Source organism: Talpa occidentalis, unplaced genomic scaffold, assembly GCF_014898055.3.
Source record: "Talpa occidentalis isolate TD23 unplaced genomic scaffold, MPIMG_talOcc4v2.1 talOcc4.11, whole genome shotgun sequence".
Lineage (NCBI taxonomy): Eukaryota > Metazoa > Chordata > Mammalia > Eulipotyphla > Talpidae > Talpa > Talpa occidentalis.
The window spans coordinates 102,020,760-102,145,438 of NW_023601104.1; the positions used below are offsets into that span (position 1 = coordinate 102,020,760).

Sequence of the window (124,679 nt, forward strand, 5' to 3'; positions counted from 1 at the left end):
GACTGTGGGGCGGGGCGAGCCCCTGGCCAGGCCTGTCCTCGGCCGGGGCCCAGGCCACAGCCCTGTCCCTGCCTGAGAACCCAGGGGGCTACTGCTGCACAAGGCGGCCAGGCGAGTGTCCACCCCTGGGACTTGAGCCTGCTGCTGTAACTGTGGGCGTCACCCCTGCAGGGCAGGGTGGAGGGTGAGGGTGGGGGTGGGAGGGTAAGGTTCCCTGGGCCTGAGGAGGCGCCCCCTCCTGACCCGGCCCTGTCCAGCTCCAGAGGGTCCGTTGGCCAGGCCAGCCGCCCCCCCATCCTGTAGCTGGGCCCGCGAGCCCCAGGAGGCCCAGCTCAGCGCGGCTCTCAGCCCTGGCCTGGGCCGGAGCCCGGGCAGGTGGCCGTCACCTCTGACCCAGGCTGCGGCGGCCTCAGCCAGGAGCGCTTCCTGCCCACCCGCCCCGGCTCGGCCAGGCAGGAAGTGGCCGCCTCCCGAACAAAGAGGCCGGCGGACAATGGCCATTGAATTGGGCCGGGACGCTTGCGCGGGGCCGGGCCCCAGCTGCCCGCACTGATAAGCCCCTGCTCCACAGCCCCAGCCTGGGCGGCCCGGCCTCCGTGGGGCCCCACGGGCTGCGAAGGGCGAAGCGTGCTTTGGAGGCGGCCGCGGGGCCGATCATCTTCGCAAAAGGCCTCAGCCTTCGACGCGGGGGCCGCGCCTTCCCACCCCTTGAGGCGGGCGGTCCACCGGGGGCGCCCGCCCTTCCGCTCTGCATCCGAGCGCGCCTGCGGGGTCGCCCTCTCCTCAGCGGGGCCGCAGCAGGGCCGCGGGCGCGGCTACGGGGGCACAGGTGACCCTCCTCCCGCTCTGGAATCCCTGGGCTGTGCAGCGGCGTCTCAGGGCCACGGGGCTGGCCCCAAAGGGGCACGTGCTCAGTGTGGCAGCCCAGCGTGGCGGGGGCACAGAGGAGTCCGGCCCCCAGCCGGGGCTGGTGCTGAGGCCCAGAAGCCCCTGGAATCTGGCAGCGGGCAGCCTTGCTCAGAGCGGTCCTGGAGGAGGCGCTCATGGGCTGAGGGGCCAGGGTGGGCGGGGCAGAGGGCAGACCCACCGGCAGGGGCAGCACAGGGCACTGGCCAAGGACGTGTGGGCGTGGCGGGCCCGGCCTGGCAGGATGAGGGCACTGACCTGGCCAAATGCCGGCTCCTGCTCCCTGTGTCCCAAGCACCCCAGCTCCCGGGCAGCCCAGGGACCCTGCCCCACGCCCCGGCCGGCCCCACTCCCCTCCGCGGGCCCCTGCCCTGGCTGTGACCCACCCCCCGGCCATCGCCTGCGTCTGAAGCCTCAACCCCGCCTGCCAGTGGCCACCGGACTCCCCGTGCACTCCGTGGGCCGCGGCCGACCTGTCCCGCAGGCGTCCAGTGGCTGACGCCGGCAGCTGTCCACGTGGGGCCCTCCCCGCGCCAAGCCCGCGGCTTGGGCCGCAGGAAGCGGGAGGCCGGGCGGCCTCCGACTCTGGCCCTTTATCAGTCCACGCCGCTTCCTGCGGCCAGCACGCCCGGGCCCCCGTGGCGCCGGGCCGCCGGGTCAGCGGTGACTCACCGAGGCCTCGCCCAGACGGCCTGCCTGGGACTGCACCTGGCCCGGCCCCCCCCCGCGCCCTCCCCAGCCCGCAAAGCTCGGCCCACCCGGCAGCCCCCGGAGAGCACCCCTGCCTGCCGCCCGCTCGGGCCTGCACCGCCGGACCCACCGGCCCACCTTGGGGGCTCTCGCCGCTTCTCCCGCCTCATCTCCCGTCGCCCGACTGCGGGCTGCGTCGGCTCCTCTGTGTGCCTGGAACCTTCCGGGTCCCCCGAGGCCTAACCGGAGCACCCCCTCCAGGAGGTCTTCCCGGACTCCCACCCCGAGGCCTCCCAGTGCCGGCGCATCACGCCGCCCTCCCGAGTCTGCCGCCACCGCGGGGCCCAGCTCCACCCGCCAGCCTGCCTGCCACCCTCAGGAGCCTGTGCTCCTCCCTGGGCTGGGGCCGGGGCCACCGTGCCCCCTGGCACCCCCCTGGGCTCAAGAACAGAGAGCCCAGGGGCACACCACGGCCCCACAAGTACGGCGCCTCAGCCACCCCCAGCCCCGTCTCCCCGCTGCCGCCCCGCCAACCCCTGGAGTGGAGTGGCGGCCCCCTCACCCCCCACATCGCCCCTGCAACCTCCAGGTGACCTTGTGAGGCCCGCGCTGGGCACCTGAGCAGACCCAGGCCGGGGGCAGGAAGCTGGGCTCTCCCACGGCCTGCTCAGGTGGTGGCACAGCCCCGGGGACGCGGCCTCCCTCCCACCATGGGAGCCCCCAGCTGCCTGCTCCGCCCACTCTGCTGGTGAGGCCGAGGCAAGGGCCGGTGGCCACTGCTCTCCACGGCCCGCCCTCGGGCTCCCAGCACCACGGTCACTGTCGTCACTTGGGGTCACCCCCAAGCAGGGACACACGCGCTGCTGGCGCAGGGGTTGCCTCTGTCCGCACAGCCAGCTCCCCCCAGGGGCCGGGCACTGGGACGGAGGCCCTGAAAAGGGCTGCCAGTGCTCCCCACAGGCCAGGGGCCCCTAGGTCACTCAGCAGATCCTGGGGCGCCCCCTGCTGCCCACGGTGAGCAGCAGCAGCCCCAGACCCTGCAGGGCTACAGCCGACAGGGATCCAGTGGGGGAGCAGGGGGCGGGTCAGGGCCCCCAGGAACATGGACACGAGAAACACTGTGATAAAGAGGCGCGCCCCCAGACGCATGCATGCACCCTCAGGCCTTCGGGGCCCTGTGCAAGGCCCCCATCTCCCGACTGGAGCGGGCCCTGGCTGTGGCTGTAGGGGGAGGGTGGGGCGGCCCCTGGCGCCCCCTGGCGCCCCCTCCCTCACAGCCCAGGGCCAGCTCCTCCCACAGAACGCCCAGCGATCTGGCCCCAGTTCCTGCCCATCTCAGCCTGCAGGCTGGGGCCCCTGTCCGCTGCAACAAGGCCACAGCTCAGGATGGAGAGTCCCCTGCCTGCTGGCCAACCCACCCTGGGGACGGCCCCGGCCAGTGGGGGCGTCCAGCGGGCTGGCTGGGTGGACACGGTGGGGCGACCTCGGGTCGCTGTGTTCCCCGCCGCCCCTGCCCCCCCAGGCTGGGCCCCTCCACCCACCTGCAGGCCCATGTCCCTCAGCCAGCCAGGAGGGGCAGCTGGCAGAGGAGAGGGCGCGGGGACCCCGCTTGTAGCAGTCTGGCACCCTCAGTCTCGCTGCCCAGCCTAGCAAGTGGGGGGCAGACAGCCCGCTGCGGGCCCGTGGGCCAGACCTCTCCCCGGGAAGGGGCGGCCCTGGGTGCTCGCGCCGGCCCGGATGGAAGGCTGCCCTGGCGTGAGGACACGGCTGGGGTCCACTGCAGCGATGGGCTCCTTCGAAGGGGCAGCCGTTTCCCCGTGGACACGCCCAGCCCAGCCCAGCCCAGCGGGCCAGGGGCAGGGAGGGCAGAGACCCCCGAGGGCGGCCCCTGCAGGCGTCGCGCGCTGAGGGGCACAGAGCACAGACCACAGTTGAGTCCAGTCACGCCTTGTTCCCCGCCTCCCGTCCGGACCCTGGGGCGGCCCGAGGCAGTGGCCCTGCTGCCCGCCTCCCGGGCAGGGGCTCCTGCTGCCCGCCGCGGCCACATCCTGAGCGCCGAGCTCCGCCGGCGGGCATGGGCCTTCGCGGCGCGGCCGGGTCTGGGGCCCACCGCAGTCCTCTGACCCGGCTGACGCCGCCAGCGCTGTGGGGGCCGCTGAGGGGCCTGGCTGGTCCCACGTCTCCTCGGGCCAGCGCCTGGGCAGCTGCGTCCGGTGGCCCGGCCCGGACAGCCCACCTCGGAGGAGCTGGGCGGCAGCGGGGATCCCCCGGCCTCCGTGTCCCTGCGTGGGCCGGCCGGTGCTGCGGGCGCGGCGTCCCCCTGTGGCGAGAGCGGGCGCGAGGCGCTGGCCCCGGGGCCTCAGTAGCCGTCCTCGTCGTCGCCGTCACAGCCGTAGTCTGTGGGCACGGGGGGGGGGGGGGGGGCGGTGCAGGTGAGAATGGGCCGGCAGCGCGGGGCGGGGGGGGGGGCGCGGGCGGGGGCCTCACCGCCACGGCCCAGCATCTGCAGGGCGCTGACGCAGGGCTCGCCGTCCTCCTCCTCGGCCTCCTCCTCGCCGTCCTCCTCCTCGGGGTGGTAGGACACTGGCCCGCTCTCCACCACGGCCGCGGGCTGCAGCGGCCCGGCCCCAAGGGCCGGGGCGCTCAGGCTCAGGGGGGCCGCGGCCTGCAAAGGGCAGAGAGGGCACGGTCTGCGGCCACGGGCACCGCCAGCGCGCCGGGACCGGCCCCCCGACCCCGACCCACCCCGGCGCCCGCGCCCCCCGGGGTCCCCCCGGGGCCGCCCTCCACTGACGCCTCCCCAGGCCCCCGCGGGGCCGCCGTGGCCCAGGCTCTGCTCCCCGGGAAAGGCCCGCTGGGGCGCAGCCGCCCACAACGCACCTCCGGCAAGGCGGGCTTCTTAGACGGCGGCGTGGACACCAAGGGCCGCAACCTGGAAGCAAGTGGGCGTGAGGCCCCCCTCCCCCTGGCCCGCCAGCCCCCGCGTGCGCACTGCGGGGGCACCTCCCGCCCTCCCGCTGGCTGCCCGGCCCCCACCCCTGCCTGTCCTGCTGACGAGGGTATCCGCGCGGTGGCCACTGTAGGGGAACCCGTGGCACCCCCCCGGAGTGATCTACACCCCCAGTCTGACCTGCGGTGGGGGGCGGGGCCAGGGCCCTCGGGGGGCCCCAAGCCTGCCCTCCCCTCCCACCCGGCAGGCCCGCGCGCCCGCGCCAGGCTGCTCCCTCCCCCGCGCAGCACCTTCTAGGGCACAGCGGGTCTCAGGACGGCGCGTTGCGGGGACTCCAACGACCCAGCCGAGCCCTCGCGGCCGGCCCTGCCCCGCTGCCCCGCTGCCCCGCGGGATGAAGCCAGGGATTAGGGGAGGGGGCTCAGGCAACCCCAACAGGCATGCACCCGGCCAGGGCTGACAGTGGACCCCGGGCGCTCAGGCCACGGGCGGACTCCGGCGGGGCAGGCCGGCGACCTGAGCAGGAAGGAGGCCCCCCGGGGCCGGAGTCCTGGCCAGGCCAGAGGAGGAGGCGGGCCGGAGCCGCCCCCCTGCAGCGGCCACCCTGTGCCGTCATCAGGGGGAGGTGGGGGCAGGTCGTGGGCCCCTGGAGGGTGACGAGCTACCTGGGCCCTGGCTGGGGTCGCTGGGGACGGGGCGCAGTCAGTCGGGGAGAGGCACGACTCCGCCTCCGGGGCGGGGGCCGCCAGGGCCTCCTCAGGGCCGGGACGGGGATACGGGCAGCCCCACCTGTCCGGCGCCCACCCTGGTGGGGGGTTCGACCAGCCACAGTGCGGGGGCAGGTGCAGGGCACAGGCCCGGGGCCCTTCTCCAGCCCATCAGGGGCTCCCCGCACAGAGCCCCCAGCTCCGCCTACCACGACGGCAGCGGAGGCGGCAGGGGGAGCCCGGACACCGCGCTCGGCCCCTACCTGGCCTCTCCCACCCACCTTTTCCCTACGCCGGCCGGGCGCTCAGGCCCCGGCCGAGCCGGTGTCCTCCGGGGCAGCCTGCGGGCGCCAGCGGGCTGCGGGGCCCCGGCGCCCCCGCCCTGCAGGCCGGCCCCTCCGCCGTCCAGGCCGCGCAGCACGCTGTAGTTGATCTTGCTGGAGATCCTCTTCTGCTCCAGCATCTTCTCGATGGCCTCCCCGGCCGTACTGGCCTGGATGGGCTCGCGGCGCCGGCAGGGCTTCTTGGGCTGGGCGGCAACAGCAAAGGGCCCTCAGAGGCCAGCCGGGGCCCAGGGGCCGGGGGCCCGGTCCGCTGCCCACCGCCGGCCCCGCCACCCCGGGCAGAGGGGCCTACGCGGCCCAAGATGAGCAGCCCGCAGGAGCCCCACGCCCCGTGCCCTGAGCACTGGGGGAACGACAGGGCTTCTGGGGGCGGCCGGGCCGCTGCCCAGAGCCAGCCTGACTCCGGCTCTTCACTGGCATGGCTGGGAGCGCGACCGTGCCCAGAGGCGGCCCCGTGCCCGAGGCAGGACTGTCCCCGCGAGGCCTCCGGCCGCCCACCTTGTGCTCCTTATAGACGCCCAGCTCCTTCTCCTTGGCGATCCGCGCTTCTTTCTCTGAAAGCCGAGGGGGCAGGTCAGCGGGGCGGCCAAGCACGAGGGCTGCCCGGGGCGGGCGGCGGCTCACCCCTCTGCTCCCGCAGGTATTCCGCGTTCTCCCGCATCCACAGCTCGGCCTTCACGCGGGCTTCAGCCTCGTTCAGGATGTACTGGGCGGGACAGTGCTGCTCAGGGTGGGCCCAGCCCCGCGCCTGCCGGAGCGAGCAGACCCCGCGCCCCCGCCACAGGCCTGGCTGCTGCATGCAGGGATGGTCCCGCAGGGGACGAAGGCCGCAGAGGCCTGAGAGGACGTGCACCGGGCCCTGCCCATCACCCTGCGGGTCCAGGCAGCGGGATGCCCATTGGGGATCCTGGCATCCTGCGGGGCGGCCTCAGGGGCCCGCTGGGACAGGCCAGGGTGGTGGGGTGTGGGGAGCCAGCGAGAGCGGGCGGGGCAGTGGGGCAGTGGGGCGGGGCCTACCCTGTCGATCTCCAGGTCGTCGATCCCGCTCAGGTCCAGCTCGCCATCCCCTGGGGCACCTTCTAGGGGAAGGGCCATGTCAGCCCACTCAGGGCCTGCCCTGGCCGGATGAGCACAAGCCAGCAGGGCTCCCACCAGCATCCCAGCTGCCCCTCAGCCCCGTCTGCCGGGGCCCCCACATCCTGCTGTCTGGGCGCAGGAGCCGGGCTGGGTGCACAGTCTCCCCCCACGGTGGTCCAGGTCTGGAGGTGGACACAAGGGAGCTCCGGAAGACAGGACCCCGGAAGCCTCTGGGACCAGGCATCCCCCATCAGCCGCTGGCAGAATGGCACAGCACTGCCATAGGCGGGCCCCTGCCCAGTGCCCATCCCCAAGGCCCGGGCAGACCCCAGCGCTCAGGCCCACCCTGCCCCGGCTCTGGGTGCCACACGGAACAGCCGCCTCCTGTGCACCCTGGTGGGGGTGCAGCTGCGCCCCCTCAGCACAGGGTTCCTGCGCAGGGCCAGCCCTCCAGAGGCCACGCTGGCCTGAGGCGATGCCCTCGACACCCCACAGGCCAAGGCTACCGCGGTCCCCAGGCCTGTCAGGTCCCCAGGGAGGGCGGGCACTGTGGCCTCTCCAGCCAAACAGGCCCTGTCCTGAGCTTCCCGGGACGGCTGCCCACTGCCACGCAGCCCCCCTTCTGGGGGAGGATGGGCCCACCCCCAGCCCATGCACCCCACTCACGGGGGTCCCGGCCTGGGGAGGAGATGCACTCCCGGATGGAGTCCGAGATGCCCAGGCTGGCCGCTGTGGGTAGGGGCCCCAGCAGGGCCTCCAGGGCGGGGGGCCTGCCATCCCCCTCGAGGTTGCCAGCCTCCTCTGAGCCCCCTGGAAGGCCACAGAGCTCCCGGTAGAAGTCCTTGTTCAGGTGGCTGGCGGCGACCTCCAGCTCCTCATCCGCGGTGTCCTCGTCACCAAAGACACTGGCTGTGGGGTCCTCTGCAGGGTCTAGGACATGGGGCCACAGCATGAGGCCGGTGAGCCAGGCAGGCGCCAGCTGGACACATAGGCCGTCGGGGACACGCCGCAGAGATGCCAGGGCCCACGAGCATCGGCCCCTGTGCACCCCAGCATGTGAACAGGGGCCTCCAGCAGGCCCTGCCCCGGGGGAGGCAGGTGAGGAGGGTGAGGGCAGGACCCCAGGGACCCGGCCGGGCCCAAGCACCATCCCACGGCGGAGCCCGGGCAGGGCGCATCCCAACGGCAGGACATGGTGGACGGGCCGGCACAGGGCGGCCACGCTGTGCCCCGTGGGGGGCGGCCCAAGCCCTCTGGGCCACGCAGGCCTCGTGGTGATGCCCAGCCCCATGATCCAGCAGCAGCCGGGTGGCCGCCTCGCGGGGGCCGCTGAACGAGCTGGGCAGCACAGCGCCCACTGTCTCCACGGCCGTCCTTTCGGGGGCCTGCGGTCAGCAAGACACCCAGGGACCCAGGCCCAGCGCACAGCGAGGGGCTGAAGCACAGGGAGGTGGGGGCAGGTGGACTCACCCTCCTTGGACAGGCTGGCCAGGGTCCCCTTGGCCCGCGGCCGGCTGTTCTCCAGCTCGCTCTCAATGGCGTCCTGGTAGGTGGAGATCTCCCCTGTGGGGCCAGGAGTCGGTCAGCAGAGGCGCCCAGGGGCTCGGCTGCACGCGCCCGCATGGACTCACCTTCCACCTCCTCCAGCTTCTTGGACAGAACCTGCTCCAGCTGAAACAGAGGGGCCGTGAGCCGAGGGGCGGCCCGGCCCCCGCTGCCAACCCCGCTCCCCGCCCTGCCTCCCGGCCCCACCCGCCTGCCCCACCTGCTTCAGGCGCAGCTTCCTCTGCCCCGCGGTGTAGGACGGCGGGTCGCACTCCTCCTCCAGGTCGATCTTCATGAACTCATCCACGGTCAGCTGGCTGGTGGGGGTGTCCTCGAACTCCGTGAGCCTGTGCGGGGTGGCGCGGCCTGAGACCAGCCCTCCACTGGCTGGCCCCGGGGGCACCGCACCCAGCCACCGCTGCGCCCGCCCCCTGCAGCCAGCCCTTGGGCACTTGGGCCCAGAGGGAGGGGCTGAGCGGGGACCTGGTGCCGCTGCCAGCAGCGGGGGTGGGAGGGGTGTGGGGGGGCTGTCCCCTGCCCACACCGTGCCGGGTGGCCCCACGCTGCACCCCGTGCGAGCAGGCTCCGATGCAGCAGCTTTAAACGGAGACCGGGCTGACAGGCCAGATGGCTCCCCAGCTGTCTCGGGGCGCGCGGGAAAGGGCCTGAGCAGTGGCAGGCTTCGCCGTGAACGCTGAGGGCCGCGACCCCTGTGCAACCGTGGCTGGGACGCAGGCCGGCACCCAGGCCCCAGTAGGCGTCTAGGACGGCCTGGGAAAGGGCGGGGCGGCTCCGGGGCCTGTGGGTCAGCACGCGGGGCGCCTCGGAGCGCGGCTCACCTCTTCCGCAGGGTGGACTCGCACACCTTGACCACGCCGACCACCTCTCTGACGGTCCTGCGGAAGTCGTGCATCCGGGCGGCCACCAGGAGCGCTGCGGGGGCGGCCGAGGCCAGTGGGCGGTGTGAGAAAGCACGAAGCCCCAGGACAGAGGGGTCGGTGCTGGTGCGGAGCGGGGCGCTGCAGGACTGCCCGGGGCGGGCCCTGGGAGGGGGTCTGCCTGGAAGAGGACAAGGCCTCTCGGCCTGGCTGAGCTACTGTGAGCTGGGTGGGACACTAGCGCGGGGCCCCAGGGGCACTGCCCATAGGTGGCTGCACCAGATGGGGACACGCTACTGTCCCCTGGAGACCCGACCACACACGGTCACCACGCTGCGGTAACCCCGGGCCCAGCCACAAGCTCCGTCTCTGAGGACCCTGCTGTCCCCCCACCAGGGCTGTGCAGACCTACGGGAGCAGAGGGCAGCCCAGGGCAGCAGGGCCTGGGCGGTGGCTCTGGAGACTAGCCGCCGCCCCCGGCCACTGACCTGCGCCGCAGAGGCCCGAGGGCCGGCGCCCGGTGTGCATCCAGTCCCTCTTCATCCTCTGCAGGAGCCTCAGGGCCGTCATGGACACCTCGTGGTTCTTGTCCCCAAACTCCAGCAGGTGGGCGAAGCGTGGGATGTACAGGCAAGGGTCTGCGGCAGACACAGGGCCTCAGTGCGCGCCCCACCAGCGGCGGGCAGGAGGGGTCGCCAGGAAACCCGGACCCCAGCACCGGGAGGGGCCTCCCACCTCCACAGGGCGGATCCCGCGCCCCGCCCAGCACCGGAGCTGCGCGCCCCGTGGCCGTCCAGCAGGCGGCGTGTCCATCCACGCGCGCACCGACCGAGCTGCGGACTCATATCCCCCTCCGTCTTGGGGCAAGGGCGCCCCTCTCACGCGGGAAGCCCTGCCCCCAAGCACCAGTAATGGAGAAAGGGGGTCACCAGGGTCCCCGCTGCACAGTGCGCCCGAGGGCCCGCGTCGGGTTCCACGACAGGGGCCCAGGGAAGGGCCGTCTGGACTCCCCAGCTTGACTCACGCCAAGGACCCAGGGTCGTCTTCAGAGGCCCCAGGTGGGCCTGGTCCGGAGGGGCCATGTGCACCTGCACAGGCGGGAGCTGGGCCAGACCTGGCCTCTGTCCCACCACGGGTCACCGCCCAGCAGCCCTCCCAGCTGCCGCGGTGGACCCAGGCTCCCTCCCCCAGGGCAGGGGAGGGAGTTGGTTTAATGTCTCCCGGTGATTTCTTTGCTAAAAAAGATATTTCTAGAATACCAGGCTGTAGGGGCTCCTCCGTGGCCCAGGGTCAGTCTCAGGCTATCGTGGCCTCTGCGGCCCGAGTTCCATACCGGCCAGGGCGCTGACCTGCATGGTGCAGCAGACCCTTCCTGTCTCCCACTGCTCCCCTTGGCAGCGTGTTTCAGTGGCTCCACTGGCTCTGCTCCCCACTCTGTCTCTGGGGAGTCCTCTCACCCCCGCACCTCTGGCCTGCACCCCAGTTCTACATTTACATAAAAAAAAAAAACTCTTAAAAAAAAACACTTGTGGGGCCTCCCCTGGTGGCGCAGGCGGTTGAGCACCACGCTGTGAAGCTGTTCGCAGCCTCTGCAGCACAGGTTCGATCCCGGCTGGCCTACGAGGGTCCCACATGGCGCGGCAGACCTCTCCTGTCTCCCCGCGGCTCCCCTCAGCAGTGTATTTCGTCAGTCTGCCTGTTCTGCTCCCCACTCTGTCTCTAGTAAATCCTCTCACCCTCCTGTGCATCTGGCCTACACCCCAGCTCTTGCATCAGTAAAATAAATAAATCTTTAAAAAAGGAAAAAAAGAAATGTGCTTGTTAAAAAAATTAAAAAAACACTTGTAACTACTTTCAAACAAGCCATCGGGCAGACATCGCCAGCTCCCTGGAGCTGGGCTCTGACACCGAATCTTGGAGCGGAAAACGGTCTTGACCAGACACTGCAAAACGCCGGGGCCGGCTGGGACGCAGGAAACTGGCACGGCCAGGAAGCACAGTGCAGGTGGAGAGCAGGGGCAGCGCCTGAGGGCCGGACCAGGGCCTGCCGGGGGCGCCTCCAGTGGTCGGGGAAGGGCAGGGGGCTCAAGAGAGGGGGCTTTTCGATGGAGAAAACCAAGCGGGATGGTCTGGACTGCCACAGGCCTGCGGCAGGGGTGTGGCGGGTGCCCAGCGTGGGGGGGCGGGCTCACTATAAAAGAAGGCAAGGATCGGGCACAAGCTGCAGAGGGCAGGAAGCTGCCGCCTCGGGGGACGGCCCCTGCCTGCGGGGCCGGTGTTGAGGACGGGGTAACAGCCGCGGGCCGGCTCCCAGTGAAGCCCACACGGGCCTCCACCGGGTGGACTCAGCAGGGGCTCTCAACTTGTCCCCCAGAGAGCCAGGAGCGGCTGCGGAGAAGGCCCAGGCAGAGCGCTGGGGGGGGGGGGCGCCGAGGAGCCGGGTGGTCCCCCACCCTGACCAGCGAGAAGCAGCCTCTGAGGTCATCGTGGGCTTAAGCAGCGGCTGGAACTAAGTCACCAGCCCGAGGTCCAGGCGCCAGCTTAGATGTCACGAAGCGAGGTGAGCCGGCCACAGCGCCCCAAGGCGCGAGGACAGGGCGCCCAGCCGAGGAAAAGAACCTCCGCCAGGGTGCGGCACAGGGGGGCCGCGAGGCCAGCGCAGGGCGTGAGGGGCCGCCGGGTGACCGCGAGCACGGTCACTGCCGGAGAACCCGGCCGGCGCGCACGCCCGGGCCGCAGGGCTGGAGGGGAGCCCGGGACCTGCTCGAGCCCGCGCCCGCCGCGCCAGAGGGCCGCGGAAAGGCCGCCGCGCCGCGGAGCCCCCTCGGTCCAAAGGGAGCCAGGGCAGGCCGCGCGCACCACGGGCAGCGGGACTCGCGGCCCCCGCGTCGCCGGGCCGGGGCGGGCGGGGCGGGCGGGGCGGGGCCGGGCGTGCGCCCTCGCGCGGGGGCGGAGCCGCGCGCCGGGGGCGCCGGGGCCGGGGCGCGGGCACGCCGTGACGCGGGCGCGCGGGCGGGCGCTGCGGGCGGCGGTCGGCCGAGCAGCGCCGGCGCTGGGCAGGCGGCCGCCGCGCCCCATGCTGCTGCCCCTGGCCTGCCTGCACGGCCGGGTGGCGCAGTGCCTGGCCGCGCTGCTGGTGCTGGCCCCGCCGCTGCCCCGGCCCCGGCGCGGCGCGAGGGCGCACGGAGCGCCGCCCCGCCCGGGCGCCGAGGCCGCCCCCGCCGCCCCGCCCGCGAAGATGGCCGCGGAGCTGTGCCCCGCCGCGGGCGGCGCGGCCGCCACGGCCACCGACATCGCCAACAGCAACGCGGCCGCCGCCGCGCCCGGGAAGGGCCCGCCCCGCGCCCCGCCGCCCGCGCCGCCGCCGCCCGCGCCCGCGCCCGCGCCGCCCGCGCCCGACAACAACAACGCGGACGGCGCCGGCTGGCAGGCCTGCCGGCCCACCCTGCGCGAGAGGTGAGCGCCCCCCGCCCCGCCGCCCCGCCCCGCCCCCGCCTGAGCCTCTGCCCCTTGCAGGAACGCGCTGATGTTCAACAGCGAGCTCATGGCCGACGTGCACTTCGTCGTGGGCCCCCGGGCGCGGCGCGCAGGGTGCCCGCCCACAAGGTCGGTAGCCGCGGGCCGGGCCGCGGGCACGGCCTGACCTCTGCCCGGGTGGCGCGGCCGGAGGCGGGAGGGCCCCGGCTCAGGGCAGCGCTCTCCCCGCAGTACGTCCTGGCCGTGGGGAGCTCCGTCTTCTACGCCATGTTCTACGGGGACCTGGCGGAGGTCAAGGCGGAGATCCACATCCCCGACGTGGAGCCCGCCGCCTTCCTCGTCTTGCTGAAGTGAGTAGCCGGCGCGGGCGGGGCGCTCCTGCTCCGGCCGAGCGCGCCCTGACGCGTCCCCGCCCGCCAGGTACATGTACAGCGACGAGATCGACCTGGAAGCGGACACGGTGCTGGCCACGCTGTACGCGGCCAAGAAGTACATCGTCCCTGCGCTCGCCAAGGCCTGCGTCACCTTCCTCGAGACCAGCCTGGAAGCCAAGAACGCCTGCGTCCTGCTCTCCCAGAGCCGGCTGTTCGAGGAGCCGGAGCTGACCCAGCGCTGCTGGGAGGTCATCGACGCGCAGGCCGAGATGGCCCTGCGGTCCGAGGGCTTCTGCGAGATCGACTGGCAGACGCTGGAGATCATCGTGCGCAGGGAGGCGCTCAACACCAAGGAGGCGGTGGTCTTCGAGGCCGTCCTGAGCTGGGCGGAGGCCGAGTGCAAGCGCCAGGGCCTGCCGGTCACCCCGCGCAACCAGCGGCGCGTCCTGGGGCCGGCGCTCTACCTGGTGCGCATCCCCGCCATGACCCTGGAGGAGTTCGCCAACGGCCCCGCCCAGTCGGCCGTGCTGACGCTGGAGGAGACGCACAGCATCTTCCTGTGGTTCACGGCGGCCAACAAGCCCCTGCTGGACTTCCCCCTGGCCAAGCGCAAGGGCCTGGCGCCCCAGCGCTGCCGCCGCTTCCAGGCGTCCGCCTACCGCAGCAACCAGTGGCGCTACCGCGGCCGCTGCGACAGCATCCAGTTCGCCGCCGACCGCCGCGTGTTCATCGCGGGGCTGGGCCTGTACGGGTCCAGCGCGGGCCCGGCCGAGTACCGCGTCAAGATCGAGCTCAAGCGCCTGGGCGCGGTGCTCGCGCAGACCCTGACGGGCTTCGTGTCAGACGGGTCCAACGGCACCTTCCCAGTGTGGTTCGAGCACCCGGTGCAAGTGGAGCAGGACGCCTTCTACACGGCCAGCGCCGTGCTGGACGGCAGCGAGCTCAGCTACTTCGGGCAGGAGGGCATGACGGAGGTGCAGTGCGGGAAGGTGACCTTCCAGTTCCAGTGCTCCTCAGACAGCACCAACGGCACTGGGGTGCAGGGTGGGCAGATCCCCGAGCTCATCTTCTATGCCTGACCTGGCGGGGGTGCGCTGCAGGCAGGGCCAAGGCCAGGGCCCAGCTGGCCGCATGCGCAACAGGGCAGGTCGCTGTGGAGGGCAGATCTGGGGGGTGCGAGGCAGGCCCTTCCCTGCGGTGACAGCCACGCTGCCGCCCCTCGCCCCCCAGGCCTCCCCTCGGCGTACGGGGAGGGAAGACGCCCTCCAGGTCCTTGTGCTATTTGAGGGGTTTTCATAATAAAGTTTTGACCAGGAGCAAGGGGCCGCGGACGGACGGCTGGCTGCAGCGCCTCACCCCAAGGGCCCTTCGCACGTAGAAACGCTAGGCCGTGGGGAGCCCTGCCCTCCGGTTCACCTGGCTAGTGCCCCCGGGAGGCTGGAGTGGCCTGTGCAGCATGAAGGGCCGCCCCTCCCCGGCCCCCCCAGGCCAGGCCGAGGCCCTCACCTATGGCAGGCGCGTTGATGCACAGCTCTCTGGCCAGGAGCAGGAAGGTCTTCCCCAGCACATACACGTTCACCTGTCAGGAGGGAGCCGGCGCGGTGGCACCTGGGTTCAAGGAAACCTCTGCTCTTTCCCCCAAAACGTGTTTCCCCGTCCGGCTGTCAAGGAGCCGAGGGAGGGCCTGGCGCGCGGGCACCTCTGCCGGCCCTGCCAGCCCCCGGAGGTCCGGGGCAGGACACCCCACCGGCTCAGCCCTGCCCCTCCCGCACGTGAGTAGCTCCAGGTCGCTGTGCTGGGCGAGAAGGGGTCCCCGTCCTGCCAGGGGGCCCACACGGGAGCCCATGTGGGCCTGTCTCCTCCAGGTCCTGCTGGGGCCTCACCTGCGCCCCAGCTGGCCAGACACCGGGGCCCGCCCCAGTGGGAGGCCAAAGCCAGCTGCACATCCAGCCTGAGCAGGGGCTCTGGCCGGCACTCCCCAGGCCAAGGAGGGCCATCACCCGGCCGGACACCGGCCACGAGGGGTGTGAGGAGCAGCGGGAAGCCCTCCCGCTTCCTTCAAGCTAAGTCCTTCCTGGGCAGTTATGGGGAACAAGGCCCTGGACCTGAACCCAACAGGGCTCTGGACGCTGGGCTTTCTGCTCACACCCAGCCCCTCAGGCGCTGAGAAGCCACCCATACCCCCCACCTGAGTGACACTGAGCCCCGGGAGCCTGGGGTCTCATGCTGGGTCCACCTGCCCCTGCCACCCAGGGCCCCCAGGCTGGGCCACTGGAAAGGAGCAGACCGAGGGAGGCTCAGGGTGGGCTGGGAGGCCCCGGCTGGGCCTGAGGGCTTCCCGCTCCCCGGCCAGGGAGCCTGGCCTCTCCTTGCAGGCAGGGCAGCCCGGCCACAGAATGGACCCACACCCATGTCCACTGTGGCCCCCCCCCGCCCCCCCCCCGGGATTCACCAGCCCGAGCCCCTCCCTCCCGGCCAGAGCCGCCTACCTGGAGCAGGTCACTGAGGTCCAGGAGCATGTCTGGGCAGGGTCAAGGAGCACTAGCTCCGAGGCACCCCCCCCTCCCCGCAGCAGTGCCCAAGCGGGGCCCAGATCGTGAAGCTGGTGGGCAGCTCCGGCCACCAGCACCTTCCCGGATACCTCTGAGCTACTCCCAGGCCCCAGGGCAGACGAGGGTCTTGGAGTCCTGAGCCTCACATGGTCTGGACGGGAATCAGTCTCGCTGAGGGCCACGCAGAACCCCACGGGCATCAGGGCTCAGGGGGACAGAGGCCAGGCCACCCCTGGGGTGCGGCCACAGGGCCCTGGCGTGGGCCCGTTCTCGCTCTCAGCAGGTGCACAAACAGGTTGTGGCCAGGCCCTCAAGGCCAGGAGACAGACACAAGGGGCGGGCCCCACGCCCCTTCCCATGGAGGGGATGGCTGCAGCCGCCGCCCACCGCGGGCACTACTGTCAGGGCCGGGAGCTGCCAACCGCATCAGTGGACAAAACCTGACGATCATTTTAAAGCATTCAAAGACCAGGTGAAACAGACAGGCTGGCAGGGGTCCCGGGGGCAGTCTGGGGAGCGGCCGGCTCAAAGGATACGGGGCGTGCCCTCGGTGCGGCACACCAGGTAGAGGCAGGCTGCCACCACGTGCGCCATCTTCCGGCCGCGGGTCAGGTGCTTGCTCACGGCCATCTTGAAGAAGTTGAAGGCCGTGTCCAGGCAGTGCTGGTTCAGCTGCAGCTGGTTTCCCAGGTGGTGGATCTGACGCCGCCCTGGGACACGCCACAAAGCATCACGGCTGTCCCCACCCGGGCCACGCTGCCCTTCACGGCCGCCCTCCACAGCAGGTTCCTGGGGGTGCCTGCGGCCCCACAGCCAAGGCCCCCCGTTGGCCCAGCCGGCCGGCCGCCCACCCAGGGCCTCAGCCCAGACACTGCCCCCACACCTTCCTGGGCCGGCCAGTCTCTGGAAGAGGCCCCGGAGTGGAGCCGCGGCCAATGAGCAGAGACCAGGCGGGGAGGCCACGCCAGGCACCTGCCTGTCAGCCTCTGGGCCCCACCGCCCCCACGTGGGGCTGCCCTGTGGCCACAGGAGGCCAACCACCCCACCCTCGCAGGAGCCCCGAGATGAGCCCGTGCATGGGGACTCCCCAACTCCAGATGGAGCCTCTGCTGCGCCAGCCAGGCCACCCACGATCCCCCAGGGAAATGCCGCTCCCACCCTGCGAGAAGAGGACAGGGTCCGGGGGCCAGGCCAACCGTGCCCCGTGGCTGCTCACAGTGACCAGTGCCGGAAGTGGGCCAGGGGCCAGCACCAGGGGCGTCGGCAGCGAGGGCTCTGCTGAGCTGCCCGGTCTCAGTGCCCCACAGGCCAGCAGCTTTGGGCTCCAGCCAGGCCACTCAGCGCCCAGAATCGCAACCCGCATGGCTGGGGCTCCTTCAGGGCTCCCCAGCACAGGGCCTGAGCTCGGGGAGCCCGCCGGCAGCACCCCCCGAGGGCTCACTTGCTGGCCAGTGCACCACCAAGCCCAGCCTCGGGGAGGCCCCAGGGCCAGCCTCAGCCGCCACCCGCAGGACAGTCAGCACCGGCACACCACGCCCGCGAGGTGACCGCCTGCAAGGCCAGCCGGCCTTCCCTGGAGCCCGGGGAGCCTGGAACCCAGACTGTGGGCCGGGGAGCCGCACTGGCCCTCTGCCCCCAGCACTGTGGCTGCACCCCAGGGATGGCCTGGCTTCTGCCCCCCTGAGCCCCAGCTCAGGACTCTTAGCCTCTCCTGAGGGCCTTTGGAGCCTGGGGGCCCTGGGGGCAACCGTGGGGCTTACACTAGAAAAGGACCGAGAGGGGCGACAGGCCAAGAGGGAGTGGGCAGGAGCTGCAGAACAGTCTCCAGATGAGCTACAGGGTCTGGCCACTGCGAACTCGATGGCAGCAAAGAGGGCAGGCCACAGAGACAGCATTCCCTGCCAGCACCCCGGGCCAGTGGGGGCTCCGCCTGTTGGACAACCGTCAGTGGTCTGGCTGACCAGGGGCCGGCAGCCCAGGAACCAAAGACCTGCCGAAACCCAAATGCCCACCGGCCATTTGCCAGTGACCGGCCAGCAACCCCCCAAAGGAAGCGCAGGCAGGAGAGCGGTCAGTGGTCTTCCGGGCAGCAGCTGACCTGGCAGGGGCCAAGGCCGGCCTCACAGGATGGGCACTGACCACAGGACACCAGGAGTGAGTGGCCCTGGCTACCGCAGCACCCTCCAGAAAGACGCCACCCCCAGGGCTTCTGCAGAAGGTGCTGCCTCAGGTGTGGGGGCAGGGCCTGGGCAGGTGCAGTGACTGCAGGCAGCAAGGTGTGGGGGCAGGAGCACGGGGAGGGGGCCACCCTCCCGGCCTCTGGCTAGAGTTCGCAGGGATCTAAACGCAGCCCCCAAGCAGGACAAGCAGCTCCAAGGGCACAGCTCAAAGCACCAAGAGGCGTGGCGGGAGACACGAGAGTCAGGAAAAGGAAAGGCCATGCCAGCTTTGGAGAAAGAGTGACAGACGGGGGGAGCAGACCCAGGGCAGGAAAGCCCCCCAGCGGCCCTCCACCCCCAACCCCAGCCCCACTGAGCGCCCCCAGCACAGCCCCACAGCCGAGGGCCACCCCGCTCCTGCCGGCTGAGTCTTCCCAGCAGAGCCCCCCCAGTACAGCCCCACATCTGCAGACCGAAAAAGAAGCAGGGGTCAGGGCGGGGAGCAGGTCAGGCAGGAGGACACGCCGGTGCAGGTCTGAGGCGCAGCCAGAGCACGAGCGGCTAAAACCCACAGCACAAGAGGCGGCACCTCCAGACCCGTCTGCGCCCACTCACGGGCAGCGAGAAGCAGAACTAGGGCCAGACTGGCCTGGTCGGCGCCCCAACTCTCGCCCTCAGGCCGGCTGGACACCCGGGCAGGCCCCTGCTGCCCCACACCCCACAGGCCCGGGCTCGAGTGAAGACATCTCCACTTATCCAATGAAAACTTGAAGACAGCGAAGGGAAAAGTCCCCAGACTGCGAATCCCAGCGAATGAAGCTCGACCCGGACCAGAGAAACCCCGAGGGGCAGTGTCGGGCCCCGCCCTGCCCGCCCGCCGGCGCCGGTACCGTTCTGCAGGGTCTGCGCTCTCGACTCCTTGCCCAGGCTCACGTGGAAGCCGCCCCCCAGGGTCGGGGTCTTGCCAGCACCTGGAACACAGAATGGGAGGTCAGGGGGACCCGAGGGGCTGCCCCCCACCCCACGAGCCCGTGCTCTCCGGAGCCACCCGTCCCCCCTGCCCCCACTTGGCCTCCACCTGGAGCCACAGTGGTCCTGGTTTCCATGCACAAGGCCTCCGCCCCACCTCTCCCAGGAGTGAGGGAGCATGGGGGCAGGCTCGGGGGACATAGCACACCACCCCAGCTCAGGGAGGGACACGTGGGGCACCAGAGGCTCCGAAGTGACAGGACTCTGAAGCCAGGTCTTTGCCGTCGACCACCAGCACAGCAAGTGGACAGTGGGCCGGTCCTCTGGGGTACCATGGTTCCGGTGTATCCCTGATTGCCCCCAAGTCCCAAACCAATGCCAGCAACTGTTAAAAGATCTCAGCAAGGCTGGGGCTCCCTGGTGGCGCCAGGGGTCAGTCTCAGCACTATGAAGCTATCGGCAGCCGCTGCGGCCTGAGTTCCATCCCTGGCCAGGGAGCTACCCACAGGGCGCAGCAGACCTCTCCTGTCTCCCCGCTGCTCCCCTCAGCAGTGGGTTTCAGCGGATCCGCCTGTTGTGCTCCCCACTGTGTCTCTGGGGAGTCCTCGCACTCCCGTACCTCTGGCCTGCACCCCAGCTCTTGTACGCATCAATAAATAAAACAAATCTTAAAAAAAAAAACCACTGGGATTTGGACGCTGACTGCGTATCTCTCCGCACGACGGCCACTGCGGTGCACAGCCGCCCGCACCCGGGACCGCGGGGTCTCTCTCCCTCTGCCGCGCGCATCCAGCTCTGACCCCAGGTCTTAGTCGGTCGTGAACAGGCGTGATTTCAGTGCCGAGACAACATGGACCAAGTCCTCAAAACCATCAACTCGCCCAAAGTAAAACAGCATCTGAAATACAACCATCCCCTCCAGCCATTCCAGAAACCAAATTCGCCGCTTAAAACCTTCTGGAAAAGAAGCCCCGGGCACAGGTGGCCAGGAGGGCCGGCGCTACTGGACATTCAGAAAGAAACAGCACCGACTCCGCGCCATCTTCCTGGAAGCGGAGGGAACATCTCCCAGCAGCACCTCGGCAGCGGGGCCAGACACAGACGTCGCGCAACTGCAGCCACACAGCCCGCCCGGTGAGCGCGGAGCCCCCGCCCGGAGCCCAGTCTGGAAACCAGTTACGCTCAGGGGCTGTAAGAACATTGTATCCGCAGCGCCGCCCGGGCACAGGCCGCACGAGTTGGCCCGGCCAGGGAGCAGCCCACAGGGCGCCGCAGACCCGCCGGTCTCCCCGCTGCCCTCTCAGCAGTGGGTGTCCGTGCATCCGCCTGTCCTGCTCCCCGCTCTCTCTGGGGAGTCCTCTCACCCCCACGGCTGGCCTGCGCCCCAGCTCTGGTGTGCATAAATAAATAAACCTTAAAAAAAACAAAAACATTGTATCCGCTGATAGAGAAAAAGCATCTCAGGAGAGCCAGGCGCCCTTATGAAAAGCCCCCGGGCCAGGGGCCGAGAGGGACGGTGGCCACCTCTGCCTGACCAAGACCCGGACCCCAGCCTCAGGGGGAGCGCCTGGGCGGGGCCAGAGGCGGAAGGAAGAAACGGAACGGCCCCCCCTACACACAGCACCCTCCCCGGGAGACCCAGGCCCGCGGCGGGCGCGCTGGGAAGGTCACCGGTGACGGCGACGGCAGCCCCGGCCCACGCTGGCTCCGACAGGCCCGGCCCGGCCTCCGGGAGAGGACAGGACAGGGGCGGGCGCTGAAAACCACCGGTCCCGAGCAGGGAGAAGAGCCGCCAGGCCGCCGAGACGAGTCGCTGCTCCCGGGGAAGACCAAGGCGCGAAGGCGTCACATCTCCCGGGGAACAGGACTTCAGCGCGGCCCGCGGCCCGTCACAGGCGTCTGTGTGACACTCCGCGGCCTCCCGGTGGCCGGGTCGGTCTCAGGCTGTCACCGCCCGGCCCGAGTCCGTCCCGGCCAGGGAGCTGCCCGCAGGCGCGGCCGACCCCGCGGCCCCCTCGGCAGGGGGCGTCCTCGGTCGCCCGCTCTGCCCCCCGCTCTGCCTCTGGTGGGTGCTCTCACCCCGCACCTCCGGCCTGCACCCCAGTTCTTGTGTGCAGGGATAAAGACATCTTAACAAATCAGATTTACTTTCAAGCGGGAGATTCTCATCGGAGAATATCTGCATTTCAACTTTAAAACAACAGTTTAAAAGCAACGTGCGGTCTTTCGGGGGCGCTGCTCCCACACGCGGTGAGGAGAACAACGGGATGAGGGCGCACCCGGGCCTCCCCGGGGCAAGGGGGTCCGTCTCAGCGCTGCCCCCGCCGAGGAGTCCGCCCCGGCCAGGTGCTGCCCGCCGGCGCCGCGGACCCTCCGTCTCCGCGGCCTGGGCTTCGGGGGTCCGCCCGCTCCGCTCCGCGCTCGCCGGTGGGGAGTCCGCTCACCCGCCGCGGCCTGCACCCCCTCTTCCACACACAGAACACAAACAAACTTTCTCTCGGCCCCACCCCGCCGGGCCTCTCCCGCCAGGGGAAGCGGAAGGACGACGCGCCGCAGCCGCGCAGGGGCCGCACCGTCCCCGGCCTGGAGACGGAGGGAGGCCCCGGGGGCGCGCCCGGCCGCCAAGGCGCCCGCGGGAGCGGCGAGGCCTGCGGGGGACCGCGCGGCACCTGCGGCACCTGCCAGGCCGGACGCTGCGCGCGGCCCCGTCCCCCCCAAACGCCGACACCCCGGGCGACAAAGGCACCGGCTCCGCGTGCGGCGAGGGCTTCTCGCCGTGACAACAAACAAGAGCCGGGGGCGCGGGGCCCCGACCCCAGCGCCCCCCGGGCCGGCTCCGCGCCGCGCCCCCGCCGGGACCCCCGCCCCCGCCGCGCCCCCGACCCCCGCCGCGCCCCCGCCGCGCCCCCGCCGGGACTCCCGCCCCCGCCGCGCCCCCCGCCGCGCCCCCGCCGGGACTCCCGCCCCCGCCGCGCCCCCGCCGCGCCCCCGCCGCGCCCCCGCCGGGACTCCCGCCCCCCGCCGCGCCCCCCGCCCCCGCCGCGCCCCCCGCCGCTGCGCCCCCGCCGCGCCGGTTCCGTAGAAATGACTGAGTCTTGGAGAGGCCCGGGAGCGCGGGGAACTGCCTCAAGTTGCACGCGCGCCCCCCGCGCCCCCCGCGCCCCCGCCCGCGGGAACCGGCCCTCCGGGCAGAGAAAGTAAATAACCGACTCGGGCCGCGTCCGCGCCCGGCCTGCGGGCCTGCCGGGCGGGGAAGCGACCCCGGGGGGCGCGGGACGGCCCCGCACAGCGCGGCCCGCCCGGCCCGGCCCGGGGGTCCCGCGGGAGCCCCGCCCGCCGCCCGCCGCCCGCCGCGCTCACCGTCCAGCGACACGAACTGGCCGACGGCCGAGGAGCCGCCGCCGCTGGTCTCCACGAACTGCACCTCGGACACGATGATGTTGTCCTCGAGCACCGAGCCGCAGGCGGTGCACACGGCGTCCCCGCGCGCCGCGTCCAGCTCGATGTCGGTGCCCCCGCACGCGCGGCACTCGCGGCCCGTCATCGCGCCGCCCGCGCTCCGCGGCCGCCGGGCCGGGGGCGGGGCCCCGAGGGGCCCGCGCCCCAAGTTCCCGGGCGCCCCGGGCCCCGCGCGCCGAGGGGCGCGTCCGCCCGCCGAGGGCCGGCGCCCGAGGTCCCGCCGCCGCGGGCGCCCGCTCCGTCCGCCGAGGGGCCCGCGCGCGAAGTTCCGGCGCCCCGGGGCCCCCGCCCGCCGCCTCAGCCGCCTCAGCCGCCCCAGCCGCCCCAGCCGCCCCAGCCGCCCCAGCCGCCTCAGCCGCCTCAGCCGCCTCAGCCGCCTCAGCCGCCTCAGCCGCCTCAGCCGCGAGACTCTCGCGAGGCCGCCGCCGCCGAGCGCCGATTCGCAGCGGCAGATTCGCCGCGCGCGCCGCGCCGCGCCTCCCGTTGGCAACGGCCGCGCCCGCGGGGCCCGAACGGACACCAGGGCTGCGCGGGAAGCGAGGACTCGAACCCGCGACCCGCCGCCCGGGCACGGCCAGGAAAGCGCGAAGGGGCGAGCCCGCGGCCGGCCGGGGGACCGCGGCCGGAGGCGGGGCCGGGGCCGGCGGGGGCGGGGCCGCGGGGGTGAGCACGGGCCGGGCCGCGTCTCGGAGGGGGCGGGGCCAGGGCCTGGGCGGGCCCTAGGGGGTGAGCGCGGGCCGGGCCGGGGCGGGGCGGGGCCTAGGGGTGAGCTCGGGGCGGGGCGGGGCGGGGCGGGGCCTAGGGGTGAGCTCGGGCCGGGGCCGGGGCGGGGCGGGGCGGGGGCGGGGCCTTGGGCGGGGCCTCGGCGTGAGCTCGGGAGGGGGCCGGGGCTGGGCGGGGCCTCGATGCGGGGCCGGGGCGGGGCCTGGGCGGGGCCTCGGGGTGAGCGTGGGCCGGGGCGGGGCCGGGTCTGGCCGGGCCTTACTGAGGGAGCCTGGCTTTGCTCGTGGTCGGGGGATGGCCGACCTCAAGGCCCCCCGGGCACAGCCCGTGCTCCTCCACGCGGGGCCGGAGCCCCATGCGTCCCACCCAGTTGTTGTCCAGGACGCCCCGCGTGACAGCAGCTGTGCTCGCAGCGACGGTCAGGGCTCAAATGTCTGCGCTGCCCCTTGCGGCTCCCAAACACCCGACCTACCTGATGCAGGTATACAGAACTCCATACTTTTGGGGGCCAACGGGGGCGCAAAGTGACGTCGGAGAGCCCACTCCCTGGGGAAGCCCAGTCCTAGCCCATAAACTGCCCCAGCGTCCAGTCCCCCTGGCCCCGCCAAGTATCAAGGTTTCTCAGGTAACTTGAGAAGCTGATCCCATAGCTGATGCTATAGACACCTGGGAGACAGCAGCTACAGGGCAGGAGGCCGGATGGGGGGACAGAGCGGCCGCCCCCCGCCCGGGCCCCGAGAGCCGCCAAAAAGCCCCAAGAGGCCAAACACCAAAACCAAGGGCTGCGGCGGCACAGCGCCGTGGGGGCCTGTGGCCGAGCCAGCACAGGACGGGCTCGCGGGGGACGGGCCACCGTCTGCGGGTCTCCCCCGAAGATCCCTGGGGCCGTGGGCTCCAGGGGGGGCCGTGGGCTCCAGGGACGGCCTCCCTGGGGTGTCTCCCAGCAGGAGACATGAGCCCACGTGGCCTGCGGGGCGGCCGCCTCCCCCGGGAGCCTCTGCAATGGCCACACCGTTCGGCAGGCGTCTGGGCAGCCCCGGCCGGCAGGGACGCCCCGTTGGCCCCAGAGGCGTGTCGGGACACCCTAGTCCGCCGCCCAGGAGCTGCCAGGCAATGCCAGCAGCAGCCGCGCTGTGAGCCCCGCCGGGCTGCGGGTCCTCTCGGGCCGAGACAGGATGGAGGCCCTGGCCCTCCCCAGGGCTGCTTCTTTCTTCTTGGGGGCCAGGAGCAGAGTCTCCCCGTCTTTCTTCTTCCTCTGGAGGCGGGAACCGCCTCTCCTATGCAGGGACCAGGGTTGTCTCTGATCCTCAGCTCCGGCCCACCCTGGCTTATATCCCCTCTCAGGTGCCCCCTCAAGTCTGATTGGACCGTGTTTCAGTCCTGTGGCTGATTGGGCCATTGAGCACCAACTGGTTTAGAGCTCACAGCTGACTAGTCCATCCCACCTCCGGGAAGTACAGTTACATAAAGGGGCTCTGGGGTGCAGGGAGAGCCCAGCATAGCTGCTGCCCACCAAGGGGCTGTGTCCAGGTAACCCTGGAAGAGGTGACCCAAATATAGTCAACACAGTCCTCGAACACCCGGGCTCCCGAGCAGCGCCCGCGCCCAAGAGGATGAGAGAACGGGCCCACATGGAGCAGGGGCCACCACAGCTGCGGGGGTGACATCAGTACGGGCCGGCTTTCCTTCTCTGCTGTGTGTATTCTGTTAAAAATAGAAAACTCGGGCCTCCCCGGAGGCACAGCGGTTGAGTGCTGGGTTGCAAAGCTGCCCGCAGCCTCTGGAGCGCTGGTGCGATCCCCGGCTGCCAGGCGAGGGCCCTACATGGAGCGCAGACCTCTCCTGCCGCCCGCTGCTCCCCTCAGCAGTGTACTTCGTCAGTCTGCCTGTTCTGCTCCCCACTATGGCTCTGGTGAATTCTCTCACCCTCCCGCGCTTCTGACTGTACCCAGTGCTTGTATAAATAAATAAATAAATTTTTAAAAAATAATACAAATAGAAAACTCAGGGCCTCCCCAGAGGTGCAGTGGGTTGAGCGCAGCCTATGGAGCTGTCCATAGTCTCTGAAGCGCAGGTTCAATCCTGGCTGGCCAGGGAGCTACCCACATGGCACGGCAGACCTCTCCTGTCTCCCCGAGGCTCCCCTCAGCAGTGTGTTTCAGTGGATCTGCCTCTTCTGCTCCCTACTCTGTCTCTGGTGAATCCTCTCACCCCCACCCCCGCACCCCTGGTCTGTATCCCAGCTCTTGTATAAATAAAATAAATCTTTTTTTTAAAAAAAAAAAAGACTCCCTTTCTGGCCCTGGAGCCCAGCTGAGTCCAGGCTGGCAGAAGGCTCTGCCTCCTGTTTTCTGTTTGGTGTGACGCTCACACCTCCGGGCTCTGCTGCCCCAGCCCCCGGGCCAGACACTCCTGCTGGCCAGCGCACCACCTTGGGCTCCCGCTGTCCTGGAGGCGATCCCCCACCCAAATCTCCCCAGACCGGGGGCAGACGAGGAGAGGCCGGCCCGCCCAGAGCCAGATCCTCGGCCGGCCCCACCTCTGGCTCCTGCTCTGGAGCCCACAGAGGCCTTGTCCACCCTGGCTCTTCCCCCTGGCTCTGGCTCCCAGCTTGCGCCTTCTGGAACCCCTCCCCAAGTCCGCGTCTCCGTCTGTCACCCCCCAACAAGCTCTGGGGACACTTTAAACAGGCAGCGGGCAGCTGGCGAGAAGTCCTGGCTGGGGTGCGGGCTGCCATGCTGCCTGCTGTGTGCTGCAGGCGGGCTCCCAGCTCCGTCTCTGAGTCAGGCCCAGGACCTGCATCCCGGCGCTGTGGGGAGGGGAAGGGGACCCTCTACTTACTGGACACATCGATTATGTTTGCAGATAACCCAGAGCACACAGTCCAGATGCCGTTGGCCACCCCCTGGTGTGACTCGAGCCCTGTGTCCACCACAGAAGCCCAGGGCAGAGCCCTGCCTGCCTCCCGGCCTGGCCAGCCAATACCAGGTGCTGTCTTCTGTCCACAAGGGCAGGTGGCGCCCATGGGCAGCTCAGCTGGCTAGATGTGCCTGCCCTGGACCAGGAGGAGACCTGACTCCTCTCGTGGCTCCTTAGAGGCCCAAGGTCTGCAGCCCACTGGCCCCCAGGCCTGAGGATATCCCGAGGCCAGGGGAGACCATTCTGAAACGTGGCTGCCTGCCTGCCAGGAAAGGTGCTTCCCCTGTGAAGGGAAGACAGTCTGGGGACACCCTGACATGGGCAGGGAGCAAGTAGGGTCACCCACCTCTCCTCTCACCAGCCAGGACATATCTGAAGAGCCAAGCTAAACATATGGAGTCTTGATGGAGACTTGGGGCAGGGGGCTGCTCACCCCTCATTGGGAGGACGTGGCCTGCTGTTCAGGGTGCCTCCCCTGACCACCCTGCGCAGGGGCCTGCAGGGGCGCCTGGTCTGGGGTGGCCGGCCGGCTGTCCCAGCGCAGCACGTGGGCCTTGCCCGCAGAGGCTGAGCGAGCTGGGTGCGGGCGGCCTGGCTATGTGGACTGAGCCCGGCTCCCACCAGCAGGCGAGTCTGGGAGGCAAGGCTTCAGTGGATGGGGGGATGGGACCGCCTGGGGAACGAGCGAGCGCGAGCGGGGCTGATCCCACCACAGGCCGGGGCACGCCCACTGCCGGCTGCCTGCACCGCCATGGAGACCCAGAGCCGCGCAGACACCTGGCCATCCAGCCTCGCCCCTTCTTCCCGCAACGCCGCGCCTGAGGGGGCCGAGGGCTGAGTCCTGCAGTGGCCCGACTGGATGCCAGTGGGCTGGTGGGCAGACTGGGCCCCGGGCGGCCAGCGTGGGTGGCTTTGACCACAGAGATGGGTTCTCTCCTTGACGTGTCTGTTCCTGGCACAATGAACCCCGCTTATTGCAGACAACACATGAAGTGCAGCTGAACCCACCATCCAGACCATTTCTCAAGCCCTGATCGGTCTCCCACCTCTCAGTGTTTCCCCCAAACTTGAAAATGGGCGTCTCACAGGCAGTCGCTGCAGAGAGACATGGCACGTGCGTACACACCTGCCCCACGGCCCATCTCCGCCTGGGTGTCCCGGCCAGCGACCACTCGCACTCCCACTGGGGCCTGCTGGTCAGGGTCAGCCGCCCACGCGTGTCCAGCCCGCCGGGAGCTGGCAGGGCAGAGGCAGGACCCAGCCGGCCCCTGTCACTGCTCACCAGGGCGGTGCAAGAGGCTCACCTGGGCCCCCTGGCCAGTGACACACCTCAGGGCCTCCTGGCTGAACTTCAGATGGACCTCAAGATTCTAGCGTGGGGGCCTCCCCGGTGGCACAGCGGTTGAGCGCTGGGCTGCGAACCTGCCCGGCAGCCTCTGCAGCGCCAGTTCGATCCCCGGCTGCTCCCCGGCCACCGGAGGAGGGTCCCACATGGCGCGCAGACCTCTCCTGCCGCCCGCTGCTCCCCTCAGCAGTGTGCTTCGGTCCTTCTGCCTGCTCTGTTCCCCGCTCTGGCTCTGGTGAATCCTCTCACCCTCCCGCGCTTCTGACTGTACCCAGTGCTTGTATAAATAAATAAAATAAATCTTTAAAAAAAAAAAAGATTCTAGCGTGGGGCAGGTCCCTGAGGGAGCCACCCAGTAGCCTTCAAAGGGCTGATGCAAGGGGTTGGCCCAGCTGGTGCTTTGGGTGGCCATCCCCCCAGCTCCCGGGATCCTCCCCTGTTCCCCACATCCAGGGAGCCCAGGGTGCACCGAGAGGGCAGCCCTGGCCACGCACCCTGCAGCCGTGAGGAGCCCAGAGGCCTGGCCTGTCCTCCCCCTGGTGGTGGCTCCTTTGCCTCGGTTTCCTGCCATGTCTCGCCTGGGATGGGGCTGCCGGGCATGTGCGGGGCTCCAGGCCGGCCTGGGAGGCGACTCTCCCACAGTGTGGCCCACACGTGCTGGCCCCAGCCTCTCCTGGGTGGCCACGGCAGCCCATCCGCGGGACTGCAGCTGTGACGTCCCGGCCCTACACTGAGGCCAAGCGGCCGGTGCCAGTCGGCTCCAGCACCAGTGGAGCCTGCCCCCCCCCCAGGGCCCCCTCTCTGAGCCCAGCCCCGCCTGCAAGGCCCGGCTGGGCAGCGGGCGCTGCGCTGGCCGGGACACACAGGCCCGGCCCCTGGGGTGGGAAAGGCAGGGACACAGCCCCCTTGTTCTCCACAGCGGGGCTGGCTCCCAGCAGAGGCAGCTGTTTGCAGCTGCACCCCGCTGCAGCTGGAGGCCCCTCCCACCCAGGAGCACTCACTTTGGGGTGCTGGGAGGAAAGCCCCAGGGCCAGGGAACAGAGTGGGTGGCAGGGGGACCTGTGACCCAACGCAGTGGAGCCTGCAGAGGCCGCCGCGCGGACGCAGCAGGGGCAGGAGAGCCTTCCCGCTGGGCAGCTCTGGGCCCCAGAGCCTGCCAAAGGCAGCGAGGGGTCCTGCATGGGCCCCACTCCCAGATGTCTTTTCTCAGGGCCTTTCTGAGCCCCAGCTGCGGCCCAGTGGGTCCCCAAGTTCCCCGTGAGCTGGGGGCTTGGGGACGTGCCCTGCCTGGCTCTCATGTCGGGGGGAGGCTGGCAAAGTGGCACTGCTGAGCCAGGAGGCTGGGCAGCAAGAGGGCCCGGGGGACTGGGCGGAGCCTGCCTGGGCCCCAGACCCGCCGCCAGGAAGGAGCCCGGCTGGGCTGCGGCCCCTGCGGGGTCGGCGCGTCCAGCTGTCCAGCCTCCCAGCGCGCGGGGCTCTGCCTCCACGGCGGGGGCGCCGCAGGGGCAGGACGAGGCGCCCACCGCGGGGACAGGCGGTTTGGGGGGTGGCAGGGCAGCGGGGGCGCAGGGTCGGCGAGGGCCGAGGGTCCGCGCGGGGGCGGGGCGGTGGGGGCGGGGCGCGCGGATCCCCGGAGTCAGCGCCGGGGGCGCTCGCGCCGTGCGGGGCCGGGCGCAGGCGCGCTCCCGCGGGCCGGAGGGCGGGGCCGGCGGGGGGCGCGCGTCCCCTCACTTCCGGCGGGCGCTGCGCGGGCTGCGATTGGGCCGGAGGCCGCGCGCCCGCGTCCCGCTCAGCCAATCGGCGGCGCCGGCGCGGCGGCGCGCGCGCGGGCGCGCGCGGGCGGGGCGGGGCGGCCGCAGCTTGGTCGCCGCCCGCGGGCCCGTCCGACGCCGGCCCGGCCCGTCCCCGCCGCCGCCCGGCCGCCATGTGACCGCGCCGCCGCCCTCCGCGCGCCCCGCCGCCGCCGCCCAGGCCGCCGAGGGAGCGGCGGGCGGGCGCCATGGCCGAGCGGGGCCGCCCGGGCCTCGCCGGCGCGCCCGGCGTGCTCGACACGCCGGTGCCCATGAACCTGTTCGCCGCCTGGGAGGTGGACGGCGCCAGCCCCAGCTGCGTGCCCAGGTACGCGCCCCGCGCCCCGCCCCCCGGCCCGCGGCCCCGCGCCCCCGGCCCCCCCCCCCGGCCCCGCGCCCCCCGGCCCCGCCCTCCCCGGTCCGCGCCCCGGCCCGCGGCCCCGCGCCCCCGGACCCCCCGGCCCAGCGCCCCCCGGCCCCGCCCTCCCCGGTCCGCGCCCCGGCCCGCGGCCCCGCGCCCCCCGGCCCCCCCCGGCCCCGCCCTCCCCGGCCCGCGGCCCCGCGCCCCCCGGCCCCCGCGCCCCCCGACCCCGCGCCCCCGGCCCCGCGCCCCCCGACCCCGCGCCCCCCGGCCCCGCGCCCCCCGGCCCCGCGGTCCGCGCCCCCCGGCCCCCCTCCCCGGCCCCGCGCCCCCGCCCCGCCCTCCACCTGCGCGCGCCGCACCTGAGGCCGCGCTCCCGGCTGAGCCCCGCGGGCGCCGGCCCCGCGCGTCGGGCCCGGCGATGCGGGCGTCCCGGGCGCGGCTCTCGCCCGCCCGACCCGCCGCCCGCGCGTCCGGGGCCGGGAGCGGCCGCTTTGTTCCCGGCCCGCCGGCCCCGCGCGCGCGGGCGGGAGACGCGCTCCCTGGGGTCCAGTCCAGGGGCGGCCCGGCCTCTGCGGGGCCCTCGCGGGGGACGCTGCGCCCCCAGCCCCGCCGCCTCCTCCCGGCCCGAGCGGCGCCCCGACCCTCCTCCGCCTGCCGGGCTGTGGGGGCGCCCCCCCTCCGTCCCCCGTCCCCCGTCCCCTCCGGGCCGCCCCGCGCCCGCCCGCGGCCCGGCCCTGCGCCCCGGCTGCGGCGGCGCCGGCGGGAGGCGGCCGGGCTGGCGCAGGGGCCTTGTGAGCCCCGCGGGGAGCGGCCGGCTGGGGCTCCACAGAAGCGTTTGGGGGTGAGGGCGACGCGCCCCGCCTGGTGCTGCCCTCGGGTCCTTGGCTTTGCCTCTCCGTGGGGGCCGGGCGTGAAGGGGCCGGGTGCCCGCAGTGCGCCCCCCGTGCGGCCCCTGCCGCGGGCCCTGTGCCGCCCCACCACGGGCAGCCCCGCTTGCCTGGTCTGCGGCCGCGGGCCTGGCCTCCGGCCATCTGTGCTGCCCATCCTGAGGCCCTGCCCGCGCTCTGCCCGCAGCTCTCGCTCCCCCATCTGACCCCGGGTGCCCTCTTCCTGCACGCCCCACCCTCCTCTGCCCTCCTGTGTGGTCTGTGCCACCAGGCCATCCCCCAGGCCGCCCACCTGCCTTTGGCCTCCGGGCTCCTTGGCAGCGCTGCGGGCCTCCGCCCCCTCCGGCCTGTGCAGGTGGCTCTGAGCACGAGGGCTCAGCTTTGTGCCCCCCGGACCGGTCACCACCTGACCCTGCTGAACCCCCAACTGCGGGTCTTGGTCACTTGGGGCTGTGAGGTCTTCAGCCTCTGAGTGTCCTGGGGCAGACACGCTGCTCGGGCCACTCCGGGCTGTCCCCGCTCCCCAGTGGCGGGGGGCAGGTGCTGTTCTGTGTGGCCGCCATGTCCAGAGTGCTGGGGCCACAGGCCAGCGCGGGGCACGTGTGCTCTCGCTTCCCATGGTGGACATGGCCCCCAGAAGGCAGCAAGGGTCCCCTGAGGGGACCAACCAGTCTGCTCTCTAGTCAGCTGCCCTCAGTGCCTTCTCGTGGCCAGCCCCTGCAAGTTCTACTGTGCATCTGGGGTGCCCTCCCCACACCCCCATCAGCCACGGGAGGTAGGTGCCTGGCAGGCCCCAGCCCCCCTGCAGCAGGCCAGGGAGCAGGATGGCCTATGGCGCTGGCCGAGGACACCCACGTGGCCCTGTCGTGCTCCCTGGGCACCTGCCTGCTCCTGCTGACGCGGCGTCCTCAGCCACCATGTCCCTGGCGTCCATCTGTCCCGCAGCCGTCTGCGGGGTCTGGGAGCCCCGAGACCCCTGGTTATGACTGCTGGGGTCTGCCCGGGGCCCCGAGGGCCGCCCCTCCCCTTTCCTCGCTCTGGGGCTGTGGTGCCGCCTTGGGGTTTAGGTGAGCGCAGGCGTCTCTTCTCCCCGTGGGCGGGCGCCCTTGCACCCCCGCCCCGGCTGGGCCTCCTCCAGCTCCCGGGGGGCTGCGGTCAGCCTGCCTGGTGGCCAGGGCACCCTGGCGGCTGCGCACGGGCCTCTCAGCTGCTGGCGGCCCGGTCCCCCGTGGCTGGGGCGGCCCTCCCGACCCCCAGCAGTGGCTCCTGGGGGCCCCCGGCCTGCCTGGCCTCTGGGCGTCCTCCTGTCCCCGGCGTCAGGCAGCCGTGCCTCCCTGGACGTGGGCTAGGTGCACCCTACCCAGCGTGGCAGCTGCTGCCGGCCTCCCTGCCGGGCTGAGGCGCGCTCCTGTCTGCGGCTGGGCTCGCGGGCAGGCTGCTGCAGCCCAGCAGGGGCTTTCTGCCCGCAGCCTGGTGCCCACTGTCCTCGGGCTCTGTTCGGGCCTTGGCCGTCTGCCTTGGCCGCGAGCTCTCCCTGCCGTCGCACCTCCGGCCTCAGCAGTGCGGGTGCCTGTGCGCCTGGGGTGCCCTCCGTGCTGGGGTGTCCCTGCATGCTGGGGTGCCCCCCCTGTGTTCTGGGGTGCCCCATGTGCTGGGGTGCTCTCCGTGCTGGGGTGTCCCTGCATGCTGAGGTGCCCCCATGCAATGTTGGGATGTTGGGGTGTCTCATGTGCTGGGGTGCCCCCGTGTCCTGGGGTGCCCTGTGTGCTGGGTTGAGGCTGAGCTGGGGCTGGGCAGGACCAGGCATGGGCAAGGCTGGGGTTGGGGTCAGGGTTGGCAGGGACCAGGAGGGGTGGGCGGTGTCTTGGTGGGGGGCATATCTGTGCTGCTGCCCGAACAGCCTGCGTGTGTGGGCAGGTGCAGCTGCCCAGGAGGAGCGGGCAGGTGTGGGGCTTGGGCACAGGCTTGGCCTGGGTCCTGGGGGGCGGTGACAGGGAGGCCATGGGGGAGGGCGTGGGGACTGCTGTCGGGGGCCCGTCCCCTGTCCAGGGACCACGGCCTGGTGGGCTCTGCTGGACGCCCAGGGGCCGGCGCTCCTTGCCCCCACCCGCCCCTCCTCAGGCGTGGCTGAGGCGCCTTGGGCATCCAGGGCACCAGCCTGGCCCGGGCAGGTGGGCCCAGAGTAGGATCTCTGGCCATGAGCCCCCAGGGGCTCGGCTGAGCCCCTCACAGCCTGCGCTGGTGCTGCCCGGGCCTGGCAGCCTTCCATGCTGCGCGACCTCCGCCTTCAGGCTGTGGCCTGTGAGCTGGCGCACGTGGCTCTGTTCCCCTATAGGAGAGGGGTCCCCGGGGCCCTGCGCACCCACGGTGACCTGGGGGGCTGGAGCAGCCTCGACAGCAGGCTCCCGGGCAGTGTCCCCGCAGTGCCAGCTCTGGCCCCTCCCAGGGGGACACAGGGACTCTGGTCTCGAGAGCAGTGGCCGCCCGCACTGCCCATTCTTAGCCAGGACCAGGGCCCCACGAGGGAGGCCGTGGGCAGGCCTAACCCCGCAGCCTCCTGCAGAGGACCCCGAGCCTCCCTGCCCTGCTTGCCTGCGTGCCAGCAGCCCTGCCCTCTCCTTCCTGGCCCTGTGCCCTGCCCCCCACGCCCCCCAGCAGTGTCCTGGGCGGATGGCGTTTCTTTGCTGCCTTCTCTTAGCGCCCTGTTTTCAACCCGAGATAAAATGCGAGTAGTGCCGACTCTGACTCGCTTGCCCCCAAATATGGCGGGATGGAGGGCGGGGCCGCCCCCCCGCACCCACTCGCTGCTTCCCCAGATGGGGCTCTTCCCGGGCGGCCTGTCCCCTCGGGGCGCCAGGGTCGAGGTCAAGGCCGCCTTCCTGGCATTGGGCTCTGGGCGCGTGGCAGGGCCGGCCTCCGTGGGGCCCCACGAGCCCGCTGCCCTTGGCCTGGGAGGAGTGCGGCAGGGACACTGAGGCGGCGGCGCTGACCTTCCCCCTGACCAGCAGGAAGCCGCCGTGTCCCTACGAGGCCTGGACACCTGAGAAAGCTGGGCGGGGCCAGGGACCTGGCCGCTGCTCCCACCCCTCCCCCAAGGGACCGGCACCCCTGCCTGCCTGGCCTCCCCAGGTGTCTGGACTGCCTCTGCCCACGGGACCCTGTCCTGCCCCCGCGGGACCCCGAGCCAGCAGGCCAGCAGCCCCCCAGAGCCGCCCTACAGAGGCCCGCATGGCTATTGTGGCCCGAGCGCCAGGGCGGACGCACCCTGACGGTCGGCCAGAGATGCCGGAGGCATGTGGGCGTCCCCAGTACGGGGTGCGCTGGACAGTGGGCCCCCCGCCCCCCGTGCAGCCTGCTTGTCTTCTGGCCGCGCTTCTGTGCCCCTTTGTCCCCTTGGCGCGCGGACACTGGCCCTTTGTCGGGCGGCTCCGCGGCCTCCTCCCCTCTGCTGGCCCATGCGCCTCCACTCCTGTCATGTCCAGCTGTTGACCCATCCCGGGCAGGGGTGTTCCTGCCTGGAGGGACCCCCAGGCACCTCCCGGCGGCTGGAGTGGAGGCGACACTGCCTGCGGCCCTGCGCGGTCAGCGACGGCCAGCCGGGCCCTGCGTCCCGGGTCTGCCCTGAGACTGGCGGGCCCTCAGGTCTTCCTGTGAGGCGACTCTGCCCGTAGGACGGGCACTGATGCCGGGCGGAGGGGGCGGGGGGCGCCCGGGTGATGCTGGTCCCCAGCCGCTGCCCCCCGCGCCCGCCCCTCACGGCCCTGCACCAGCTCCCCTGGGGCGTCTTCCACTGGGGGTTTGTGTCTCTGGGGAGGGCCGAGCTCCCCATATTTCTCCTCTAAGGTGGGTGCACCTGCTTTGGCCTGAGCATGGCTCTCTGGCTCTCGCAGTGCCTGGAGGGTGACTGGGTCCTGGCGTGGAGAGGCCAGCGCCCCAAGAGGCAGACAGGCCGGCCCCGACTCAGGACTGGAGCGGATTGGAGCTCAGGACTGACTGTGTGGGCAGGTGGGGCTGCGGCGGTCAGTGCACCCACGGGCCTGCCCCGCCTGCGGGACGTGCTGGCGCCCCGGCCGTCGGGGCCTCTGCGCTCTGCCCGGGGCCCAGGCCCTTCTCCACATGGAGCTCCAGCCGTACTGGGAATGAGGCATGGCCCCTTCCGTGGGGCCAGTTGGGGCCTGGGCGCTGGCCACGCACAGCGGGCACCAGCACCTGCGTCCTGAGCTGTGTCCCCCCCCGCCCCGGTCTTCCCTGGGCCACGTGCTCTCCTGTCCATGACTTCTAAGCAGGAGGGGTGGGGGCCGAGGGGCCTGGCGAGGCCCGTGGGGGCGGAGGGCGGGCGGAGGGCCCGGCTGAGCGCCCCCATCCTGCAGGCTGTGCAGTCTGACCCTGAAGAAGCTGGTGGTCTTTAAGGGGCTGGAGAAAGAGCTCATCTCCGTGGTGATCGCCGTCAAGATGCAGGTCGGCCTCACTGGGCTTCCCTGGGGCCGGGGGCCAGGGTGGGCACTGCCCCGACACTCTGGCGGAGCTGGGCCCTAAGCGCAGAGGGGCCCTCCTCTCCTGCCAGCACCCCCATGGGATTATAGGGTCTGTGGGTTCCAGGGGAGCCCCCTGGGGAGGGCCCCAATCTGTTGGGTAGTCCACAGTGGTCTCTGGGGCTGCTGCGCGGCCCGTTTCCCGTGCCGCCGTGGCCCTGGGCCCAGCTTGCATTTTGCAGGCCGCCGTCCCGCGAGCGTCCCCGCCCCACCTCCACCACCCCGTGACCCTGTGGCCACCAGCACTCGGCCTTCAGGCTGTGTTCCTGCCAGGGCCACCTCCTGCGCTGCCCGCCCCGGCCCCTCCCTATGGCCTGCGCCTCGGGGGCCACACTCCGCTCTCCGCCGCACTCTGCCTGGTCCCCCGTGCCAGGCACCTGCCCCGTCCCTCCAGGGCTCCAAGCGTGTGCTTCGGTCCCATGAGATCGTGCTGCCCCCCAGTGGACACGTGGAGACGGACCTGGCCCTGACCTTCTCGCTGCAGGTGGGCCTCTCCGCCCACTGGGACGGTCGGCAGCGGCCCAAGCCCCGGTGGGCTGCGGGCCTGGCCGGCTCCCAAGTACGCTGGGCCCTGGACTTGCCACCGCTGCCTCTGCCTGCTTTAGAAGCCGGTGCCGAGCTCAGCCTCCGTCCTTCTCAGAGTCGCTGCCCGTTTACTCCCCGCTGCCCTCCGCACATAGCAGCTCAGGCTCGGGGTGGGCTCCGGCGGGCGGTGCTTGGGCGGGAGGGGCCGGCCCCTGCAGCCCGCCGGGACAGATTCCTTTGCCCATAGTACCCCCACTTCCTGAAGAGGGAAGGCAACAGGCTGCAGGTCATGCTCCAGCGCCGGAAGCGTTACAAGAACCGGACCATCCTGGGCTACAAAACGTTGGCGGCCGGCTCCATCAACATGGCTGAGGTGGGCTGCATCTGCAGGCTCCCTTCGGGCCGGACCAGCCCTCGCTGCCCCGCTGTGTCCATGGCCAGAGCGGGCTGTCCAGGCAGGGGAGGACCCTGCCCCCCGAGGCCGGGTGCCCAGCTGGCTGCTTCCAGAACAACTGTGCCCCTCCCCTCCCCTTTGCTGCCTCCGCGTCTGGGCGTGCTTGTGCCCCTGTGTGGCCTCCGTGTGCCCAGCTGCAGGCGCGGTCTGGGCTGTGGCCTATGCACTGGCCTGGCGCCGCCTGCTGGCCCTTCCGCGCTGCTCCTGGAGCGGGGTGCAGGCCGTGCCTCCCCTAAGAGCTTTATTTTCTTTCTTGACTAAAAGCCAATCCCTGGACCGGGCTCCAGGGCCTCTGGCGGGCAGCTGGTGTCCCACTCTCGGGACAGTCCTGGCCACCCACAGGGGCTGCTGCCCGGTTGCACCCTCTGGCGGGGCGGGGAGGTGAGGTACTTGGTGCCCCTAGAGCCGCCCCTGCCCCCAGGTGCTGCAGCACCCCCCTGAGGGCGGCCGGGTGCTGGGCCTGTGCAGTGACGGCAAGGAAGCGGCTGCCAGGGTGGCCGAGGTCTGGATCTTCTCCCTATCCAGCCAGCCCATCGACCATGAGGACAGTACCATGCAGGCTGGCCCCAAGGCCAAGGCCACAGGTGACGCCTGCCCACCCGGCCACATCTGCGGGGGCAGTGAGGACCCAGGGTGGGCGGGGCCGTGGCCTGTTGCCCGGACGCCGTCCGGAACCTTGGGGCCTGCCCCTTCCGTGTCTCCCCGCAGACAACTACTCCGAGGAGGAGGACGAGAGCTTCTCCTCAGAGCAGGAAGCCAGCGACGACGCCGCACAGGGCCAGGTAGCCGCCGGGCGGGGCCGCTGCAGGGCGGGGCGCAGCGAGCTGGCAGGCCCTGGGGCCCCGGGGCCCTGGGGTGCGTCAGCGGCCTCCCTGGGCACCAGGACGATGCTCCAGAGCTGGCCCCAGGAGGGGAGCCATGGCATGGCGGGGTGGGGGGCTGGGACAGAGGGCCGTGACTGGCCACGTGGGGGCAGGGAGGAGGTGGGGGGCTGTGGCCGGGTGGGGGTGCTGGGGAGGAGGGTTGGACTGGGGAGTGAAGGTGCATTTGGGGGGGCTGTGGTCAGGTTGGGACACTGGAGGAGGGGCGGGGGCCTGCGTGGCCTCAGGCGTGTGTCCACCAGGAGCTGGACGAGGACGACTTTGATGTGGGGAAGCCAGGGAAGCAGCGGCGCTCGCTAGTAAGAACGACGTCCATGACCAGGGTCGGTGCTGCTGGTTTTACTAACCCTGGGGCGGGCGGGCGGGGCTGGACATAGGCCTGGGCTCCCCCAGATACAGCGGGCTCTGCGCCTGCCCTGGCCGTCATCTCCCAGAGCGGGGCTGGCCGGCGACGGGGCTGCCAGGTCTGGGGTGGTGGGCGGGCAGGCAGCTGCTGCCTCGTCCAGGGAGCCCGGGTGCCCAGGTGGGGCCCGCTTCTGTCCAGCCCACTGGCACCGTGGCCCCTGGGGCAGGCAAGGGCTGTCAGCTGTGAGCCCTGTCTGTGTGTCCACTGCCAGGGGCCTGGAGAGGGGCCCATGCCCAGCTGCCCTGCAATTGGGGCTGTGGCTCTCAGTCAGGCTCAGGGCCCCCACACGTGTGTCCACTTGGGGCTAGTGTCCGGTTTTTCCAGAGGGAGGTGTGGATCCTGGGTGCTGGGAGGCAGTGCCTTGCTCTGTGGCCAGTGGCCAGAGCTGAGCTGCTACCCCATGCCCTGGGGCAGGGGAGGTTTCTGTGGGCCTGGTGTGCACGCCTGCCTGGTTCACAAGGGCGGGGCGGGGCGGGGCAGCTGCAGGGACGCGGGGTGCCCACTCGCCAGCCTGTGTTGCAGCAGCAGAACTTCAAGCAGAAGGTGGTGGCCCTGCTGCGGAGATTCAAGGTGTCTGACGAGGTGAGGCCCAGGCGCGCAAGTGTGTCAGGGCAGCTAGGCTGCACCCCAGAGTGCGTGGGAGGCAGTGTCGAGGGGTGCCCCTGAGTGAGCCCCACCCATCAGGTCTGGGATGGCCTGCAGCACCCATACTCTCCCCAGGGCTTGTGATCCGCGCCTACCGGCCCCTGCATGCAGCCCCGCGTGGCTGGTCCTTTCCAAAACGGCTTGGCCATGTGTGGGCAGGGCCTGGGCACTGCCTGCTGGCCCCCGGGGTGGGAGCCCTGCTGCCTGCATCCCAAACCTGCTATAAACTCTCCAACCAGGACGGTGGACAGCTGGTGGAGGGCCCAGGTCCACTCCAGGGAGAAGGGTTCTTCGGCCAGTGGTGCTGGAAGCAGCTGGGCCTACAGGGTGTTGTGGGGGGAACCGAGGATGGGTGTGCGGGACCCTGTGGCCTCCCCGCAGTGGCTCCCAGATTGGGCCAAGACGTTGGGCAGGAGGGCACCCTCATGGCCGGCGGGAGGTCAGAGGTCTCCAGAGGAGACCACTCGGGGCCTGCAGGGGACGCCACTGGGTGTTGCTAGGCTGCAGCCTGTCCACGGGGCTGGCACATGCTGTGAGGACAGCTGCCAGGTGTTCCCCGCCTGCTGGGGACACCAGTCACAGCACAGCTCCTCTGTGCCGCAGCCGGACGGCACCATCGCACTGGGCTGCTGACCATGGCAGCCCCGTCCGCCAGGCCAGGCATGGGCAACAGTCAGCTGGGTGGTGTGGAGGGCGCTGGGCGCGAGCATGGGCTGCTGGGCTGGGGCCGCGAGGTCCGGGTTGGCGGGCAGTGTTGACGGCGGCCCAGCCCCTCACGGACTGTGCTCGGCCAGGTGCTGGACTCGGAGCAGGACCCCGCAGAGCATGTCCCCGAGGTGGAGGAGGACCTGGACCTTCTGTACGACACACTGGACATGGACCCCAGTGACAGTGGCCCTGATATGGAGGACGATGACAGTGTCCTCAGCACCCCCAAGCCAAAGCTCAGGTGGGCCCAGCCGGGCGGGGGACCTTGGGCTGGCGGGGTGGGGCGAGGCGAGGGGGTCAGTGCTGGCGGGGCTCCCCCCACGTGGCCCTTGGGAGCAGGTCAGTGGCCCTCGGGGCTCCACATCCCTGCAGCGGTGGCTGGCCACGCTCCCCTGGCCTTCCTCGGCCCTGCGGTGATGCCCTGACCCACTGTCTTCTGCTTAGACGTCCAGAGTCTGTGGGCCCCTGAGCTGCCCCCACAGCCCCCCGTGGTGGACCGCGCCCTCCCTGAGACCCCAGCACCTCAGGGTGCAGCTGGGAGCTCTCACTGGGGCTCAGATGCAGCTCCCTATGCCTTGCGAGGGGCCAGTCTTGCTGGGATGGTGGCCACCCCAGGGTGGAGTCTGACCGCTGTCCTCTTCCACAGGCCATACTTTGAGGGTCTGTCGCACTCCAGCTCGCAGACGGAGATCGGCAGCCTCCACAGTGCCCGGAGCCAGAAGGAGCCCCCGAGCCCCGTGAGCCGCGTGCCCACTACCCTCGCGGTGTTCTCCAGCCCGAGCCCCAACCAAGGGGTGTCAGCCTCACCCCGCCCCGCCTCACCCCGCAGGCCGACGCACCCGAGAAGCCACGGACCCCGGTGGGCCGGCCGCCGAGCGACACCACCCCTGACCCTGCAGCCAACGTAAGAGGCGCGGGGGCTCCTGGGCACAGACCCGCAGTGCCCCGAAACCCTCAGTCTGCCCTGGGGGCTCGCCAGTGCTTGGTGGGCGCAGGGGCCCCAGCGGGCGTGCATGCCACGGGCTGTCCCTGTCCAGCAGAGCTCCCCGGCCCCAGGGGAGCAGCCCGCGCCGTCTGAGGACAGCCCGGAGGCGGACAGCTGCCCCCTGGACGTGTTCTCCGAGCGGCTGCCACCCAGTGGGCGCATCACCAAGACCGAGTCGCTGGTTATCCCTTCCAACAGGTGAGGTTGCCACCCTGGGGGGGAGGCCAAGCCCGTGGGGTGCCTGCCCAGCCAGGCCTGTGACCAGGAGCGTCCTCTGGACCCCGTGTGGCTGGCTGCAGTGGGCGGGGCTGGGGCGGCGCCCTGGATGCCCAGCGAGCCCGGCCAGGAGCGCTGCACCTCAGGGCCCTGACCGAGATTCTGGCCAGGGCCGAGGGGAAGCCGGCCGGCCGCCGGGGTCGGAGCACCTCCCTGAAGGAGCGGCAGCCGGCCCGGCCGCAGAGCGAGCGGGCCAACAGCCTGGACAACGAGCGCTGCCCAGACACGCGCAGCCCACTGCAGGTGAGGTCGCAGGGCTGCGGGCAGAGACGGTGGCGGTGTCCCGCGCCTGAGGACCTGGCCGGCCCGGTCCCAGGCTTGCTGGACGAGGTTGGGGAGCCGCCAGCCCGGCCCATCGCTGGGGCCCCCCCATCCCCCGGGGCCCTGGCCGGGCTGGGGGCCCCCCATGGATGGGCCGGCCGTGTCTGCAGATCCCCCGGAAGACCGTGTACGACCAGCTGAACCACATCCTAGTGTCCGACGACCGGCTCCCTGAGAACGTCATCCTGGTCAACACCTCAGACTGGCAGGGGCAGGTGCTGGGTCCCCCCCCCCCCCCCCCCCCCCCCCCCGGCGGGTGCGGGCAGGGGCGGGGCAGGCTGTGGCTCACGGCGTCCTCTGCAGTTCCTGTCCGATGTGCTGCAGCGGCACGCGCTGCCCGTGGTGGGCACCTGCTCGGGGGCTGACGTGCAGGCCGCCTTCAGCACCATTGTCTCCCGCATCCAGAGATAGTGAGTCCCCCCACGCGCCCCCACACGCCTCCATCATGGGGGGTGGTCCCTTGCCCCCTCCCCGTCCCCAGCTGCTCGGGCAATCTGGAGGCCTCCCGGCGGGCTTGGCTGTGGGGTCGCCCGTGCGGGAGAACCTGCATGGGGAGCTGACGCCTCTGAGGCCCCGTCTCTCCCGCCCCGCCTGGACCCAGCTGCAACTGCAACTCCCAGCCACCCACGCCGGTCAAGATCGCGGTGGCCGGTGCCCAGCATTACCTCAGTGCCGTGCTGCGGCTATTCGTGGAGCAGCTGACCCACAAGACACCCGACTGGCTCGGCTACATGCGCTTCCTGGTTATTCCGCTGGGTGAGGCTGCAGGTCCGCGCTTGTCGGCCGCCCCACAAGGGCAGGGAGGCCCGTGGCATTGTTGGGTGGGGACCGGCGCCTCCGCTGCCACCAGGGCCTCCAGCCGGGCCTGGCCGTCCCCCACAGCAGACAGGACAGGGCCGCCTCTTGTGAAGTGGCCGGCAGCAGCGAGGGGCAGTTCTGGCATGGGCCCATGGCTGACCCTTCGCCCTGACCGCAGGCTCCCACCCGGTGGCCCGGTACCTGGGCTCTGTGGACGACCGCTACAATGACTTCTTCCAGGACCTGGCCTGGCGGGACCTGTTCAACAGGCTGGGCGCCCAGAGCACAGGTGAGGCCGGGTGCCAGCTGGGGGGGGGGTGGGGAGCGGGGGGGCAGGCAGCAGGTGGCCAGCCCCTGCCCACCCGCCCGCCCCGCCCTGCAGTGCAGGACACCCCTGACATCGTGGCGCGGATCACACAGTACATCTCGGGGGCCAACTGCGCCCACCAGCTGCCCATCGCCGAGGCCATGCTGACTTACAAGCAGAAGAGGTACCTGGGCGCCCCGTGGCCTCCAGCCCCAGCCCCCAGGTCCCTCAGACAGGCTCTGGGAGTTGGCATCCGCTGCTCTCGGGGCTGAGGTGGGGCTGCTGGGGCCTCCGGACCCACCCCTGGGACTGCGGGCCTCGTGGTTCAGAGGGCCGAGGCCCCGGCCCGGCACAGGCTCTGGCCCCTTTCTGAGGGACGCGGGCATCTTCCCCAAACGGCCAAGACAGTTGAGCAGAGGTCCGGGCGGTGCCGTGGGGCCCTCCTGACCCTGTCCGGGCGCGGAGCCCTCCGGAGCCCCTTCCCAAGGGGAGCCACTGAGCCCCTCGTAACGCGTTTGTCTTCTCTCTTGGCGGCTTCCTGAAAGGAAAAAGAACTTTCACTTTGACTTTGCTCTCAGGTACTGCTGTCTGGGCCTGCCCCCACGCTGGTCTTTGAGGCTGTTTAGCAGTGACCCCTGAGCCAGGCCCTGTCCCCTGGGCTCTCCTGGGAGCCAGCCAGCTGCCAGAGGGGCTGGGGGGGCCCTGCCCCTGCACCCCACCACACCCCCCCGCGCCCCCCGCTCCAAGGCCACCTGCCCCACCCACTGAGGCTCAGCGTGTCGCCCGTTGTGAGCTGCCGCCTAGGGTGGCCGTGGCCAGCACGTGGACTTTGTCCCCAGTTCGTGCTGGGGCTGCCCGGCAGGCCACTGGGCTGGAGGCCCCTGGGGGCCAGAGGCTTTGCACCCCGAGGGAGACGTTCGTGTTTATAGCCAAACGCAGGTGGCCCTGCCCCCGGGTCTCCACTCTGGGCCCCTGGGCCTCCGGCTACTTGCTCTGTGGGAAAAACTCCCAAGGTGTGTGTGTGAAACCCATTCACTGCCCTGCTGGACCTGGGGCAGGGGAGCCTCTGAACTCCACAAGTCTCCTGCTAAACCAGCCTTGGCAGACATAAAGACCAGTGAGGCCCCGCCCCCGGCGCCTCCCCTGAGCGCCCCGCCCGCCCCTGCACGCCTGCCCGGCCCACCCTGTGCACGGCCCCTGCTCGCCACCGGCCTTCTGTGTCAGTGCTCGGTGCTCTAAGCTACAGGCAGGGCCCCAGCACTTCTGTACCCCACGATGTGGGTCACACTGGTTCGGGGTGGTGGGGGGCACGCGGGTCAGCCCTGGCTGTGTGTAGACCCTCCTGTGCTAGCGACCACCACGGCCCTGTGCCAGCTGCGCGTCCAGTGAGCGGGTCAGCAGATGGCCTGCATGTGGCCACCACCATGCGCAGCCCAAGGATCACGTGTGCTGGCTGTGCCACTCCCCACCCCCCCACCCTCACCCCCCACACGGCCTGGCTGGACTTGTCTGCATGGCCGAGGCTTGTCTGGCTGCGCTGCCTCCTCAGGCATCCCAGCCGGGGTGCTGCCTCTGCTGCTCGTGGGGAGGGTCTGGGGTGACCGCCAGGGCAGGGCCCGGGTGCGCAGTGGGTGCCCGCCTCCAACTGCACACAAAGGGCTGGGGAGCAGAGGGTGGGCAGCCGCTTGCCCTGGGGGCCCCTCCCATCCGCCTCAGGCATGGGACCATCCTGGGAGGTGTCAACTGTGTCTTTGGTGGAGGTGCAGCGCCTCCTGCCTGGAGCACTGAGCCTGCTGGGCACCAGGTGCGCCTCTGGGCCAGCCCCATGCTCTCCTGCCATGAGGGGCTGGCCAGGACGCAGGCCAGAGTGGAGCCGCCAGAGAGGGCCTGGAGCCCAGGCCACCGCCAGAGGCCAGTTGCGCACCTGCCCATCTGCTCCTGACTGAGAGCACGGGTGCACTGCAGGCAGGATGGTGGTGGCCCCTCACCCAGCCCTGGGCAGTCCAGCTCTCCAGTGGGCCTGGGCGGCTACTGGCAGTGGGCACTGTAGCCTGCTGGGGCACCTCAGCCCATTGCTGGAGGGCACTGCAGGACATGGCATGGCCCCACTGGCCGGCCCTCAGGTGTCCCCACCTCGTGGCCGCTGGCACAGGCTCGCATTTGTCCTGCAGGTCTCACTGGGAGGGCCCTGCAGGCCCAGGTGCTGGCCAGGGTACAGCATGGGGGAGGGCCTGCTGGGCCCTGGCCACAAGAGGGCACCCACACGGGGTTGTGGTGTCTGCTCTCTTCCCAGCCCCGACGAGGAGTCCTCCCAGAAGTTCGTCCCCTTCGTCGGGGTGAGTGCCTGGGCAGCCGCCGCTGCAGCACCCTCCAGAATCCTCCTCCTGTGCAGACTTGGGTGCTTGGGAGCCTCCAGGCGGGGCTGCCCCATGCTGGGGCCCCCTCTGTCCCTGGCTTGGCCTCTTGCAGAGGCGGCTACAACAAGGGTGGTGAGGCCCTGGGCCCACGCGTGCCAGCCAGGCTAGCTGCTGTGGGCCGAGGTCCTCCCTTGGTGGGCAGGGTTTCTACACCTGCATCCTGGCCTCTGGCCCTGGAGTTGGCCACCACACAGGCTGTTGGTGGGTAGCTGTCCGAGGGCCAGAGCCTGAGGCCTGTGAGGCTCAGCCACGGAGAACAGGAGCCTTTCCTGCCAATGGCCATGGGTGCCCGGAGCACCGGCTGGCCAAGCCTGGCCAGGGGCCTTCAGTAACTATGGCCCCTCTGGGCACTGCTGTCCCCTGGACACAGGGTGGCCATGACACATGCCAGGGTGGCCCTTCTGAGCTCTGCTCAGCTGCACGAAGGGTCTGGCGCATCTGGCACGAGGGCGGGCCTGGGGACACCCCAGTGCCCCTAGCCAGCGCCCCTGCTTTGCAGGTGGTGAAGGTTGGGATAGTGGAACCCTCCTCGGCCACCTCAGGTGAGCTGTCCTCCTGCCCGGGGAGGGGCGCCCATGGCCCTGGGCAGAGCGTGGGGTCACGTGCTCCTGGCTTCTCTCCAAAGGTGACTCGGATGATGCGGCCCCCTCAGGCCCCTGCGCGCTCTCATCCACCCCTCCGTCCTCGTCGCCTGCGGCCAAGGAGGCCTCCCCCACCCCACCCTCCTCCCCGTCAGTCAGCGGAGGCCTGTCCTCCCCCAGGTGATTGTCCTCGTGAGTGGGTTCTAGCCTGACCCCTCTGACGGCCCAGCCCCCGCAGGACACCCAGCCGCGACTGCTCAGAGCACGGCCTCAGGCCCGGGCCGGGGCGTAGGCCCAGGGCAGGCTTGGGGAGTAGGGCTGGGCCCTGGCTCACTGGCCCTGGGGCCCACAGAGGGAGGGCACCAGAGACTAACCCAGGGGCCTACTGTCTCCCCCACTGCCACTATATAGACAGTGTAGACAGTGGGGGATGAGGCACAGCCAGCTGGAAGCTGAGTGTGGACAGAGGGGCTGGGGCCACTGGGGAGTCGCCCCACCTTAGAGGTCGGGGGTCATGGCTGCCCTGTTGGCAGGCCCAGTGGTCAGGCCACTGACCTTGGCCCTGCAGACTCAAGGGGACGACTGGGGGAACAGGTGGGAGGCTGGCCAGGGTGCTCCGGGTGACCCTGTGTGGCGATGACGCCAGGGCCCCAGTCGGGCGTCCTAGGGACCTGGGGGGCCTGAAGCTGGGGACGCCCGAGGCCAGAGAGCGAGGCCCATCTGCTTCACAGCCAGGGCATCGGCGCCGAGCTGATGGGGCTACAGGTGGACTACTGGGTCGCCGCCCAGCCCGCGGACAGGAGACGGGACTCCGAGAGGAGGGACCTGCCAGCCGCCAAGAACACGCTCAAGTGCACCTTCCGGTCTCTCCAGGTCAGCAGGCTGCCCAGCAGTGGCGAGGCTGCGGCCACGCCCACCATGTCCATGACTGTAGTCACCAAGGAGAAGAATAAGAAGGGTGAGGTGGGGGGCTGTCGGCCCCACGGGAGGTGCGCCCGCCCTGGCCCGGCTGCAGAGGCACAGGGGCAGCCCTGCCCTTCCCTCCTAGTCATGTTTCTGCCCAAGAAGACCAAGGACAAGGACACGGAGCCCAAAAGCCAGCGTGTCGAGGGCATCAGCCGGCTCATCTGCACGGCCAGGCAGCAGCAGACCATGCTGCGGGGTGAGCCGCCTGCCCGTGGGTCCCACCCAGGCCCCATGAACCCACCCAGGCCCCAGGGACTCCTAGCCTCGGCCTCCCTGGCACCAGAACCAAGGTGCTTCCTCTCAGAGGCCTTAGTCAGGCCTCCCGGCCCTGGCCAGCTCCCTCCGGGCTTCTGCTTTAAGTGAGGGGTTTGAAATTACGCCTGCAGGCGCCTTGGGGGTGAGGTGGGTGTGGGCGAGCCCAACTGCCTGCCCCAGGGGTGACCAGGGCAGCAGGGAGCCCTGTCCGGCGGCTGGGCTGGCTCCGCACCCGGGCCCCCATCAGCGACCTTGTCCCCGCAGTCCTCATCGATGGCGTGGAGTGGAACGACGTGAAGTTCTTCCAGCTGGCCGCCCAGTGGTCATCCCACGTCAGGCACTTCCCCATCTGTGTCTTTGGGCATCCCAAGCCCGCCTGCTAGCCGCCCGCGCTGGGCCAGGCCCTCTGCGCCCCGTGGGCAGCGCCACCACGGGACGCCGCCTTGGCCCTGAGACCGGCTCCCGCTGGGCGCCCGGGCCCTGTGCTCACTGGCGCAGGCCTGGCAGGCAGCCGCCAGGGGAGGATGGTATGTTGGCGCCTCTGGACCCCAGCGCCCCAGCAAGAAGGGGGCCCTCACCTTCACAGCCAGCCCCTCCTCGACGCCAGCGTGCTTCCTGGGGGTGCTGGTGGCAGGCACAGGGCCGCGCCCCTTCTTCAGGCCCCAGCACCCCCTCCTCCTCCCAATAAACTCCAGCCTTGCGGGCAGATGTGTTGCCGCCAAGTACATGCCACGCCCCCCGCCAGCCGGCCAGGGCCTCCGCTGCCGGGGCTGGGCCCAGGGCCCTGGCCCTTGGGAACCCCGCACCCCAGGAGGCGCCCTTCCGACTCCAGCCTGGTCTCCCCACGGCCACCTGGACGTTGCCGCCTGGCCATCTGCCCCGCGACCCCCGCACCCCCTCCCCAGGCAGGTGCGGGTCTGGGGGGCCCGGCAGGTTGGACCACAGGACTTGGGCCACGTGGCTGCAGATTGCTGGCTGGAGCCCCCCTCACCGGTGCTGGACCCCAGGGGACCGGGGCGCTGCCCATCCCGGGACGCACGTGGTGTCCCCGCCTTGCTTCCACCACCAGCCCCGGGCTCCTGCAGGGGCCGCGCGGGAAGGCCCGGCCGTGGCCAGCCCCGCGCGTCGCACCTGCCGGGGCTTCCTGCGGAGGCCGAGCCCACCCGGTGCCCCTGGACGCGGCGCGCGGGCCGCTCGGCGCAGGACGGCGGGGGCTGCCCGGGCTCGAGTGGCCGCAGCCGAGGCCCGGCCCGGAGGCCCGGCGGCCCCGCGGCCAGCGCTGCCCGCCGGAGCAGAGGGACGCGCCGGGCCCGCCCGCCACGGCGTGGCACGTGGGTTACTCGACGGTGCTGGCGCGACGCTAATAAATCTGGAGGAGCCTCTCGGCGCCCCTGTCGTGTGCTTTCTCCGGCGCCGCGGGGCCGGGCCCGGGCCGGGGCGCGCGGGGCCCACGGGGCGCCCGTCGGCCGAGACCCCGCCAAGCGCGGGCCGCGGCGGCCAGAGCGCAGGCGCGGCGCGGCCGGAAGCGGAAGCGCCCGCCCGGCGGAAGTGCGCGCTCGGCCCGCGTCACGCGCCCCGCCCGCCGCCGCCCCCCCCAGGCCGGAACCCCGCCGAGCGGGGCGCCGGGGCCGGGCTGCGCGGGGCCGGCCCGGGGCGTGGCCCGCGGCGTCAAGCTGAGGTCACAGGGGCGGCGGGCGACGCGCCGGGCCGCAGCCGCGAGGCGGGCCCCGGCGCGGGCGGGCAGGGCCGGGAGTCCCGCGGGGAAAGCGGGGCCGAGGACTCAGCCCCATGGGGCGCACCCTCAAAGCTCACTCCGCGGGCGCAGCAGGCTCTGCCCCGCCGCCCCTCGCTGCAGCGCCCCGGCGAGCCAGGGGGACAGAGGCGGCCTCGGGGGCCGGCCCCCAGGGGGACCGACCGCAGCCCGCGGGCCGGGGTGTGGACAGCGGCGGGGCGCCCCGCGGGAGGCAGCCAGAGCTGCAGGCCCCCTGGGGGGCCGAGCCGGCCGGGGCGCGGGCCTCCGTGCGCGCCAGCCCGACAGGGCCGCTGACCCAGGACTGGGTAAGCCCGGGGGCCGGCCCTCCGCCCCGGGACCCAGGGCTGGCTCTGGGAGGGCTGCTGGGTAGAGTGGGGCAGGGGCGGGCCTGGCGGGGAGCAGGCGGGGCTGGGCACACCCCAGGACCTGGAGGGCCTTGGTGGGACGCCCCCTCCGGCCTCGCGCCTCGCCTCGCGCCAGCACCTGCTGGCTCCTGCGGGGTCCCTGTCCTGGGCCGCCGGAGGGAGAGCTGCCCACAGCAGGGCCGGGCCAGCGTCACGTGGGGGTGGCGGCAGGACTGGCCAGATGGTCCCAAGAGGCTCTGTCACTGAGCGCCCAGCGGGAGCCCTCTCTAGCCCGCCACTGGCCCGCACCCCTGCCCAAGTGGGGCCCCTTCCTGTGCTCCCCCGAGCCTGGCACCAGCTAGCTGCCCTCTCTGACTGCCCTGAGGGTCCCTCCATTGAGTTCCCCAGAGCCCCTTCCGCGCGGAACTCTTCCCGGCACTGTCCGTGGTGGCCCCTGGCCATGCCAGAGCTGCCCCTCTGTGTCTTTTCCCTTCCCTTCTGGCCTCGCCCGAGCCTCCCCCACAGGGGCAGTGGGGAGCTTGCTCCCAGAGGAGCCGCCCACTGCTGGGGGCCAGGGTTGGGGGATGCCCTCTCGGGGCCTGTGGGCAGCAGCCCCCCCGGGGAGGGGCTGACCCAGGCGCTGCACCCTCCAGGCCCCTAGAAAGGCCAGAGAGAAGTACTGGAGGATAGAGAACAGGAGGACGAGAGACAGGCCAGCAGGAGGGACCCACTGTCTAGGGCACCCTCGCTGGGCAGAGGGTGCGGGGCAGCCCTGGCCACCCAGCACCTGCCCCCACGTTTCTCATCCCTTGAGATGGGAGTGGACAGGTGAAGCACCAGAGAGCCTGATAGGGCGGGCGGCCGAGGCCCGGGGCGTCCGGCGGGGCTCCTGCCGCCCATGTGGGGGCTGCCTGGCACCGCCCTGCAGAAGGTGCCCACCTGGGCCACGGCAGGGGCGGGGCGAGACACCGCGGCCATGTCCACTGCAGTGCAGTCGGCGTCCGGCAGAGGCCAGCGCCATGGCCTGGCTCACAGGGGGCGCGGGCGGCAGCCGCAGTCCTCCGGGCCACACATGGGGATGCACCTGGGCCTGCCAGGTCCCTGGAGGGCCAGGCCGCAGCGAGGGGAGCGGAGGGTGGCCCCTCCACAAGCTGAGGAGAGTCCTGGGTGGCACCTCCTGCCCCAAGCCGGCCCTAGACGTGGCCCAGGTGCCCATTACGCGTGTGTCATCATGGTGCACAGGGAGGGTTTTAGGGGAGGAAGGAACAAGAGGGCTCTGGACGCGGGCACTGCCGTGAGGAGCAGGGTAAGAGGCAGGAGCCCCCATCCAGGAGCGAGGCCTGGCCTGGCCCGGGTTGCCCCTGGGGTCTGATGCTGGGAAGGTGGCAGAGAACAAGGCTGGCCAGCGGGGCCTGAAGCCCCCAGGCCCCGGGAGGACCTGGGAGCAGCTTGAGCCCAGGGGAGGACAGGAGGGGCCGTGAATGCCCCCACCTGGCCCTGGTGGCTTGGGCCTGTCAGGACTGAATAGCAGGCAGCTGTGGTCAGCAGGGGGATGCAAACCATGGGGGGTGGTGCCCCTTCCTGAAGGAGACCCCAGGCCCCTGGCTGCCCGACACAGACAGAGCGAGACACAGAGGGACGGGCACGGGCTGGCCAGCAGGTGGCCAGACACAGACCTGCCTGCGGGAGGACCGTCCGGGGGCACGGGTCTTCCCAGAGGCCCCTGCCTGGCCAGAACGGCTGCTGAAAGGTGCTTGGCGTGGAGGGAAGGGAAGAGGCCCCCGTGTGTCGCATGCCCGACGCCCTGCCCCCCGCAGGTGTGCGAGGCCCCCCACAGCAGGAGCCCACGGCGCCACTGGAGCCTCAGCATCGAGGAGCGCCGGCAGCTGGCCCTGCTAGGCAGCGGCGAGACGCAGGAATCCGGCCTGGCGGTGCGGTGGGCAGCGGGCGGGGGAGGCCGGCCCCCAGCTCCGCAGGCCCCAGGCCTGACCCCACCCCCACGCCCCCACCCCCGTCTCCCACAGGACGTCCAGAAGCTGGTGGCCCGGCTGGTGGCCCAGGACGTGGGCCAGGACCTGCTCCTCCCCCACCCGCTCGGGCCCGGCAGGCCCAGCAACGCCTTCCGCGCCTTCCTGGCCCGCAGCGCGCCCTTCTGGCACAAGATGACCACGGAGGCCCTGCCGCCTCCACCCTCCTACATGTGTCTCCAGTGCCTTTCCTTGGGGTGCCGGGGGGACCCCAGGCCCAGGCTCCTGCCCCTTCTCAGGCCCCGGCAGGGCCGGCCCGCAGGTGCAAACACAGGTGGGAGGAGGTCTGGTGCCTGCCTCCTGTCGTCCCAGGCCACCTCTGCCAGGGACAGCGCCCGCCCCGCCAGCCTGACCACAATGGGGAGCCTGGCGTCGGGGGTGCCGGGGCTGACGACGCAGGTGCCTCTGGGGTGTGGGGTTGGCCTCAGGACCCGCACAGCCAGCCTGGGACACCGGTGGCATTGCGGGCTGGCCACGTCTGAGGGCTTCTGGGGGAGGGCGGCCGTGGCCGCACAGGCAGGCAGCCTGGTGACTCGTGGGACAGATGGCGGTGCGGGCAGAGGGCCAGGCAGCAGCAAGAACCGCTGTAACTGTCCTGGGCGCCCCGGGGGGGCCTTTGTTGGGGTGAGGGGTGGGCAGGAGGGTACCAGTGGTTTGGGGAGACCCAGGTGGAGGGCAGCTGGGAAGGAAGGGATGGAGCGAGGTATGTGCTGTCCTCAAAGCTGGAGATGGGACAGGACTGCTTGACCCTTGTCCCCTCTGTCCTGCCCCCCATGTCCCGGAGCTGGCTTCTGAGATGCTGCCACCCCCCTGCCGCTGGCGGAGCGCCCTGACTCCGCCTGCTCCATGTCCCCTGTCCTCCAGGAAGCTTTCCCAGCCATAGAGCCTGGCCCTTTCGCCGGACCCTGGATGGGCCTGGCCTGAGCAGGTTGAAGGGCGTGGCTGGGGCAGGGGTCGGGCCATAGGGGGCAGCGTGGCTCCCCCAGGCCCCTGATGGAGGGTCAGGGAGGGGTGTGCTGAGCGTCACAGTTGAGACAGCAGTGACGTGTGCTGTGGCCTCTGTCCCCGAGGCTTCTGAGCACCCCAGTTGTCCTCTCCTGCAGCCGGGGCTCTGCCCAGGCCTCTCCTGGGCTGCAGGCCGTGGTGCTGGCGCAGGTGCCCTGCAGCTGGGCGTCCGCATAGCACTTGGCCCCCCACTCAGGGCCTGGCCCTCGGGGCCTTCTCTGGACAGGTGCTGTGGCGGCCCTGAAGTGCAGGAGTGGGGAGCCCTGAACACTGCTTGGCACTGGCAGCTGAAGCCCAGGGGTCAGCCTGGCCCCTGAGAAGCAGGCGGGCAGGCTGTGCTGCCCGGCACTGAGGGCCCAGGAGAGGCCGGTGCTAACCTGCGGGGCCTGAGGCCGAGCGGCTCTCCTGTCCTGACAGTGGCCTGCGCGGCCCAGCTCTCTTCACCCTGTGGGCAGGAAGCGTGGCCAGCTGGGTCCATGCCAGGAGCCCAGTCCGCTGGTCCCCCCTGCAGGCCAGCTGGGGTCACCCATAGACCCCCAGTGGCCATGACATCACCCCCCAGACCACAGGGACCCCAAGGCTCTGATGTTGGCCCTGTCCAGCAGCCTGGGCTCCTCGTGATGGACACCTTGTCCTTCCCACCTGCTCTGGCCCTGGCGCAGCTGCTCTGCCCCTAACCCCGCTGCTGTCAGAGCACCCCACACCCCCACCCCTACGCCCCGCCGCCCCGGGCAGACCCCACCTTCTGACCCACGGCCCCGCTTCCTACAGTTTCCGCAGCTGTGCTGCTCTGCCTGTGCCCTCCCTGGCCTGGGGCTGAACTGGGGTCAGGGTCACTCTGTGCTGCCCCGACAGCCTGGGTCCTCTGGGCCGTGCTCACCCAGGCGCTGGGGGGAGGGGGGAGGCCTTGGGCCCCAGGGGCAGGGCTGGCGGCTGCTGAGTGTCTCCCGGCTTCCTATGGGACTGATGTGGGGCCCAGAGACATGGGACCCCGCAGCCCGGCTGTGACCTCCCCAGAGGACTGGCCCTCTGCTGCCCCTAAGGACGACAGCAGACTGACCCCGGCCCCCGGCAGGTTAGGGCCTCCCTCCCACTGGGTGGGGGCAGGTCCTCACGTCCGCAGACACTGGCCCTGTTTCTGGGACCCTGTTTCTGGGTCCGAGCCAGAAGCAGCCTCTTCACAGCCCCCCGTGTCCGGGTGGCAGGTTCTGTTTTGGGGTCGGTGTGGCTGGGAGCGGCTGCCACGCCACTTTCCAGATGAGGAGAGCAGGACTCCAGCCTCCGCCCCTGGGGTGACGGCACCCCTTCTCCCTCCGCTCCCCCGCCCCAGCACCATCAGCCAGACCTGCTCCTGTGTCCACCCGGCCCCCCACCAGGCCCCCTGTGCCCCCCTGGCTCCCCGCCAGACCCTCTGGCCACCCAGCCTTCCTCAGGCACCCCCAGTCCCCAGCGTCCACCCAGCCCTCCCCACTAGACCCCTGATGTCCACCCTGGCAACCTGCGTGCTGGCCTGGGCCTTTCCTGGCTCCTGCTCTGGCAGGGACATCCCCCATCTGGACCTGGTTCCCCTCCAGCCACAGACCTGCCCATCAGGGTGCGCCCGGCCCGGCCCGGCCGGCAGGAGCCGTGGGGAGGTGGCCGACCCCCACCGGGCTGCCGGGGCTGGGCTGCTGGGGTCTGACGAGGGGCGCGGATCCGGCGGGGCGCGAGGGTGCGGGCACCCCTCACCGCGCCCGGGCCTGGCCCGCTGCTCCCGCCTCCGGCGATGCCCCTTGCTTGGCCCTGGTCGCCTGGGCTCCGGGAGCTGCGCGGTGCCGGCCTCGGCCTCGGCGCCGCCCCGTGTGAACCCCGGCCCGGCCTTGGGGGCCCCGGGGCGGCGAGCGGGGGCGCGGGCGGGAGGAGCCGCGGGTGGGGCCGTGGCGGGCGGCGTCTGGGGCAGCACCGGGTCGGCGGGGACCGCCCGGACCAGCGGGGCCCCGGGGGGCGAGCGGGGGCCGTCCGGCGTCGGGGGGGCCGCCCGGGCTCCCCGCGGGCCGGGGGTCACGTGGCGGCGGGCCGGGGCGCCGGGGCGCGCGGCGGGTAACGGCCCGGGGGGGGGGGGAGCCCCGCCCCGCCCCGCCCCGCCGGAGGCTCCGCCCCTTCCTCTCCCGCCCGCGCCCGGAGCTGGGCCTCGGCGGCGGCGGCCTCGGCGGCCCCTTTAAACCGCCCGCGCCCCCGCCCGCCCCCGCCCGCCCCCGCCCCCCGCCCGCGCCTCCATCTTCCCGGCCCGCCCGCCCGCCCGCCCGCGCGCCCGGCCGCGGACATGGCCGCCAACATGTACAGGGTCGGAGGTAAGGCCGCCGCCTCATGCGCCACCCGGCCGCGGGCGCCCCGCGCCCCCCCGCGCCGCCCCGCGCCCCGCGCCCGGCCCGCCCCGCCCTCCCGGCCCCCCATCCCGGCCCCCGCGCCCCGCATCCCGGCCCCGGCCCCTCGATCCCGGGCCCCGCTCCCGGCCCCGGCCCCCGCATCCCGGCCCCCGCGCCCCGCATCCCGGCCCCCGGCATCCCGGCCCCGGCCCCCCGCTCCCGGCCCCGCTCCCCGCATCCCGGCCCCCGCACCCCGCATCCCGGCCCTAGGCCCGGGTCCCGCTACCCCGGCCCCAGCTCCCCGACCGCCCGGGCCCCGACCCGCCGCCCGCACCGACCTCGGCGCCCCCAGGCCCCGGAGCCCGCCCCTCCCCCCGCCCCTCCCGGGCGCCCCCCGCGGCCCCCCTCCGCCTCTGCCCTCCCGCCGCCCCCCTCCCGCGCGCCCCGCTGGTGCGGCCGCCGTGCCGCCTCCCGGGCCCCTGCCCGCCCTGCGGCCCGACCCGAGACCCGAATGGCCCGGGGCGCGCGGGGTGGGGGGCGGCCCACCTGTTGGCCCCGGCGGCGTCGTCCTGGCCCGCGGCAGCCGGTCCGCGGGGCCTGCGGCCCTCGCCGGGCAGGAGCACGTGGCCTGGGGGCAGGAGCTTGGGGACACCCTGGGCTGGCCCCCAGGCTGGGCTGGCCCCGTCTCCTCCAGCTCGGCCCCTGGGGTGGTCACGCTCCTGCCCAGGGGGCCGGGAGCTGCCACTGGGGCTGGGAGTGTGCCTGGGCCCTCAGGGGTCCTGGGCAGTCCCGCGCGCTGCCTCCCCGCCCAGCCCGGCAGGGGGGGCTTTCACGGCTGCTGAGCCCCAGGTGGGCCACCCCTGCGGGCTGGGGTGCCCGGGGCCTGGGCCCCTGCCAGAGCTGTCTTCTGGCCCAGAGAGCCCCCGGCTCGCCCAGGCTGTGGCAGGGGCCGGCGTCCGGGCCAGCTCGCTCCTCGGGGGGTGGGTGGCCCCGGGTCCCGTCTCGGCCGCTGGGCCCGACGACCCTCCCTGGGACTTGGGCGTCTCATGTGCCCCCACAGGGTCCGGGCTAGGCCGCTCTGCCCCGTCCTGAGTCTCTGTTCCCAGCTGCCCCCCGGCTGGCTGACGCCCCCTTTGGGGGGGCTGGCAAGTGCACCCTCCTCCCCCGGTGCCAGGACCCCCGCCTGCCTCCGCCGCCTGGCTGGGAGGTCATTGCAGGAATGGGGTCCGCACCCATTTAGCGGCAGCCCCTTGCACAGCCTCACCTCTTCCTGGGCAGGGATCAGCACAGCACAGGTCCCTCCAACCACACTGCTCCCCGCATGCCCTCTGCCCCCCAGGTTCCTCACCAGCCTGCTGCCTGTTTCACCCCGACCCTTCCTGCCGCAGCTCCCCTGTGCCCCTGGGGCTCGCCCGCCAGGTGGGGTCGAGCGTCTCATACTCAGCAAGTTGGCAGTGACCCCAGGAGGGACTTGCCTGCCCCTGGCGGAGGTCCTGCCCAGCCCGTGTCCCCTCCCTTGCCATGTGGCCCCTGCTGTCCCGGCTGCTTGGCCAGGGCCTGGCCCCAGGCCCCTGAGCCCCTTCTGATGCGTGTCCCTGGTGCCCTGTGGGTGGGGCCCTGGGGTGCCCCTGGGCCCGGCAGGGCGGGGGTCACGGGTGGGGGCACATGCCCGAGCAGGAGCCTGTGGGCTCCTCAGGCCAGGCAGAGCGGGGTGCTGGCTGAGGGAGCCACCGCGGCCGTCTCCCTGGGTACCTGAGAATGGGGGCCTGTGCAGGTGCGGGCCCAGCAGAGGTGCATGGCACCCTGGCCCACCGCTGGCCCCATGTGCAGCCCCCGCCCCGGCACACCTGAGCTTGTCCAGAGGTCCCCACGGCCTTGCCTGGGCAGCGCATCCCCCAGCCCCGGGGCGGTCTTGCCTGCTGCCCGCCCCCGCCTTCTCCTGGTGCGTCCCTTTTTTTTTTTTTTTTTAAAGATTTATTTATTTATCCATACAAGCACTGGGTACAGTCAGAAGCGCGGGAGGGTGAGAGGATTCCCCAGAGCCAGAGCGGGGAGCAGAGCAGGCAGAAGGACCGAAGGACACTGCTGAGGGGAGCAGCGGGCGGCAGGAGAGGTCTGCGCGCCATGCGGGACCCTCGCCCATGTGGGACCCTCGCCGGCGGCCAGGGATTGAACCGGCGCTGCAGAGGCTGCGGGCAGCTTCGCAACCCAGTGTTCAACCGCTGCGCCACCGGGGAGGCCCATGGTGCGTCCCCTTTCTTGTGAGAAGGGAAATCTCACTCTTTCGGGTAGTTTGCTCCTTGAGAGCAAAGACACAGAAGTGGTTCAGTCTGCGGGCAGCGTCCACCTCGCCGGATAAGTCTTTTTGCTTCTGGTGTTTTCTTTGCTTTTGGCGCCTGTGAACTCTGCAGCCTGTCTCGTGGGCAGGACCCCGCCATGTGTCCCCCCCGCCCCGCCCCGGCCTCCTCAGGCTGGAGAGCGCTGGCCCAGCAGGCCTCCTGCTGGCCAGGCCTGGCGGCCACAAGAACACAACACCTGCCCTGGGGTTCCATGTGTCCACAGGGGCCTCCCTCGTTCTGGCCCTGCTTACTGGGGCCTCTAGCTGCACTTGGGGTGCTGCGCCTGGATTTTGGGCTGAGTCCCACAGAGCCCCAGGGATAGCTGCCGAGGTGTCCGCGGACTCCGCTGGGCGCCGCATCTGCTGCAGGCGGTGGAGATGCCGTGCGTGTGGGCCCTGGGCAGGCGGCCGCTCCCCCTGCCCATAAGGGTCGGGCTACGCGGGGCACCGGGTAGCGGTCCCTGCTATGCCCCAGGGACTCTGGGGCGCCCCTCACCCGCAGCTCCTGGCTTGTGCGGTTCCTGTGGGGGTCTGTCAGGCTCAGGACTCCAAAGCCTAAGACCCCGGTTGCCGTGAGAGGCAGGGCTGGCTGCCCGTGTGGGCCACTGGGCTGTGCCGGGGTCCCTGACACCCCAGAGGCCCATTTGAGCGCCAGGCAGGGTGGCCGTGCAGGCCGTGTCCTGTCCAGAGGAAGCAGGCTGCTCAGGCCCGTCTCCAGAAGCCACTCCCTCCTGGCTGGGTTGGTCTGCTCCTGGACTTTGGGGGCACCTGGTGGCTCTCGGGGCCCTTGCTGCCCAGCCCTGCAGGGCCTGTGGGGAGCGCAAGGGGTGCCCAGGTGCATGGGTGGAGCTGCAGGGCCCGATGCTGGTCCCGTGGGTGTTTCCTGGTTCCAGCCCCAAATCAGCAGCGACAGCACCTGCCTCAGCCTGTGCTCGTCTGGGGTGCGCGGCCAGCCTGCGCCCCCACCTCCCCCCACCCCACTGGGGGTCCTGCCGGGGGTGGGCAGGCGGGAGGCGCAGTGCGGAGGCAGCGCCAGCTCCTTGTGGCCTGTCCAGGCCGGGCCGGGCAGCAGGCTTGCAGTCCTACGGCCGTGAAGGCCAGAGGCCTGGCGGACTTAGGGGGACGTTCCGCTTGCCGTGGGCCGGTGGGGGCTTCTTCGAGTTCTGCAGCGTTTTGTGTCCCTGCGGGCCCCGTAGAGGGGGCGGCTGTGGACCCTCCCTCCCCCCCCGTGCAGCTGCCGGGCACCGGCTCGCGGTCCGTGCGTCTGGGCCCTGGGTGCTCGCTGGCTGCGCCGTGGTGCTGGGACCCGCCAGCAGGGCTGGGGCGTTGCCCCTCGGCGGAGAACTCACCCTCTCGCCATCCCTAGTGCGTGGAGGCGCCGGCCAGTGACCCAGTTAGGGTCAGGTGGGCCGGGACTCCGCGGGGAGATTTGCAGCGTCGAAGCCGTGTCTGAAGTGGCCCGAGGACACCCACTGTGGCCGAGCCCCAGGGGGTGGGAGACGCCGGCTCACTTAGATCCGCCCGGCGGGTCTCCCGGCCTCCACACCCTGTTTGCTCGCACCCACTTCTGTCTGCAAGTGGCTCGCTCTGTGCGGCCGTCCGCCAGCCAGTGTCCAGACTTGTCTCTGTCCTGGCGGCCCCACAGCACTTCCCCCTCCAGCTCCCTCCATTTTGCCTTGAGGGTGCTTTTGTTTCCTGCCGTGCCCCCCACGCGCCCGTGGACCCCCCCTGCCAGCCACGCCCCCCGCGTGGACAACCCCCCTGGGCACGGTCCTCCCCCACGGGCTCGGGGACTGTAGGCCTGCCTGGTACTGTGGACGGCTGCACCTGAGTTGTGATTCCTGGGGGCCTGGATGGAGCAGAGGGGTCGGGGGTGCGTCCTCCTCTGGGCCGGACAACACGTCGCAAGCTCCAGGGCCTCCAGGCGGCTCAGGCAGGGAGTGGCAGAGGCTGCGGGTCGAGGGGTCCACAGTCTAAGGGGCGGGGGCGGGCCCACGCAGGGCACCCCCGGGCTGTGAGGGCGCTACCCGTGGAACCCTCCCTGCCCCACAGATGAGGGCCCCCTTCTGTCCTGCCTGGGGGGCCACGGGCTCCCTGCAGCTTGTGGCCCTGGGGCTCCCCCCGCTTTTCTGAGGTTAGACCACCCCAGCAGAGCTCTGCGCCTATGTCGCCACCGGCCCACGGCGCCTGCTTGGCCCCAGGGCCAGCTGGGCGGGATTGTGGCTGCCATCGTGACAGCGTCCGACTGGGCCAGCCAGTGACCACTGCTGCAGGCCTGGCTGTGGGGACCCCTCACGAGGGCACCAGAGGCGGGGCAGCACAGCCAGGCAGGGCCCCCTTAAGGGGCTGCGCTTGCTGGCCCAGGGCATGTGGTGCTGCGGTCCCTGGCGCGGCTTCCGCCTCCCAGACACCGGCTGGCTCGTCCTGGCGCAGACCTGGCAGGCGGTAGCTGAGGCCGCATGCACCTGCCCGCCCTGCACAGAGGGACCTGCAGGGGGAGGGCACCCCCCGGGCTGCCCCGGGACCTCCGGGAGGCCTTTGATGGTGGAGGGAGCTCCTGTAGGCCCCGCTCGGCTGGTCGGCAGGAGGTGAGCTCTGCCGCAGCGGGTCCAGCTCCGCTGCCCTGGGCGATGGCCCCTTCTTCCAGACCCGACGTCCGGGGAGTCCTTTTTCCTTCAATGTCCTCCCCGGGCCCGCCTGTGCACTGCGTGCCCCTGCCAGCCCGGCTGAGACCCTGCCTGTGCAGCCGTCTCACGGGGCACCCCGGCCCTTGGCGCTCTCGGCGCCGGCTCTTCCTTGCTCTGCTGCTTAGGGGGGCGGGGGGGGGCCTGCGCCCAGGTTGTGGGCTGTCATGGCAACATAGCCTGCCCCACGCAGCCCCAGGCCAGCCCCCTGACCGCCCCCCCCCCGGGAACCTTGGGTGGCTCCGGTCCGGAGCACGTGTGGGTAATGACCTGGCTGTGTCCCGGAAGGGAAGCGTGGGTGGCTGATGGGGAAGGTTTCCTTAAAACCCGCTTTGTGGCGACGTGACCGACAGGTAAGACGCCCCGGGTGGGGGTGGGGGTCCGCGAGTCCCGTTCTCTTCAGGTCACGTCCAGGTCGAGAGCACCTGAGGGCCTGCTGCCCATTGACCCCGCGGCCCCTGTCCCTCATGGGGTGCTCTGCTCGGCCATGGTGTGGGGCCCAGTGCCCTGCGTCCTCTCTGCTGCCTCGTCTGGGGCTCATTCACCTGTGCCCACGGGGCTGGCAGTGTTCACAGGCGTCCGCCCCTCTCCAGGCGCAGCTCCGCCCCTCCCGCGGCTCCCCAGGTGCGGCCCCGGAGCATGGTGAGGTGCTGGGGTGCCTCCCAGGATGGGCCAGGGCTGGGGCTCTGCCGCTTGCCTCACGCTGCCCCCAGCCCTGGAAGCCGGTGGAGGTCTGACTGGAGGGGCTCGTAGGGGTACGGGCAGCGCCCCACTGACCCTGTCCTGTTTGCAGACTACGTCTACTTCGAGAACTCCTCCAGCAACCCATACCTGATCCGCCGGATTGAGGAGCTGAACAAGGTGGGTGCGTTCTGTGGGGGGCCGCGCCGTGTCGTTCCCGTCCCCCGCCCCCCTCCGGGCCTGGCCTGTCCCAGAGCTGAGCACCCCAGGTTTCCTCCCTGGGCCTAGGCTGCCCACGCCTGCGCAGAGTGCCTGGGGTGCTTCTGGGGACCCACCCGCTATCCCAGAAAGGGGTGCCCAGCACCTGGGCAGCACTGGGTCCCCCGGGCCGCTCCCTGCTGGCGCTGTATCCTGCGGCCACGGCGGGAGCAGGCAGAGCGAGCCTCCAGGGCGGGCGCTGCGAGGGGGACGAGGGTGGGCCTCGGGCATGGCCTCTGTGCCCAGGTCTGCGTCGTCACCAGGCCCCCGCGCCAGCACCTGACACGCGTGAAGGACCAGGACCCCAGGTCCTTTGCCCTGACACCTCTAAAATAGCCAGAGCACGCCAGGCTGTGGCTCCTTGCATGGGCAGCGGCAGCGGGACCGCTGTGTCCACTGGGCCTTCCTGGGTGGGTCAGGTTGGAGCAGGATCCCCAGGAGGATGTGGGGGTCAAGTAGACAAGGGCGGTGCCTCCAGGGAGCAGGAGGCCCATGGCCGCGCGCGAGGTGAGGCCAGGCGGACGCCTCCAGACAGCTCCCCTCACAGAGAGCCTGCCCCCGCCCCATGTGGCTCTGCAGGGCCCAGAGGGTCCAGGGTTCCAGGTAGCTGAGAGGAAGGGAGTGCACCCCTGCAGGCCCCTCAGCTCAGGACAGCACGGCCTCTCCCTGGGCCCAGCGCACGGGGCCCCGGGGTGTCGCTGGGTACGAGGCTGCTGCTTTCTGCAGCCAGGGGACCCCACTCTGCCAGCTCAGAGCCTGTGGGGCCAGCCTCTGTGACGGGGTCCAGCCAGTGCTGCCCAGGGTTGGCGCAGAGCACAGGCTTCAGCCTGGGCGTGTCTACCTCACTGGCCAGTGGGCAGGGGAGCTGTGTCTGGTATCACTGCCCGGGTCACTGGGGACCCGCTTTCTGGTCACATCTGGACCCAAAATTGCCCTGGTCTAGGCAGCTGCCCAGCCGGCTGGCCCCCAATGTCCCAGAGCCGAGTGCCCGGTGCCGGTGTGCCAGCCCGCGCTGGCGTGGGGTTTGAGGCGGGCAGCTGGCCTTGGGCGGGCGGTGGCGGCCGGTCTCGCCTGGACGGCAGGGTCCCAGATGCCTGCGGTCTGGCATGGGCGGGTGGGAGGCTGGGGGGCTGGCGTGCACCCCCCTGGCCGCTGCTCGAGGGTGCCCCTCCTCGCTGTTGCAGACAGCCAACGGGAACGTGGAGGCCAAGGTGGTGTGCTTCTACCGGCGCCGGGACATCTCCAGCTCCCTCATCGCGCTGGCCGACAAGCACGCCAGTGAGTCGCCCGCCCGCCTGCCCGCCCGCCGTCTCTGGGGCCCGCCCTTCGTCCTGCCGTGGGCGCCTGTGGCGCTGGCAGTGTGAGACCGGAGACCGAGTCCCGTGTCCATCTGCCGAGGCCGCAGGGCGGGCCTGAGTGGAGCCCTCAGTGGGCCTGCAAAGGGACTGACCCTGCCAGCTTCTGGCCGGGACAGCTGCCCTCACGCCCCGGTTCCCCGGCCTGGCCTCCCTGCCCACCGCAGTGGGCTTGCCAGCTCAGGGGCCCGGACTCCTGGCCGCATAGGAGGGCCAGACTGCTGCGCAGGGGGCAGCCGCCCGCCGCAGGGCTGCTGGGTGTGAGCCGGCTGGGGAGGGGCCCAGAGGCTGGGGGTCGCCCAGGGCTGTGTGAGCAGCGGGTCCAGCCGTTGGGCCTCCTGGGTTGTGCCTGTGGGTCTGCTCCTCGGCCCGATGTCCCCATCAGGTGGCCAGTGCCCGGTGGACAGCCTGCGGGGGACGGCTATCTCTCCGTCTCCAGCCCTGAAGCCTGTGGCCACCACACGCTCTGGAAAAGAGTGGGGTCTTGGGGTCCACAGGCTGCGTGTCGGAGGTTGGTCAGGAGGGTGCTGGCCCACATGGCCGCTCACCCCTGCTGGACAGCTGGTGGCCAGGAGGTCTGGGCCAGGTGTCCCCGAGGGCCCTGGGACCCAGTGTCCCGGCCTGGCTGGGCCCTCCAGCCCTCCAGCAGAGTGCCTGGGGTGTGAGGTGGGGTGAGGCCGCCTCTGGACCCAGCCCTGTGTCCCTGGAGACGGAGCACCCCGGCCCCGCATGCTCCCCGGGAGGAAGGCTGATGTGGGGCAGAGGGCCTGGGTGGGGGGTGAGCCCAGAGGACGTGTCCCTCAACCTGTGCTGGGCTGGGCTGTTGAGCCGCGGGGGTCGGGGGAGCCGGGTCCCCTGTGCCAAAGGGCCCAGCCAGTGCTTCCATGGGATCTCCGCTGCCGCCACAGGGGGGCAGCAGAGGGCACGGCATACCCCCACTTGGGGTGCTGGTAGCTTGGGATGCTGTCCCAGCCCTGGTTGACGTCCTGGGGGCCGCCAGCTTGTGCCACTGACCTGCTCCTGGTTCCTCTGCCCGGGCCTAGGTCTGCTCTGCTCCCTTGGACTTTGGGGGTTGGGCCAGGGTTGGCAGGGGGGATGTCCAGCAGCCTGGGGCTCTCCAGGAGGCCCGTGACCCCCGAGTCCGCCTGCCTGCAGCCTCACAGCCCTGGTGGGCCAGCGGGAGCGCAGGTTCTGGCTGACCCACCCCGGGCATCTCTCACGCAGCCCTGTCAGTCTGCTGCAAGACCGGACCCGGGGCCGACACCGGTGAGGAAGGTACCTGCGCCTCCTGCCCTGTGCCCCCCCCACCTCCCAGGCCCGTCCGGCCCCAGAGCCTGCTGGGCGGGCGGGCTGAGCCTGTGCCCTCTGCTTCCAGCCAGCCGGGCCCGCCTCCCTCCTGTCCGCGGGTGCCCCCGTGGGGCGGGTGTCCTGTGCTGGGGCGACGCTGGCCATGTGGCTGATGGGACATTTGTCCTCAGGCGAGACAGAGGAGGAGATGGAGAATCCCGAGATGGTGGACCTGCCCGAAAAGCTCCGGCACCAGCTGCGGCACCGGGAGCTGTTTCTCTCCCGGCAGCTGGAGTCACTGCCAGCCACCCACATCAGGTGAGCCCCATCGGGTGCCCCCAGACCACCCACATCGGGTGAGCCCCATCGGGTGCCCCCAGACCACCCACATCGGGTGAGCCCCATCGGGTGCCCCCAGACCACCCACATCGGGTGAGCCCCATCGGGTGCCCCCAGACCACCCACATCAGGTGAGCCCCATCGGGTGCCCCCAGACCACCCACATCAGGTGAGCCCCATCGGGTGCCCCCAGACCACCCCGTCAGGTCAGACACCCCCCAGCCTGCTGACTCTGTCCCGCAGGGGGAAGTGCAGTGTCACCCTGCTCAATGAGACCGAGTCCCTCAAGTCCTACCTGGAGCGGGAGGTGAGCCCCCACTCCCCCCTCCCCCATCCTCCTAGGTCCCTCTCCCCTCTCCTCCCGAGTGACCTGCACCTGTGGTGGGAGGGGGGTGGGATGGAGGGTTGCTGGGTTTAGGAGCCCAGAAAGGCAGGGCCAGCCCGGGCCACCCTCCTCTGCACGGCAGCCAAGGCCACAGGCATGGGCGGGCAAGATGTGGGCAGCAACCAGCCCTGGGACGTTGGGCCAAGGGTCATCGGTAAGAAGGGCCAGGCTGGCAGTGTCTAGTGCAGCACACTTGTGACTGGCCAGCATGGGCACCTGTGTGGTCAGTGTCCTCCAGGACAGGCTATCTGGGTCGCGGAGGGCAGTGGCTGCTGCCAGCTGGTGCCTAAACTGCCTGAGCGGCCCCACCATGCCCCTGCCCGGCCCTCACCAGGCCCCTGCCCAGCCCCTGCCCTGCCCCCGCCCGCCCCGGCCCACTGGGCCGCGCCCGCCCACGCCCGGCTGCTGTGTCGCAGGACTTCTTCTTCTACTCCCTGGTCTACGACCCCCAGCAGAAGACCCTCCTGGCGGATAAAGGAGAGATCCGCGTGGGGAGCCGGTACCAGGCGGACATCACCGACCTGCTGAAAGAAGGTGGGGGGAGGGTCCCGGCGGGGAGGGGCGGTCTGCGGGGCGCTGTCTGCTGGGCTGACTGCTGTGCGTCCACCCCGGCGCTGTCCCCTCCTCATCTGAGGCGCCTGCCTCTGGCACCTGCCCTCACTCTCTGCCGCGCCCGCCTGGTCCCAGCCGCCCTGGGGCCTCGGGGACCTGCCTCGTGCTTCTTGCCCTGTGACCCCTCCCAGCTCGGCGTGGCGGGGGGGGATCCTGGCAGAGGCGCCTTGAGGCTGCAGTGTCTCCAGAGGCCACCAGCGGGTCACAGTGGGCGGTGACTCAGGGCACCCCGTGTCTCTGGTGGTGACCGGGGGCCTGGGGTAGGAGACAGAGCTGGTGGCCGTCACCTGCTGGCAGCTCAGTCAACCCCATGGGCCACTGTCAGTCTGATTCTGGAGGCCGTGGCCTGCTGGCCAGCTGGCCACTGTGTGGTCCCAGGCCACCCCCTCCCACCACTCGGGACTCACTGCTGCCTGCCGGTCCCGCCTCAGCCCACTCCCGACCCCGTCTCCTGAGGGTCCGGGCCCGCTGCCTTCCCTGGTGACCGCTCGGGAGGCCCATCCCTGAGGGTGTCCTGGTGTCCCTGACAGCAGGTAGCCCAGTGGCAGGATTGCCCCCTTCCCTGTCCCCTCTGAGACTCGAGGGTGGACCCCGCTTAGGCCACAGTGTTGCTTGGCCGGGGGCCGACTGGTGTCCACGTGCGAGTGCCCAGTGCCTGGCTGGCATGCGGACACCCCTTGCGTGCCTACCCGCCCTCCAGGACCCAGTGGCTCTGTCCTGGTCTCCCTGGGGTGCCTGCCCATGTTCTGGGTGTGTCGTGATAAGAGCTGGGGTAGGTAACCTCCAGCCTGGCTGCCGCCCCCAGGAGCAGGGGGCACCTGGTGTGCCCTGAACGTGTGCCGCCCCCCCCCCCCCGCCCCCGGCCTCAGTGCACCAGCAGGCCAGCTGGGTGTGGCCTCGGAGCCGGGCGCTGCAGGGCCTGCAGTGGCTGGCTGACCGGCTGGTCTCCCTGGCAGGTGAGGAGGACGGCCGCGACCAGGCCACGCTGGAGACCAAGGTGTGGGAGGCGCACAACCCGTTAGTGGACAAGCAGATCGACCAGTTCCTGGTGGTGGCCCGGTGAGTCCCAGGCACTGTGCGCAGGGGCTGCCCCACTCAGCCTCTGCTGAGGGCCCCTCGGGCTCCAGAGCACCCTGCCTGGGTGCCCAGGGGCTGCTGGCCACTGCAGGGCCCACTCTGTTCTGAGGCCCCGGTGCACCCTTGTCCAACCCAGCCCCGGCCGGAACTCCCCAGCCTAGATCAGATGGTGCAGTCTCTCTGCATGGCCCGGCCACCCTGCCGGTTGCTCCTCAAGATGCTTACCCAGTAGCAGCATCTTCAGTGGGGCCGGCCGGGCCGCCCTGCAGCCCAGTCTGCTCTGGTGTCCAGCGTGCCTTTCTCCCCAGCTCCGTGGGCACCTTCGCACGGGCCCTGGACTGCAGCAGCTCCGTCCGCCAGCCCAGCCTACACATGAGTGCCGCAGCCGCCTCCCGTGACATCACCCTGGTGCGTGGCCCCGGCGGGGCAGTGGGCGGTGGTGGGGAGCCAGGCCGTCGCCCCGCCCCTGCCCCGTCCTCCCGGGGCCAGCCCTGGGGACCCAGCGGTACCCCTCACTCACGCAGTTCCACGCCATGGACACTCTGCATAAGAGCGTGTACGACGTGGCCAGGGCCATCTCGGCGCTGGTGCCGCAGGGCGGGCCAGTGCTCTGCAGGGACGAGATGGAGGAGTGGTCGGCCTCGGAGGCCAGCCTGTTCGAGGAGGCCCTGGAGAAGTACGGCAAGGACTTCACGGACATCCAGCAGGACTTTGTGAGTGCCAGGGCGCGGGCTCGGGCCCTCCAGGCCAGCCTGCAGGCGCAGCAGCGCCAGGGTCCTGTGGCCACGCCTGCCCAGCTGCTTCTGCACCCAGCAGGCCCCTGGGGCTTCTGTGTGGGCAGGGCCTGTGTCCCTGGGGCCCCACCAACCCCAAGTACCCCTAAAACAGTTGGGTTCTCAGGAGAGGCTCCTCGAGGCAGAGGGCAGCCGCTGGGGCGCCGGCCTGACCACTGACCACGAGCTGAGGCTCCACACGCTGGCTGGTCTCCTTAGGGGTGTGGTCACAGCAGGCCAGTCAGTCCAGCCGAGCCACTCGAGAAGCTTCCAGATGCAGAAGAGACCATTGAGGCAGGGGGGTCGGGCCCCTGGGGCCATTGGGCCCCTGGGGAAGTGCCAGGCCCCTGGAGCCATGCTGATGCCTCGGCTGTGACCAGCCAGAGTGACCAGGCGAGCCTGAACTTGGAGTTGACAGACACGGGTAGAGCCGCAGGTGCAGCCGCCTACCAGGGCAGCAGGGCAGCAGGGCGGGTGACCGCGGAGGACCCAGCATGGCCTACACCCACCTGTCCAGGACAGGCCCGGGCGCCAGGTGTCCTACATGGTGACCCCCCGGGCCGACCTCAGGCTGGGGGTGGGGTCCTGGCCGCCCTGGCTCTGGACGGAGCTCTTCCTCGTGGCCCAGCCGGCTGCACCTGCAGGAAGGGCCTGGGGTGGCGCCCATTCCAGAGCTGTGCCCCTGGGCGCGGCCGTGGGGGCGGGAGCCACGCTTCCCTGCTGTGTGACCCAAGAACTGCGGCCGTGGCGGCCGGCCTGACGCGGCTCCCCCCGCAGCTGCCCTGGAAGTCGCTCACCAGCATCATCGAGTACTACTACATGTGGAAGACCACCGACAGATACGTGCAGCAGGTGCGCGGGCGCGGGGGGCGGGCGGTCCCGGGGCGGCTGCCGGCCCCTGACCCTGTTTTGTGTTTTAAGAAACGCTTGAAAGCGGCCGAGGCGGAGAGCAAGCTCAAGCAGGTGTACATCCCCAACTAGTAAGTGCGCGGGCGGCGGGTGGCGGGGGCGCCCGGGCGGCGCCCTCCGTGACCCGCCTCCTCCTCGCCCCAAGTAACAAGCCGAACCCGAACCAGATCAGCGTGAGCAGTGTCAAGGCCGGCGTGGTGAACGGCGCGGGGGCGCCCGGCCAGAGCCCCGGGGCCGGCCGGGCCTGCGAGAGCTGCTACAGTAAGTCCCCGGCCCGGGGCGCCCGCCGCAGGGCCCTGCACCCCGAGGGCTGGCGGGCGGGCGGCTGGGCCGGGGCGCCGGCGGCGGCGCGCGGCGCTCTGCCGTCCCGGTTCTGCTTAAGAACCCGCCTATCTCCCCCTTTGTTGTCCGTAGCCACCCAGTCTTACCAGTGGTATTCTTGGGGTCCCCCTAACATGCAGTGTCGTCTCTGCGCGTCTTGTTGGACGTATTGGAAGAAATATGGTGGCTTGAAAATGCCAACCCGGTTAGATGGGGAGCGGCCCGGGCCCAACCGCAGCAACATGGTAAGCGGCCCCGCCCGCCCGCCCGCCCCCGCCGGCCGGCCCGCACTCACGGCTGTGTCGGGGCCCGCGCCCCCTTCCGCAGAGCCCGCACGGCCTCCCGGCCCGGAGCAGCGGGAGCCCCAAGTTCGCCATGAAGACGCGGCAGGCCTTCTACCTGCACACCACCAAGCTCACGCGCATCGCCCGGCGCCTGTGCAGGGAGATCCTGCGCCCCTGGAGGGCCGCCCGGCACCCCTACCTGCCCATCAACAGCGCCGCCATCAAGGCCGAGTGTGAGTGCGCCCCGGCGGTGGGCGGGTGGGCGGGCGCACGCTGCTGGGCTCTGACCCGCTCCCGGTGCTGGCCCACAGGCGCGGCCCGCCTGCCCGAGGCCTCGCAGAGCCCCCTGGTGCTGAAGCAGGCGGCGCGGAAGCCGCTGGAGGCCGTGCTGCGCTACCTCGGTGAGCGCCCCGCCAGCACCCCCGCTCCCCACCCCCCCGCCCGCCCCCACCAGCTCTGCCCTCGCGGGCCCTGGAGGGAGGGGGCGCCCCGGAGATGCGCCCTCCTTGAGGGACATTCCAAGCCGGGCCAGGGTGCCCAGTGTGGCTCTGGCTACCCTGGCGTCTGGGTCCCTGTCCCGGCTGACCTCGCCCGCCCCAACCTGCAGGGGTGGGTGGGGAGCGCGCGGGGTGTGGCCCTGTCTGCCACCGCGGCTGGGGTGGGGGCTGGGCCCAGTCCGCGGGGCCCAGCGGCCAGCCCTGCCCAGCCCGCTGAGGCCCCTGGCTGCTCCCGCAGAGACGCACCCCCGCCCCCCCAAGCCCGACCCAGTGAGGAGCGTGTCCGGGGTGCTCGGCGCCCTGACGCCCGCCAAGTCGGCCCCCGTCATCAACAGCGGCTCGCCCACCATCCTGGGCAAGAGGGGCTACGAGCAGCACAACGGGGTGGACGGTGAGTCTGGGGCTGGGCGGCGGCAGCTCGCAGCCCCCCGCCCGCCCCGCCCTGACTGTCTTCTCTCCTCTCTCCCGCCGCCGGGCCCGCCAGGCTCCGTGAAGAAGCGCCTCTTGATGCCCAGTAGGGGTAAGGCCCGGGCGGCCGCCGGGGTGCCTGTGTGTGCTGCGTCGCGTGCCCGGCGGGCGGCCGGCCCCAGCCGCAGGCAGTCCCCTCGCCAGCCGCCTCCTGCCCTGTCGCTGGGCCCCGGCCTCGCTGCCTGGGGGCGCCCTCCTGACCTGTGCTGGCCACGGCCTGTCCTTGCGCTGTGGCCGGCGGCCCCGCCACCCTGCCCGCGCCCGCTGTGCTGCCCGCATGTTGTCTGCTGCCGCGAGCTGTGCCTGCGACCTGGCAGGGTTCGGAGGGTGGGCTGGTCGCGGCCGGGGGCGCTCAGCCTGGCGGGCGGGGGCCCGAGCCCAGGTGGACTCCCGGGTCAGGGTACCAGAGCTGGGGCACCAGACAGGCCTCCCGGGGCCCTCCCACGCAGCAGCCTCACGTGGGGCACTCGCTCCTGGGCCTGCTGCCCCCGGGTCATCCTCAGCGGGGGCTGGCCTCTCTAGCTCCTGAACGGCTGCTATGTGGGGTGTGAAGGGGGGGACCACAGCCACAGGGCCAGGAAGGGCCAGGGAACTGTGCTCCAGGAGTGGAGGCCAGTGGCCAGTCACACTGTGGACTCTCAAGTCCGGACCGTGCGGCCAGGGTGGCTCTTGACCCGCCGCCTGCCTGCTCCTGCACCCCGCCCTGGAACCTCTGCAGCGGGCCTGCCCCGCTCTGCTCCATGCTAGCGCCTGGCAGCGGCCTGGCCGAGTGGCTTGGCCAAGTGGCCCGGGAGGTGGAGGCCAGCGCCCGTGGGCTCGCTTTGCCAAGAGCCGCTAGCAGGCAGGGCGGCCAGCCTGTCCCAAGCCCTCTTCTGCCTTTGGGGCAACGGGTGCCCTCCTGGGCCGGGGGTGGGCCCTGCCCTGGCCCGGGCCGCCCGCCTGCCACCCTCTAACCTAACCTGTCTTCCTCCCGCCGCGGCCCTGCTAGGCACTTACCTGGGTAAGTAGGGCCTGGCCCCCAGGCGCACCCAGCGCTCAGGCCCTCCCTCTGCCTGCTCAGGGGACTCAGTCCCAGTGGGGCCCCGAAGAGCCCCCCAAGTTAGGAGAGCTCTCACGGTTGGGAGCGGGGAGGACAGGCCGCGGCTGTGAGGCCCCGCTGGTGTGGGCAGTTGCCGCCGTCTCTCCCGGCCGGTGCTCGCCTCGGAGCCGGAGCCGCCCCCTGGGCAGGCCGCCCGGCTGGGCCAGGGAGGGCACCGCTGCCCTCGGCCCTCGCACTGTGGTGGTGGGCGGGCCGGACCGGGGAGCCGGGTGGGCCGGGCGCGCTCTGGGACGGTGCGCGGGGGCGCTCACGCCCGTCCTCCTCCCTGCCAGGGCTGGCGAACCACGGACAGACCAGGCACATGGTAAGGCCCCGCGCCCAGCCCCGCCAGGCCCCCTGGCCGCGAGCGCCCCTCACGCCTGCCCCCCGCGCTGCAGGGCCCGCACCGGAACCTGCTGCCCAACGGGAAGCCCTACCCCGCCAAGGTGCGCCTGGTGCGCGGCGGCTCCCTGCCCCCCGTCAAGCGGCGGCGTATGAACTGGATCGACGCCCCGGACGACGTCTTCTACATGGCCACTGAGGAGACCAGGTGGGGCGGGCGGCCCGGGCGGGGCGGGGCGGGGCGGGGCAGCGGCACGGCCCGGCCTCACCATCCACCCTGCTGCCTGCAGGAAGGTCCGCAAGCTGCTCTCGTCCTCGGAGACCAAGCGCGCGGCGCGCCGGCCCTACAAGCCCGTAGCCCTGCGCCAGAGCCAGGCCCTGCCGCTGCCCCTGCGGCCGCCTGCGCCCGCACCAGTCAACGACGAGCCCATCGTGATCGAGGACTAGCCGCTGGCCGCTGCTGGCCCCGGCCCTCCCGGCCTGGCCCGGACCCGCCCCCACCCTGCCCTGGCCGGGCCCCGGCCTGGCGCGGCCTGGCCCGCCCCCGGGGCCGCCCCGCCGGGCTCTCAGCTTTGGGTTTCCTTTTGGCTGGAACGGAGGGGCCGCTGCGCCCGGGCCAGCGTGAGTTCTGTTGTGTTCTGTTGAAGGTGCCATTTTAAATTTTATTTTTATTACTTTTTTTGTAGATGAACTTCAGCTCTGTGACTTACACCTGGAATGTCAGGGCGGCGTGGCCGGTGGCCGGTGGCCGGGCTGCCCCCTTGTCTTTTCAAGTAATTTTCATATTAAAAAACAAAGGAAAAAAAACTGATAAAAAGGAAAAAAAACAATCGGCTTTTATCTGAGTCTTTTGTCCTCGTCCCCCGCGCTTGGAGTGGCCAGCCGCCGGGGGCCAGACTGCCTGAGCCGGAGCGGGAGCCCCAGGGAGAGCCCAGGCCTGCCCAGGCCCCGCAGCCCCGAGCTCGGCCCCTCGCGGTGGCGCTGAGAGCCAGTGTCCGCCCCGGCCGGTGGCCTGGCACCCTGGGCGGGCCCCTGCCTGCTGCTGGCCATGGCCCGCCCAGCTGTCGGGGTTTCCGCCTGGAGCCTGCGCCAGCCACGGCTGCCCAGCAGGTGCCTTGTTCTCGGGTTTCAGCAGGGCCTTGTTCTCAGAAAGGGGCAGTCCCTGCGCCACACCCCCGGGGCTCCCCGGCTCCCCGCCCCCCCCCAGCCCTGGGCTGCCTACCCCCCCCCACAGTGGGTAGAAATCTCAGCCAGGGAATGAAAATAGAAACCACTTCTGTCTGCCCCAGCCAGATGGAGATAAGGGGCTCCCCCGCCTCCTGCGAGGCCCTGGACCCTGGGGCCAGTGTGGCAATTGCAGCGTCTGGCCAGCTCGCAGCCTGCAGTGTCCCGGCTGCCCCCACATCTCACCGGGGCTGCCCCCGGCCCCTCCAGTCCCTTCCACTTCTCAGGCCCAGGGCCTTCCTCCCATCCTGCCCAACTGGTCCCCATCCTGAGCCTGAGAAGAGGGGGGCCCCACCACCTGCCCCCCGGGCCTGGACCGCCTGGGTCTGAGTGAGGCTTAAACAGAGGAGTAGGTGCCCACTGGGGACCCAAAAGCCTGGGGACACCGGGGCAGCCTGGTCCCCCCCCTGAGGCCCAGTGGGGCCCAGGTCCAGGGCATGCCTGAGTGGGCAAGGGTCACCTCCGCCCGCCCTCCTTCCCTCCCGGCCTGGCATCCTGCGTGCCCTGTCCCAGGGCTGCCTGGTGCGGGGTGCCAGCCCAGCCCCTCGGGCCTGTCCCCGCCCCGCCCTGCATCCTGCTCTCCGCAGCCTGCCCTGCCTGTTCCTGCCTGGCCTGGGGCCTCAGCGTCCTCAGAGTGGACACCGCTCTCCGTCCATGGCTGGTGCCTCTTCCTGCCAGGCCCAGAATAGCCGGGCCCCAGGGAGCCTCTGGCGGGGGTCCAGGGACTGCAGCGGGGCAGGGCGAGGGCAGAGGCTGGCCACCCTCTGCCCCATCTGTGAGGCTCAGCCAGTGCCAGGTTTGTGGCCGCCCAGCCCTGCCTTCCCACGCACCTGCGCCGTCCAGCCCCGACCTCCGCAGTGGTCCACACAGCCCAGGGCCAGCGGGTCCCCATGCGGAGAGGGCATGGCAGTGGTGCCTGCTCGGTGGGGGGCAGGGTCCATGAATTATGCAGAGACACTTGATGCCCAGCCAGCCTGGAGCCTGGAACCGCTGACCTGTGGGGAGCCCCCACAGCTAGCTGGCCCCGTGTGCACCAGCTCCCCGGGGTGGGCCTGGGGACAGAGTCAGGTGGAGACAGAGGGGCGCTGGGCAGGCTGGGGGCTCAGGCTCAGGGGCCCTGTTTCGGCTGTTGTCATGGAAACGGCAGTGGGTGCAGGTCTGCGTGTAGGGAGCTGGGTGGTGGGCGCTCCAGGGGCCCCTGGGTCTGTGGTGCTCCTGACCCCTCTCCCTCCCTCCAAACAGGCCTCCCCGCCCCCAGGAGAGGGGCGGAGTCAGAACTGCCTCTGGAGGGGCCGGTTCGTCTGCCCAGTTCAGTTCAGGTTCAGCCGGGCCGGGTCCCAGAGAAGGTGCACAAGGGGCAGAGCCCTCCGGGTCCCCCCAGATTCCGCGAGGCTGCCAGAGGGAGGGGCCGGGGGAGTGGGCCGGGCGGCGCGGCGGCGCGGGAGTGGGGGAGCTGGGGAGGGGCCCCTGGGGCCCAGGCCTGGAGGCGGCAGGGTCTGGCCCAGGGCTGGCAGGTCCACGGGCGTGCCCAGGTAGGGTGCTGGGCAGCGTCCCCTCGGCCCCCCGCTTGACCCAGGGGGTCTCCCGGGCCGCCCCGCTCTCCCTTCCCTGCCGCCCTGGCCGGCGGCCCGGGAGGCGCCCCGCGCCCCTCCAGCGCGCCCCGGCTGTTCTCGCAGGGCGGGCGCCGCCCCCGCGCGGCCGCCCCCGGCGCCCCCAGCACCACTGACAGGGGCGGGCGGGGCGCGCGGGGCGGGCGCCGGGACCGGCCCGCCGGGGATCCGGCTCCGAGCCCGCCGCGCGGCGTTGCCATAGAAACCCAGCAACAAAGGGCCCCGCGGGGGCGGCGCGCGGCAGGGCGGGGTGGGGGCCCGGGCGCCCCGGCGTCGGGCCGGGCGTGGGGACCGGCTCGCCCGTCGGGGCGTCCGTCCGTCTGCGCCCCGCGCCCTTCCTGGCCGACGCCCCCTCGGACTCGCGGGGAGCCGAGCGCGCCGCCGACTCCCCGCCCCGCGGCCCCGACGTTGCCATGGAAACGGGCGAGGCGCTGGGGGCAGCCGGGGGTGAGGCCGCCTCGCTCGCGGGGTCGCAGGGGCGGCGGGCCCGGCGCGTCCGGCCCCCCCCGCCCCCCGGCAGGTGCGCCCCCGCCCCGGCCGGACCGGGGGGCGGGCTCCCCAGGCCCCGCCCCGGCCGCCGGGCCAATGGGCGCGCGGGCGGCGGGCGGGCGGGGCGCGGGCCGGCGGCGCGGGGAGACGGCGCGGGCGCGGCGCGGCGCGGGCGGACCGGGCGCACCGACCATGGCCTCCAAGTGCCCCAAGTGCGACAAGACCGTGTACTTCGGTGAGTGCGGCCGCCGGCGGCCCGGCCGACCCCGCGCCCCGCCCCGCCCGCCCGCCCGCCCGCCCGCCCGGGGCCCGGCGCTCGCCCCGCCGCGCGGCCCGGGGCGCGGCCCGAGGTGGAGCCGCGACGGCGCGGGCGGGGCGCCGGCTCCGCGGGATGCGGCCGCTCGCGGGGCGCCCGGCTCCGAGCGCGCAGCGCGGGCTCCGGGCGCGGCCGGGCGGGGCCGGGCGGGGCCGCGCGCCCCGCTGTCTTTCGGGGCGCTCTCCCGCCGGGCCCGTCCCGGCTCCCCGCGGACACGTGGTCGGGCCGGCGCGGGCGCCACCCCGCCCCCGCCCCCACCCGGCCCTCGGGCGCGGGGCGGCCGGAGCTGGGCTCTGCCTGGACGCGGGCCGCGCGGGGGCGGCCTCGCCTGTCCCTCCCGGCGCGCTCCCGCCCGGCCCAAGTTCTCCAGGAGGTTCCCACGCGCGCGCGCGGGCGGGCGGGCGGCCGAGGGCCCCGGGGCCGGAGGGCACTGCAGCCGGCGGCCAGGCCCAGCCCCTCAAGGTCGGGGCGGCCGGGAGGGGCTGTCCCCGCGGACGCCCCCGGGAAGCTGCCCTCCGGCGCCCTCCCTCCGCGCCCGCCCGCCCGCCCGCCCGCCCGCCGCGCTCCCTCCTCCCGCCGGTCCTCCCGGACCCCGCCCGGGCGGCAGCTCCTGCCCCCCCCCCCCGCCCGCCCGCGCCGCAGGGCACTGACTTGGCCCATCTCCAGGGCAGCGCCGGGCCCAGGTGCGGGCGGCCGCGGCCTCCTGCTGGCCCCGAGGGGCAGTTGTTGTTCCTGGAGTGGAGGGACCGGATTTGGCCCTGAGGCTCCTGCAGGGCTGGGAGCCCCGGGGGTTCCGGCTGCCTCCGGGGCGCCCACCCCGGCCCCGGCCCCGCACCCCTACCCGAGCCGCCCTCCCTCCAAGCCTGGGATGGGGGTGTCGCCGGGTGTCCTGCCAGCCCCGCTGCCCGACATGGTGGGCGCCCAGCCAGGTCCGTCCCGGGGCCCTGGCGGATGGGTCTGGGGCAGGCCGGAAAGGCGGCAGCCTGCTGGCCGCCCGGCGCCCGGCACAAGACAAAGGCCCTCAGACCAGAGCTCCCGGCCTGGCCTAGGCCCGGGCGGGGCGGGGGCGGCAGGGCAGGACCCAGCCCCCCTCCAGGCTGCACCCTCGCCGCCACCCCAGCTGCCAACGGCCCTGAGTGTTCGTGGCCTTTGTGTCCCCAAGATCAGCCCCACTGCTCCTGCCCGGGCCTCCTGGCCGTAGCTCTGGGCTCCCTGCCGGGGCACTCTGTGCGGCCGTGGACCCGCCTAGTGGGACTGTGGGTCACTCCCCTGCCCCTGCACGGCCACACCACCCCGCTGACCGTCCACACAGCTCTGGCTTCCCTGCTCTGCAGATGCCACGGCGGCACTGGCCAGCAGGGGGGAGGCTGGACTGGCAGGGCCGAGCCTGCCTTGGGCTCAGCCAACTCCCGCCTGCCCTGGCATGGACACAGGGGCCCAGCCAGCCTGCGTGCGGCGTCCCTGGGTCAGTGACCCTGCAGGTCTGGGCCAACACTGTCCCCAGGAGGGGCCGGCCGCACTCTCCGCCCGCCCGGGCAGCCTCTGTGCAGGGACGGGGAGAGCTGTGGTCCTCAGGCTCCCTCTGGCCCGGCCGGCCCCGGCCCCGCAACCCTCCCGCCCGCTCCAGCCAGGCCTCGACCCTGCGGAATTCCGGTTCTGCTCCTCCTGCTTCCTGCAGGTCCCCTGGGAGCCTGGGCTTCCGTCCACCCGGAGGCCCCCACACTTCCGCCTTGGAGTGGGGGCCGGCAGCCCCTGGCTCACCCGTCTTTGCAGCTGGCCTCGGGCCGGGGGTGCTAAGGCGGCAGCCGAGGTAGAGGGTGGGGACCCCAGAACTTGGAGGAGGCAAGCGGCGGGCTGGGGGCTCTGCACCAGCCCCACAGGGGCCTGGTGGCTCAGGCTGCTCCCCGCAGCAGGGCTCTGCCAACTCCATAGCCTGATTGGGGGTTCAGGGTGGTGTGCAAGGGCCCAGGTGCCTGAGAAAGCCGGGCGTGCAGTGGAGGTGGAGAGGTGCTTGACTGGGCCGCGCGAGGGGTGGTGCTGGCGCCTCCCTGACCTGCACCCCACCCGCCAGCTGAGAAGGTCAGCTCCCTGGGCAAGGACTGGCACAAGTTCTGCCTCAAGTGTGAGCGCTGCAGCAAGACGCTGACGCCCGGGGGCCACGCTGAGGTGAGCCGCGGAGGTCTGGGGCGGGCCTTGGGGTCTGGGGGGGGCTGGGGGGGGTCTGGGCCTGGGCGGGGCTGGGGGGTCTGGGCCTGGGCAGGGTTGGGGGTCTGGAGCGGGGCTGGGGGGGGGGTCTGGGCCTGGGTGGTGTTGGGGGGTCTGGAGCGGGGCCTGGGGCCCTGCCCCAGTCCCCGGGCACTCACGCCACGGCCCCGCCCAGCACGCCGGGAAGCCCTTCTGCCACAAGCCCTGCTACGCCACGCTGTTCGGGCCCAAGGGTGAGCAAGCCGCGGGGTCCGGAGGGGGAGTGCGGGGGGTGGGGGTGGCTTCGCAGTGCAGCAGACCCCAACTCAGGCTGTGTCCAGTGGAGGGCCCCTGGGGCTGCCAGGACCCAGGGCCTGTAGAGTCCCAGGCGCCCCCCAAGGCTGGGTCTCTGCCATCGCCCCTCTTTCTCGAAAGCCCAGCACCCAGACCTCTGCCCAGCTCGCTGGTGCCCTGAGTGCAGGGGCCCACAGGGCAGCGGGGGGCGCCCATCTGAGAAGCCCCTCCCGCCGCGCCCTCCCCAGGGGTGAACATCGGAGGCGCCGGCTCCTACATCTACGAGAAGCCGGCGGCCGAGGGCCCTCAGGTCACAGGCCCCATCGAGGTCCCGGTGGTCCGCGCTGAGGAGCGGAAGGCCAGTGGCCCCCCCAAGGGGCCCAGCAAAGGTGTGCGGGGCTCGCCCCTGCGGGAGGGGTGCCCGAGGGCCTCCACCCGCCTGACGCCGGCCCCTCCCCAGCCTCCAGCGTCACCACCTTCACCGGGGAGCCCAACGTGTGTCCGCGCTGCGACAAGAGGGTGTACTTTGGTGAGTGGCCCCACCCGCGCCCCCGCCTGCCCGCCCGCCCGCCGCCGCGCCGGCCGGGGTCAGCTGTGGCCTCCTCTCGCAGCCGAGAAGGTGACGTCTCTGGGCAAAGACTGGCACCGCCCGTGCCTGCGCTGTGAGCGCTGCGGGAAGACGCTGACTCCGGGGGGCCACGCCGAGGTGAGGCGCGGGCCGGGGTCGCCCTGGGGCGCCCTGCGGGGAGAGAGCAGAGCCGGGCTCGGGCGGTGAAGGGTGGACGCGCAATTGGGGGCGCGGGCCACAGGCGCAGATCATGGGTGCCGACCGCTGGCGGGGGCGCAGGTTGGGGCGCAGCTGCAGGCGGGGTGCAGGCCCAGGACAGGTGCAGGTGGGGGGCGCAGGCCGCTGGGCAGGTCCGTGCCGGGAGAGTCTGCCCCCTGGTGGCCGGAGCGCAGGCTCGCTGGCACAGGTGTTGGGGTAACTGCGGGGATCCCTGCCTGCAGGTGAGTGGACCTGGTCGTGGCTTTGGGGACTTGAGGGCTTGGGGGATGGGAGGAGGAGGGGGCAGGCGCGCGGCCCGAGGAAGCCCAGGGTGGGCACGGGGCTGTGGAGCCCTGGCTCACCCGCTGCTGCCCACCCCGCCCAGCACGATGGCCAGCCCTACTGCCACAAGCCCTGCTACGGAATTCTCTTCGGACCCAAGGGTGAGTGTGCGGGGGGTGCCGGCCGCGGGAGCCCCCTGCCCGCGCCCGCTCGCCGCCAGCCCGCGCTCTCTCCGCAGGTGTGAACACCGGAGCCGTGGGCAGCTACATCTACGACAAGGACCCCGAGGGCAAAGCCCAGCCCTAGGCCTGGCCTGCTCGGGGCATGGCCTGCAGGTCCGCGGCCGGGCAGGGGAGCTGCTGGCGCGGCGCGCTGTGCGCCCCTCCCTGGCTTGTCTGTCTAGACTGTCCATCGCCCCCTTTTGTGCCCCCCTGATCCCCGTGTCTGTGTGACTGTGGCCCCCGCTGGGTCCCTGAGGTGGGCTTCCCACCCTGGCCTCAGGCCCTGCCTGCCCACCAGTGTTATTTATGGCGCCCTGAGGGACACCGCGCCAGGCCCTCCCACTGCCCGGGGCTGGGGGCACCCCCACTGCTGGTCCCATGCCTGCGCGCACCGCCCCTCATGGCTCACGCGATTGCCCTGACTTGCTGTCAATAAAAGGTTTGAGATCCACAGGCCTGGCGCTGTGTCCTGGTGGTGGCGTGGGCCATGTCCCTTTGTCCATCCGCCAATGTCCAGGGCCCTGTGCCTGGCTTCTGGCCGGGCCTGGGGGCGGGCCCTGGACCCTAGACATGCCAAGAGTGGGCAGTGGTGCCCAAAGGTAGCTGGGTGGACTCTGGGTGGACTCTAGGTGACCTAGTGGACAGCAGAGGGCCCCACAACTGCACCCCCGGGTCTTTCCCTCACTCCCAGAGCAGAATGGAGCCCAGAATGCCCTACACGGCCGGCCGAGGCCAGCTGGGCGGGGCTCCCTCCGTGGCCGCGGGGCGGGGCGGGGCGGGGAAGGTGAGGCGCTGCGGCCGGGTTCCCGGGTTCCCGGGCGGACCCCGGCCCAGGAGGCGCCCGCGGGATGCCCCCCACGTGCACAGAGCCTCGTGCGGGCAACAGCCGCTGGCGGTCCCGGGGATGCCGCGGGAGAAACGCAAGGGTGGCCCCTCCGCGTGGGGGCGCGGGGCGGGGCGCGCCCGGGTGCCCGAGCTCACCCCGCCTTGCCCAGGGAGAGTCTCCCCCGCAGCGCGCGGAGTGGGGGGCGCTGGCGCGAGGCGGCGGGGAGGGGCGAGCGCGGCCGGAGCAGGCGCGTGGGGGGCTGGCGGCGGCGGGGGGCGGCCGGGCCGGCGTGGGGGGCTGGGGGTACACCAGAGGCGCCCCGCCCCGGCTCGCGCTCCCTCTCCCCGCGCCCGGGCAGCCCAGCAGGGGGCGCCGCCGACCCCGCGGAGCCCCGCCCCGCCCCGCCCCGCCCCGCGCCGCGCCCCCGGCCTCGGCCCGGCCCCCTCCACCCCCGGGGCCCGCCCGGCCGCGCCTTCCCGCCCCCGCGGCCGCGGGGCTCCCGGGGCGCCCGCTGGCCCCCCGGTCCCTGGGTGGGCTCCCACTCCCGCCTCAGCCCCGCCCGCCCACCAGGGTGATTTGTGGCGCCCCGGGGACACCCCGCCAGGCCCCGCGCCGGGCGCCCCCCCCCCCCCGCCGGAAGGCGCCCGGGGCGCACCGCCCCCACCCAGGGGCGGGCGGGCCCCTCTCCTCGCGCCGCGGCCCGGCCCGGCTCGGCTCGGGGGCTGCCCGGGGCGCCCCGGCGGGTGGGGGGGCCCTGCGCTGCGGGGCGGGGACCCCGGGCGCCCCGGGGGCGGCGGCCTGGGCCGGGCGGGGCCGCCGGGACGCGGAGCGCCGGCCCGTTTCCTGCCGGCGCCCACGACGCGCCGCCGTGTTTGTTGCGCGGGGTTGCCGTGGAGACGGGGCGGCGCCGCTCCTGTTTGTCTCGCGTCGCCAGGGCCTCGCGGGGGGGCCGCCCCGCCGGCCGCGGCCCCTGCCCTGCGCGCGGCCCCGAGGCCCCGAGGCCGCCCGCCCCCTCGCGCCCCGCGCAGCCCGGAGCCGTCCCGGCGCCCGCGAGGCCTGCGGGGCCGCCTGGCCAGCGCCTGCCCCGCGCGCGGCCCTTGGCCCCCGGCCGGACAGGCTCGCGCTGCCTGGCCAGACCCTCGCGCCCCATCCCCGACCCGGGACGGGGGCCCCGGCGGTGCCCCCCTCTCCCCGCACCCCCCAGGCCGGACCCTCCGCGCCCTCCGCCGGGCAGCCCCGCTGGGGGCGCGCCGCTGGCCCCCGGGCCTCCTGCACCCCTGAGGCCTGGCGGACCCCTGGGGAGGGCGGGGAGGGGCAGCGCCCGCCGCGGCCTGGCTGGCGGGGATGAGGCTGGAATTCGGGGTGGTTCTGCCAGGGCTTTGGCTCCGGACTCAGAAGTTCCTGGAATCAGGCCCGGCCTCCAGGGAGAGGAGGGCAGGGCAGCCCCTCTGGCCTGGCCCGCAGACCCCAGGGTGGGCTCCGAGGGCCTCAGGGCCCCTCCAGGCAGTATCCTGTCCCTTCCCTGCTGCCTGGGGAGAGACAGGACCTCCTGGCCAGGCAGGCCCGTGAGCAGACCCTGGGGCAGACGAGGGGGGTGTGGGGGTGTGGGGGGTGTGGTGTGGTGGTCCCTGGAGAGCAGCTGCTGAAAATAAACCCTGGGAACCGCTGTGTGTCCTCCTGGAGGGCCGGCAGGCGGACGCCCGGGCTGGGGGGGCAGCTGGCTCAGCGGGTCCTGGTCGCAGCACCCTGGGGTGCAGGGACCAGCCCTCCAGTCCTTGGAGGGGTGTCTGACACCCGGTCCTCTCTGAGAGGCTTGGAAGTGGGCACTTGGGGGGCAAGCAGAGGCCAGTGCCCCAGCTCTGGGAGGTGGGTGCGGGGGCCGCCCAGCCTGGGAGCAGAACCTTGCCCCTGGGGGCAGATTCCTCAGCGGTCACTGGCAGGGCTGCCCACCTCCCTCTCTGGGGCCTGAGCCCATCTCAGCCTCCCCGCCACGCAGGGTGGGCCTGTCTGATCCCCGCCTGGGTCTCCTGGCCAGGCATGGGGGTGTACGGGCACGGCTGTGGGGCGAGTGGCCTCCAGGCACAGGTCCTGGCGTCCTCCTGCTGTCCTGGCACAGGTGGCGCCTCGGGCAAGCAGCTGGGTGGCTGTGCATCCCTGTCCTGGCCACTGTGTCCCTGATGCCCCGATGCCTGCCTGTGCCCCTGTGGTGACTGGTGGCAGGGCCAGCACAGGTGCTGGGGTACGCGGGGGTCCCCTGCCCCCTTGTACTTGTGCAGCAAATGCCAACAACATCATCAGAAGAGGGGGGGCACCCCTGGACTGGGAGTTGGGGAGGCAGGAGCTCGCCTGCCATGGGCTACAGCTGAGGCACGTCACCCTGACGACTGTGGGGGGCTCAGGGGAGCAGGAGGGCGCCAGCCTGGCAGCTGCCCGGACCTGCAGGGGGTCTGGGCGGGTGTGCGTGTGTGAGTGTCTGGGAAAACCTTGCACCCACCCCTGGGTGTGGCCGTGGCCTTTGGCCCCCCTTGGCATCTTCCTCCCACCCCCGCCCATAACTATGGCAACGGGCAAAACAGCGGGGAAGGCCAGGAGAGGACTCATCACCCTGGTTTTCAAGGGGGGCCTGCTCCTAGCGGGGTGAGGTGGCAGGGGGTCATCTCTGGAGGCAGGGCCAGCTCCAGCTCTTGGTGTCACCTCCCCCAACATGTGCCCTGGTGGCCTGGACAGACCCCCGGGAGGCTGGTGCGCCCCAGGACTCGGGTCACATCTGCCTTTGGGAGCACTGCCCGGGGTGTGGGGGGCTGCTGGGCAGCCTGCTGTCGTGGACCCACCTCTCAGCCCGCCGGCACCCTCCTGGTCTGTCCCCAGGCTGCCCAGCACCCCGCCTGCTGTCACCCTCTCCCCAGCCCCGCCAGCAAGGGCTTCGCTGCAGAAGCCCTGCTGGGCCCCACGCCAGGCAGGCGCCCCTCGGGGAGAAGGGGGCTATGGCGGGGACTGCGCCGCACCCCCAGGCGGTGGGCAACCAGAGGGTCTCCAGGATGGGGTCCAGGGCAGGGGGCAGCGATGGAGAGAGGCTGGGGGCAGGATGGCTTGGGGTCCGGCAGGCCTCCGGCTGTCCCGTGCTTGCCCTGGGAGGCAAGGCGGAGATGGGGGTTCCCCTTCCTGTCTTGGGCGGGGCTGGCTGGGGTGGTGGGCTTCAGGGAGGCTGGGGCTGTGGTCGCTGGGTGCTGCCAGGGTCCCTGAGCCCCGGGGCCTGAGGACCAGAAGGGGCAGGGCGGAGATGAAGTTTTGTTTTCTATTCGGGCGTGTCTGGGGCCATGAGGACATTGGTGCTGCCCAGGGGAGGGGGCAGGGCGGCTGGGCTGGGGCGGGCACGCAGGGGCGCAGGAGGGTCTCCGAGCCTCGGTCCTGTGGGTGTGGCGTGGGAGCACCGCCGAGGAGGGTCCACAGAGTGGACATCCCTCTCCCCAGACGGGGGGCGGCGACCTGGGTGACAGTCACCACCAGGGAGGAGGGATGGGCCAGGCACTGCCCCGGGGACACAATGCGGGGACCTCACCCGCTCAGCAGAGGCTGCTACCCCCACCCTCACGCCCCGCCGGCAGCTGGCAGAGGACTGAGATGTCTTGGGTGGGCATATGGGGAGCGCCTGCCACCCCCACTTCCCTGTCCTGGGTGGGTGGGTCAGTCCTCGCACTGGGAGGCCCAGGCCAGCCTCTGCTTTACCTGGGGAGGGACGTGGACCGCTGGGCTGCGCTGGACACTGCCCTGCCCGCCCCCCCAAGGCGCGGCCCTTCGGAGATGACCCAGGTGGCCACACCCACATCATCCCCGCAGAGGGTGGGCCGCGCCAGGGTCGGAATCCCCCCCAGTTCCCTGGGACGCTCCCTGCGGCCTCTTGGACTTCCCGGCCAGGGGCGGGGCTGGGGTCTCCCGGGGACCTTCCCAGGGATCCCCCCTCAGTGCGTGCGGTGAACCCACACGCTGGCTGGTTTGTATCTATTTGCATTTTGGAGGCGACCGCCCCTCGGGACTCCCGTCCATCTGGAGGCGCGAGGGGGTGCGTGCAGGCTGGGCTGGGGGTGCACCTCCTGCTCCTGGGGGGCCGGGCAGGGGTCCTGACCCGGGCGACTCGGGAGCCCCGGGCGGGGCCGCAGCTTGAACCTGCCCGAGGGGCCCCGCCCCTTTCAATAGGGCCCCGCGGACTCCCCCCGCCCCGGCCCCCGCGGGCCCCCCGCTCGCGGTGCGCCTGGCAGGCAGGTCCTCCAGAGGCGGGTGGCCGATGACCTCTCTGATCCGGTGCCCTGGACCCAGGGTCCGCGGGGGTCTAAGCCCCGGGCTCGGGGGCGGGGCCAGGGGCGGGCCCCGAAGGGGCGGGGTCCCGGGGTCCCTGAAAGGAGCCGACCCAAGCGGGACCCACCCAGTCCCGCGCTGTCCGCCCGCTGCCGCCTCAGCCTCCCGCGCCGGACCGGCCGCGCCGCCATGCCCAAGTGCCCCAAGTGCGACAAGGAGGTGTACTTCGGTGAGCGCCCGTGTCCCCGGGCCCCGCGCGCCCCACGCGGAAGCGAGGCCGGCCTCCCCCGGGGCCGCCGGGGGTGGGGTCAGCGCCCCCTCTGCGGCCGCGCTCTCCCGTGCCTCTCCGGCTGGGCCGTCCCCATGCCCCGTCCGTCCGGGCCTCCCCGGCTCCGGGCCTCCCCTCTTGGGGCGTCTCCCGCCTCTTCTCGGGCGCGCCCAGGGCGGAGACCCCGCGGGGCAGGAAGGAACGCGGGGCGCTGGCCGCCCTCCCGGCGCTGAGCAGGAGCAGACGCGGAACCCGCGCCCGGGGCGTCCCAGCGCGCCAGGTCCGCGCCCCCTTCCGGCCCGCGCCCGGGCACGGGGGGGCGCAGGAGGAAGTGGGGAGCCCGCCCGCCCGCGCCCCCCCCCAGAGCCCGGGGAGCCCGGAGCGCCCACCCCGGCAGCCCCGCCCCGCCTTCCCGCCCCGTGGCCCCCCCAGCCCGCAGGGGCGCGGCCCTGGGCCGGCACCTCCCTGGAGGGCTCCCGCGGGGCCCCCGCCGGGCCGCCGGGCCGCCCCCGCCCCGGGCCAGCAGCGGCTGCCGCTCGCGCCACGCCCGGGGGGCCCCGCGGTCCTGCGCCGCCGCTCACGGCCCGTCGCCCACAGCCGAGCGGGTGACCTCCCTGGGGAAGGACTGGCATCGGCCCTGCCTCAAGTGCGAGAAATGTGGCAAGACGCTGACCTCGGGGGGCCACGCCGAGGTAGGTGCCCGCCTGGGGGCCGGGGTCCGCGGCAGGGGCGTCCCCCTCATGGCCTTCTCTCCGCAGCACGAAGGCAAGCCCTACTGCAACCACCCCTGCTACGCCGCCATGTTCGGGCCTAAAGGTCAGCTCCCCTCCGGGCGTGGCCCTCACCTGCCCCCTGTGCCGCCCCCAGCCCCTTCCTGGCCTGACCACCCCCCCCCTTGTCCCTGCAGGCTTTGGGCGGGGTGGCGCTGAGAGTCACACCTTCAAGTGAACCCAGGTACGTCCCCATCCTGCCCAGCCCACCCCCTGGGCCCCAGGAAGGGACCTCCTGCGTGTGGGCCGGGGAGGCGAGGCTGCTTCCCCACTGTCGGTCTCTCTGCAGGTGGTGCGGACCCCCTTCCTGGCCACCCTCGGAGCGTGGCCCCTGCGGCTAATTCCAGGCTGGTCCCGGGCCCCGGTGTCCCCGGAGACCCCATGCCCTCAATAAACTGAGCACCGGGAAGACCTGTGTGCACCTGTGTGTACCTGCGCCGAGCTGGGGGGCCAGCCTGGTCCTGTGGAGGGGGGCGGGGCAGGGCTTGTCAGGGACACCTGTCTGCAGGCACCCACAGGGCAAGCCCCCACGCCCCTGGACCACAGCGGCCTGGGCCCAGCTCCAGCGGAGATCGGCTGCAAGGCTCCCAGATGGGTGCAGGCAGGCCCGGGGGTCCGTGGGGACAGGTGGCCAGGGCGGGACCAGCTGAATTCAGGCTGGTTCCCTTTTTGAGACACTTTGGGGGAGTTGTGGTGGGGCGTCCTGCTGCCTCTCCCCACTTCCTGCCACCCCACTCTGGTGCATCGTCGACTGGGGGAGCCGCCCCTCCGTGCCCGGAAGCTGGGCGGCCAGCTGCCCCCACGGGACCGAGGACTGGCTGTGCAGGGGGCATGTCAGTGGGGCAGCAGCTGCGGACCAGGCCCCTCGAAGGCCCCCTGGGCGCCCTGCCCCGGGGCTTTGCTGGCCCGCAGCAGGCCTGCGCTGGCCAGGCCAGGGCTCCCGCGGGCGGGGTGGGTGTCCGCGGGTGGGTGGTCCGCAGCCCAGGGCGCTTGGAGCCAAAGGGGCGTGCAGAAGGCGCAGGCTTGAGGGTCTCTGCTTGGGCCTGGGTGGGGTGGGCCTTGGGACAGCGCTGCCCTGGCCGGCAGGAGGGCACAGCGGCGCCGGCCCTGGGCCCCGAGGCGCCTGCCCCTGCCGTCTCCCGCGCCCCCGCGGCCCCCTCCCAGGGCTCGTCTGTCCAGGGCCCCGGCCGCGCCCCCCTCCCACAGGGCCCGGCTCCGAGGCTCCTGCTCAGCGCACGGCGGCTCTGAGCCCCGAGGCCTCGGCGCCCGCGGGGTCCCCCGCCCCCGGCCTCCGTCAGCATGGGGGGCAGCGAGGCCCGTCGGGGCTGCGCCGGGCGGCGCTGCAGAGGCCCCGGGGTCGCCGGGGGCCGCGAGCGCGGGGCGCGCCGGGGAGGGCGGGTTCCTCCCGCGCCCCCGCCCGCGCCCAGCGGGGCGGCCACGCGCTCCGCGCGGCGGTGCGGGCTCCCGGGCACAGCGCGGGCGGGCAGGGCGGGCAGGGCGGGCGGAGGGCGCCGAGCCAGGCCCGGAGGTGGGGGCGCGGGGCGGGCGCGAGGGGGCGGGGCGGGCGCGAGGGGCGGGGCGGGACCGCGGTGACGCGATTGGCTCTCGGACGGCGGGCCGCGCAGCCGATTGGCCCGCGGGCCGGAAGTGGCTCCGCGGGACGCCCAGCCGGCGGCGGCGGGGCCAGCGCGCTGATTGGCCGCGGGGACCCAGCCCGCGCGCTGATTGGCTCCGGGCCGCAGAGCGGGCGCGGCTCGGACTGGGCGCGGGACCCGCGGCGGCGGCCCGGCGAGGCGACATGGGGCGGCGGCGGCGCCGGGCGGACCGGGCAGAGGGCGCCGCGGGCCTGCCCGAGGCCATCGCCGCTCTGAGTCGGACGCTGCCCGATGGGCCCAGCCCCGAGACCTTCCGCCGCGCCAAGTTCGACCGTCCGGAGGCGGTGAGGCCCGAGGGCGGCGGCCGGGGCGCGGCGGGTGCAGGGAGGGGCCGCCCTGCCGACCGCCGCTCTCTGACCCCCGCAGGCGCCCGCGCTCTGGCGGCTGCTATTGCGCCTGCTCAGCCCGCCGCCCGCCGCCGGCGCCGCTGCGGCCCCGGGTAAGCCCCGCCCCTCCGCGAAGCCCCGCCCGGCACGCCCCTCGCCGCTGCCCCGCCCACTGCGCCCGCAAAGCCCCGCCCCCAAACGCTGCCCCGCCCACACCCTAAGCCCCGCCCCTCGCCGCTGCCCCGCCCACGCGCGACCCGCCCCGCCCCCGACGAGCCCCACCCCTGGAAAACTCCACCCCCGACCCCCGCCCACCGGCCAAGCCACGCCCACGGGCCGGGGGGCCCCCCCCTCGCGTCCCTGGCCCCGCCCCCTCGCAAAGCCCGCCCGCGAGCCCGGCTCCCCGGCCTGACCGCGTTGGCCGCCCGGTTCGCGCTGCCCCTGCACTGGAGAAGGCCCAGCGCCCCGGCTGCCCCTCCCCGGCCGGGCCCCTGCCGGCGGGGCGCCTGGGGGCCTGGGCGGGGTCACTTCCAGGCGGTGGCCCCGCTGAGCTGTGGTCCCTCCGCAGAGGCCGAAGCCCGCCTGGTGAAGGCCGCGCTGCGCCGCCAGGGCTACCCGCGGCGGGCGCTCGCGCGGCTCCCCGAGGACGGCTCCCAGGGCAGCCGGGAGCTGCTGCTGGCCGTGGCCTGGCTCCTGGCCCGCGGGCCCCTGCTCCAGCGGCTGCTGACCCGCACCCGCGTGCGGCTGGGCGACGAGGTGCCGCTGTGCCAGGTGCGTGCGCGCCCGCAGCCCGGGCCGGAGCGCGCAGCGGGGGGTGGGCACCCTGGCCCAGGCCGCCCCCGCCCACGCAGCCCCCCGTCCAGCCCCCCGTCCAGCCCCTCGTGCAGCCCCTCATGCAGCCCCCCGTGCAGCCCCTCGTCCAGCCCCCCGTCCAGCCCCTCATCCAGCCCCTCGTGAGCCCCTCATGCAGCCCCCCGTGCAGCCCCTCGTCCAGCCCCCCGTCCAGCCCCCCGTCCAGCCCCTCATGCAGCCCCCCGTGCAGCCCCTCGTCCAGCCCCCCGTCCAGCCCCTCGTGCAGCCCCCCGTGCAGCCCCTCGTGCAGCCCCCGTGCAGCCCCTCGTCCAGCCCCCCGTCCAGCCCCTCATGCAGCCCCCCGTGCAGCCCCTCATCCAGCCCCCCGTCCAGCGTCCCCCGTCCAGCCCCCTCGCCCCTCCAGCCCCTCGTGCAGCCCCTCGTCCAGCCCCCCGTCCAGCCCCTCGTCCAGCCCCTCTTCCAGCCCTCCGTCAGCGCAAGCGCCTTCCCGGCCCGCCCCGACGCTCCTCCCCTCTCCCCGCGGCGTCTTCCCGGGCTGTGGGAGCAGGGGTGACCCTCGCCCCCCTGCAGTGTGAGGCCCTGGCCAGCCCCGGCTCTCCCGCACCCCACGCGGACGCAGACGGCCCCGTGGACGCCCGCCGCCTGCAGTGGCTGACGGGGAAGCTGCGGCTCCGGCGGCGCGCCCTGGCGGCCAGCCAGCGGGAGCAGTGCGCCCTCCTGAGCAAGGTAGTGTCCGCCACCAGCCCCCGGCTGTCTTGCCCGCCGCCCTGCTGCCCCGCTGCGTGCTCAGGCCACTCCCGGCCTGGCGCCTGTCCAGCTTGCCCAGCTCGCACTGGGGCCCTGACTTTGGCAGGGTGTGGGCTGGTGCGGGCAGCGGGCAGCCCTCGGAAGGCCCCTGCAGGCTGGTGGGGCTCTGCTTTGGGGGCACAGGTCCCAACTGAGGGCCCCGTTCACCCAGGAGGGGTGGGCATGTGGCTGCAGGCTCCCCCGCTGGCTCCGGGGTGCTGAGCCCCACCCTGTACCTCTGCCCTGGCAGTCTGCTCAGCTGCCTCTCCCGAGACCCTGGTCCCTCTGGCCCCTGGTCCCCTTGTCCCCGGGCCTCCTGGCTTGGCCTCCAGCTGCCCCTCTTGCTTGGGACCCGGCGCTACCTTCAGCTTCCCTGCACTGGGGGGGTCGCTTGCATCACCAGATGGTGACTCGGTGTCCCCACCACTGCCTGTCCAGAGGCCCCCGAGGTGCAGCCTCCCTGAGCCCTGCCTCTCTGCAGGCTGGACTGCCTGCCCCACCCCCCTCCCAGCCTGGGGTCTACACTGTTTCAGATCCACTCATATACCCGAGGTTGCCATAGCGACCAGAGCCTTGGCCACCTGTCAGTTGCTGAAACGGAGCTGCTCAGGGACCCGGAGGGCGGCCGGCAGGTGAGGCGGCGGGCAGTGCATGTGCTCCCGGTGGGGGCCGGTGGCTGCCCTCCAGCCTTTGGCGTGGCTGTTTGCCAAGCTCACGGTCCTGCCCCAGCCCAGCTGGGTTTCGTCACGGGAGCCCCGGTGGGCTGCGGTGTGGACCCACGGCCAAGCCAGGCCAGGCTGGCAGCGGCCAAGGTGTCACCTCGTGGTGGGCACGTGGCTGGGCTTGCCTGGCACACCCACACTCTGCTGGCCCTTGGGGTTCCCGTCTGTCGCCCGCTTCCTTGCCTTGGGCAGTTCTGGTCAGGGGCTCCTGGTCCAGACTCAGGCTGGCCGTCCCCCGAGGACAGGGCTTTGGTCCGTCCAGGATGGGGGCGTACTGCCTGGCCCGGGCACAGGCTGCGCAGGAGGCCTGAGACAGCCAGGGCGGCCCCTCCTAACAGGCACAGACCCCGTGCCCTGTCCCTTCCATCCCCAGGCCCTGGGACCTGGGCGGGTGGGGCCAGGGGTATCCAGGGCCTGTGGCTCAGGGGTGGGGCTGTGCTCAGGGCCGCTTCTGGGGGTTCCCATGTGCCCTTGGCTCCATCTGCCCTTTAGGGTGACTTGGGGAGCCCAAGTTGCTTGCCCCTGGCCCCCCAGCTGCAGCGGAGCAGATGTTGTCCCCACTCCAGCCCCACCTTGCCTGAGGCCCGCTCAGGTGGGGTGCCCTCCCGGGGAGGCTGGTGGGGTCGGGGGGCTGCTGCCACAGAACTGCAGGGGTGGGTGCTGCCGACCCCAGGTCCTGAGCGTCCCTGGCAGGGATGGTGGGGGAGCCCCTGTGGCTGCTCTTCTGTTAGGTGGGTGGGGTGCCCCTCTCCTCGCTGGCCAGCGTCGGGGTGCGCCCTGCGTCTCTCAGACAGCTGTGGTGTCCCCTGTTCTCGCTCTGCCAGCAGAGGCGGGGCCTCCCAGCGAGCAGATGTGCCGTGCAGCCTTCTCCTTGGGCCCCGCGGGCCGTCTGGCGTGTGCTGGGTGGGGCTTCTGCCTTGAGCCGTCACCCCAGACCCACCCTTCGCCAGCACCTTCCCCTGGGCCCATGGACCCTCTGCCCTGCCTTTGGGGTTCCCGGGATGGGTGCCCCTTCTCCGGAGTGCGGCCTCCTGGGCGCAGCCCCCAGTCAGGGTGGAATGTGGGCGGAGACCTGAACTCAGGCCCTCACCTGTGGGCTGGAGGTGCTCGGGGCCACGGCAGATGGGCCCACCTGGTCGTGCATGGCGGTGGGGCTGCCCGGGCCTGCGGGCGCTGCAGAGCCGGCGTGGGCAGTAGAGGGGGGTGGGCAGCGCGGCAGGTGGTGCCTGGCAAGGGGCGTGTGGTGGGCGGGGCGGCAGCCCTGCGGTGCCCACCACAGCCGTCCCTGGTTGCCTGCAGCTGCTTCGGAGGCTGGAGAGTGAGAACGCGCGTCTGGAGGCCTTTCTGCAGTGGCGACGCCGCGAGCTGGTCTTCTGGCAGTGGATGGTCAGGAAGCCCAGGCCCCGCTCCCCCGCCCCCTCCTTGGCTGCAGCGGCCGCACACCCAGGTCCTCCCGCATCCAGGTCGGGGCGAGGAGACTGCAGAGCCCCCTCCACCAGCTGGCTCTGCTCCAGGCTGGGGGCTCTGGGCCAGCCCCTCTGTCCACCCTGCCCAGCTCGGGGGCCTCAGCCCGCGGGTCAGGGGGGCTGTGCAGCTGTCTGGCTGTGGTGTGACCTGGACGTGGGCCTGGCCCCCCACGGGGCTGCCTGGGGTGCTGGCTGGGCTGGCGGCTGTGCCCAGCCCCTCACTCGGCCTCTCCCCGCAGGACTCGGTGCTGGGCGCGAGCGCCCCGGAGGCCTCAGAGCCCACACTTCTGCCTGAGATTCCCCAGCGTGGGGCTGGCCAGCTGGACCTGCTGTGCGGGGAGCTGCAGGCGCTGCAGGCGGAGCTGCAGGGCGTGGCGCTGCCCCGGCGGGCAGCCTGGGAGGCCGGGGTGAGGACGGGGTGCGAGGGCCCTCTGTGCGGTTTGCGCTCTGGCGAGCGAGGGTGTGTGGGGAGGCCCCCCGGCTTCTTGAGGGACCCCCTTGGAGGTGCCGCTGTTCTCCTGGGGACTCTGCTGGCCCCAGCCCCTTCCCTGCCCTGTGACCTGTGGGGCCTTGCGGGGCCTGCTGCGGCGCTGTCTCTGCTCCCGAGGCGTTTCCGAGTCCGCTGCTGGCGTGGGCCCCCCAGCGAGTCCCAGGGGCCGCGGAGGGCAGGGGTCCCCGGCCTGCTGCCCCGTCGTGGGGGACGGGAACCCCTCAGGAGGAATGAGGCTGGCTTGTCCTGCAGGGTCTCCCAGGTCTTGCGGGGGCCTCGGAGCTGGTCCCTGGGGCTCGGGAGGTTCCTAGGCCAGCGAGTGCAAACCGCCCCCCCCGCAGCTGTGCACTAGGCCTGGTGTGACCTCAGAGACCCCCCCCTCAGCCTGGGCCAGCACCCCTTCCTGGAGGGCAGTGGGCAGTGGAGGCTCGGGCGTGGGGGGTGACCTCAGGGTCTGCACTCCGGGCTCTGGCTCCCAGGGACTGGCCCACTGGGGGCAGCCTGGCCTCCCTCGCACCTCCCCCCCAGGCCTGCAGCCGCGGGTCCTAAGGGAGGGAGCCTGCAGGCTGCCGTCCTGTCCCTGCCACCCTCGCCTGGCTCAGGCTCAGGCCCTGGTGAAGGGGGTGTGGGGTTAGGGCGCCCCCTCTCTCTGGGCGGTCGAGGGGTCCCCGGAGCACTCACAGCCCTCTCCCCGCAGGCTGCAGCCAGGGCCCCGGAGCGGAGAGCCTCGCGGCGGGTCGTGCGGGAGGCCGTGGCTCAGGAGCTGGAGGCCCTGCGGCGGGCCTGGGGGCAAGGCGGGGCTCCGGGCCTGCCCCATGGGCCCTGCAGGCTGGTGAGGAGCTCGACCACGGCGCCCGGGGGCCTACGGGCAGCCCAGGTGATCGGGGTGCTGAGGAGCAGGGTGGCCTGCCTGGAGGCGGAGCTGCGGCAGCTGCGGGGATGCTGTGTGCAGGAGCTGGCCGGGCTGGCGGGGGCGCTGCCTGGTCTCCTCTGGATCCCGCCACCTGGCCGCCGAGGGCCCCGTCACGGGCCTGGGGGCTCATCTGGGGGAGCCACCCCGAGTACACAGTGATGGGCCGGTGGTGGTGTCCCTGCGGGAGCCCGTCTCCAAGGCCGGGCCGCCCAGCTGCTGGGGAACTACGGGCCTGTCCTGTGCGCTGCCCGCCTCCCCCCGGGGCAGTGTGCGTGGGCACCAGAGGGAGCGGGGTGTCTGCTGCTTCCTGGGGCGATGCTTTGGGGATGGGGGCATGTGGACAGAGGGGCCACTGTTCCTAGGCGGCTGGGGCAACAAAGAGCCGTCTGTGTGGGGACCTGCCCGGCCTGCCGCACGGCCACGCTCTGCCGGGGCTGGCCCAGGCAGCCTCAGCCCTGCCTAGCGCCAGCCTTCCCCAGGGATCGGACCCTGGCCTGCTGGGCACCTGTCCAGCCTCAGCACCTGGAGGGCCAGCCTACCGGGACCTTCTCTTGGGCCAAGCCACCCAGGGGCCTGCGGCACGACCCCTCACAAGGGCAGCAGCTGCCGGCCCAGGTGCCTTCGCCCCAGTGGACACCCACCGCCTCTGTGGTCCCTGCAGGGACACGCCCCTGACCACTCCTCCAGCGTCCCCGGCCGGTCTGTCTCTGCGGCAGCGCTCCGTCAAGCCCTGGTGCCCTCCTGGGGCACACAGCAGCTCCTCCTGGCCCTGCTGGGTGCTGCCGCCCTTCTTTTCCTGCACATGGTGCTCTGCCCGCTCCGAGGGCCCTCGGGAGCCTGATTTCCGGAGAGCCAAGTGCCAGCTCTGTGTCACGGTTCACCTGGCCTGTAGCCGCAGTACGACTCTGGCAGAACCCTGAGTGTGTCGTGTGTCTGAGGGGCCCCGGCCTCTCCCTTCCCCGACGCATGGAGGTGCCGGGAGGCCCAGGGCCCAGCCCCCTGGGCAGGCCGCCCCCTCCACCTGCCTGCCCACCCTGTCCACCTGCCTGCCCACCCCCTCCACCTGCCTGCCCATCCCCGCCTCGAGCCTGTCCGCCCTGCGGCCAGCACCTCAGTCCAGGCCCGCTGTGTAGGGACAGATGGGCTCAGGGCCCTGGCCACGCGCTCAGTCTCAGGGCAGCCGGAGTGCGGCCAGCCCGCCTCGGCCTACTGGGGATGAGGATAGTGCAGGGCCCCGCCGTGGAGGGGCAGAGAATGCCCGCTGGAACGGAGGCCGGACCACCAGGGAGGGGCCTCCCGAGACCATCAGGTTTCCTCAGAACCAGAAACCGCCGGCTGGCAACACGCCAGACAGGAGCCGAGCAGGGGAGGCGAGCAGGGGTGCAGCATCAGGGATTCCTGGCATTAAGAATTGGTGGCGAGGGGCCTCCCGGTGGCCTGGGGGTCAGTCTCAGGTGGTCACTGCAGCAGCGTGAGTGTGACCCCCGGCCTGGGAGTGACCCACAGGCGCAGCAGACCCTCCCGTCTCCCCGCTGCTCTTCAGCAGTGGGTTTCAGTGGATCCACCTGTTCTGCTCCCTGCTCTGTCTCTGGGGAGTCGTCTCACCCCGCACTTCTGGCCTGCACCCCAGTTCGTCTATGCAAAAATTAAAAAAAAAAATTCTTAAAAAAACCACCAAGAGCCTGCGGGAGAGAACAGGGCAGTCTCCCGGGGGACGGGGCTGAGCGAGCGCGGCGCTGGGGTGGCACAAAGCCCTGGGCCGGGGCCTGGCCACCTCCCGGGCCATGAGTCAGAAGCCTCTGAGAATCTTGAAACGGCAGCACCTTGCGGGTTGCGATCCCGTGGGGGGAAGGGGAACCCGCGAGGCGGTGGGCAGCTGGGGGGCGGGGTGAAGCAGGCGGAGGCGCAGGTTGCCCTCCCGCGGGGCCAGCGTGTGGCTGGAGACCCCAGACCCGTGTGCCCCGGAGCGAGGCCAGGCCCCCTGCACGGGGCAAGGAGTGGGAGTCCAGGCTGGGCTCTCCGCAGCGCCAGCGGGGGGGGGGGGGAGGCTGGGCGCCGAGGGCTGGGTGGGTGTCCTGGGCCGATGCCCTGCAGCTGGCGCCACCTCGCCCCCGTGCCTCTGCCCCCCACAGGGCCTGGGTGCTGAGAGGAGCCCCTGGGTCCTCACCGCTGGTCCTTCTTGGCCACCTTTGCCCTCCCTTTCAGCCAGGGTCAGGGCTGCCTCACATGTGGTGCCAGCGTGGACAGAGGGTGCCCCCTGACCCGGCATGGTGGCAGGGCAGGCTCCTTCAGGACACGGCAGGCTCACCCACTGGCACCACGGCCCCGTGGGGCAGTGGCAGAGGTGACCCGGTGGTGGGACCAGAGGCTGGGGTGCAAGGGAGAGTGGGGGGGCCTGTACGGGGGGGGTGTGAGGTCTTCAGAGCGGGCACCGGCAGGCCAGCGGCCGTCTGCATTCTGAAGGTTCCCTCCGCCCCTGTGGGGGCAGACTGAGGGCATCGGGAAGGCGGGCAGAGGGCTGGGCCCGGCGACCCTGGAGGAGGCGGGGTCCGCCTTGGGGTGTGAGCAGGCAGCTCCCCTCACACGTATCTTCACTTCTCTTGGGCGTGACCTCCAGGATTCTTCGCTCCCCCGCCTCCCGGGGCGGTTCCTTGGCGGCGGATAGACAGCGTGTGCGGTGCAGGCCCCAGGTGTCCCCACATGCGCCGTGTGGCCAAGTGCAGGGCGCGCCCCAACCCCAGCCCCGGGCTCCCCACTCCACTGTGTCTTGGGGATTTCACTGCTTTGGCGCTGCGCCCATGTGGGCGGGTCCTGGCGGGCGGCGCGGGCCTCCTGCTGAGCTGCGCAGGCGGGGCGCAGGGCGCCGGGCGCGGGCCATGGGCAGCGGGCTTGGCGCCCCTCCGAGCTGCTGCCCAGCCCTGGGGTGGTTTATGTCATGGGACCACTGTCTTCAAGTCAGGTTGGCGGGGGCACCCTGAAGGTCGAAGCTGGGAGCCCCGGTGGCTTCGCGCATCACGTCCCCCTTCTAGCCGCTGGTTACAAACCCGCCCTTGGCTTCTCTTTGCTGGACAAAAAATGCTCAGGCTTGTTACGATGGATTCATCTTTTCTCCTCTTGGCTGCACATTAACACCCTGTGTGAGGCGCGCGCCTCCCCACCCCGGCGCCGCTCAGGCCCAACGCCACGCAGTCGTGGGGTGCCACGGCCTCTGGCCACTCGGGATCCTCCTGCCCGGCCCAGCACACCGCATGACCCCACCTGGGTGCCCGTCATGCGCCCGCTCCCTGGGCCATTCCTGCCTGCGCGTGGTCAGAGCCGCCCAGAGGGGTGGGTGAGGACGGACACGGGACACTGGCCTTCCCTTGGGCGTCTTGCGAGCTCAGCCTGCCAGGGCGGCATCCTGCTGTCCTCGCGGCCACGGCAGGCCCTCTGGTGCGGTCAGTGCCGGCTCTGCGTTTTTGGTCCATGACTTTTTTTTTTAAAGATTTATTCAGTTATGCACACAAGAGCTGGGGTACAGGCCAAAGATGCAGGGGGTGAGAGGACTCCCCAGAGACAGAGCGGGGAGCAGAACAGGCAGACTGATGAAATCCACTGCTGAGGGGAGCAGCGGGCGAGACAGGAGAGTCTGCTGCGCCCTGTGGGCTGCTCCTGGCCAGCCGGGGATGGAACTCGTGCTGCAGAGGCTGCGGACAGCTCCACAGTGTGGTGCTTAACCCCTTGGGCCACCAGGGAGGCCCTGGTCCATGACTTTTTATAATGTTTAGAAATTTTCCTTCCCTCTCCTTTCCCTAAAATCTGCTTATTTTTTGCAAAAAAGGAGAAAACCATAAGCTCACGTGTGGCGGCATCTGACGTCCACAGCGCGGACCAGGGCTGCCCCGCAGCAGGTGTGTCCGGGGACACGCTGGCGTCACCCTGGCCTCCGTGTGCCCGTCTGGCCCGGGTGCGGAGTGAGGACACCTCAGCGCGCAGAGGATGGCTGCTTACTTGCCTCATCCCGGACAGTTTCCTGCTGGGGGGCAAAATCTGAGATTTCTTCCTGGAGCGAAAACTCGCTGGTCTCTGGCCTGGAGTTTTCCTGTGAGCGTGACTTCATTAGCAGATTCAAATTCTTGTGTTGCTGCAAGACAATTCCAGTTTTCTGCTTATTCTGGAGCCCCACGGAGGCCTCTCATCTCCTGCAGTCTCACGTGGCAGCTCCTGTGGCTCCCCAGAGCCCTCTGGCTTTCCCGGGCCTCCCCCGCGCCCCTGGGCGCCCCCCGGCCCCTGTCCACGCCAGCCCTGCCAGGCGTCAGGGTGCGGCGCTTCCTGCAGCTGCTGCTAGCGGCGCGGGTCTGGCCCGGCGTCCAGATCCCCCTCTGCGTTGCCCTGTCCACACCGCCTGACGCACCGCCCCTTCCCGAGCTCTGTGCTCCTGGCCTGGGTGCTCCTGGCCTGCCGGCTCCCGCTGGGGCGTCTGCGAGTCGGGCTTGGCCCTGCCGCGTTTCTGCCCTCTCAGCTCCCACGCGCGCCTGGCCAGGGCCGCTGACCACGTGGCTCCTGTACGCGAGTCTGGACGGGCAGGCGAGTCTCCCGGCCCTTTGTGGCTCGCGGCGCTGCTCCCTTGGCGCCTGGGACTTGCTTTTCAGGCCGGTTCACGGCGGGCCCTTGTGGGCGCTTGAGGAGTGTCTGGTGGCCCGGCCGGGTGGCCCTGTGGGCCAGGCAGCATGGCCCTTGCGCACAGCCCGTCGCCGCGTCCTGTGGGGTGCGCGCCAGCGGAGGGGCGCGGCAGCTGCCCAGGCCTACCCCCGGCCGGCCCCCTGTACCACAGGCCAGGCCGTGGCTGTCCACCTGCTGCCTGCTTTTCTAGCCTCTTATTTTCAGCCTTTTTATAGATGTATTTGTTTCTGTATTTGTCTTACGATCAACTTTCCGATTCACTTGACTTTTCTGTGATTCTGGCTGAAATCCGCGTCCTGCTCTGAGCCTGCCCGTGCCCCAGGCCCCTGGCCCGGTGGCTGTGGCCTCTCTGCGCCTCGGCGGCCAGCAGTGTTTTCCAAGCACAAGCGGACCCCCCCCACCTGCGCGCGCTGCCGTCTGGGTTTTAAGTGTCAAAAAACCGCATCCGAGTCCTTCCGACGTGCGCGGTGCAGCTGTGTCCTCCCAGCCCACGCTGCCCTTTCGTCCTCTGAGCAGAGACTTTCCGGACCAGACGTCCTCTCAGATGAGGGTTCCGGGGCTGTCCTTTGGGGTTCTGCTCTGACGTCCCGTCTAGCATTTCCGTGCAGCCGGGCTCCGTTTCACAGCTCGACCTTCAGGCCTGGGCGCCTGGCGTGGGTTTGCGTGAGGTGTGAGATGGAGGTCAAGGACCACTTCTTCCATTTTTGCATGCGGACGTCCACTTTGGTAAAAATACTGCCCTTTATCTGTTGAATCGCTGTCCACCTTATTAAGAACTCAGTGACCACACCCGCAGGCAGCAGTGGAGGGGAACTTTCTTCCTGGTGAAGGAATCTACCCAGCTCCACGGCCTCGGGCGTGGCGGTAACAGCGGGGCCTGGGGTCAGACCAGCCGCGCTGCTCCTGCCCTCCACATCAGTGTCTCCTCCAGGGCAGCGGGCAAGCGGCGCCCAGCTTGGGTGGGAGGAAGCAGGACTGCTAGCAGCTGGCGTGGCCTCCAGCACTCACAGAAAACCGCCAGGACGACGCACGAGCCCGCGGGGCCACAGGAGCAGCGCCCTTGGGCCTGCAGCGGGCCGGCCAGGCACAGAAGCAGTTCCACGCACAGCGGCTCCCGCGAGCACAGGACACCTAGGAGCGCCTCTGGCCAGAGCAGCAGTCTGTGCTCCGAGAACGGAAGCACCTTCGAGGCACTCAAAGGGCCAAGTGCGCGCATAGCTGTGGCCTCCACAGGCCTCCGGCAGGACCCCAGCTGTTCTTTGATGACCACTGGCTGAAAACTCTTAGGGAAGAGAGCGGGGCCCCACGTCGTCAAGGCCATCCTGTTGCGCAAGCAGAGCTGGAAGGTCTCAGAGCTCACGGCGCTGCACTGGTCATGAGAACGCGGTGCAGAGTGGACGTCTGCCAGTGGCACAGCGTGGAGACTAGATAAACCCACATGTTTGCGGTTGGCTGGCCCTGACGAGGGTGCGGAGACAGTGCCGCCGGGACGGAACTCCTAGCAAATGGTCCAGGACGACAGCAGCTACAGAGGGCGAGGCAGGCCCTGCTCTCCCTGGGACCCTGAGCACCCCAGACTCTGGGTGGCCCAGCTGCATTAGCTTCTGCAGGCAGGCGTGCAGCCCACCCTGGTGACCCCGTGGCGAGATGGCCAGCAGCTAAGGCAGGCCAGACCCCGGTGGAGGGCAGCTGGCTGCAGGCCTGGCCTGGAGGGAGGTGCAGGTGTGGGCTGTCACCCAGAGCAAGGGCAGCTCTTCTGGCTGGGGGCGTCGCGCTCAGCAGGCAGTGAGGGCTGGCGGGTTGAGATGGGCCTTCTTGAGGGACAGGCTGGGGCAGGAAGGGCCCTTTTCGGGGCTGGAAGCTTGGTCCTTTTCCTGGGGACAGGGGACATGCCCGTGAGGGGCGGGAGGTCAGACGGGCGGGCTGGATGAAGAGGGGCGAGCTGTGCCCCTCAGGCTGACCCCACAGCTCCCTGTGGCCTTACTTGGAGTCTCTGCAGTGTGGTCCAGGAGGCCCCCAGCTGCGGTCAGTGCCAGGGCAGGCACCGCAGGGTGCTGGGGGCAGAGGCCCAGAGAGGCGGGGCCTGGAGGGAAGGCGCGGCTGCGATGTGGACTCAGGGACCCTGGGACCTGCCAGGCTGGTGTCCCCACCCCCGGGAGCCGCGGGTGGGTGCTGGTGGGGTGCCCTGTTCCTTTCTGCCTCCCACCCTCCTCTCTGCCGCGGCAAACGGGAAGGCCCGGGGCCAGCAGGCGGGGCGGGCCCCTCCCGGGCTCACAGTGGGCAGCTGCTGCCCAGGGGCCCCGTTTGGGCTGTGGGTGGGGGCGCAGGGGGCTGGGGGCTGGGGGGAGACAGGCGCCTGCAAGGCCTGGCTGGGCTCGGTGGCCGAGGCGAGGCTGGGGGGCCACGGGGCAGGCCCAGCGGGCTCCGCCTCTGGTCCGTCCCGGCCCCCCGCCGCCGCCTGCAGAGGGTCAGCCTCCGCCGCCCGCCGCCCGCTCAGGGCCCGCTCCCGAAGGGGGCGCGCGGGGCGCCCTGTGCGCGGCCCGGGGGGCTGCCGCGGCGTGTCGGGGCGTGAGCGGCGGCGGGGTCCGCGGGGCGACCTCCGGCGGCGGGCGGGTGGCCAGGCGGCCTCGCGCGGCCCCGGGTCGTCCCCCCTGCCGCCCGCCCGCGCGCGCAGCCGTCGCCGTGGCAACCGGCGCCGCAGAGGGGGCGGGGCGGGACCCCCACCCGTGGCGCGGCGCGGCGCGGCGCCGGCGGGGCGCGGGGCGGGGCCTGGGCGCGCGGGGCGCGCGGGGAGCGGGGCGCGCGCGCGCAGAGCTCGGCGGGCCGGCCGGGCGCAGCGTCTGCCGCGGCGGGTAGGCGCGGGCCGGGCCGGGGCGCGGGGCGCGGGGCGCGGGGCGCGGCGCGGGGGCGGGGGCGAGGCCCGCGGGGAGCCTACGCGGGGCGCGGGGCGCGGGGCGGCCGGGCGCGCGCCCTTGGCCTCGGCCCCCCTCGCCCGCTCCTGCCGCGGCCGGCCGGGGAGGCTCTGGGCGGGGCCGGCCGGCTGGCGGCTGGGCGGGCGCGAGGGCCGCGGGCGCTGGGCTGCCGGGGACTCGCCGGCCGCGGGGCCCTGGGGAGAGGCCCGGCGCGGCGGGGAGGGGCCCGGGCTCCGCGGGCGCTCTGGGGGCCGGGCCGGCCCGCGCTGTGCCCCCCGAGGTGCTGGGCGCGTGACCGGGGCAGCGCGGAGGCCGAGGGCGGCCGGGCGGCCGCAGCGGCTCTTCGGCCTGGCCGGGGCCGACGGGGGCAGCCCCGGGCGCGGCCGCGGAGGGGCTCCCCGGAGACGGCGGCGCGGGCAGCGGGGACCCGCCGCGCGGTGAGCTGCGGTGCGGCGAGGCCTCTGGCCCGGGGCGGGGTCCGCGCCGTCCAGGCACGTTGCACTGATGTCCCTCCTGGACGGGGCAGTGAGCAGGCTGGCCCGGGGGCGCTGGGGGGTGCTGGGGGGCGCCGCCGCCGGCTGCGAGGGCGGCTGTGCTGGGCAGCGCGTGGCGGCCTGAGGGCAGCGGCGGGAGCTGGGCGGTGGGCGCCGCGGTGCGGGCTTGGCCGGGCCCGGTGGGCGCCAGTGGCCGGGGGACGCAGGAGGGAAGTGGGCGCAGCCCTGGAGGCTCTGGGGTGGAGACAGGGCTGGGAGCACCTCAGTCCTGGGTGAGAAAACCCGCGGGAAGGCCGCGGCGGCCGTGGGGATGGGGCCCGGCGAGGCTGGGCCGTGGTCCCGCGAGCCCCCCGGGAGGCCGCTCCTTTCCCTGCGCGCCCGGCGCTGGCTGGTCCCCTGGCTCGGGTCCCCCGGGCGGGGCCGCAGAGCCCCCTGGAGCCCCCCGCGCGGGGAGGCGGGGGTCCGGCCCCGCCGGGGCAGCCCGCGCCTGACCGTGTCCTCCGTCTCCCCAGGTTCCCAGCTCGCCGGCCTGGAGGGGTGGCGCCCGCGGGGCGGCCGGACAGGCCCCGTGCCCGGCCGCGCCATGCCCGCCGGCTGAGCCCGCCGCAGGGCCTCGTCCCACCTCGCGTGGGGGCCCCGCGGCGACCATGGTGCTGCCGCCCCCGGACCGGCGCCACGTGTGCCTGACCACGCTGGTGATCATGGGCAGCATGGCGGTCATGGACGCCTACCTGGTGGAGCAGAACCAGGGCCCGCGCAAGATCGGCGTGTGCATCATCGTGCTGGTGGGCGACGTGTGCTTCCTGCTGGTGCTGCGCTACGTGGCCGTGTGGGTGGGCGCCGAGGTGCGCACGGCCAAGCGCGGCTACGCCATGATCCTCTGGTTCCTGTACATCTTCGTGCTGGAGATCAAGCTCTACTTTGTCTTCCAGAACTACAAGGCGGCGCGGCGGGGCGCGGGCGACCCGGTGGCGCGCCAGGCGCTCACGCTGCTGCTGTCGGTGTGCGTGCCCGGCCTCTTCCTGCTGCTGGCCGCGCTGGACCGCATGGAGTACGTGCGCACCTTCCGCAAGCGCGAGGACCTGCGCGGCCGCCTCTTCTGGGTGGCGCTGGACCTGCTGGACCTGCTGGACATGCAGGCCAACCTGTGGGAGCCGCCGCGCACGGGGCTGCCGCTGTGGGCCGAGGGCCTGACCTTCTTCTACTGCTACATGCTGCTGCTCGTGCTGCCCTGCGTGGCGCTCAGCGAGCTCAGCATGCAGGGCGAGCACATCGCGCCGCAGAAGATGATGCTCTACCCCGCGCTCAGCCTGGCCACCGTCAACGTGGTGGCCGTGCTGGCCCGCGCCGCCAACATGGCGCTCTTCCGCGACAGCCGCGTCTCGGCCGTCTTCGTGGGCAAGAACGTGGTGGCGCTGGCCACCAAGGCCTGCACCTTCCTGGAGTACCGCCGCCAGGTGCGCGACTGCCCGCCGCCCGCGCTGGCGCTGGAGCTGCAGCCGCCGCCGCGCCACGCGGGGCCCGCGCCCCACGGCCCGCCCGGCCGCCCCCTCGGGCCCGCGCCCCCGCGCGACGCGCCGGACACGTGACGGGCCGCGGGGCCGCCCGCGCCGCTGGGCTCAGGAACCGCCCGGCTGGCCTGGCCTGGCGCGGGGGCGCGGGAGGGCGGCCGGGGGGCCGGGGGGCCGGGGGGCCTGCCGTTTTAAAGACTCGCGTTTACAGTTTCGTATCAAAGTCGCTGCTGTGCCTGGTTCCTGGCGCCTCCTGGAGGGGGGCAGCGGCGGGTGGGGGGCCGGTTCCCTCCCTGGGGAGGTGGGGGTGTGTGTGTCAGGCTCCTGTGGGGGCAAGGTGGGGTTAGGCTCCTTGGGGGACCTGGCTCTTGGCGGGGAGGTGCCTTCTTGGGCCTGCAGCCAGCCTGGCCCATGTCCCCACCCCTCACCTCAGCCCGAAAGTGCCCCCAGGCCCCCAGCTGGGCTCCCACCCTCGGCCTGGAAAACACCCTGGCACTGCCCCCGGGGGCCACTCAGGCCACACTGTCCAGGGCACCCGGCCTGAGGCAGCTGCCTCCCCGGCGGGGCTGGAGGACGGTGTTGAGCAGACTCTGAGGTGCCCTGAGCGCCCTTCCTTCTGGGCTGGGGCCTGGCCGGCCCGTGCCAGAGCCTGCAGCTCCCCCCCAGCCCCCTCTGGGTGCTGCCCCAGCCGAGGTCCAGGAGGGCCCTGACGGCCAGGGGGTGGAGGGCAGAGCCAGGCCGGGCAAGGGTGCAGGAGTCCGGGTCTCTGCGATGTGTGCCTGGCGGAGGCCGAGGGGCCAGCTCCGGTCAGGTGTCGGGCCCTGCTCCCTGTGGCCAGCACAGCCCTCTCCCCCACCTGGCCTCGGCCTGTCCCCAGCGGCTCTGTGGACACAGACAGTGCTGGCTGCAGGGGTGCGTCCTCGCCGGCCCCGCCTGGAGCCGCTGGTCCGGGAGGCAGGCGTGGGGAAGGCCCCAGCTGCGGTGTCCATGGAAGAGTGTGGCCCCTTGGGGCAGCGCTGGGCCTCGCCTGCAGGGTCCCCCACGGAAGCTGCTGTCCAGCCACCTCGGCCCTCTGCCCTCCCAGCTTCTGTCCCTCCTGTCCAGACTGGGCTCCTCTGACCACGACCCTGAGGAGTCTGGACGGACGTCAGCTGAGGCCAGCGCTGCACCAGTGTCCGTGGCCTCCATCACCTCCCATGGCCCGTGTGGCTCCACCTGCAGGGGCTGGGAACCGGAGCGTGTGGGGTCCCTGCAGGGGGTGCCTGGGGCACGGGGGGGGGGGCGGAACCCACCTTCCAGCCCCTCCTTCCCTGGCTGCCTTTGGTGACTGGAGGTGACCGTGACCCCTGCTGGTCCGCCCCAGTTGCTCACGGGTCTGTCTAACCCCCCCCAAGGCCCATGCCGACCCCAGGTGGAGCTGGCCCTGGGCCTGGAGGTGAGTCGGGGGCCAGTCGGGGGCCGGCCAGGGGCTGAGCTTGGGGGGCAGGGCATCTGGGAGAGGGTGCTAGCTGGTTGGCCGGGTCTGGGCAGCACCCCCAGTCCTGCTCTGTGGGGCGGGTGGGGTGCCCTGTGCTGGAGGGACCCTGTGGGGATCTGGGTGCAGGCAGTGGCGGGTGGAGAAGGGCTGGGCTTGGCACCTGAGTGTGGGGCTGAGGCCAGGAGGGGGCGCCTGAAGCCTGAGCTCTGGGGGTTCTTTTGGCGACAGATCCGGGAGGCAGGTGGGCACTGGCGCCTGGAGGAGCCGGGGAGTCACCTGTGGCGTCCACACGAGACCCCCAGAGGCCTCCGTGGTTGGCCCGAGTGGAGGAGCTGGGCTGGGGCGGGGTGGGGACGGGGACAGGGCGCACTGGGGCGTGGGGAGGGCCCTGGGCTTGCGTCTGCCCTGGCCCTATCCCCAGGGCCGCCCTGCCCCTGCAGCCCCCTCCTCGCCTGCCCCCACCTCCGCGCACGGGGGCCTGGGGTGGGGAGAGAAGCCAGACCCCACCCCACCGCCGGGCGCCCCTGTAGCCCCTCTCCCCACACGAGAGGTCTGGGGAGACCCCGGCCCTGGAGCCGCTCTGGTACCAGCGCTGTTCGCAGCTGGCTCCACCGCTTGGGTCGGGCGGGCGCTGCATGGCGCGCAGCAGGGGGCTCGGGGTCGCGGCGCCCGCCGTGGGCCGGGTCTCGGCTTCCGTCTGGGGTGTCTCCGGCGTGGCGTGGCGGGAGGGGCCGGATGGCCCTTCTCTGGGGCCCAGCCTGTGCCCCCAGGTCCGGTGCCGTCGCTGGCTCTGGGGAGGGGGCAGAGCTGGTGGGCCTGGGGTCCGGCTGGCCTGGGCACCCGTCCAGGACAGACCCACGGTGGGGCCGGCTGTCCCTCTGGGCCCGGGCGGCGGTGACCAGGCCTCTGAGAGGCTGGAGGGTGAGTGCCCAGGAACGCCTGCTCGGCCCGCAGAGGTGGCCCCTTTCCTGCAGCCTCACCGCCTCCTGCCCGGCCATGGCCAGGCCCGCCTGCGGCTGCGCGGGGACACCGGCCACTCTGGAAGGGAGGCCACCTCGCAGCCACCCCTGGAGCAAAGCAGCCTCCTGTCAACAGGAGCCAAATTGGGAAGCTCCAGCCCCCACCTAAGTGCCGTCCAGAACCAGGCATGGCCACCGTCGTGTGTCCCGTCGATGTGGGCTGTGGGCCGGAGGGGGGGCGCCCTCTGCACTCTGGGGCCCCTCCACCGCCGGCCCAGGCTGAGGGGGCCCTGCAGGCTCACCGAGGCTGAAGCCCAGGGTGTGCCCCGTTGCAGCAGAGAAAGACGGAGGAAATCCCACCCCTGGCCCCTGCCTGCTGGCCGCAGCGAGGGCTGCCGGGGAGGGACAGGCGCTGGGCGGGCTCTCCGGCCGGGCTGGCAGTGCTGGTGTCCAGGAGACGGTGAGCCCCGGCCCAGAGGCGGCCCCCTGTGCCCATGTGCGCTGGGCCCTCCTCAGACTGGACGGGCCGGGTGCACAGAGGTCCTGTGCTGCTGGGTCCAGAGACCCTTGCCTCGGAGGCAGGGACTGACCAGCCCCGGGCACCACGGCCAGGCAGCTGGACGGAGAAAATTGGGCATCCGGTGGGGAGGAAGCGGGGCCACGCACAGCGGGGGGGAGCCGGGGTAAGTGGGGAGACGGCCAGTGCCCTCGGGCCTGCCTGGATGCCCAGGAGTCACCCTTCTGCTCTCCTCTGGGGTCACTCTGCTGTGGCCCCGTGTTCCCAGGACCTGGCCCTGCTGGTGCGCTCTTGGGAGGGGCACCGTGCCACCCTGTCCCGGCCTTGGGGCCTCTCCACCTGGCCCTGCTGGCCAGCCGGCCCGCGTGCTGCCCCTCCCAGGGTTGCCCTTTTCCCTGAATGTCTCTGGGGTGTCTCTGGCGCGTGAGTCCAGCTGCCGCGTCTCCAGGCTGGCCCTCGCCCTCGGGGCCCTGCAGAGGCCCTCCCCGTCCAGGTCCTGGGAACCGCGGCCAGGCTGCCCGCCCTGCCCGCCCTGCCTGCCCTGCCCGCCCGTGCCTGGGCCTCAGGTCCTTCGGCTGCGACTCCCACACCCACCTCTGGGCCCCTGCCTGCCTGGTGGGCCTCGCCCCTGCCGCACCCCGTGGCCCGGCGCCCGGCTCGCTCTTGACTCCCGGACTGTCCCTCCTCTCCAGAACGGTCACCTCCCAAAGCCAGTCCCCGGCCCCCTCGCTCCCCGTGTGTCCTCAGCCCCCCGCCCCCGTGGCCTGTGAGCCGCAGTCCCTCCTCTGCGGCTGGCGACCCCGGGTCGGGGCACCCTTGAGACTGCGCTTGCGTGGTGGCCAGGACACCCGGGCTGACCCTCCTATGGCTGTGAGGGGTTTGGCCACTTTAGTTCCCAGCGAGCTTCTCTGCCCCAAGGAATTGACGTTTTTGATTTACCTTAACAATGCCAGGCCCGGCATTGCGTCCCCCGCCCAGTGCCCGACCCCCGAGGCCCTGCCCTGTCACCCCCCTGGCGGCGGGGGCCTGCTCTGGCCACGCGCCCGCCGCCTCCTGTGGGGCGCGCTGTGAGGGCGGGACCGGCAGCCCTCCGGCCGCGAGGGGCCAGCGGGAGCCTGGGCTGCGGCCGTGGCCACCCAGCGGCCCTCTCCACACCGCGCGGCGGCCGGCCGGGCGCGCTTGGCCCCGGCACCAGCTCTGCTGGGCAGCGCGGCCGGCGGCGTCGGGGTCCAGCGGACGCGGGGAGGCGGGAAGGGCCGGGGCTCTGGGGGCTCTGGGGCCGCGGCGGGTGGGGGGCGGGTGGGGGCTGCGCGCGCGTGGCCAGGGCCCGGGCCTGCACCTGACGCGGGGAGAAGGCCCTGCGCGTTTCTGGGGAGGCGAGGCCCGGGGTGACCCCGGGCGGGCTTGGCGCCCGCTTGTCTGGGCGCTCGGGCGCGCGGAGTGCCAGTCCGGGGCGGGGGTCGTGCCCGCAGGACCCCGGGGGCGCCGGCTGCTCGGAGGCCCCCACCGGGTCCAGCGCGTCCGGCTCGGGGCCCGCCCGTCTCATGCGGCGACCGCGGCGGCCACGCGGGGGCGCCCGGACCTCAGTTTTGCGCTGCCCCGCGCGGTCAGGGCGGGGTTGGTCCAGCCACCCGGCCGAGGGGTCCCCAGCCGAGGAGCCTCCCCGTGGGGCCTCGGGACATTCTCCGCGCGGCCGACGCCCCACGGGGCCTCGGGCGACGAGCCCCGCGCGCCCTCCCTGCGGCGGCCCCGCGGCCCGTCCCCTCCGGCCGCAGCGCGTTGCCCAGCCGGGGAGCCGGCCCGGCCGGCCGTGGCCTCGCGCTGGCCCCGGGGCCCTCGGGCGGGCCGGGCGGCCGGACGCGCTGCTCGCGCCTGGGGTCCCGCCGCTCGGGCTCCGAGCCCTGCGGGCAGCGGCGCGGTCAGTTCTCCCGGGGGGTCAGTTCTCCCCGAGGGGTCAGTTTCTCCCGGGGTCAGTTCTCCCGGGGGGTCAGTTCTCCCGGGGGTCAGTTCTCCCCGAGGGGTCAGTTCTCCCGGGGGTCAGTTCTCCCGGGGGTCAGTTCTCCCGGGGGGGTCAGTTCTCCCGGGGGGTCAGTTCTCCCGGGGTCAGTTCTCCCGGGGGGGTCAGTTCTCCGGGGGGTCAGTTCTCCGGGGTCAGTCTCTCCCGGGGGTCAGTTCTCCCGTGGAGGGGGTCAGTTTTCCCGCGGGGTCTGTTCTCCCGGCGTGGTCAGTTCTCCCGGGCGTCAGTTCTCCTGGGGGGGTCAGTTCTCCCGGGGGGTCAGTTCTCCGGGGTCAGTTCTCCCGGGGGGTCAGTTCTCCCGGGGGTCAGTTCTCCCGGGGGGGTCAGTTCTCCCGGGGGGTCAGTTCTCCCGGGGGTCAGTTCTCCCGGGGGTCAGTTCTCCCTGGGGGTCTGTTCTCCCTGGGGTCAGTTCTCCCGGGGGGTCAGTTCTCCCTGGGGGTCTGTTCTCCCTGGGGGTCAGTTCTCCCGGGGGTCAGTTCTCCCTGGGGTCTGTTCTCCCTGGGGGTCAGTTCTCCAGGGGGGTCAGTTCTCCCGGGGGTCAGTTCTCCCGGGGGGTCAGTTATCCCGGGGGGTCAGTTCTCTCGGGGGTCAGTTTCCCGGGGGGTCACTTCTCCCGGGGCTCAGTTCTCCAGGGGTGTCAGTTCTCCCTGTGGGTCAGTTCTCCCGCGGGGGTCTGTTCTCCCGAGGGGTCAGTTCCCCGGGGGGTCAGTTCTTCCGCGGGGTCATTTCTCCCGGGGGTCAGTTCTCCGGGGGGTCAGTTCTCCCGGGGGTCAGTTCTTCCCGGGGTCAGTTCTCCTGGGGGGGGTCATTTCTCCCGGGGAGTCAGTTCTCCCGTGGGGTCAGTTCTCCGGGGGGTCAGTTCTCCCGAGGGGGGGTCATTTCTCCCGGGGTCACTTCTCCCGGGGGGTCAGTTCTCCTGGAGCATCAGTTCTCCCGGGGGTCAGTTCTCCCGGGGGGGTCAGTTCTCCCGGGGGTCAGTTCTTCCGGGGGGGTCAGTTCTCCCCGCGGGGTCAGTTCTCCTGGCCCGGCGCCCGCCCGTCTCATGCGGCGACCGCGGCGGCCACGCGGGGCGCCCGGACCTCAGTTTTGCGCCGCCCCGCGCGGTCAGGGCGGGGTTCGTCGGCCGCGCGGCCGAGGGTCCCCAGCCGAGGAGCCTCCCCGTGGGGCCTCGGGACATTCTCCGCGCGGCCGACGCCCCACGGGGCCTCGGGCGACGAGCCCCGCGCGCCCTCCCTGCGGCGGCCCCGCGGCCCGTCCCCTCCGGCCGCAGCGCGTTGCCCAGCCGGGGAGCCGGCCCGGCCGGCCGTGGCCTCGCGCTGGCCCCGGGGCCCTCGGGCGGGCCGGGCGGCCGGACGCGCTGCTCGCGCCTGGGGTCCCGCCGCTCGGGCTCCGAGCCCTGCGGGGCAGCGGCGCGGTCAGTTCTCCCGGGGGTCAGTTCTCCCCGAGGGGTCAGTTCTCCCGGGGGTCAGTTCTCCCGGGGGGGTCAGTTCTCCCGGGGGGTCAGTTCTCCCCGAGGGGTCAGTTCTCCCGGGGGTCAGTTCTCCCGGGGTCAGTTCTCCCGGGGGGGTCAGTTCTCCCGGGGGGTCAGTTCTCCGGGGTCAGTTCTCCGGGGGTGTCAGTTCTCCCGGGGGGGTCAGTTCTCCCGGGGGTCAGTTCTCCCGGGGGTCAGTTCTCCCGTGGAGGGGTCAGTTTTCCCGCGGGTCTGTTCTCCCGGCGTGGTCAGTTCTCCCGGGGGCGTCAGTTCTCCTGGGGGGGTCAGTTCTCCCGGGGGGGTCAGTTCTCCCGGGGGTCAGTTCTCCCGGGGGGGTCAGTTCTCCCGGGGGTCAGTTCTCCCGGGGGGTCAGTTCTCCCGGGGGGTCAGTTCTCCCGGGGGGTCAGTTCTCCAGGGGTGTCAGTTCTCCCTGGGGTCTGTTCTCCCTGGGGGTCAGTTCTCCCGGGGGGGTCAGTTCTCCCTGGGGGTCTGTTCTCCCTGGGGGTCAGTTCTCCCGGGGGGGTCAGTTCTCCCTGGGGGTCTGTTCTCCCTGGGGGTCAGTTCTCCCGGGGGTCAGTTCTCCCGGGGGGTCAGTTATCCCGGGGGGGTCAGTTCTCTCGGGGGGTCAGTTCTCCCGGGGGGTCACTTCTCCCGGGGGCTCAGTTCTCCAGGGGTGTCAGTTCTCCCTGTGGGTCAGTTCTCCCGCGGGGGTCTGTTCTCCCGAGGGGTCAGTTCCCCGGGGGTCAGTTCTTCCGCGGGGTCATTTCTCCCGGGGGTCAGTTCTCCCGGGGGTCAGTTCTCCGGGGGGCAGTTCTTCCGCGGGGTCAGTTCTCCTGGGGGGGGTCATTTCTCCCGGAGTCAGTTCTCCCCGTGGGGTCAGTTCTCCGGGGGGTCAGTTCTCCGAGGGGGGTCATTTCTCCCGGGGGTCACTTCTCCCGGGGGTCAGTTCTCTGGAGCATCAGTTCTCCCGGGGGTCAGTTCTCCCGGGGGTCAGTTCTCCCGGGGGTCAGTTCTTCCGGGGGGTCAGTTCTCCCCGCGGGGTCAGTTCTCCTGGCCCGGCGCCCGCCCGTCTCATGCGGCGACCGCGGCGGCCACGCGGGGGCGCCCGGACCTCAGTTTTGCGCCGCCCCGCGCGGTCAGGGCGGGGTTCGTCGGGCCGCGCGGGCCGAGGTCCCCAGCCGAGGAGCCTCCCCGTGGGGCCTCGGGACATTCTCCGCGCGGCCGACGCCCCACGGGGCCTCGGCGACGAGCCCGCGCGCCCTCCCTGCGGCGGCCCCGCGGCCCGTCCCCTCCGCCGCAGCGCGTTGCCCAGCGGGGAGCCGCCCGGCCGGCCGTGGCCTCGCGCTGGCCCCGGGCCCTCGGGCGGGCCGGGCGGCCGGACGCGCTGCTCGCGCCTGGGGTCCCGCCGCTCGGGCTCCGAGCCCTGCGGGGCAGCGGCGCGGTCAGTTCTCCGGGGGTCAGTTCTCCTGGGGTCAGTTCTCCCGGGGTCAGTTCTCCGGGGGGGTCAGTTCTCCCGGGGGGTCAGTTCTCCCGGGGGTCAGTTCTCCCGGGGTGTCAGTTCTCCCGGGGGTCAGTTCTCCGGGGGGTCAGTTCTCCGGGGGGTCAGTTCTCCCGGGGTCAGTTCTCCCGGGGGTCAGTTCTCCCTGGGGGGTCAGTTCTCCCGGGGGTCAGTTCTCCCGGGGTGTCAGTTCTCCGGGGGGTCAGTTCTCCCGGGGGGTCAGTTCTCCGGGGGGGTCAGTTCTCCCGGGGGGGTCTGTTCTCCCGCGGGGGTCAGTTCTCCCGGGGGTCAGTTCTCCGGGGGGTCAGTTCTCCCGGGGGTCAGTTCTCCCGGGGGTCAGTTCTCCCGGGGGTCAGTTCTCCCTGGGGGGTCAGTTCTCCCGGGGGTCAGTTCTCCCGGGGTGTCAGTTCTCCCGGGTGTCAGTTCTCCCGGGGGTCAGTTCTCCCGGGTCTGTCTCCCCGTGGTCAGTTCTCCGGGTCAGTTCTCCCGGGGGGGTCAGTTCTCCCGGGGGGTCAGTTCTCGGGGGTCTGTTCTCCCCGCGGGGTCAGTTCTCCCGGGGGGTCAGTTCTCCCGGGGGTCAGTTCTCCCGGGGGGTCAGTTCTCCCGGGGTCTGTTCTCCCGGGGGGGTCCGTTCTCCCTCCGGGTTCCCCCTCCCGGGGGGTCTGTTCTCCCCGCGGGGTCAGTTCTCCCGGGGTCAGTTCTCCCGGGGTCAGTTCTCCCTGCGGGGTCAGTTCTCCCGGGGGTCAGTTTCTCCCGGGGTCTGTTCTCCCCGCGGGGTCAGTTCTCCCGGGGTCAGTTCTCCGGGGGGTCAGTTCTCCCGTGGGGGTCAGTTCTACCCGCGGGGTCAGTTCTCCCGGGGATCAGTTCTCCCGGGGGTCAGTTCTCCGGGGGGGTCAGTTCTCCGGGGGGGTCAGTTCTCCCGTGGGGGTCAGTTCTACCCGCGGGGTCAGTTCTCCCGGGGATCAGTTCTCCCGGGGGGGTCAGTTCTCCGGGGGGTCAGTTCTCCGGGGGGTCAGTTCTCCGGGGGGTCAGTTCTCTCGGGGGGGTCAGTTCTCCGCGGGGGTCAGTTCTCCGGGGGGTCAGTTCTCCCGGGGTCAGTTCTCCCCGAGGGGTCAGTTCTCCCGGGGGTCAGTTCTCCTGGGGGTCAGTTCTCCCGGGGGTCTGTTCTCCCCGCGGGGTCAGTTCTCCCGGGGTCAGTTCTCCCGGGGGGTCAGTTCTCCCGGGGGTCAGTTCTCCCGGGGGTCAGTTCTCCGGGGGGTCTTTCTCCCGCGGGGTCAGTTCTCCCGGGGTCAGTTCCCCCGGGGGGTCAGTTCTCCCGGGGGTCAGTTCTCCCGGGGGTCAGTTCTCCCGGGGGTCAGTTCTCCCTGGGGGTCAGTTCTCCCGGGGGTCAGTCTCCCGGGTGTCAGTTCTCCCGGTGTCAGTTCTCCCGGGGGGTCAGTTCTCCGGGGGGTCTGTTCTCCCCGCGGGGTCAGTTCTCCGGGGTCAGTTCTCCCGGGGGGGTCAGTTCTCCGGGGGGTCAGTTCTCCCGGGGGTCTGTTCTCCCCGCGGGGTCAGTTCTCCCGGGGGGCAGTTCTCCCGGGGGTCAGTTCTCCCGGGGGGTCTGTTCTCCGGGGGGTCTGTTCTCCCCGCGGGGTCAGTTCTCCCGGGGTCAGTTCTCCCGGGGGTCAGTTCTCCTGCGGGGTCGGGTCAGTTCTCCCGGGGGTCAGTTCTCCCGGGGGGTCTTCTCCCCGGGGTCAGTTCTCCCGGGGGTCAGTTCTCCCGGGGGGGTCAGTTCTCCCGTGGGGTCAGTCTACCCGCGGGGTCAGTTCTCCGGGGATCAGTTCTCCCGGGGGGTCAGTTCTCTCGGGGGGGTCAGTTCTCCCGGGGGGTCAGTTCTCCCGTGGGGGTCAGTTCTACCCGCGGGTCAGTTCTCCGGGATCAGTTCTCCCGGGGGGGTCAGTTCTCCGGGGTCAGTTCTCCGGGGGGGTCAGTTCTCCGGGGGGTCAGTTCTCTCGGGGGGGGGTCAGTTCTCCGCGGGGGGTCAGTTCTCCGAGGGGTCAGTTCTCCCGGGGGTCAGTTCTCCCCGAGGGGTCAGTTCTCCCGGGGGTCAGTTCTCCCGGGGGTCAGTTCTCCCGGGGGGTCTGTTCTCCCCGCGGGGTCAGTTCTCCCGGGGGTCAGTTCTCCCGGGGGGTCAGTTCTCCCGGGGGGTCAGTTCTCCCGGGGTCAGTTCTCCGGGGGGGTCAGTTCTCCCGGGGGTCAGTTCTCCCGGGGGGGTCAGTTCTCCCGGGGGGTCAGTTCTCCCGGGGGTCAGTTCTCCCGGGGGTCAGTTCTCCCGGGGGGTCAGTTCTCCCGGGGGGGTCAGTTCTCCCGGGGGTCAGTTCTCCGGGGGGGTCAGTTCTCCCGGGGGTCAGTTCTCCCGGGGTCAGTTCTCCCGGGGTCAGTTCTCCCCCGGGGTCAGTTCTCCCGGGGGTCAGTTCTCCCGGGGTCAGTTCTCCGGGGGTCAGTTCTCCCGCGGGGTCAGTTCTCCCGGGGGTCAGTTCTCCCGGGGGTAAGTTCTCCCGTGGGGTCAGTTCTACGCGGGGTCAGTTCTCCCGGGGATCAGTTCTCCCGAGGGGGTCTGTTCTCCGGGGGGGTCAGTTCTCTGGAGGGGGGTCAGTTCTCCGCGGGGGGGTCAGTTCTCCGGGGGGTCAGTTCTCCCGGGGGGGTCAGTTCTCCCGTGGGGTCAGTTCTACCCGCGGGGTCAGTTCTCCCGGGATCAGTTCTCCCGGGGGGGTCAGTTCTCTCGGGGGGTCAGTTCTCCCGGGGGGGTCAGTTCTCCCGTGGGGGTCAGTTCTACCCGCGGGGTCAGTTCTCCCGGGGATCAGTTCTCCCGGGGGGGTCAGTTCTCCGGGGGGTCAGTTCTCCGGGGGGGGTCAGTTCTCCGGGGGTGTCAGTTCTCTCGGGGGGGTCAGTTCTCCGCGGGGGGTCAGTTCTCCGAGGGGGTCAGTTCTCCCGGGTGGTCAGTTCTCGGGGGGGTCAGTTCTCTCCGCGGGGGGGGTCAGTTCTCCCGGGGGTGTCAGTTCTCCCCGCGGGGTCAGTTCTCCCCGCCCGGGACCCGCCCGTCTCCCTGCGGCGACCGCGGTGGCCACGCGGGGGCGCCCGGACCTCCGTTTTGCTGCCAGCGCGGCTCGCGCCCGGTGGCCCCGGGCCTGCCCTGCCCGCCCGCTCCCCGGCCAGCGCCAGGCCTGACCGCGGGGCCGCCGGCGCCCACCGCCTGCAGCCCGGCCCTCGCCCCGCCCGGGCGCGGCGCTGCGGCCCCAGGGCCCCCCAGTCCGCTCCGGCCGCGGCGGGGGCTGAGCTGGCGTCCAGGGGCCGTGGCCGCGCGCCGGCCCTGCTGTGCCCGCAGTGACCCCTCCGCGCGGCGGCCAGGGTAGCCGCCTGCCTCCCGGAGCCGGTGCCAGCCAGGCCTGCCCTGGGCCCTGCCCCACCCCTGAGCCCCGCAGGGAGGCGCGCAGAGGGCCGAGGCCATGGGGCGCGGGCCTGCCCCTGTCCCTGCCCGTCCCTGCGCCCCCCCCCCCCCCCCCCCCCGTCTGCGAGGACCCGGCAGCTGCGCGGGGCCGCGCGTGGCCACACGGGGGCAGCAGAGCCCGGAGCGGGGCGAGCGTGGACTCCCCCGGGCGCCCCGCCCTCGCCCCCAGCCCGGCCCAGGGCGGGCCCTGCGCCGCCTCAGCCCCGTCACCCCCACACGCGCCTCCCGCCCTCCTCGCGGGTCCGCCCCGCCACGGACCCTGGCCGCCGGGGGGCGCGCACCCCGGGCGAGATGGTGCCGGCCCAGGGGCCAGGGACCCACCCCGGCCCTGGGGCTCCCGGGCGTCACCGAGGGCGGGTCGCTCGCCCGTCCGCCCGCAAGGACGTCTGGGTCGGGGTGACTGCGCTGCGCCCCCAGTGCCGGTCGCAGCCCCCCACCCCGGGCCGTGCCCCTTCACTGCTTCGCCCCCCCAGGCGGCCCCTGGACCTCCCTCTGCCCTGGGCACCCCAGCGGGGCGGGGAGGACCTGCAAGGTCAGGCAGAGGACGCGAGGGTGGCTCTGACACGCGCCCCCCGGCCGCGGGCCGGTCCCGGGGTGCAGCCGGCCTGAGCCTGGATGAGGGGCCAGAGCCTGCCCCACGGCCTCCCACTTGGCAGAGGCCGAACTCCCGCCCCCCTCCCCCCACAGCCGGTCAGTGCCTGGGGTCCCCAGCAGCACCCCCTGCTTCCCGGGGCCGCCCGGGGCTGCCTGGCTGCGGAGGGGGCGGGCTGGGCCCGGGCCTGCATTCTCCTCCGGTCTCATGCTGTCTCCAGACACAGGACTGGGCTTCCCCTGAGGGTCTCCCCCGGCTGCACCCAAGTCCGGGCCAGGAGGAGGCCAGTGGGCCGGAGGCAGGACTTCAGCGCTGGTGGGGCTGGAACTGGGCCCGCCGTGGGACATGGGGGTTCCCACCAGGGGTCTGGGGGCTCAGGAGGGAGGGCCGGAGCTGGGGACACCCCTGAACCCAGGCCCTCGCCCCAGCTCTGCCCGGGATGGCTGGCCCTGGTTTCTTGCCACGAAAACCCTTTGTCAGGACAGGCGACAGCAGGTGCCGGCCCGCCCTCCGTCCGTGGGCAGCAGGGCCCGGACGCTGCCCTGTGCCCTCTTCCTCCCTGTGGGTGGGTGACGCCACCACCCCCTTCCTCCCTGTGCCCATCTGGGTTGAGTTGGGGTCACCTGGGTCCTCCTGGCGCCTGCCCCGGGCTGGCCCCAGCCCCCTCGCGGCACCCCTGGGGGCACCCCTGGGGGCACGTGCGTCTGGGGCGTCCCTCCCCTGCAGCCAGCGCCCGGGCCGCTGTCTCCCGCCGTGTCTCCTCCACCCCCGCGCCAGCACCCCGAGGCGCGGAGCTTCAGCCTGGGGCCGGGGAGCAGGACCATGAAAAATAAAGAAAAAAGCAAGAAGCTCTCTTGACTGTGAAATGTCACCACCGGACACGTGCCCAGCAGGGCTGCGGGCGCACCCCCCAGCTCCCGACCGCCGGCCCGGTCAGGGCTGAGCTGGCCACAGCCACAAGGCAGGCGCTGGCCTCAGGGGAGCAGGCGCTGGCCTGGGGGGGCAGACACTGGGCTGGGGGGACATGCGCTGGCCTCGGGGGGGTCAGGCACTGGCCTTAGGGGAGCAGGTGCTGACCTGGCGGGGCAGGTGCTGGCCTGGGGGGGCAGGTGCTGGCCAGGGAGGGCAGATGCTGGCCTCAGGTGGGGCAGGTGCTGGCCTGGCAGGCAGGTGCTGGCCAGGGAGGGCAGATGCTGGCCTCAGGTGGGGCAGGTGCTGGCCTGGGGGGGCAGGCAGTGGTCTGGGGGTCAGGCGTTGGCCTCAGGGTGAAGACTCTGGCCTGGGTGTGTGCAGCACTGGTCTGGGGGGGCAGGTGCTGGCCTGGGGGGCAGGCGTTGGCCTGGGGGGGCAGGTGCTGGCCTCAGGGGGACAGGTGCTGGCCTCAGAGGGACAGGTGCTGGCCTGGGGGCAGGTGCTGGCCTGGGGGCAGGCTGCCCAGCGCTGCAGCTGGGCCCTCGGACTGGCCCTTGTGCACACGAGACCGGCCCGGGGCCCGCATGGCCGGGGTGAGGGCGGGAGGTGGCTGGAGCACGCGGTGGGCCTGCCCCTGGGCCCCGGCCTCAAGGGCGGTGAGTGTGAACTGCCTGTGTTCTGCGCGTGGGTGTGTTCCCGCCGGGCCTGTGTCCGCGTGTGCCTGTGTGTCCGCGTGTGCCTGTGTCCGCGTGTGCCTGTGTGTCCGCGCGTGCCTGTGTCCGCGCGTGCCTGTGTCCGCGCGTGCCTGTGTCCGCGTGTGCCTGTGTGTCCGCGCGTGCCTGTGTCCGCGCGTGCCTGTGTCCATGTGTGCCTGTGTGTCCGCGTGTGCCTGTGTCCGTGTGTGCCTGTGTGTCCGCGTGTGCCTGTGTGTCCGCGCGTGCCTGTGTCCGCGCGTGCCTGTGTCCGCGTGTGCCTGTGTGTCCGCGCGTGCCTGTGTCCGCGTGTGCCTGTGTCCGCGTGTGCCTGTGTCCATGTGTGCCTGTGTCCGCGTGTGCTGTGTGTCCGTGTGTGCCTGTGTCCGTGTGTGCCTGTGTCCGCGTGTGCTGTGTGTCCGTGTGTGCCTGTGTCCGCGTGTGCCTGTGTCCGTGTGTGCCTGTGTGTCCGCGTGTGCCTGTGTGTCCGCGTGTGCCTGTGTCCACGTGTGCCTGTGTGTCCGCGCGTGCCTGTGTCCGCGCGTGCCTGTGTCCGCGTGTGCCTGTGTCCGCGTGTGCCTGTGTGTCCGCGCGTGCCTGTGTCCGCGTGTGCCTGTGTCCGCGTGTGCCTGTGTCCGCGTGTGCTGTGTGTCCGTGTGTGCCTGTGTCCGTGTGTGCCTGTGTCCGCGTGTGCTGTGTGTCCGTGTGTGCCTGTGTCCGCGTGTGCCTGTGTCCGTGTGTGCCTGTGTGTCCGTGTGTGCCTGTGTCCGCGTGTGCTGTGTGTCCGTGTGTGCCTGTGTCCGCGTGTGCCTGTGTCCGCGTGTGCCTGTGTGTCCGCGTGTGCCTGTGTCCATGTGTGCCTGTGTCCGCGTGTGCTGTGTGTCCGTGTGTGCCTGTGTCCGCGTGTGCCTGTGTGTCCGCGTGTGCCTGTGTGTCCGCGTGTGCCTGTGTGTCTTTTTCTGTCAGTGTGTCCGTGTGTCTGTGTGTGTGCGTGTGTGTTGGTGTGTGCGTGTGGGTGCGTGTGGGGTGGGAATGTGCGTGGCCGGGTTGGGGGGACACCGCAAAGAGGCCTTGCCGCCCTGCCGGGGAGCTCACGGCCCCCCTCCGCTTCAGGGTCGCCCCGAGGGCTGGAGGCACAGGGCAGACGGGCCGACCCCGCCCCGGCTGGGGCCCCCTGCGCGCTGGCCGGCGGGTCGCGGTGGGCTCCGTGGGCTCCGTGGGGGCTGCGCGCGGGGCCTCTCCGGCCGGTCCCGGCCCTCGGGGCGCCGGCGGGCGCGGGGCGGGCGCCCGATCTGCTCTGGGGTCCGCGGGCGCCCGCAGGGCGGGTGGGCCGGGGCAGGCGCCGCGGGCAGGGGCGCCGCTGGGGCCAGCACAGGCAGCGGCGCCGGGCGGGGGTGGAGGGGTTGGGGGGCGGAGGGGCGCAGGGGCTGGGGAGCAGGGGGGGCCTGGACCCGCGCCCATGCAAAGCGGCTCGGGCTGTTGGTCGCCGGGACTTTCCGAGCACCTGCTGCTCCGGTTTTAGACTCATTTGCAAGTGTTTGTGCATCTCGGGGCGCAGCTGTGCCCGCGGTGGGGGTGGGGGGCCTCGTGCTGGGGGGGGCCGGCCCCGAGTCCGGCCAGGGCCGCGCCGGAGCCCCCCGCACCGCGAAGTCGCACAAGCAGGCACACTCACGCCCAGACACACACGAGCTTCACGCCCAGGCATGCACAGGGACACACGCATCGGGCGAGCAACAGCACAGAGGAGGGCAGTGCACACGCGTGCCCACACCCGAGCGGGGGGCCACGGCTCACGCTCAGCACACATCACACGAGTTCTGGATGGGAGTCCTGGGCCGGACGCTCGGCCATATGCCGGGGAGTGTGTGTGAGCACAGCAGGGGTGCAGCTCCCTGAACTGGTGTGTGAGGGAGGTGTGCACGCAGGGAGGGCAGGCGTGTACTGAGCACCCAGGGCTGAGACAGGACACGCACTCAAACCAGGGAACACGCAGGCCCTGGACACACATTCACACTCACCCCAGGGAGCTCACAGGCCTTGACACACACTCACACTCACCCCAGGAAACACCCAGGCTGTGGACACACACTCACACGCACCCCAGGGAACTCACAGGCCCTGACACACAGTCACACTCACCCCAGGGAGCTCACAGGCCCTGACACACACTCACACTCACCTCAGGGAGCTCACAGGCCCTGTGCTCACACTCACAAAGAGGGGAGCACAAAGGTCCTAAGCTCACACTCACACTCACCCCAGGGAGCTCACAGGCCCTGGACACACACTCACTCTCACCCCAGGGAGCTCAGAGGCCCTGACACACACTCACACTAACCGCACACACTCTAGCACATACGAGCTCACACACTCTAGCGCATACTCAGACCACCTCGGGGTGCTCACAGGCCCTGGACACACACTCACACTAACCCCAAGGAGCTCAGAGGCCCTGGTACACACTCTAATCACCGCAGGGGGCACACAGACCCTGGATACACACTCATTCTTACTCCAGGGAACACACAGGCCCTGGATATACACTCACACTCACCCCAGGAAGCTTACAGGCTCTGGACAGGGAACACACAGGCCCTGACACACACTCACACTCACCCCAGGGAGCTCACAGACTCTGCACACACACACTCACTCTCACCCCAGGGAGCTCAGAGACTCTAGACACACACTCACACTCATCCCAGGGAGTTCACAGGCCCTGGACACACACTCGCTTGCACCCCAGGGAACACACAGGCCCTGACACTCACTCACACTCACTCCAGGGAGCTCACAGGGTCTGGACACACATTCACACTCACCCAAAGGAGCTTACAGGCCCTGACACTCACACTCACCCCAGGGAGCTCACAGGCCCTGGACACACATTCACATTTACCCCAGGGAGCTCAGAGGCCCTGGTCCAAACTCTAGTCACCCCAGGGAGCACACAGGCCCTGACACACACTCACTCTCACCCCAGGGCGCACACAGACCCTGGATATACACTCACACTCTCCCCAGGGAACACACAGGCCCTGACACACACCCACACTCAAACCAGGGAGCTCACAGTCTTGGACCCGTACTCACCCTCAACCTGGGAAGCTCACAGGCCTTGACATACACTCACTCTCACCCCAGTGCGCACACAGACTCTGGGTTCACACTCACACTCTCCCCAAGGAATACACAGGCCCTGAAACACACTCACACTCACCCCAGGGAGCTCAGAAACCCTGAAACACACTCACACTAAGCCCAGGGAGCTCACACACTCTAGCACATACTCAAACTCACCCCAGGGAGCTCACAGTCTCTGGAAACACACTCACAATCACCCCAAGGAGCTCACAGGCTCTGACACTCACACTCACCCCAGGAAACACACAGGCCCTGGACACACACTCACACTCACCCCAAGGAGCTCACAGGCCCTGACACACACTCACTCTCACCCCAGGGAGCACACAGACCCTGGGCTCACACTCACACTCTCCCCAGGGAACACACAGGCCCTGGACATATACTCATACTCACCCCAGGGAACACACAGGCTCTGAACACACTCATGCTCACCCCAGGGAGCTCATAGGCCCTGACACACACTCATACCCCAGGGAGCATACAGGCCCTGGCCATACTCACACTCATCCCAGGGAGTTCACATGCCCTGGATACACACTCACATCAGTCCAGGCAGCTCACAGGGCCTGGCATGCACTTACACTCACCCCAGGGAGTTCACAGGCCCTGACACACACCCACACTCACACCAGGGAGCTCACAGTCTCTGGACCCGTACTCAAACTCAACCCGGAAAGCTCACAGGCCCTGACACACACTCACTCTCACCCCAGGGAGCACACAGACCCTGGGTTCACACTCACACTCTCCCCAGGGAACACACAGGCCCTGGACACACACTCACACTGACTCCAGGGCACTCACAGGCCCTGGACACACACTCACACTGACTCCAGGGCACTCACAGGCCCTGGACACACACTCACACTCACCACAGGGAGTGCACAGGCCCTGACACACACTCATAGTCACCCCAGGGAGCACACAGGCCCTGGATATACACTTACACTGACCCCAGGGAGCTCACAGTCTCTGGACACACACTCACACTCACCCCAGGGAGATCAGAGAGCCTGGTACCCACTCATAGTCACCCCAGGGAGCACACAGGCCCTGGATACACACTCAATCTCACTCCAGGGAGCTCACAGTCTCTGGGCACACACTCACACTCACCCCAGGTTGCTCAGAGAGCCTGGTACACACTCATAGTCACCCCAGGGAGCACACAGACCCTGGATACACATTCACACTCACCCAGGGAGCTTTCAGGCTCTGGGCACACACTCACACTCACCCCAAGGAGCTCAGAGAGCCTGGTACACACTCACAGTCACCCCAGGGAACACACAATCCCTGGATATACACTCACACTCACCACAGGGAGCTCACAGGCTCTGGACACATACCCACACTCACCCCAGGGAGTTCACAGGCCCTGGACATACACTCACACTGACCCCAGGGAGCTCACAGGCCCTGACACACACTCACTCACCACAGGGAGCACACAGGCCCTGACACACACTCATAGTCACCCCAGGGAGCACACAGGCCCTGGATACACACTCACACTCACCCCAGGGAGCTCACAGTCTCTGGACACACACTCACACTTACCCCAGGGAGCTAGAGAGCCTGGTACACACTCATAGTCACCCCAGGGAGCACACAAGCCCTGGATACACACTCACACTAACTCCAGGGAGCTTACAGGCACTGGACACACACTCACACTCACCCTAGGGAACACACAGGCCCTGACACACACTCACACTCACCTGAGGGAACTCACAGACTCTGGACACATGCTCACACTCACCCCAGGAAGCTCACAGGTCCTGACTCACACTCACTCTCACCCCAGTGAGCACACAGATCCTGGGCTCATGCTCACACTCTCCCCAGGAAACACACAGGCCCTGGATATACACTCACACTCACCCCAGGGAGCTTATAGGCTCTGGACAGGGAACACACAGGCCCTGACACACATTCACACTCACCCGAGTGAGCTCACAGACTCTGGACACAAACTCACACTCACCCCAGGAAGCTCACAGGCCCTGACACACACTCACTCTCACCCCAGGGAGCACACAGATCCTGGGCTCACACTCACACTCTCCCCAGGGAACACAGGCCCTGGACATACACTCATACTCACCCCAGGGAACACACAGGCTCTGAACACAGTCATGCTCACACCAGGGAGCTCACAGGCCCTGACACACACTCACATCACTCCAGGGAGCTCACAGGGCCTGGCATGCACTTACACTCACCCCAGGGAGTTCACAGGCCCTGACACACACCCACACTCACACCAGGGAGCTCACAGTCTCTGGACCCGTACTCAAACTCAACCTGGGAAGTTCAAATTCCCTGACACACACTCACTCTCACCCCAGGGAGCACACAGATCCTGGGCTCACACTCACACTCTCCCCAGGGAACACAGGCCCTGGACATACACTCATACTCACCCCAGGGAACACACAGGCTCTGAACACAGTCATGCTCACACCAGGGAGCTCACAGGCCCTGACACACACTCACACTCACCCCAGGAAGCTCACAGGCCCTGACACACACTCACACTCACCCCAGGGAGCTCACATGGCCTGGATACACACTCACATCACTCCAGGGAGCTCACAGGGCCTGGCATGCACTTACACTCACCCCAGGGAGTTCACAGGCCCTGACACACACCCACACTCACACCAGGGAGCTCACAGTCTCTGGACCCGTACTCAAACTCAACCTGGGAAGTTCAAATTCCCTGACACACACTCACTCTCACCCCAGGGAGCACACAGACCCTGGGTTCACACTCACACTCTCCCCAGGGAACACACAGGCCCTGGACACACACTCACACTGACTCCAGGGCACTCACAGGCCCTGGACACACACTCACACTCTCCCCAGGTAATACACAGGCCCTGGACACACACTCAAACTGACCCCAGGGCACTCATTGGCCCTGGACACACACTCACACTCACCACAGGGAGCGCACAGGCCCTGACACTCACTCACACTCACCCCAGGGAACACACAGGCCTGGACAAACACTCACATTAACCCCAGGGAGCTCACAGGCCCTGACACACACTCATAGTCACCCCAGGGAGCTCACAGTCCCTGGATACACACTCAATCTCACCCCAGGGAGCTTACAGGCTCTGAACACACACACACTCACACTCACCCCAGGGAGCTCACAGGCCTGGACACACACTCACACTCACCCCAGGGAACACACAGGCCTGGACACACACTCACACTCACCCCAGGGAACACACAGGCCTGGACACACACCCACACCCACCCCAGGGAGCTCACAGGCCCTGACACTCACTCACACTCACCCCAGGGAACACACAGGCCTGGACACACACTCACACTCACCCCAGGGAGCTCACAGGCCCTGACACATACTCATAGTCACCCCAGGGAGCACGCAGGCCCTGGATACACACTCACACTCACTCCACAGAGCTCAAACTCTCTGGACACACACTCACACTCACCCCAGTGAGCTCAGAGAGCTTGGTACACACTCATAGTCACCCCAGGGAGCACACCGGCCCTGGATACACACTCAATCTCACCCCAGGGAGCTTACAGGCTCTGGACAAAAACTCACACTCACCCCAGGGAGCTTACAGACTCTGGACACACACTCACACTCACCCCAGGGAGCTCACACGCCCTGACACACACTCACACTCACCCCAGGGAACACACAGGCCTGGACACACACACACACACTCACCCCAGGGAGCTCACAGGCCCTGACACACACTCACACTCACCCCAGGGAGCTCACACACCCTGACACACACCCACACTCACCCCAGGGAGCTCACAGACCCTGACACACACTCACACTCACCCCAGGGAACACACAGGCCTGGACACACACACATACACACTCACCCCAGGGAGCTCACAGGCCCTGACACACACTCACACTCACCCCAGGGAACACACAGGCCTGGACACACACACACACACACTCACCCCAGGGAGCTCACAGGCCCTGACACACACTCACACTCACCCCAGGGAGCTCACACGCCCTGACACACACCCACACTCACCCCAGGGAGCTCACAGGCCCTGACACACACTCACACTCACCCCAGGGAACACACAGGCCTGGACACATACCCACACTCACACCAGGGAGCTCACAGGCCCTGACACACACTCACACTCACCCCAAGGAGCTCATAGGCCCTGACACTCACATTCACCCCAGGGAGTACACAGGCAACAACAGGCACTGTCGACAGACTTATGCACACTCTCACTGCCATGAGTCTAGCTTTGCTCCTACACACCACACCCGGATGGGCTGGCAGTGATCTTCATGGCACAGGGCTATGTGGGGCAGGATGGGCTGGCGTTGGGTCCCTGGAGTGAGCCTGGGGTCTCCCCTGTCCCAGATGAAGACTGGGCTATAGCCGGGCAGTTTTGTGGCGACGTGTCATTCAGACGGGCAGAGACTCACACATCAAGGACAGAGACAGAGGTGGAGAGAGAGGGAGAGACCTAGACGGGGACACAGAGACATGATCTGGAAGGGACAGGAGACAGGGGTGGATGTGGCTGGAGGGGGAGAAAGGAGGCGTGGGGCGGAGGCAGAGGCTCGAGCAGACCCCGGGCAGGAGGGTGGACCTGACCGAGGCAGGGGAGACAGCGAGACATGAGGCCTGGGCAGAGATGAAGCCAGAGGCTCTAATGCAGACGGGAGAGACCAGGGCAGGGGTGCGGCCAGGGTGAGGCGGGTGACAGCGGGCTGGACGCCGTGTCCACCCAGTGTGCTCTGTCCTGTCCAGCCTGGCCGGCCTCCTGTTCTTTGGGCCCCGTGGCTGGGCTGGGCGGTGCAGGTCCTGCTGCGTCAGGGACCGTCCCCCTTGCCTGGGCCCAGCAGCGCCGGCCGCCATACACCGCCTGGGCACTGGGGGCCCCGAGGACCGGTGGGGGGTCCTGGGGGGCCTGGGCACTAGGGGCCTGGTGTCCCTTGCCGTGAGGGCCCGAGGGCCGTCGGCCGCCAGTGGCTGCACAGGGGCTGCTGGCCGGGGCGGTGGGGGGGTGCCGGCTGGCGCGCGGCCCTGCAGCGGGGGGGGGGGGCCTGCAGCGGGCTGGGGGGCTGAGCCGGGGTGGCTGCAGGTGGGTGGGGGTGGGGCGGGGGTGCGCTATTTCGGGAGCACCGAGCCTGAGAACCTGTTTCTGGGCGCAAACAGCAAACAGCATTTGCATGTTTCCAGGCCCAGATGAGTAAGCGGGAAACTGAGACTCTCACAGCTGCGGCGGGGGGGGGGCAGGGCTGGCCCCGACCCCGGCGACCCCCACCCTGCCCGGCCGGACCCTCGGGCCAGCCACGCACGTGCTGACCCGGGGCACGGTGAGCTGTGTCCCAGGCCCACGGCACCGGGGCTGCTCGTGGCACGAGGGCCGGGAGGGCGCCGGGCGCTGGGCGGCCAGGCAGGGCCCACCCCTGCGTCCTCCTGCAGGACCCCATGCTCACGCTGACCCCGGGTTTCTGGCTGGGACAGCCGGGGTCTCCGGGCTCCTTGAGGCTCCTGCCTGGCCCGCTGCCCCCTCCGCTGCCCGCGGCTGACCGAAGCCAGCGGGGAGTGTGTCCCCTGTCCGATGGGGGCGCCGGGCAGAGCCTCCCTGCCAGGGAGACACACATGGTCACTTCAAATGGCCCCGCGGGGCTGTAGCCGTCCCCCCTTCTCGGGTCCCCCGACACCCGGCTGCTGGCCTCGCGACCCCTCCGATGTCCCCACAAACCTCGCAGAGCCCTCAGGAGCCTCGCGGAGTCCAGGCCCTCTGGCCCCCGCAGGCTGCTGAGGCCCCCGCTGCCTGGACCCCACGATGGACCAGTGAGGGGGACAGTCCACGGCCCCCGGCGTTCTCACTGTCCTGAGGCGGCCCCTGGTGCCGGCCCCGGGACGGCCTGTCCCCTGCCCGTGCGCCCCCAAGTGCCCGCCTGGCCAGCCCCATGTCCCCCGCCCCGGCCGGCCCGGGGCTCTGTCCGCGAGGCAGCGCCCCCGCTCGCCACCGCGCCGGCGTCCAGGCGGAGGGGGCGCGGGGCGGGGTCCCAGCTGCTGGGCTTCCCCGGCCCCCCGCGCCAGGCGCGTGTCCCCCAGCAGGCGGGGCCCAGGAGGCCGGGGTGAGGGACGGTCAGCTGGGGCTCGCCCGCCAGCGGAGGCCGGTGAGGGGCCTGGCGGGGCCTCAGGGAGTGTGGGGGTGAGTCTGCGCCTCCCGAGGGTGAGCGTGGTGCCGGCGTCCGCGGGGGGTCCCTGTGGATCCTGCCCCGCGGCCCAGGGCCTCCCGGCCGTCCCGTCTGGTCACCCCGCATGGCCTCACCTTTCCTCTCGGTCCACGCAGTCCTGCTGCTCCCTCCTCTGTCTCCCCATCGCTGTCTCACCCACCCCATCTGTCTCTGTCTCCCCCTCTCTGTCTCTGTCACCCCCTCTCTGTCTCTGTCTCCCATCTCTGTCTCCCCATCTCTCTCTGTCCCCCCATCTCTCTCTCTGTCACCCCATCTCTGTCTCTGTCTCCCCATCTCTGTCTCCCCATCTCTGTCTCTGTCTCCCCATCTCTGTCTCTGTCACCCCATCTCTGTCTATGTCTCCCCATCTCTGTCTCCCCATCTCTGTCTCACCCCATCTCAGTCTCACCCCATCTCTCTCTTCTCCCCATCCTCTGTCTTTGTCTCCCCATCTCTGTCTCTGTCACCCCATCTCTCACTCTGTCTCCCCATCTCTGTCTCTGTTTCCCCATCTCTGTCTCTGTCTCCCCATCTCTGTCTCACCCCATCTCTCTCTGTCTCCCCATCTCTGTCTCTGTCTCACCCCATCTCTGTCTGTCACCCCATCTCTGTCTCTGTCTCCCCATCTCTGTCTCCCCATCTCTGTCTCTGTCTCCCCATCTCTGTCTCTGTCACCTCATATCTGTCTCTGTCTCCCCATCTCTGTCTCTGTCTCCCCATCTCTGTCTCACCCCATCTCTGTCTCACCCCATCTCTCTCTGTCTCCCCATCCTCTGTCTTTGTCTCCCTATCTCTGTCTCTGTCACCCCATCTCTCACTCTGTCTCCCCATCTCTGTCCCTGTCACCCCATCTCTGTCTCACCCCATCTCTGTCTCTGTCTCCCCATCTCTGTCTCTGTCACCCCATCTCTGTCTCTGTCTCCCCTCTCTGTCTCTGTCTCCCATCTCTGTCTCCCCATCTCTGTCTCTGTCTCCTCATCTCTGTCTCTATCACCCCATCTCTGTCTATGTCTCCCCATCTCTGTCTCTATCACCTCATGTCTGTCTCTGTCTCCCCATCTCTGTCTCTGTCACCCATCTCTGTCTGTCTCCCCATCTCTGTCTCCCCATCTCTGTCTCTGTCTCCCCATCTCTGTCTCTGTCACCCCATCTCTGTCTCTGTCTCCCCCTCTCTGTCTCTGTCTCCCATCTCTGTCTCCCCATCTCTGTCTCTGTCTCCCCATCTCTGTCTCTATCACCCCATCTCTGTCTATGTCTCCCCATCTCTGTCTCTATCACCTCATGTCTGTCTCTGTCTCCCCATCTCTGTCTCTGTCACCCATCTCTGTCTGTCTCCCCATCTCTGTCTCCCCATCTCTGTCTCTGTCTCCCCATCTCTGTCTCTGTCACCCCATCTCTGTCTCTGTCTCCCCCTCTCTGTCTCTGTCTCCCATCTCTGTCTCCCCATCTCTGTCTCTGTCTCCTCATCTCTGTCTCTATCACCCCATCTCTGTCTATGTCTCCCCATCTCTGTCTCTATCACCTCATGTCTGTCTCTGTCTCCCCATCTCTGTCTCTGTCACCCATCTCTGTCTGTCTCCCCATCTCTGTCTCCCCATCTCTGTCTCTGTCTCCCCATCTCTGTCTCTGTCTCCCCATCTCTGTCTCACCCCATCTCTGTCTCACCCCATCTCTCTCTGTTTCCCCTTCTCTGTCTCTGTCTCACCCCATCTCTGTCTGTCACCCCATCTCTGTCTCTGTCTCCCCATCTCTGTCTCTGTTTCCCCATCTCTGTCTCTGTCACCCCATCTCTGTCTCTGTCTCCCTATCTCTGTCTCACCCCATCTCTCTCTGTCTCCCCATCTCTGTCTCTGTCTCACCCCATCTCTGTCTCACCCCATCTCTCTCTGTCTCACCCCATTTCTGTCTGTTACCCCATCTATCTCTGTCACCCCATCTCTGTCTCTGTCTCCCCATCTCTGTCTCTGTCACCCCATCTCTCACTCTGTCTCCCCATCTCTGTCTCTGTCTCCCCATCTCTCACTCTGTCTCCCCATCTCTGTCTCTGTCTCCCCATCTCTGTCTCTGTCTCCCCATCTCTGCCTCCCCATCTCAGTCTCTGTCTCCCCATCTCTCTCTCTGTCACCCCATCTCTGTCTCTGTCTCCCCATTCTGTCTCCCCATCTCTGTCTCTGTCTCCCCATCTCTGTCTCACCCCATCTCTGTCTCTGTCTCCCCATCTCTGTCTCACCCCATCCCTGTCTCTGTCTCCCCATCTCTGTCTCACCCCATCTCTGTCTCTGTCTCCCCATCTCTGTCTCACCCCATCTCTGTCTCACCCCATCTCTGTCTCTGTCTCCCCATCTCTGTCTCTGTCTCCCCATCTCTGTCTCTGTTACCCCGTCTCTATCTTCTCTGTTTCCTTTTTTCAAATTAAAATTTTATTTATTTATTTATTTATTTATTTATTTATTCTTTTATTTTTGTGTAGAAGAGCGGGGGTGCAAGCCAGAGGTGGGGGGTGAGAGGACCTTCCAGAACAGAGCGGGGAGCAGAGCAGGCGGATCCACTGGCACCCACTGCCGAGGAGAGCGGGGAGCCGGGAGGGTCTGCTGCGCCTGCGGGCCACTCCCTGGCTGGCGGGGGACGGACCCAGGCCAGGCGGTGACAGGCTGAGGCTGACCCCTGGGCCCCTGGGGAGGCCCCATCTCTATCTCTCTGTCTCTCTCTCCCTGTCCACCCTCCACTCTGTCCCCCTCTGTCCCTGTCTGTCCTCCCTGGCTGTGTCTCTCACTGGCCATGGAGTCTCAGGTGCTGCCCGCCGTGTGCTGGGGCCTCAGGGGACAGAGGGGAGGCCGCGTGACCAGGCCCCGCCGCCCAGTGTCCTGGGTCTGGCTGTGGGGTCATGGCGCCGGGGCTGCGTGCGGCGAGTCTCGTGTGGGGGCTGTGGCCGGCCCCGCTGCCCGTGTGGTGTACCCGCTGACCGGGGCCTGGCTGCTGGGGCAGACCACGCTGACTGGAGGCTGGGCGGCCTTCTGCGGCTGAGGGGCCTGCTGCCCACGAGGG

At 71.4% G+C, this 124,679-nt stretch overlaps 8 protein-coding genes across 25 annotated transcripts; 7 read left to right on the forward strand and 1 right to left on the reverse strand.

Annotated features, from left to right (window-relative positions):
* Positions 1-3,901: 3,901 nt before the first annotated feature.
* Positions 3,902-22,172, reverse strand: BRF1 (BRF1 RNA polymerase III transcription initiation factor subunit). Of its 4 annotated transcripts, none has more exons than XM_037504098.2 (18): positions 21,989-22,172; positions 18,550-18,630; positions 16,037-16,210; positions 15,438-15,469; positions 14,455-14,527; positions 9,586-9,735; positions 9,059-9,152; positions 8,440-8,566; positions 8,306-8,345; positions 8,145-8,237; positions 7,341-7,604; positions 6,615-6,676; positions 6,222-6,303; positions 6,096-6,151; positions 5,535-5,782; positions 4,477-4,528; positions 4,084-4,261; positions 3,902-3,993 (listed from the first exon to the last, which is right to left on the reverse strand). In XM_037504098.2, the coding sequence occupies exons 1-18, from the start codon at positions 22,170-22,172 to the stop codon at positions 3,956-3,958; spliced, it is 2,028 nt and encodes a 675-aa protein (XP_037359995.1). In that variant the 3' UTR covers positions 3,902-3,955. The 4 variants fall into 4 exon arrangements, with proteins under 4 accessions (XP_037359995.1, XP_054548810.1, XP_037359993.1 ...); XM_054692835.1 differs by lacking the exon at positions 21,989-22,172 and adding an exon at positions 20,777-20,959 and having other exon boundaries at positions 3,904-3,993; XM_037504096.2 differs by lacking the exon at positions 21,989-22,172 and having other exon boundaries at positions 3,904-3,993; positions 6,615-6,673; positions 18,550-20,310.
* BTBD6 (BTB domain containing 6) lies at positions 12,174-15,334 on the forward strand. Its single transcript, XM_037504099.2, is given in 5 exon segments — positions 12,174-12,553; positions 12,614-12,669; positions 12,672-12,703; positions 12,806-12,924; positions 12,995-15,334. Coding segments are annotated over 5 exon segments (1,620 nt in total). The 3' UTR covers positions 14,028-15,334.
* A 6,901-nt stretch (positions 22,173-29,073) lies between the features above and the next one.
* PACS2 (phosphofurin acidic cluster sorting protein 2) lies at positions 29,074-46,268 on the forward strand. Of its 7 annotated transcripts, XM_037504105.2 has the most exons (25): positions 29,074-29,192; positions 34,486-34,573; positions 35,042-35,131; positions 35,420-35,545; positions 36,048-36,210; positions 36,335-36,408; positions 36,750-36,830; positions 37,436-37,495; positions 38,353-38,507; positions 38,913-39,003; positions 39,096-39,170; positions 39,307-39,449; positions 39,638-39,770; positions 39,959-40,063; positions 40,152-40,258; positions 40,450-40,604; positions 40,825-40,935; positions 41,029-41,137; positions 41,499-41,531; positions 43,247-43,289; positions 43,870-43,912; positions 43,996-44,131; positions 44,683-44,909; positions 45,000-45,113; positions 45,437-46,268. In XM_037504105.2, exons 1-25 carry the CDS (start codon positions 29,074-29,076, stop codon positions 45,553-45,555), a joined length of 2,700 nt encoding a protein of 899 aa, XP_037360002.1. In that variant the 3' UTR covers positions 45,556-46,268. The 7 variants fall into 7 exon arrangements, with proteins under 7 accessions (XP_037360002.1, XP_037359997.1, XP_037359999.1 ...); XM_037504100.2 differs by lacking the exon at positions 41,499-41,531 and having other exon boundaries at positions 39,304-39,449; positions 40,450-40,616; positions 45,437-46,267; XM_037504102.2 differs by lacking the exon at positions 41,499-41,531 and having other exon boundaries at positions 39,304-39,449; positions 45,437-46,267.
* Positions 46,269-48,301: 2,033 nt separating this feature from the next.
* Positions 48,302-68,847, forward strand: LOC119239486 (metastasis-associated protein MTA1). Of its 9 annotated transcripts, none has more exons than XM_037504106.2 (22): positions 48,302-49,200; positions 49,294-49,570; positions 58,462-58,529; positions 59,792-59,885; positions 61,187-61,237; positions 61,441-61,567; positions 61,832-61,895; positions 62,390-62,507; positions 63,542-63,644; positions 63,971-64,070; positions 64,187-64,375; positions 65,213-65,287; positions 65,357-65,415; positions 65,490-65,605; positions 65,759-65,910; positions 65,993-66,182; positions 66,261-66,350; positions 66,685-66,837; positions 66,931-66,966; positions 68,286-68,317; positions 68,391-68,542; positions 68,625-68,847. In XM_037504106.2, the coding sequence occupies exons 1-22, from the start codon at positions 48,751-48,753 to the stop codon at positions 68,779-68,781; spliced, it is 2,853 nt and encodes a 950-aa protein (XP_037360003.1). In that variant the 5' UTR covers positions 48,302-48,750; the 3' UTR covers positions 68,782-68,847. The 9 variants fall into 9 exon arrangements, with proteins under 9 accessions (XP_037360003.1, XP_054548813.1, XP_037360006.1 ...); XM_037504109.2 differs by having other exon boundaries at positions 48,303-49,200; positions 49,294-49,558; XM_054692838.1 differs by lacking the exon at positions 66,931-66,966.
* Positions 68,848-71,782: 2,935 nt separating this feature from the next.
* Positions 71,783-76,169, forward strand: CRIP2 (cysteine rich protein 2). Its single transcript, XM_037504114.2, has 8 exons — positions 71,783-71,892; positions 74,045-74,139; positions 74,354-74,411; positions 74,700-74,840; positions 74,912-74,980; positions 75,063-75,157; positions 75,603-75,660; positions 75,738-76,169. Exons 1-8 carry the CDS (start codon positions 71,850-71,852, stop codon positions 75,803-75,805), a joined length of 627 nt encoding a protein of 208 aa, XP_037360011.1. The 5' UTR covers positions 71,783-71,849; the 3' UTR covers positions 75,806-76,169.
* A 4,812-nt stretch (positions 76,170-80,981) lies between these two features.
* CRIP1 (cysteine rich protein 1) lies at positions 80,982-82,323 on the forward strand. Its single transcript, XM_037504115.2, has 5 exons — positions 80,982-81,068; positions 81,705-81,799; positions 81,866-81,923; positions 82,015-82,061; positions 82,167-82,323. Exons 1-4 carry the CDS (start codon positions 81,029-81,031, stop codon positions 82,053-82,055), a joined length of 234 nt encoding a protein of 77 aa, XP_037360012.1. The 5' UTR covers positions 80,982-81,028; the 3' UTR covers positions 82,056-82,061; positions 82,167-82,323.
* Positions 82,324-83,675: 1,352 nt separating this feature from the next.
* Positions 83,676-90,911, forward strand: TEDC1 (tubulin epsilon and delta complex 1). The gene is made up of 8 exons (XM_037501871.2): positions 83,676-83,816; positions 83,899-83,971; positions 84,427-84,629; positions 85,242-85,397; positions 85,991-86,089; positions 87,479-87,565; positions 87,885-88,478; positions 88,587-90,911. The coding sequence occupies exons 1-8, from the start codon at positions 83,676-83,678 to the stop codon at positions 89,205-89,207; spliced, it is 1,974 nt and encodes a 657-aa protein (XP_037357768.1). The 3' UTR covers positions 89,208-90,911.
* Positions 90,912-97,733: 6,822 nt separating this feature from the next.
* On the forward strand, positions 97,734-98,705 carry TMEM121 (transmembrane protein 121). Its single transcript, XM_037502041.1, has one exon. The coding sequence runs from the start codon at positions 97,764-97,766 to the stop codon at positions 98,703-98,705; it is 942 nt and encodes a 313-aa protein (XP_037357938.1). The 5' UTR covers positions 97,734-97,763.
* Positions 98,706-124,679: the final 25,974 nt, after the last annotated feature.

Bases quoted from the DNA above. Each gene is read 5' to 3' on its own strand.
- TMEM121 (XM_037502041.1), top strand. From the start codon at position 97,764: ATGGTGCTGCCGCCCCCGGACCGGCGCCACGTGTGCCTGACCACGCTG.
- BRF1 (XM_037504095.2), bottom strand. From the start codon at position 18,829: ATGTCCCCCGAGCCTGCCCCCATGCTCCCTCACTCCTGGGAGAGGTGG. The intron at 7,605-8,144 runs GTGAGTCCACCT...CCCATGTCCTAG, and splicing joins GGCCAGCCTGTCCAAGGAGG to ACCCTGCAGAGGACCCCACA. The intron at 6,152-6,221 runs GTGAGCCGCCGC...CTCGGCTTTCAG, and splicing joins ATACCTGCGGGAGCAGAGGG to AGAAAGAAGCGCGGATCGCC.
- TEDC1 (XM_037501871.2), top strand. From the start codon at position 83,676: ATGGGGCGGCGGCGGCGCCGGGCGGACCGGGCAGAGGGCGCCGCGGGC. The intron at 83,817-83,898 runs GTGAGGCCCGAG...TGACCCCCGCAG, and splicing joins AGTTCGACCGTCCGGAGGCG to GCGCCCGCGCTCTGGCGGCT. The intron at 83,972-84,426 runs GTAAGCCCCGCC...GTCCCTCCGCAG, and splicing joins CGGCGCCGCTGCGGCCCCGG to AGGCCGAAGCCCGCCTGGTG.
- LOC119239486 (XM_037504106.2), top strand. From the start codon at position 48,751: ATGCCCCCACCTGGCCCTGGTGGCTTGGGCCTGTCAGGACTGAATAGC. The intron at 61,238-61,440 runs GTACCTGCGCCT...ATTTGTCCTCAG, and splicing joins GGCCGACACCGGTGAGGAAG to GCGAGACAGAGGAGGAGATG. The intron at 65,606-65,758 runs GTAAGTCCCCGG...TGTTGTCCGTAG, and splicing joins GGCCTGCGAGAGCTGCTACA to CCACCCAGTCTTACCAGTGG.
- CRIP2 (XM_037504114.2), top strand. From the start codon at position 71,850: ATGGCCTCCAAGTGCCCCAAGTGCGACAAGACCGTGTACTTCG. The intron at 74,140-74,353 runs GTGAGCCGCGGA...GGCCCCGCCCAG, and splicing joins CGCCCGGGGGCCACGCTGAG to CACGCCGGGAAGCCCTTCTG. The intron at 75,661-75,737 runs GTGAGTGTGCGG...CTCTCTCCGCAG, and splicing joins AATTCTCTTCGGACCCAAGG to GTGTGAACACCGGAGCCGTG.
- PACS2 (XM_037504105.2), top strand. From the start codon at position 29,074: ATGGCCGAGCGGGGCCGCCCGGGCCTCGCCGGCGCGCCCGGCGTGCTC. The intron at 36,409-36,749 runs GTAGCCGCCGGG...TGTGTCCACCAG, and splicing joins ACGACGCCGCACAGGGCCAG to GAGCTGGACGAGGACGACTT. The intron at 39,771-39,958 runs GTGAGGTCGCAG...CCGTGTCTGCAG, and splicing joins ACACGCGCAGCCCACTGCAG to ATCCCCCGGAAGACCGTGTA.
- CRIP1 (XM_037504115.2), top strand. From the start codon at position 81,029: ATGCCCAAGTGCCCCAAGTGCGACAAGGAGGTGTACTTCG. The intron at 81,069-81,704 runs GTGAGCGCCCGT...CGTCGCCCACAG, and splicing joins CGACAAGGAGGTGTACTTCG to CCGAGCGGGTGACCTCCCTG. The intron at 81,924-82,014 runs GTCAGCTCCCCT...TTGTCCCTGCAG, and splicing joins CGCCATGTTCGGGCCTAAAG to GCTTTGGGCGGGGTGGCGCT.